This window comes from Phalacrocorax aristotelis, chromosome 6, assembly GCF_949628215.1.
Source record: "Phalacrocorax aristotelis chromosome 6, bGulAri2.1, whole genome shotgun sequence".
NCBI lineage: Eukaryota > Metazoa > Chordata > Aves > Suliformes > Phalacrocoracidae > Phalacrocorax > Phalacrocorax aristotelis.
Genome location: NC_134281.1, coordinates 5,231,929 through 5,376,107, shown reverse-complemented (window position 1 = coordinate 5,376,107; position 144,179 = coordinate 5,231,929). Strand labels below are relative to the sequence as shown.

The window sequence follows — 144,179 nt, the reverse complement described above, 5'->3', positions numbered from 1 at the left end:
CTCTCTACAACCAGCCTCACCGCTGCCTCTGAGCTTTCACCCACTGCAGCCCGGCACAAAGCACCATGCTTACACGAATCATTAAGCTTGTGCAAACCATCAGTCCTGGATTTCGTAAGGAAGGAAAGCAGTTTAACAAGGTGGCTGCAGCTAGACAGCACCCAGCTACCGGCACGTACAGTGTGTGGGAACGTATTTTAAGCTGGTATGCACAGTGCTCCTTCCTCCCCTCCAGCACACGCAGCCCCTTCTTCCTCCAAGTGCCTGTGGTGACTCCCCCACCCTTGGTGTACCCACCTGGAACAGGCTCAGCTAAACCTTCACCTCTCTAAACTGTCTTTTCAGGTCTTGGGCTCCGTCCCTGGTAAGCAAGCTGCAAGGGAGCCAGCGTACTCAGTCACATCCAGACCTCCCTGCACTAGGAGTTGCACCTCAGTAACCCTCTGGACAAAAATTTGCACTCCTGGGAACCTCTCCAACACAAAACCAGTGTTGGCCAAGACTAATTCTAGCAAGCAGGTCTAATCTGAGATGTGCAAAAGACTTTTGGGACAGAAAAAGGGCCACTAGATGCAATCACTGTCTGCTTTTGTAAGTCATATGGTACAGGAATACCATTCTTACTATATTTTCTTGCAATCTTGAAATCCAGTTTATAACAGAAGATGAGAGAAGTTGCCCATCTGGGTACAAAATCCATACCATCAGGCTCAGAAGCTCATTTACTCCACACAGCCCAAAAGGGAGATGCAATATGCTGCAGCACTGGGAATCTGAGCCAGTATCCAACAGTAGGAAGACTCACATCAGATTCCAAAACGCCATGAACCTCAGCCAAATCAAATTACTCCGATTGCCGAATATATCATTTTCCACCTTAAGCGGAACAGCCTGCCTGCCCTTAACACACTGCAACCTTGTACCAGCGCAGCGCTGAGCGTGCTAATAGAGATGTCTTTCCCAGGGCTGTCACGGCCGCCCACCCGCTGTTTGATGACTTTACACACGTGTGACAGGTAGTAATGTCATTGACAGCCTCTCCCTGGCACCCAGTTTTTATTCATACCAACACCCTGTCTGTCTTCGCTGTTCCAGGGGAAGCGCCGTGCTCGCTGCCGAGCCTTAGCTCACTTCCCCACTCATGTTGCTGCTTATCTTTGCTGAGAAATTGGACTTAATTTTGTTGGTGTTCCATCATGCCAGTCTATACATCAGCTGCGTAGGCTAAAACCCTGATCATGACAGGGCAAGATCATAACAAGCTGGCAGCAGAAGAAATATATACAGTGTCAAATCCCTTGCAAAAGCACTGACTGTCTCCTGACAGAGGATGTATCAGATATTAAACTAATGCTACACTTGGTCTGAGCCAAAAGGCCAAAGAAGAGTAATCCCAAAGGGGAAAACAACATCCCAAACCTTTGCCTGTCCACTTCCTCGCTAAGCTGATTTCAATTCAGATTCTCTGTAAGTATTAACACTGCGAGGACTGGCTTTCTCCCTGTTGTGCTGTCATTTTGGCTTTCTGCAAAGCCTCCTTCTCCACTGCGCTGGGGCACAGCAGGACTCCCACTCACAGAGCCACCCCACACACACACACACACGGCTTCTCAGTTAGAGCAATGCCAAGGAGGTGGTGACAAATGGATTTTGGAGAAGGAAAACTAACTCGTGCAAAGGCTGGAGGTGTGAGGGAACAGAGTCTTCCCTCCCCATTAGAGGGGTTTTCCCTCTAATGCTTTTGCTCATATTCAATATCCAAACTACCGGGGACTCCATCAAAATGGGTGTCTTCTATACTGCTGTTTCAAGAGAAGGACTAATAATAGAGGTTATTAGACTCAGAGAGGCTCAGAGGATCACTAAGAAGAGTTCAGTAGAAATGGAGAGGCAGCATTTAAAAAAAGCAGGCAGAAGTCCAGCAGCAAGAGAAGCTATTGCACTTAACTAAGAAAAATTAGCTGTAAAAATACAAGAGGCAAAATGAGTGCTGAGGCAACAGTCCTGTAGAAGAGGACCTGGAAATTATATGGCAATAATATGGGAATTACAATGTGAGGCAGGAATGGTTTTGCAAAAAAACCCAAAAAACAACAAAAACAAACCCCAAACCATACCCTAACAAAAACTCAACCCCAATATCCCAATAGGAGCTATTGCCAGGGGCGAGACCAGAAAGCATCTTACAGGGCCCAGGGTGGGAAGGAGCAGAAGGAGCTGAGATGGAGAGGAGCAATGAGACAGAGCACAGGGCTTGCCCCACGGGGACATGTGGAGGGAATGAGCATTATTCAGTTTAGAGAGAGGAAAAGCCTCGGGAAGAGGTGGTAAAAGTCCCCAGATCCATAAACATCTGCTTCAGAAAGGGATGGTGTTCCTTTTCCCTACTGCTGGGGAGGAGGTAGGGATTGCACTGCAGCAGAGGAGATATATTTTAAGACATTTAGGGAGAAAAAAAACCCTTACTGCCTTTCAAAGGCTGATTGAACTCTATCCTTCCTGAGAAGGCAGCGTAATGCGCAGGGGAGAGCTGGAACCAGTAAGCCTTTCCATTTTGGGTTAGCTCTGCCTTCCCCCTGCTTTGGGCTAGCCGGCAAAAGCAAGCAGAGTTCATAGCAGCAGCAAACCCAAGCCCTGGGCCCCAGTTCAGCGAGATAATTAAGCGAGTGTTTAGACATCTAAGCAGTCCTGCTGGCTACTGCCCCAGCGTTTCGGGAAATGAAGTCATCGTTTTGCTTCCCACCAGCTTCCCCCATAACCGTGAGACCTGGGAGATGGGACATGGAGGTGAAACTCTCCCACTGCCAGCCTCGTGAGCCCACAGGGATGGTTTTCCAGGTGAAGCTCGGCTCTCGCTGCCTGCAGACAGAGCCTGGAGTTAATGAAATACTACCAAGTGCCATTTGTGTTTTAGAAGGCATGAGGATGTTAATTAGTGTTCAAATTAAGCAGTAAGATAGAAGTGGGCATATAATGGACCGCTAATAAATGCCTTGAGTATGTTGAGAGACGCGGGTTGGAGGGAAGAGTGATTTTAATCATCAGGAGTGTATTAATGACGGCCCATAGACTCTCTTATTGATGTTCCAACATGCTGGAATGCTGCATTTTCCCATTAAAACACCCATTAGCTTTGAGCCCACTAAAAATCTATCAGTGAAACCATGTTCTGCTCATTTCTGCTCTATGTATGATATAATTAACGCCATTGCAAGGGGCTCGAGCCCAGCTCCAAACACCAGCCCTGGCTTAGAAGGCCTGCCCAGCCCGGGTAGAGCTGGGTGGTGGTGCTCGGGAGGTCGCTGGAGCCTTTCAGGTAGCCACGACATCACTGCTAACACCAGCATCATGACACAGAGCCAAAAAAGCCTGCACATCCCTGCACACATGGGGAGCACATGGAATGCCCAGCGCCAGCCGGGCGTGATTGATTACGCGATGGCATCGGTTAAAATAACTGTATTTTTCATTTCCACGCAGATGAATTACTTCTCCAAAAAGCCATTTGTGCTTAATGCCATTTGTCTGCAGTACAGTGCTAATCAACTGCAAAGACTTTTTTGTGCTGAGATTGATTGACTCCATGTAAATAGGTGGAACCTTTTAATTAAACACAAGCGCAGAAGCAGTGTCTCGGCGCACTGACAACACGTGGCACAGACCACTTAAGAGGCTGATTCTATTTTAATCTACCCTGGCATAAATCAGGAGAAAGACCCGGTTCAGCAAAGCACTTAGCACATGTTTAAGTCCATCATATTCAGCAAAGTATTCAAGCATGACCCAAATCACGGCAAAGGCAAATGATATCGTGGAAAAATGGTGCCTGTTGAAAGGACGTGGCTTATGTGTGACAAGGTGATTTGATTACCAGGTTTCTCCCCATCAGAAAATACAATAAGTTTATGGCTTTGGAGGAAAACTGGCAGGGTTCATGAAATCCCGTTGGGTGATGGTTAACCCGTGAAAGAGGATTGCAATAAAAGCCTGGAGGAGGCTGAACAACAAAGAGCAATTAGCTGGCTGGCTAAACAGCAGAGCTAGTTCCACACAACGGGTTTTCACGGTACCGTGGCTTTGCACCACAAGCTGAGTGCTCACCTGCACCCACCTTGGCCACTTTTGGGAGTCAGCAGCCTCTAATGTCCTGCCTGCAAGCATTTGTCTGGGTCTGCTGCCTGCACAGACTCACATTGGGGATAAAAAGGAGTTTGCTCTCTAGCATCTGACCTCCAGGACTTCTCCAGGAGTTGCTGCCCTCTGATGAGCTGGGCAAGCAAAGGCGATGGAAACCCTCACGCTTTGACTGCGGCACAGGAGCAAAAGGGACCTTAATCAGCATGGCCATCACTTCTCCTATGGCAGAGGAAGCATGTGGGCACCAAGATCCATATGGCCTGGGGTGCGCTGCCAGCTCCTTCCTGCGATGGGAATAACGACCCAACTCAGTGGGGACTCTGATAAAGCCAGTCACACCAAGGACATCTTAGTTTGTACCCCATGCATGGGGAGTTTGTGCAGGTGGGGTAAGATGAAACAAAGGGTCAAAACTTTAGCATAAAATCATAAAATATTCTTTTTCTTCCCTTCAGGTTAGCAAAATAAGTGATTAAAAACATTAAACTTGGGATAATAATTCCAGGCTCAGAAGACAGAACTCTCTTCCACTGGCATGTGAACAGCAAGAGGATTTCCTTATTCATTTCTGCTTTTACCCATAGAACAAACCCAGCTGCATTTGCCAAGTTAACTGATGGTAGAAAACCGGTTTGAAAAACTGGCTTCTTTGCCTTCCTCCAAGCCTTGCATCAGGTGCCCAACATTCTGGGGGTTGGTGCTCCCAGGAGCAGCCACCCCTCCCCACACCTTCGAAAGAGGGGACAGCCCCCTTGGCAATGCAGCAGCTCACCCTGCCGGCCTGGGCCATGGATACAGAGATCATGCAATCCATCAAGCAACTGCAATGCCAACCGTGATGGAGAGAGGATCTGATATGAAGATCATGGAACAACTTCTGCTGGGCTGACCTGAGCTGCTGGCGTTGAGACAGAAACTAAAATGGCTTTTGACAACTGAAACCAGAAGGTCTACTGAATTTCTTTCCAAAATTATTATTGCTTTGTGATTATTTTGCTTGAGAATTAACTTTCACAGAATCAGAGAAACTTTGTTTCTGCATTATTACGTGACACAGACAGTCACAGCAGTACGATATGTCGGGGCAGGTCACCAGATAATAATATGTCAGAACATTTTATCTCCATGTCATGTTATGCCGATTTCTTTCTGATTATTGTCTTTTAAAAATCCATTAGCGGTGGCTGCAGCTCAATACCAATTAAACATACTGTCATGTTTTCTGGAGTGAAGTGCTTCTCCTTTGCTTCATAGTGAAGCAATTTGACACTTTGAATATAATAAGCATTAATTAGAACAATTAATGGAGCAAACCTGGAAAGATGATACCAGGCTGACAAAAGCATGTTATCCTGGCTTAACCAGATGGAAGCAGTCTCAGAGAAGATACCACTGGAAAGGATTGTTATTATGGCTGTTGTAGGAATCCCGACAGTGCTACGGGGAGCAGGAGGAGATTGCTCTGGTTTGCTTTAAAACCACCTTTTTCTGGACAGTTTAAGATACCGGGTGCCACATGGAAGTGGCCAAAGGGAAACTCTCCTCTGCAAAAGGAGGTGTGAAGGCTTCCTGCTGGCAGGAGGCAGAAGGGATGGGAAGGATTGGGGTGGAATACATTTGAGAACACCGGCACCTGTGCTGTTAGCTTTCACAAAACATACAGATATCTGTTTTCCAGGATCTCACCAGCTCTATTAGCTAGAAGTAACTTATTTTACAGGGAACTTCGTTCATAAATAGATTTAGCTTTTTTCCTCAATGATCCCTTAATGCCCTATAGCTGACACTACCCAGTGCAGCTCTGCTCTGGATTCCCAGCAGGCGGTTTTAGGAATAAGGGGAAGAAGAGACAAGTAAAAGCACAAATAATTGGAAACTTCTCCTCCTTCCCTGATGCAGGGAAAAGTACCTCATAAGCTCTAAGTACAACTTTCTGCCCAGTGTTGCATTATTTTTGTCCAAGACCCAGCTGCACTTGGACAGTACACCCTGAGACCACAGAATCGCACATGTACGGTGACTAAAAGGGAGGAATTGCTGCGGGGAGAGGGGTCAGCACCTACAAACAAGACCAACATCAGCAAATGCTGCAGCAGAGCTCACTTTAGCAGCACTTTGCTGCTCCTCGGTGCAGACTGAGCTGCAGAGAACCTGCACACAAATACACCTGGAGAAGGCTAATAGTAATTTTTTAAAGGAATTGTATGTTTTCTAATTGCATCTTTCCACTGAACCTATTGCTACTGACCTTGAGGATTAGGTTCTCATGCCATTGCCAAGCTGACTTGCACATCACTGCCAGGTACTTGCACAGTGCGTGGGTGCTGAGGCCAAGACCTTCCTGTCACTTCTGAAAAGCCTTGATCTTCTGCAGCTTCTGCTGAGCTATAGAACAGCTGCAGACCTGACCTTGACTAAGAGTAATACAAATGTAGCAAAATAACACCATCATACAGCCAGGCTTACTGCCTGTAGGATCATCATCTTCACCTTTTATGAATGAGGAACGATTTGTTGGGTACAACCTGGAAATTGAAGCACAAGGGACAAAGCTCAGCGAGGGCTGCGGGCCTCCTTTCGGGTGGCCGATGCACGGCTACAGCGAATCCAGCTCACAGGAACGGTCTTGCTCCTAATGAGGTTTGACAAGCACAGTTTACCCACTGGCAGGAAATTAGAATGGACAGATTTTCCCTGTGAAAAGAGAAAGCTTCACGCGCAGATCAAATGCAGTGTCAAAGCCTGTCCTGTGTCTTTTGGTGAGTGTCCCTGGCCCGCGGTGGCTTGGTGGAACATGACAGACAGGCCCAGTGTTCCCAGCCTGCTGATGCCCTCGAGCACGAGCAGAGACTGTGACTTGCAGGGGAGGAGGGAAGATAACACTCCTACCTCAACCCTGCTGATTTAAATCTTACTTATTTAAAGCTATTTATTTAAAGCTTCCTGTGAAAGAGCTGGAGACCCCGAGTGAGGCATCCCAGGACAGGGTACTGCTCCCCTGACAGGTAGATAGCAAGAAATTTTCAGTTGCTGCAAAGATGACATTGCACAGGTATATGCACAGAAGCACTTGATGAGCTTATTCCTCACACACTTAATCAACACAATCTTTACAAAAAAAGACCACCTGGACCCTAAAGTTTAGGGCGTTCCTACAAAAGGACTAGAGTGGCAACAAATACCGAGCCCAGCTTAAATGCAGACTGCAGCCCAAAGGTGTCTTTTGTGAGTCTGTTTATATTCAAGCAAACCTTGAGTAAAATCAGTCAAACTGGCTTTGACCTGGGATACTTTCATGAGGTCACTTGCTTCAAAAGGTCGTGTGCAATTTTGCGAATCACCAGTCTGTTGCGGCCTTATGGCTCCCACCTTTCTTGTTATTAAAAGCAGAAAATTTCCATCTATGCATTATTAAAAGCACCATGCATTTAAAACATCATGCAGCTGTTGGTACACACACTACCTCTGGGCTCAGGTCCATCGTAGGCAAGGAAAGGTCCCCAAGGAGCAGGGGCAAGAGTCTTGAACCTGCACGCTCTGTGGTTGCAGGATCTTGCTCAGATCCAGAACCAAAGCTTTTTGGCACTAGTGTCACTACTACAGGCAGAGCTACAAACACCACAAGAACTCAGAAAACCACAGACTCTGTTACAGAGGAAGTTAAATAGATGAGCATAGAGGTCTGTTGGCCTGAGAACAGAAAACCCTCCCTTGTGACAAGGTTTCTGACAACAAGGTCTGAAATTTCTGACAGTCTCTTTAATAATTAATTTGCTTGCTTATAAAATAAATTGTGTTTTATGATGAAGCTGAATTTAAAAAACCTTTAATGGAAAGGTAAGTTAAGACAAAAATTAAGGAAAAACCTTGTTTGGGGCCAAATGAAACATTTGGTTTTATACAAGACTAATTTTTTTTGTTCTTCTCATCTTAGCAGAAGAAAAAAATCTGGTTTGATTTCATCAAGCTAATCCTCTTTGTTCCTACATTTATCAAGAACCCTTGAACTTAAAGCCCTCATATTTGCTCAACTTTCCCATATAGAGGCCAGAAACAGCACGGACCCACCCAGCAGGATGGGTGCCCCAGTGCCAGGGTCCGTGCCCTCCCCTTGTGCCCGGCTCCCATTGCAGGGCAGGAGAAAGGCAGCGCTCTGTTTAATTACAGCCCAAACGCTGCACCAATGTACTTCAAAGCCTTCAACTTGTAATTCAGCGAAGAGCGAGCTGAGGCCAGAAAGGCTCGTGCACACATCTGGGGGCTGCACGGCAAGGCCACAGGTACCTCTCCAAAGGTATTATTTTCCCCTCAAATTTGACAGTGGACCGATGCACAGTGCAGCAGAAAGGTGCACTTGCCCTGCATCTGGACTCCCTTCTACATCCAGCTTCACTTGCACTCTCACCCTCCAGCTTTATTATTTTTCACTCCCAGCTCAGAGGTGCTCAGGTCCACCCAAGAGGTGGCTGCACTTCATTTGCCAGCAAATTGTGTATGAAGCCCATGTAAACTAATATGCTTTGGTGAGCCTTCGGAGGGAAGGGTGTAAAACATGATCACGTGTATCCACCATCAGCTGGAGGCTCCCAGCTAAGAGGCTTCAGCAGGAGAGGACAGGACCTACCAGTGACAGCAACTCCCTGAACCCATAGCAAGAGTCGTAGGAAGGGGCTGGAGAGCTGCGTGTGCCGGCAGCCCCACACTCCACTGCTGCAGGGCACCACCTCCCACGCTGCATCGTTTCTGCTTAAACTGTTAGCAAAAGCCTTCAGCAGCAGAGATTTCCCAGCTGCCAGGTCCGACGCAGAGCAGCTGGAGGTGCTCGCAAGGGGGGGTGACCGGTGCCACCCGGCACCACCTCCCAGCACGGCTCCAACTCCCTGCCGGGTGCAACGGCGGGGCCACATGGAACCACATGCTGGCAGGGGCAGATGGGGCTGTTACCTCCAAATACAGCAAGGACATCCGCAGAGCACCAGCACTGTTCCTGCCACGGTGTTATCTCCACCTGCCCTGTCATCCCTCCTGGCACAGGGAGGTCGACAGATCCGCTGTCTGGGAAATGAGCCTCCCGAATGAGTGGGAGTAGTTACCATGGAAATAAAGAAGGGTTTCTCAGCCCAGCCTCACCAAAATATTGATTTGCCTCCCAGTGTTTCACAGGCCACTTATTAATAAGAGCAACAACAGCAGCAAAGCCAGAGAGACGCTGGGGCAAGACTAACAAGTTGGGTTTGGAAAGAGCTGCCAGGAGTCATCGTGTCTCTGCTGGAGAAGTCATGGATGCACAGGATGAGCCTGTGAATCACCCAAGATTTCAGCTCGTGCCTTGCACGCAGACACGCAGGCATGAAGACACGCTTTGCTGTTCAAAGCCTTGAGCAGATTTTCTCAGTGAAATCCCAGATTACACCCCACAGCAGGCTGCAGTTTGCCCCTGTTCTCTGAGGGTCCAGAGCACATCAAGGGAAACCAAATTGCTACATACTGCTACTGCCTGGGATGGTGCTCTGCTTTTGATCTAAATACACATCCACCTCTGTCCCAGCTGCCAGTCACCAGCACCCTCCCATCTGGGGCAGGGTGTGAAGAAACCCTCGCAGCTGAGTCCTGGCCAGCTTACAGCCCAGTGAGGAGCTTTTCAGCTGTTTAAACTACACCTCCTGAGCTAGGCAGGGATACAAAAGTGGTTGTTCATAAAAAACCCATTTCTGAAAGTAGTGGTGGGCAGGCAAAACAGAGGAAAATACCCATAACTAGGAAAATGGTTGAGGCTGGTTGCTCCTGAGAGGCACCTTTAAGAGCATCCTGGACACAGGGAGGCTGCCCCAAGCTCTTAGCACAGCATCACAGCTCCATCCCTTCACAAGCCGAGCACCCTGCCTCATCCTGCACCGTGCTCCACGTCTCCCTTACGCAGCTCAGAGCAAGCATCATGTTAAAACACCATTGAAACCCTTCAGGCTTAGCAGAGGGCAGGCAGCATCAGGAACACATAACTAATGACAAACAGATTTTGACAGATACTTATATCCAGGAAGTCTGCATGGCACCTGGGTAGCATTGATAATCCAGGTAGAAACAGTGGGGAGTGATGCAGGTATTGTAGAGACCCTGTGTTGCACAGAAATCAGTTTCACTTTTAAGAACTAGCTACTGGTGTAGTCTGTTTTTTCCTAATTAAAGTGCCATGGGTCAGAAACATGGACCCAAATCCTCTCCAGATTTCTCAGGCCCCTAGATATCCTCAAAGATGTGGGCTTTAGTCCATACCTGACTGGAAATGGATTGAATCTGAATCCTTTTACTCATGTCGCTGGATGATTTGGGATATTAGGCAAAGCCTTTTCTGAGGAAGTAAACATCAAAGGTGCTGATCTGGTCTTTATTTCCTACACCCTGCCTGCTATTCTCATGTAAGGCTGGGAGGGAAGGGGCAGCAGCCTGGAGCACTCCTGGCAGGATGAGTAGATCCCAACCACCTACACACAACACATTAGGACTGCAGAGATTTCTTTTAACGGAGCCACTCTCACATACATTGGTCAGCTGGAATTAGTAAAATAGAGCCCTGAATAAAAGATAATGAATGCAGGCTTTCTTTGAGAAGGTCACATGGGGAAGAATGCAATAAAGAGAGTATTTTTTGCATTAGTCTGTCCTGCTCAGATTGAAAGAGCAGCTTAACTGCCCTGTACTGGCAGTCCTGAGGGTGATTCTTGGCTACGTCAGGTTACACATGCTGTTCATCTTTCACTTTGGGGCACACTGCAGCAATTTGGGCAGCCAGCCTATCATTAACATGCATATCTAGGCGTGCCGTGTCTCATCAAAACTGTCTAGGACATATTTTAGCACATCAGAGCTTAGAATTGAAGATGCTTACACAGAAATACACAGATGGGTATTGGCGCAAGATGGAAACACTTCAAAATATATGTGGTGCTTGCAGCAAACTGCCTTGCTGATCCTTTCCTCCTTGGAAGAGCTTGCAAAAGTCCTTGGGGGAATCCAGGTTATACCGTGCTCATGGGAGGGGAAGGGGATGCAATTAAAGCATAAAGTCATATCTTCTATAAGGAATGGGCTGTTTGGATTTTGCAAAACTTTATCCCAGAAGCACAAGCGCAGCCTGTCACAGGTGGGGCTACAGCATGCTCCAGAGCTGCTCTGTGTTATTTCTCGGCTCTCTGCAAAAGCCAGCCTGCTCAGATGCATTTAAAATACAATTGTCCCCAGAATCACTGTGTGTAAATCACTCACCAAGGGCTGGGTCTGCAGAACTCACATGGCAGCCAGCTGAAAGGGGAGTTCAGCCAAAATAAAAGAGGTGCAAACAAAAGCAGGTGGGAGAGGGAGCCCCTCTGCCCACAGCAGCCTGTACACTAAAAGCAAACCAGCCTTGTCTACAAAAGCTTGGGGGGAAGCAAGCGGCTGAGCTGTAAGTAGAGGTAAATAAATCCTTCAGGGAATCGGTCCAACAACCGTGAGCTCCAAGGGGCTGGAAGGCAGCCCGAGAGGGTGGCAGATCCTGTGCGCGCTCCAAGCGCACACATGCTCTTATGGCCCCGGAGAAAGTTTAATTTGCTGCAACTGTTTCAACAAAGCCAAAGCCCCGGTAATGCTCTTACACACTGAAATCGCTTAGCATGAAACAGCATGGAGCAGAAAATGCTGCAGGCGCAGAGGAGCCTCTCGGCTTTCATCAGGCACCCAGGCTAGCCTTGTCACCTGGCCTTTGTAAGGAGAAGGAAAGAAAGTCTCCAAAAAAACATCAAACCACCCCAGAGCACTTACAAAGAGCGCTTTGCCAAAGCAGTCTCCTAATTTAGTAGGGGGGCTGACGGGGTGAGAGGAGATGAAGAAACTCCACATAACATCCTGGAGTGTGTTTAAAGGAAGGGGGTAAGTGAAAAGCTGACACTGAACGTATTTTTAGTCCAAAGAATGAGATTTGCACGAGGACAAAGAGGTACTTTTTGGCACAGCCCTCCTCTGACACCAGGGTCTGACCACCCTGTCCAAAGTTTCTTTACTCACTATCACTGATGCGACAAGCAGAGGCATCCACACTATCCACAGGGAAACAGGTTTCTGCTGGCAGGACCCCGAGAACTGCTCTCTTCCCCTCTCCTCCTCCAGCCCCAGGGCCGTTTTACCCAGCCAAACCACCCGAGCCAAACCAGGTTTTTCCTGCTGATGGTTTCCATCTGGTTCCTGCCTGACCTGTGAAGCTGCACAATTTGTATCTGCTCAAATAACGATACTCCTCCCTCCGGCACCAGGCCCTGCCTGGACACAGGGTTAATTCTCACTAGGTTGCTCTGCTGCCTGTTCTGGACATGGCTGCAGTCATCTGGACTGATTTATCTCATGCTTTCTGCCTTACTTGGACTAGGGAAAGGCGCTTGTGCAGGCGTGAGAGGTGTGAGGATGACACAGGAATCAGGTGCTGGGGGGTTAGTGGTGGAAAGGATAAGGGTGATCCTTAAAAAGAAGGATCCTCAGAATCAATGAGAATCAATGTCACAAAATTTAATGCTATCTGAAGTTTCAAGGCCAGATCCTGATCATGAATATATGGGGGATCTTAATGTTGGCAGTGTCATGGAGAGAGCTTTGCTAAAGCTGTGAGGATGATACGTCCCTGGCTGGAGCTTGGCCCAATTCTAGCTCCAAAAGCAAGCACAGGAGATTCCTGCAGGGACTAAAACTTGTTGGAGGGAAATTAATGCAAATCCTTGGGGAGTCAAACAGGACTGAGCTCGCACTGCTGGGGAAGGCTTGGGCTGCGAGCAGCTCTGTGCTCCAGGGAGCTGGCAGGCAGTGGTCAGGCTGGCCAGGAACTGCAGGGAGAACCGAAGGCTGTGGTCGGAGCTGGAGGAAGACATGCATGAGGTTCCCACACAAGGGTAAGAACTGGCAGCATAGGGAGGGCAAATGCCTTTGAGGAGGCAACAGAAGTAGAAAGGGGAAGTTCACCCCAGAAACCTGCTAGCTTTACACGTTGGTTTAATATCCAGCTTGCACAGACTGGTGAAAGGGGAGTGAGGCCCCGCCTTTCTGATGATAACAAGAGCGATTTATTTCCCCCCATCAGCAGCCAAGCAAACCACTAACAGCACAGCACTAAACCACCATGGCTCAGCTACAGCCCAGCCATGTTTAGACTCTAACTATAGCAAGACATGACTGCAATTTGGCTGGACAGGCGGCAATTCCCCCATTCATGTAGGCACAGGTTTAATGTTGAACACCCCAGGCGACGCACACGTGCTCTGGCTCCCAAGGGGGTGCCAGCCCTGAGCTGCTGCACCCAGGCTATGCTGCCGAATTGCTCCCGCTCTTGTTCTGTATCTCTCAGAGACCTCAGTTAGCAGAGACCTGCTATTTGAGCTGATTAATCCATGCTGGCTTGGTATGCCAGACCACCAGCAGAAACACTGGGGGATGCATATGGATCCCGTGTTGTGGCACAGGGCTCAGCCTGGGGCTGCTGGGGCTGCTCACCCCTCCTCGGTCCCGGCCCTGGCATCAGCACAAGCACACAGGCCTAACGGATAGGAAGAAGAGGAAAGAATGGGGATTTCCTACACCAGCCTTGCTGCCTAGGCACTGGTGTACGACAGCTCCAGCTAAAATAGTTTGTTGGACTGGGACTTCTTGAAGGGGGTGGGGGGGACTTCAAACAGCCCCCGTGCTGTCCCCATCATCTGTCCCTCTTCCCTCTTCTTGCATCACATCCTCACGGGGGCTGATTCAGCCCTACACAGGCCACATGGTGAATAAGACCGGGAACTGCTGCGAGGTAAAAATAACCCGGTGTGGGTTTTTTTGTTCTCGGGTGGTTATTTTTAAACTGCTTGCTTTCCCCACCCAGGTCACCATGTAGCCCCTCCCACACTCACACCAGCACTGAGGAAAGGACCACCTTTAGGACAGCCATAAGGGGGGGGGGCGGGGGGGAAGGGCTGCTCACCATTACCAGAAGTGAAATTCAGGCTTCAGACACCTGCCAGAGCTTCAACTTACAGCACCAGCTGTTTGAATTTGGTGCAGACTTTGGTGCACACCTTGCTTACCAGGTGGTCTCAGCCAGCATGGTATAAACCAGCAGCAACAGGGACAGCCAGCTAACCAGTCCTCTCAAACCCTAACAGCGTGCCAGGGATGTGTGTCAACACCTATTCTGTTTGTTTCTGCACTTTTCTTCTCTTTCAGCTGGCAAAAGCGCTATCTCAATAGGGAGCAGCTTCAGCCAAGAAAAATAAGCATTACCTTACATTCCCAGGCTTGTTTATCATTATCATGATGCTCTGCTCTAACTGGGAGGCCGCATTGTGCATCATGCTGCCTACTTTCAAATAATAAGCTACATGTGTAAATAGGCTCCACTATTTCAAGTTGAATAGCTAACAAATGAGCAAACAAAAACTCCACAGCCCACCACGCTCTTGTTTAACTGACGCAATGGATGCCTTTATGCATCCTGAAGGTGATACATCCATCACGCTCACGGCTTGAGCAGCTTCTGCATCACTGTCAAAATTCAAACGCACTCGCGCTGGCTGCAGTCAACATGTACATTGCTGAGGGTCAGGCTGGCACTGCCAGCTCGTCTGCTAGTCTCAGACCTAAAATTGCTGTGATACTCGCTCCCGCTACGTCATCATTATTGCAGTTGCTGTGGAGGCTGGAGATGGACTCAGCTGTGCAAGGTGCATCTCCTCACACGGGGCAGGAAGGGTAGGGTGTTGTGAGGGTGTTTAATCTAAGCAGGGGTCCCGTGGGACACCCCAGCTCTGGATTAGACTGTTGCAGCATTCACATAATGAACCCATATGAATTTCTGAGCACTCTCCTGCTTCACGGCTTTCCCACTTTATTGAACCCTCTGCAAATGGTGTTTCCTTCATCACAGCTTTACCTCCTTTTGTATTCCTTAATTTTCTTCCACAGTCTGTATTATTATCTATTGCAAGAAGAGTTATTTAAGAACCTTTGGACTATAATGGGCTTGGCATTACAGGAAAATAAAGCAGCTCTCCAGGAAACTTGTGCTGATTTCAGCCTTCCCATTTATGCTGTGATGCATCACACTGTGCTCTAATGTCTCACTAATCTGCAGCTCAATCTGCTGTTAAACGGGCTCATGATACAGAAGCCGCTCAGTAAGGTTGCTTGATATTCATCTGTTGATTGAATCATTTGCTTCTTGTGATTTGCAAATGCGCCAAAGAGCCAGAAGCACTTTTTCTTCCAGAAAAGTTAATTGGATCAGCATCCAGCACTGGCAGGTGGTACCCAGCTCCTACCCAGACCTCTGCTGACTCCAGCAATGCGGAGGGGCCACCCAGCAGGACGGAGCACTGGGACTGAGGATACCACAAGGGACACATTCCCCAAGCGACCAGTCTGTGCGGGAAACAAACACACTGATTTCTTGCGGAGGCCTTGAGTGGGCCATGCGGAGATGCAGGTTGCTCTGCTCCAGTGAGGCAGAGCCCTGCCCCAGAGCAATGTTCCCGTCCCCCAGCCTCATCGCAGCACCGATACCCAGCGGCGGGGCTGGCCACCAACAACCTTGCTTCTATCAGATGTCCCCCCTACAACGAACTTACCCCTCCATACTTCGACCTTTCTCATTTGTAAGAGCTAACCATTACCAGCAGCCCCTTTTGACACATCCCACCTGGCTATTCACAGGTACAACTACTTCTCCATATCCTGTAAACCAAGTCCCTACTTCAGCAGCACTTAGGTTTAGCTGTTTTTTGATACTCCAGCATGCGACACACCATTTACTATCTTCCTCAATAATTAAGCGGTTAGTGCCATTGTCAAAGAAGCACTTAACGACATTTCTATGAGGTTTCCAACCAACTGAGGTCCCAAACAAGGACATTTCAGGCACCAGGGCTGTATCTCTTTGATTATCTGGCTGTAAATAACGCCTCAGAATATATGGTTTATTGTGGTGATAACACACATTTTGTAGGTTACATAAATTGGAGCAATCCTGCTGACAGAGGGAAAATAGTGGTGTGTGATGGTTTCCTCTGGTTGCTAGGAAATAGAGTTAGTGCTCGGATCCTTACATGCCTCAGTGCACACTCATGACAGATGATAGATTCAGCACATGTGTGGAGCCCAGCCTGTTAGCAAGCCCTGACTGAGGGGAAAGCAGCAACGCAGTGACAGCAAGATCCATTTAACAAAAATATATGCATTTTTCATTAAGAGAATTACATTTGTTTGCCCAAGGCGTTTAGGAAAATGTAAGCAAAGAATAAAGTTAGATCTAAAGAGACAGGTGGTCCATGCAGGCAAACCCAGAGCGGCTGCGCAGATGCTCAAGATGGTCTATGTTAAGGATTTTAACACCTGTCCAAAGCCCTAATGCGAACGAGCTATGATTTTTTTTTTTTAAATGGGTTTTTTTACGACTGCAAAGCCCACACAACCCAAAGGGCCAGTGCCAGCCTCTGCCCTGTGGTCTCCTCCCCACTGTAGGGGCTCAGTACAGCTGTAAGGTAGGTCCTGTCCCCTCCCCTCCCCTCATTAGGTGGGGGTTATATTCTCTTGCATGGAGAAGCTCAGCCTGGTTTCTGCTTCTGTAAATGTTTGCTAAAGCAAATTGCAGTTTGTTCTATTGGTCTCATGCTCCAATTTGCTAGAAATAGCATGGCACTTGGTCAAAGCACATGGAAAGTGGTCAGGTAGCAGCAAACAGAGCACATTTTTTAATATGTGTGTGTGTCTTTTTAATATATATATAAATATACATATACACACACACTGTTAGGTTAGTTAATCTATCACCCTGCCTCAAGGCAGGAATGGCTCCACCAATCCATCCTTGCATGAACCTCTAACCTGCTTTTAACTATAGCAAAGCTGAATTATAAAGGCAAACATTAAACCATACGGCTTAAAATAAAGAAAACAATTGTCATGATTACAGCTATGCCCTGTCCACAGACAGGGCATTTCATACACAGCCAAGGGAGCTGATCTGTCTTCTTGTGTTGTTGTTATTGCTTTAATAAAAGTGTTGCCCCATCAGGACCACACCATACCAGCAGCATGCTCTACGGACACACTACTGGCCACCATAAGCCTAATTTGCTTTTTAGAGCTATGAACTTCTAAGAGTTGTTCCTAGAGTGAGCTGGTCTCTCTGTGCTGCTGTCACTAGAGCAAATGCGACATCCCCTGCCAAACTCAGCAAAACAAGTTTAGAGGAAATAAGAAAAGGGTTAAAAGGGTTAGCGGGGTTGCACACTGTCTGGTTCCTATAATTAATTAATTTGGCATAGATCAATGCCTTTTTTCTTAAGAGAGTCCTAAGGATTTGCTGGAGTGCAAACACACAGGTGTTATTTCCTGAATCCCTCGTGCTCTTTGGTGCAAATGTCCTTCGTTCTGGATAACCCCCCAAGGCTGGGCACTGCACCATGTGTGGGGTGCAGCAGCTGAAGGCTCTGTTCAGGCTGGGATGGAGTCAGAGGATGGTTACATGTTTTCTGCCCCAGCTCTAAAGGGTTTCTCTAGCTCACCACCAACTAGCATGGGAGCAGGATGTCCTGAGCTCAGGGTCCAGGTGAGGACCGATGCTCCCGGCGGGACTCGGCCCCATGCCAGCCAGGGCTGTCACACATGGGGAGGCAGAAGCAGAACCCACTTCTATAGCCTGATAAAAATGTAATTCAATCCCAGCGACACAAAACACTTCCCTAAGCCTTTGAAAGGCCTGCTAATCCTTGATTTGCCCTCAAATCTTGAAATTCTCATGAAGAATGAAGGGTTCTTTGTCTACCAAGTGCCTCTATGCTTAATGAGGTTATTAAGGCATACTAGGGTGCACAGAAGAATGTTGTCTCCTGGCTTTGGCATTGTGGAGCTCAGGGCTTTTGTCTTTCTTAATCCAAGTCCTCCTAGTCTTCTGCTCTGCCGCTCACAGCCCCCACCCCACAGTGCCTTGAATTTGTCCCTGTTTGTTGGCAGAGACAGCCATTGCTTTGCTTCAACATCAGTGGAAAGTTCCCTGAACTGACTTTGACATAATGCTTTTGTTATTGTGCCTTCAGATGTTTCTGAAGAGCACGCTGTGCCTTTTCCTCCATGGCTGGAAGACTAAAGTGGTCCAGGGACCCAGATCTTGTGGTCTATCAGTTGATATAGAGATTTATTTAATATTTTTAAAACAGAAATCATTCTGTTTCCACAGAAAGTGCAGTGGTTTTGCGTACAGACACACATCAATCCAGCATCCCTAAACCCTTCAGCAAAGCAAGGTCACCTCCTTTAACACCAAAGGGAACAAGAGTCTGACTCGTGCCCAGTGTCAGGACAGGAGGACAAAGCAGATCCACGTTTCTGGCCTGCCTCCATCTCCCATCACAACCATATGGGAAAGGGAACATGCTTAAATAGCTGGGGGCTCAAAGCAAGTGTTTGCTTTCAGTTGAAGTGAGACATATCATTTCCCCAGGACGCACTATTAAAGAAGAAAACCTTTGCCAATGTTATGCTTTATAATGCAATGATTTTCATAACAGCCCAACATGGTTCATCAGCATGTGATCTGGCATGGGATCAGCTTTCCCTTAAACCATCCGAATGGGCTTTGAGAGGTGGGGGAGAGAACAGACACAGTATCTGGTTGGGTTTTCAAGCAATCCTTGCAGCAGCCTCAGTGCCTCTCAGCCCACACTGGCTCGCACCTTGCTCAGAGCAAAACTTGGCCACAGCATCCCGTTCCTGACCCAGGCCAGAACTGGGCACCCTCACCTCAGCATTTTGCCTGTGGCACCGTAGGCTCGGGGGCATCTCCCTAGCAAGCCTGGGACCCCCAGATTGACAGGATTTGTTTCATTTTCAGCAAGAAGCTTGTCCCTGGACGCTTATCTCCCATTTACAATGACCACAGTTAAATCTAGCATCACTGAAAATTTAGGTTAGCAGCCTTAAATAATTTAATCACTTAAGAAGGAAAAGAAGGGCTACAACGCCAGCCCTCCCGGCACACAGACACCCCCTGCGTGGTCAGGCAGCCTGGCAGCTGCAGTGCCGAGTCCCCTCTTGGTGTGCTGCAAGAGCTGCTCAGAAGCAGCACAGAGGTGCCATCACACCAGCGTCTTCTCCTGGGGCATTTAGGATGTTCCTATGCACCAAAAAGAGAAAGAATCTTTCCCTTTTTTTTTTTTTTTTTTTTTACATTCAGCACATTTCAGTGGTGTGAGTAACAGAGCGACCTGCAAAATGTTGCTGTGACATTAACGGCTGGGGTGGTAAGGTGTGAAATACAGGTGAGAGCAGGGAGGAGGCTGTGTCCCCAAAGCAAACCCTTCCGCAGCTCTGCCTGGAGCCGTGCCCCCAGCAGTGTCTGGGGGAGCTGCCAGCAGCCTCAGCCCCTATGCACACACGCACTCCACCACTCCTGCCTTTGCACCAGGATGATGTTTTAGGAGGCAGGAGAGGGAAACCAGCTGCAGGACTTCCTAGAATTAAACCCTTGCTCCTTACCATGGTGCAGGATTATTTTTAACCCAGATGAGGTCTCTGGCTCTGCTGGATTTTGTACCAGCAAGGAAGGGCGAGGTGGGAGCCAGCACCCAGAGGCATAAGAAGCTCCCAGGGAAAACATCCTCAGGAGCAAGGCTAAGGGGGGCTGGATCAAATCCCTGACCTTCTAACCCCCCATCCTTGAAGTGTGATATGCAGCCAAGTTTGGCACAGAGCCCCATGAAGGCTTGAGCAACTGGGAGACAACATTCCTCCAGGGAACAAGAAGCTTTAACTTTTGTAGCACAGAAAGCACGCAGGATCTTGAGGGAATAAGAAAGATAAGTTATGTCATTTCATCGCTGCTCTTGGAAAGAAGACAAAAAAGCAAAAGAAAACAAAACAGAGCACCCCCTGGGCTCCATAAAGAGGAAACTAAAAATATGATAAATAGACTGGATCATTATTTTCTGAAGATGACATATTGCAACTCATGTTATATATCTAGATTCCTATTGTCACTAAGGATAAAAACTTTGGCATGAAGTAAGTAAAGGAGAAAAATGAAACTTCTGCCATACCACAAAGTAATAAATACTGGTAAAGAGCCATCTACTAAAAACACAAGCCAGAAATTCCAGTCCTACAGAACAGGAGAGGAGGAGGAGAGCACCAGCTTTCCTTGCCAACAGTAGGCAAAGGGCTAAGCAAAGGTGTAATTCATCACATTAGCTTAAACATTAGGAGAACCTAAGAGAATTACAAGATCAGAAGATAACTACAAAGTGTGTAAAGCTAATCGTAAGTCCGAGGGAAATCATACATGCTAATAAATGCTCAGGAGATTATGCTAAAACACCTTCTGGTTTTATAATCAAGCAGTAAGAGTCGCTGGGTACCCCACGGCAGTGGGTTACCTCCTGCAGCGTGGGACACAGTGGCCTGCGCTGTGATTTACCCACAGAAAAGTCTCCCAGAGGAATCTGGGGATAAAGCAGAAGAATGGAAAGAAGAGCAATATTAAAAATAAATTCAGAGAAGGCAGAAAGCCGGGGTCCTTCATGCAGTTTTAAAGGCACAACAGCATAACAAGAATAGCAGCCGACAGGGATGGGAAAACCCTCTTTTAAAGTTGCTTGGCACGAGGCGTGAAATCTTCAATTTCAGATATCGGGGAGAAACCTATACATTAGCAAGTTGTGACAAGATTCAACTACCCCACTGGCTTTCCCAGAAAATAGGGGTCATGGAGCCAGCCTGTACTTGGAGCTGGGGAATTTTTCCTCATTTTCTTCCTGACTCTGCTAAGTCATCTTGTAGCAAAGCCTCTCTTGGTATAACTGCTGTTCTTTTAACTCTTGAAACCCCAAAATGGGACTGGGAAGGTTATGAATTTGTGGGGTTCTTTGGTCCCTAAGGCTTCAGACCTGTTCCTGCTCCTTCATATCCCCACACCAGGGGGAAGTGGGTGGGTTGGGGAAGAGCTGGCAGGATGCCTGGGGGCAGCCAGCCTGTCCCCTACCTCGTCCAGCCCCAGAACCAGGCAACACAGGTTTCACATGGGCTTTTGAGAGATCTGCTGAACAGCCAGGAAAATGTAACCTTTTAAAACCTGAGTTTTTAGCATCACTGAATGGTAAAATAGCCTCAGGAGTTTTGGTTACGTTGGCAAAGCAGCACATCGAGCAGAGGTTAAAAGTGTGCAGGTTTGGTGCTGAACATGGGGGTTTGTAGCGCATCATGAAAATGCCTGTTTGCTTTGGTTTGGGTTTTTGCCACTTTGCTCTGAGCAAATGATCCCCTGCCGAAACCAGCACACTGCCAGGTGTGTTAGGAGTAGTTTGATTTGCAGCTCAAAGGTAGCTGCACACCACGCAGGGCTGCAGCTGCCCCAGACTTAAACAGATCTCCAACAGCACAAATACGGACGTGATGCACAACCTGCATTTGAGCACCAAGTAGCCAAACCACCCAGGACAGAGCAACCATAATGCAAGTGCTTCGGCCATCATACTGCCATCAAACACCTCTCAGTTTTGTGTGCATGTGTGTACAGACATGCAGCTGGGTGCAGGGGAGCTCAGACATACCACCACCGTGAAGAGCAAGCTCAGCTGCTTACCCAAATGGGAAGGAATAAATCCATACTACCACCTTTTTCACCCCATTCTGGTGTTTTCGAAAGCTTGCTTTGCCTGACCTGTGCATTTCAGAAACACATATTTCATAAACAACACACATTGCTAAATAACCACAGAATCATGGAATCATTAAGGTTGGAAAGACATCTAGGATCATCAAGTCCAACCATCCACCCAACACCCCCAGCCCTCCTAAAACCATGCCCTGAAGTGCTACATCTACACGTCTTTTAAATACCCCCACCTCTCTGGGCAGCGTGTGCCAACGCCTGACCACGCTTTCAGCAAAGACATTTTTCCTAATCTCCAATATAAACCTCCCCTGACACAGCTTGAGGCCATTTCCTCTCATTCTATCGCTAGTAACTTGGGAGCAGAGACCAACCCCCCCTCACTCCAGCCCCTTTCAGGTAGTTGCAGAGAGCGATAAGGTCTCCCCTCAGCCTCCTCTTCTCCAGGCTAAACACCTCCAGCTCCCTCAACCTCTCCTCATAAGACCTGTTCTCCAGACCCTTCCCCAGCTTTGTTGCCCTTCTCCGAACCCACTCCAGCAACTCAATGTCCCTCTTATAGTGAGGGACCCAAAACTGAACACAATATTCAAGGTGGTTTTTCCCCAGGCACTGCGAGTGCAGCAGTGCTAACTCCCACGGGAGACAGAAGCACACAGAACACATTCCCCGAAGAGGGGTCCATAGGAAATCCCACACTTGAATGTTTTTCCCCTTGCACAGAACACGTGGTTTGACCCCTGTGATGGGAACAGCTCACAGACCCATCGGCAGGCTCGCTGCAACCTGCAGCTCCATCTTGGACACGCTGCACAAAACTTTTACTTCTTGCACACTAAGGAAAATATCCCCAAGTTACTAAATGCCTTACAGCTGCACCTCTGTCTTGGGGAGAAATGGAGTACCATCAAACACATGATAACCCTTGAAAGTAAAGTTTTTCAGCACAGTTTGGTAGAAAAGAGCAAAAGGGAAGAAAAAGATGAAGAAAAGGAGATGATCAACTTCTTAAAGTAGCTCCTGTTTTCAGCCTTCTCCTCCCACACATTCGAACAAGCCCCTTATTCGCCTCCAAATCCTGGGCTTTAGGAAGATACGTGTACTACACCAGGCCCCTTAGTGGGCTCCAAAGAGTCAAATTTAGTCTGCTAAGTCTAAAACAAAACAAAACAGCCCAAACAAACAAACCAAACCCAAAAAACAACCCAAGTTGAGTCTCCGCATTGAATCTAATACCTGGATAAACTCCTACGGAACACCAAGGGAAAAAAAGGCAAAGCTCGATGTGTATAAAGTTATCTAATGGAAGCCATTCCCCTTTTATCCCTTCGTTTCATAGCAAAAACACAGCCACTATTCACACAGCAGAGCTTTTCAGATGAAGTAAATACTGCTACATCCGTCCTTCATTGGAAAAACATGGACCTGCAATTTTCACGAGGGTTCATTTCCAACACTACAGCCCCATCCTGTCTTGGAAGTAATTTCTTTTCTTAATTATACCTATAATATACAGACTTGCTCCTTACATTATTAAAAAGGGCACAATTGATATATATCTATTTCTGGTCGATGATCTCACTTTGTTTATGTAGGAAAATTTCCAGGGGGTTCTAAAGACAAAAAATAATGGTACCCACCCCCCCAAAAAAATTATTCCCAGACTTCTCCAGTCTGAATGTATTTATTTGCAATAATGATTGCGGCTTTATGCGAGCAGATGGGCAGTCCCTGAGAGGATGATTTGTTTCCCCTCTTTTCTTACTTCATGATGTATTTTATGATTTCAGCAGGTCAGTGGCTGCCATGTGTTTCTTTCTAATCTGCGACCGCTTTTCGTTTGCCTCATTCTTGGCAGCCGTCGTATTTACCGAAGAGATCAGACACGGACAGATGATGGCAGAGATCCAGGCTCCTTGAGAGTTCAGCGCTTGGATGTTGGCAGCAAATAAAGATATATGGATTGCTGTTGTTGGTTCAAACTTACTGGGGCTTTTTTCCTCATATTTCAGTTTATATGTGCACATATATGTGTGCATATATATCTCTGTGTGTGTGTGCGCGTGTGTGTGCTCACACACGTGTTTTTAAATTCTCTTTGTAATACCCTCAACTAGATAGAATACAGATGAGCTGTTCTACAAAGAACAATAGATGTCAACTAGATTACTACCCCCTCCTTTTTTCTTTTTTTTTTCTTCTTCCCCCCCCCCCTTCTTTTTTTTATAGGCCTGGTTTGTTATAAATCCTCCATGCCCATTAACCTCTGAACTGCACTGATGATATCTCTTCCAAGCTAAATTGCCTGTATTTCCAGACATTTGTTTGTTCACTTAGAGGTCTGTTGGCAGTGGGAGGGGGAGAACAGCCCATTGCTGAATAGGACTCATGGATTATAAATGAAAATTCTTCCTCTCCTTGTAAGACGATGCTTTGAGACCTGTAGCAAATGGATGGCTCTAGTTCATACGCTCACAGGTGGAGGCCAACAGTAGAAAGTTAATCACACTGATACCAAAAATATCCCAGCAGTGTAGTGGGAGTACTGGATCCATCCCCATAGCTGCGTCCTACCCAGCAAAACCTCTGTGCCAATACATGAGGTCACCTGCTGTCACCGTGCTCTTGCTGCAGCACTAGTGGCGACGGGCCGAGCGGGGCCAGCACACTGCCCTGCAGAGCCAAGGACGGCAACACAGCCCCTGGAACAGACCAAAACCGGGACACGCTCCTGTCCCAGGGGCGTTGCCAGAGACCGGGGTGGCCCCACATGGGAAAACCACAGGTCTGTTCAGTTGTCCCAGAATTTTTGCTCTCGCTATCGCCCAGGAGTGAGCAGCCTGCTCATCCCTCGGGGGTGCAAAGCTAGCTGCAAGGATGCAGCGTGCAGCATTGCCACCCTCTGCCCCTGCCCAGGGCTCCTGGGGCTGGGCACAGCCTGCTGCCAGGCTCCTCAAGCATCTCTGCTCCGGCTTTCCCTGCTGCCCACGCTTTGCAAGGTTACATCAAATCCTCCAATCACACACTAGTTTTTTTCTTCTACCAGTAGGAATAATGCCTTGGCAGCTGCAGGGTTGGTTGATTGGTTTTTTTTTTTAAAAAAAAAAAAAAAAAAGAACAAAATAAAATGTACAACAGGATCATAGCACTGAGAAGTAGCATTAGATGTAAACTTGCTTTTCCTTCCCTATAGCACAATATGTCTCTGCTGAACCACAGGCCTGGTGCAAACCACAAGCTTTGTCCTTTGGGTGTCTTTGCACGGTGTTAGGCCACTGAGCTACCGAAGATAAAACCCCTGTAGCTGTCAGTAGCTCCCAAACAGCCTCCAACAGGACCTACCATGGAGTTTCTTAGTAAACATGGCCTGAGCACTTCCAGGAGTCATTTCAGCTCATTGGAAACATGCTGAACAGCATTTCCAGTATCCTGACTTTAAAATAAAACCTTGGAAGCAGTGAGCATGCTGGCATTTCCAATGCAGACCTCCTGCCTTCGTTACTGTTATATATATTTAAACTTATGGTTCCAAAATAACATTTTACTTCCATACATCATTACACCCATTTAAGTACGGCTTCCATCTGATCTATTCTGGAGCCAATTCCTCAGTCTTTCCCACTTGCCATGGGTGTGGTTCCCCAAACACTGCAGGTGGTGGGAACAGGAATGATTCCCCCAGATACTCTGGCATGCTGCATCCCCTCTCTCAACCCCCAAGCTTTGCATCGGGGACATCTTCCACCAACCACTGGTCTTTTATGGGGACCATCCCCAGCTTTCTGCCCTTGCCTCCTGGTTCACTCTGTTCCCTGGGAACAGGTCTGGAAGAGCCTTTCAGGTGGACTACTCATGAATAATTTGGGAACTTTGCTGCCTAGGGTTTGTCACACTCTGCTCTGACTTGTATCAGGAGCTTCCCAGCTAATTTCCGTGTTCCGGTTATAGCTGATAGCTCCTCTGAACCAGCCAGTGGGCCAAAGCCAAGAGCTGCAATGAAGGGTGTGGGTTACATGCGCCCCATAAATGTATGAACAACTGCCTACCTGCTTTTCCTTGCTACTGCAGCAGTGGCACGCACAAACATTTTGCCAGCAAGGAATTAAACAAGCTGGGGTGGGTTTTTTTGCACAGCAGAGGGTAGGAATCCATAACAATCCATGTTTTTTTCAGATCATTCATGTTTTTCCTGCCTTCTCAGTAACAACTCCTGATTTCCATGGCAACCCTTGCATGCTTTGGTACGTGGTACTTCTTGCTTATGGGAGCACTGTTCCCACATACCAGGATGACCAAGCCCCCCAAACAGCCAACAGAAAGCTCCCAACACAAACAATTCACCATCTCTGTCTTGCTGTCCTAGCCATGCATCTGCACGTTTCCCAGTGCCTGGGAGAGAACAGTATCACCAGGATATACACTACTGTCTGTTCCCCATCCAAGAGTTCATTTTAAACTTGGCCGTGGTTTCTATTTTAATCCCACACACGCATTTTTGGAAACACTTACTAAACCATTAACACATTTATATGAAAGGAAAGATGGTGATTAGCATTTCCCCCCCATCATTTCTTTTTGTGTCAATTTTTTGGCTCACACGCTGCAGCAGAACGTGGTTACAGCCATGCATACAATTCTAGCGGGTGTGAATTCCTTCACAGCATAAACTTGATTTACCTCTGCCTCGCTTTGCTTTTCCTCCATTTCTATACACACTATTTCTCCAGCACTCCTGTGCTTCTAATAAGATGAACATCACAAGCTTTACCCATCATGAGAACTTCATCTGGGTTCGGTGTGGTTTTTTTCAAACAGCCCCATGTTAATGGTTCATTAAGACAGACAGTTGATTTGCCTGGCCCAGCACTTACGCACCTCCTTTCTACACCTATTGAGATGTTTTGATAAGAAAGAATCACTTCCAATGTAAAGAAGCAGCAATTAGTACATTTATTTATTTTACTGTAATTCACACCACAGCACTAGCAGTCTCTGATGGCCAAGGCACAGAATAAATAAACAAAGTCCACTTGAACTATCTTAAATTTCTCCCATATGAAGGGTCAGAGGAAAAATCAAGGCTGCTGTGGGATTTCTGACCACATGAGATCTTGTGTGCAGAGATGTAGCCAACAGAAAATGAGTGCAGAGGAGAGGGTTGGAGAGCGGTGCTAACGAAGTACATCAGCTCAGAGCTGGAGAGGTAACCCAGCTGCAGAGAGCTCTGGCAGAGCCTCCTTCCTGGATAGAAAGTCTTTCTGACTTAATTTCCAGTTGCATTTTTTTCTTCACTGCATTGAAATCTCATCTGACACTTCCTAGCGGAGGAGCTGCATTCGTTGTGGAGATGGTACCCGTGACTAAGGGAGCTCAGGCATGGACGTGGTACTGCATCAGAAGACTGCAGAGGAGGGTGTGACACGAGATTCTGCCCAAAATGAGTGTACCAGTGTTTCTTTGGGTAAAGATGACTCTGAACATATCTCATATCCACACTGGCTTGGCTGAGGGAGCCAAATTTATCACTTGTGAATTTAAAAGAATCAAGTTGTGCATTTTACAGGTGGGGTTTGACCACCCTCTGACTTTGTGGGCACTTAAAATTCTCCCAGTAGAGGCAGAGGGCACTGGGTACTGGATTCCCAACAACAGGCTTGCTTCCCTTGACTGCCTTTCATGGGCTTCTTTAAAGTTCCTCCAGGTCCTGCTGGACACGGGGCTGGGACAACCTCACGCTTCTGCTTCCATGACAAAAGCTTAGAGTGGGAAGTTTAAGAAAAGCTAACTCCCAGACCAGCTAGTGGTAAGAAAAAAATCACCTAAGAAAACAGCATCTACCCACGTCTCTTGATGTTAGCACTGCCTGAGATGTTGGGACGCTCTGGTATTTATGATTAGCATAGGAAATAAATGCCCTGAATCACAAACCACATCATCCACATAAAGGACCAAGCTGGCAAAAGTATAACTGAGAGTACAGGCTGGTTTAACAGAGGTGAATTAAACCAGGTGTACCCAGCCTAATCCCATGCTCAGCCATAAGGCAGATAGCCAGATTTGAAGGTGTGAAGGTGCAGGTGGTGGTCATTCCATCTTGTGTTTTCTATTCAGTGCAGCCAGCCTGCTCAGTCACCCCCTCCTCCCCAGGCGGTGCCCTCACAGCCTCCATACAGGGGCTCAGCTGCAAACCTGCTCTCTCTCTTCTTGGTGTTGGATACACCTTGTTGCAGGCAGACAGAGCCCCTTCAGGACAAAAGCCATGGGTTGCTAGGAGTTTTACCTGCAGATAGTTTCCAGGAGAGACACACCACACTCAAATGCGTTGCAGATGTTCATGCAAGACAAAAACCTAACCCTGACATGGAGACTCCACCAGAACAGTCCCTTAAAGTCCTGAGACACCTTCTTTGTGTCCAATTTTCCCCCTGAATTTGATGTATATCAACAAGATAGTGGGAAGAGGTGTTTCCATATAAAGCCTACTTCCTTTGCTTTCTTCATGAAAGAATCTAATCATTGCTGAGACAGCAGAGCCATGGGTACGGAGAGCTGAACAGTGTAGCAGGGAGAGCGCGTATTGCTCTCCTTATGGGGCTGCACAGGGCAGTGCAGAAAACCAATATATTGATTAAGAACTCAAGGCCTTTCCCTTGACTTACAGCAACTACAAAAAAAGAAAAAGCCAACTCATTTTCTAAAAAGCAGCTCTCAACCTCTCTCGTTTGCTTCTGGCCCTGAAGGGCCTGAACTCCTACCCGCATCTTTTGAAAAGCTATTCCTATGCTGTTACATTGGGTACTGTGTTGCTTCCCACCTTCCTTGAAGGTTGTTCCTTCACACTGGGTGAAATTTCACATGTGCCAGTGATCCTCAGAGCTGGGCTCACAAGGAAGGACCATTTCAGAAGCTGAACTTCAAACTAAGGACCACACAAGAAATGACCCACTTCTTCAGGCTGGAGGTGCTGAGAGACAGCCCAGCCTACCTTTTTAGATGAGAATCAGTAAGGTGGCCAGCACATACTGCTGCAGACACAGCTGACAAACCCTTGTCATAACATGTTTCTTAGACAGAAAGGATTCACTCAGGTTTATGCTGGCATTCAGACAAAGAAATGTGGGGAGATGGGTCTGTATGGCCTCCACGCACATGTGAGGCTACAGATCATGGGAAGAAATCTCACAAACAAAGGCAGAGGTTGGACTTTGGACGTGGAAGTCCTCAGCGTGTTACCACCAGCTACAGGTGGTCACCACATGAGCAAGCAAAAATGCCTGTGAGTGGAGCGATGACAGGTCTACAGTCATGAGCAATTTTGTCTAGGATGCACTTAGGCATCTGCTCTAGATTAACATTGTTTTACTTAAAATGAACATTTTGAAGATATTTAAACAGATAAATGACTGCACCCAAGCATAAGGAGAAGACACTGGTAAGCAGACATGGGGACACTTGACAAGTTGGGTAAAGTCAGTCCCATGGCCAAGATAAACACCAGAACACATCGCAGACTGCATCATGGGACATGAAGAGAAACAATGGATCAGATCAGCAGTACAGGATAAGATTACTGCAACAAAATGCTGAGTAGTGAGGACTTGCAGGAGTTTTGAATAACTGTGATAAAGAGAATGAAAATAGTTGGTCTGCTTCAGCCAGAAACCATTAAGTCCAGGCTTTATAGCTTGGAGGAAAGAGTCCTTTGTTTTTATGTCAGGAGACCAGTGCAGATGTCTTGTCCTCTGTAGTAAAAGACTTTAGCCAACTCAGCCTCACGGAGAAGGGGCCATGAGCTGGCATACTCAGCCCTTGCTTACCCCAGTGTTCTGCAATATCTGAGTTTATTTTTAAAGCCCTATAAAAAAGTCCAAAGCCTAAATTAATAACTACACCATTCATATCCACATAATACTCAAATACAACCAATAACTGTGCAGATGAATGAAGTAGACTCAGGTACAGAAGAGAAGAGCTTCAAAGGCTGAGCAGTAAGGTATATGCAAACAGCTAATAAATATGACAAAAAACCTATTAGACCAAGAAAAGCCAACCTGACCTTGAGGCCGAGGAAGCAGAAGGAAGCCGCTCATGTGGCTGAGACAAAGAGGATGTAAAAGCAGGCGAGAAGTTTCCCTAGAGCCAGTCCTGAACAATGACGGAGGCACAACCTGCCTTCAAATACTAGAGCAGGTTTGCTCCTCTGCAAGTTCCCAGTCAGAAGCAATTACTTTTGTCAACCAGCAGTACTCCATACCAGTGGGCAAGAGAGGTTAAGCCTAAACCTTTTGTCCAAGGCAGAACTTCAGCCCTGTGAAACCCATCTGGGACCACAGAAACAGCCCCTTCAGTTTTCAGCACCCACTCACCTGCATCAGTAACATGCCCTCCAAATTCCAGTTTATCCATCCGCAGCATCTGACTGTCCAAGCATCTGGAGATGCCTGGTCACGTTGCACACTGCTGCGCACGTAACAAGGGAGAACTCCAGGGACCCATTGCCCACGTTGGCCCTATGGCACGTAGACACTGGACAGCACACGGGGTAGGCGGCCAGCCATGGTGTGCAGTGTTCTGCTTCCCCCACCCTAAGACCATCTGAGCACAAGCAAGAGGCGAAGTACCACTTGGCAACAGGTTACCACTGCATAGCTGCAGGGGCCATGCCAGGCTCTCCAACCAGCCACCACGGTGTTGGTATCACCAGGTGTATCAGGTTCTGCAACCTATGCTGTGCAGGAGCTCAGATTTTAAATTCTTAATTGCACCCTTCAAAACCCAACTCTACAAGCACATGTAGAACCAGTAACTGCCGGTAAAGGGCGAGCAGCTTTTGCACAGTCGCCTACTGTCAGTCTCTTAATTTCTTCAGCCTGAACTGCAGGACATGGATGGCAGTCCCAGCCTGCTCTTTTTTCAGAGGCCAGAGCACAGGGATTTCACATATAAGTTCTAGTTCAGGTTTTCCTCTCATTTGTCTAAGAGACTTAATTCCTTCGGTGCTCGGATTCCAGGATTTTAATGGTTTCAGCTCTGTTTCCCCTTTTCCTGCTCTGCATCTAATACTTCAGCCTATAAATCTCTATAAGCACACAGCACAAAAAACAGATAAGGAAAGCTGTATAGCCATAAAACATCCTAGAAGGAACCAACATAAAACCCACTCAATACAAGGATTATAACCAACAGAAGAAGAGGCAGAGAAAGATTAAATGTTGCTGTCAAAGTTCAAGCAAGCCTCAGAAAAGGTGTTGTACAATAGCTTAATTAAGCTACAGTAGATCATAATCAGCGATGTATCATTCTGCTGGTGGGAGAGCTTCAGAAGAGCAGATGAACAAAGGACAAGCTAAGTTTGGGATGCTTTTTTGCAAATACAGTGCTGTAATAATTGCTGATGGTTGCCCCCCCGCCATCTCCCACACCCCTGTACACCTCCTCTCTACCAGAGATGCATATTTGGAAGGGGTCTGATGGACCCATCTACTTTAAGGAGGATGTAAGTGTCCATCCCCAACCCATCAACCATCCTCCAGTACAGTGCGAATGAAAAAACCTCACATGGCATTGCTTTCTGCATCTGTGCAATGATGGCCACAATTAACATTAATAGCTATTTCTCTCCATAGATTTAGTCCTTTTCCTTAGGGTAATTATGATCTTTCTTCCTCTCCCCAACACTCATTTCAAATCCTCATGGGTAATGTGCAGCCAGCTGATTTTACATTTATATTGGTTCTATTTGTTTGACACATTTCAAGCAAGCTCTGCTGAAAAACACTAAAAAGGCAAAAACTCATGCTCGTTAATAACATGCATATCACCTCCTTCTTTGCTTCTTTAACATGCTGCTTTTATTTGGTCTAATTGCAACTCTCAGCGTGATTAATCACAACATTTTTGTGGGGAGATGGGAAATTTAATATCCCTGTCCTCATATGGATCTGATCACATTCATGCTGAGAGTCCAGGCATGCTTCCTGCAATCTTAATGTAAAAGCTTAGTGTCAAATGATCCTCCTTGTCTAGTAGACACTAATTACTAGTGTAGCTATATTCATCTAGGTCCCAAACATGGACTGAAGATTGAAGCTAGATAATGTGGTTCCATCCCGGGAGATAAAGCTTTCCTCTTAACAAAGGTCTATCTTCCTCTATGTAGGCTCTCCTTTTCCCAATTTTACCTCTGGACCTAGACCATTTACCAGATAAAAGGTTAGTAGGGATGTTGGAAGTTTAAAGAATTAAAATTATACCGAGGAAGACTCTTAACCCAAGGGGCCAAATCTCTTCGGAGAGAGGCTGCAGAAATGGTAATAGGCATGACAGAAACCACGCTCACAATTAATCAATGTTAAGATTTCCAAATGCAGAAAGATAAGCATCGCCAAAGACACCTCCTCAAAACCAAGTCTGAGTCTTGCAATAGTTACAGCTTAAAAAAAAAAAAAAAAAATCTCATTTTGTAGTACTACTACTGAGTTCTTAAATCAGCAATCTTGGAATACAATCTTTCTCTTATAGAAGGTAGTGGCAAAGCTCAAATGAATTTTAAGGAAACACGAAGAGCATCAGTGTACTTTTCTGAAGCATCACTTTAATATTTGAAGATGACACAACCTTGCTTCCCACTGTACTGGTAGGAACAGCACAACTGCAGTTACCTTCTCCAGTACTGGTTGAATCTTTCCCAGTTAATCAATGATGTAGTGTCTTACCCACTTTTCACCTTCCACCCCCAGGCCCCCCCCTTCCCCAAACCACCTGGAGAAAGGGCTCAGGTTGTTTCCCCAGGAGTGGGCTTTCCTCCCCCCCATTTAATCCCACTGAGACAGACTGTCAGACCAGATTAAAACCACACGGACACCAACAAGCATCTCCTACCCACTGCTCTCCCAGGCTGTGTATTCTCCACATCATTTGCTTTACAAAGCCCTTTAATTAAATGGTAAAGGCCCACTGATTATCACCTACCCAGAAAATAGCATTTAAAATAAGGGAATTAACTACAGGCTCCCACTCAGTAGACCCCGAGTTTCATCTTTTTCCTGATGATCTCCTACAAGTGCTATTCCCCTTTTGGTGCTTCACCAGATGTTACCACTTCCACACTGAAAGGCTGAGAAAGCAGAGACCTAAATGCAGGATTCAGCATGGTGTGTGAAGGGGGAAGGGGCCCTTTGGCAGGAGGCAGAAGATCAAACCAGGTCGGGCACCCCGTATTGCCAAGCCCGCCGGCGGCTGCATGTGCGGAGGGGTGGCTGCTGCAGCACAGACAGGGAGCCGCGATGCCGGCCGGCGCCCCTCTCCTCACCGGGGCCCTCGGAACGCTGCTGTGGCACATGAGGGGCTGCAGCCGGGCGCGAGATCTGTGTTTGATGCCGTTCCCAGCACTGCAGAGGCGGGCTCTGTGCAGAAAAGCAGTCCCACCTTCCCGTGTGAGCATGCATGAAGTTGGCAGGCGGCTGGCTGGTCACCCACTTACCATAAATCACTCCCACTCCAGCCAGCAATAGCTGGCAGGGTTATACCTGCACAACTAAACCAGCAGAAGATGACAAGTGTGCAGTAGTGGGATGTGATGCTTCTAAAGTCCTCTTCCTAAAATCTCTGGTTGTTTACTGACAATTTCTCACACAAGCACATCTGCAACTCTTTGTAGCCCTGACAACAGGCTGCACGTGAAACGGTGTCTCCAGGTTTAAGATACTCACCCAGTGAAAGGCCCTCCAAAATAAAATGGAAATACAGGCTCTGGAAAGCCCTGCAGAACACAGGATAGCCCTGCCAAAACCAACACCTCGCAATTTCTCACTTATCTCAGCTGGTCTCTGCACCAATGCCTTTTCCAGGTGCCCAGCTCTTAAACTCCCCCCGCCAATGCTTGAGTAAGATTTGACTGTAACAAACGGCACTGAAAAAGCATTGCTGTTCTGAAACCACGTAATTTTGGTTGTGCGCTCAAGTTCTTTAAGGAAAAAATACTTTCCTCCACCATATATTTAAGAAAACCCAACACCTAAGGCATCAATAATGTTCTAAAATACTGCATTTACATAGGCACGTGTTGTCATGCTCCTGACCATTACTTAGAGAAAGGCAGAATCCATAAAGAGCTTGTGTCACTTCTACCAAAATAAATTCAAACTAACTACAAATAAGATAATCAACATTATCTAGGTACAAGGAATAAAAGGATCTGTAACTTTACCTCTCTAGCCTGTAATTTATTATCCAACCATACCCTTTCTCCAAGCTCCCCATTTAGATCTGCCAGGCGTGAGGGATGCCATAAGCCACATACCTTCTGTTGATACAAGGCAACCAGGAGGAGTTAATGGAAGTTTTTGCATTCACATAGAGCTGCTGCAGGTCAGTGTCTGCACAAGCTCATCTCAGCCATACTGTCCCTATCGCTCATGGCACAAAACACCATGGGAGTGAAGGCGGGAAACCAGCAAGGCTGGTACTTTTTTCACTGCTGTACATTATGCTACGCACGGTCAGAAAATCTATCAAAGTACATGCCTGAGCAGCCTGTTTCAGCTTTTAATGTTGCTTAATATAGACTTCTAAGGAGTATCTTCAGTTCAGACACAGCTAACTTGAGAGCACAGCATGAGCATTAAACACAGACAGCTTTGAAACCCAGCAGTACGCACAGTGAAGCGGCAGAGCCCAGACAGGCGTAGGTCCCTGTCAAGCTGGAGAGCTCTGCCAAGCAAGTCCCTTGTCAGCCACCTCCCTCCCTACCCAAATGGCTCCCTCCCCCTGCAAGGGACAGGAAAACACCTGTAGGTACACAGTGTGCCCTTGTTTCTGCAACAGACCATACATCCCTTCTGCTGATTTTTTTTCCCCCTCTAATCACACAGCCAAGTGCATTCTTTGGTGAGTTGTGTCCAGAAAGGAGCACAGACGCAGTAGCAGGAGATACAGCTGTTACAGCACACTGATGGCAAATTCAGTAACAGATGAAGGCACTAGATGTGCACTACATGCTGCTTTTCATACAACTGAAATGCATCCACTGAAAGAGACACCAGGAACCATCCTTCCATGGATAAACACTAGGGCCAGAACAGATATAGATTCCTGAGAGGATATCCTCATGGATGACAGCACAGACCATACGCCAAATTTAGCCTTCTTTCCTTCAGCTCAGCATAAAAAGAACCCAAACAAAACAAAACACCCCACACATCCTTCCTTCCCACCAGCATCCAGCCCACGGGGCTTCTGGCAGATTTCAGATGAAAAAGCACACGAGCAGGGTCCGTGTTTCTCACCGATAGAGCTGCGCACCTCGTCCAGGCTGACACCGGCATCAGACGTGGCTGCCTGCCAGCGGAAAGGGTGCAAGCAAGGGCGAAAATGCGAAGGGAGCAGAGAACACCTGAACCTCACTGCACAGCCCGGGTGGAAACAGGCTGTTATCTGTCCTGGCACACTGCAAGGGTTCTCGTGGTTTTGTGAAATACAGTAACACAGGTTGTGTTGGTTACAAGTAGAAAGATGAGATGAAACTCCCATCATAAAAGCGATGCTCAAACCAAACCTTCCCAATTTTCCTTGGTAACAGAACGTTACCAAGCAGCAAAAAGGCAGGCAATTTACACCAGTTTGGCCCAGCATTTTAGCTGGAGTCCCATGGGAACTCATATTGTTTGCTCCGTCCTGGCGCGTGTTCAGACTACCCGTTCACCGCCCACGCTGCCGGGCCGAGACTCACCTCCCTGGTTCTTCTCTTCCTGGTGAGTTCAAAGGAAGTTGCATCTTCTCAGGCGATTAGCACATCAAGCAGTCATTTCTGTCCAGGCTTCTACTCTTATCAGTAGCCAGTTTCCTAAAAAACAAGAAAGGAAGAAAAAGAAAAAACATCAGCAAACTACGATCTGGTTGTTCTCTGCTCTTAAAATATTAACTAGACATTGACATACTGTAGTACTTGCTGCATAAAACCTGCTGTGATTGGGGATAACTGGGACATTACAAAGAGCTATGAATCAACTCAACTGCAGAAGCTTCAAGTCTTTTTGCTAGGCAAAAGTGAAATATGCTCCCTTACAACCAAGTGACCATTTCAGTATTTTTTCCAGTTATCTCCAGAACATTTATTAGATTAGGAGGTCTTATTTATGGACTCTGAAACTTTGTTCTTTCCCAGTGATGAGGGTACTACCTATTTAATGTTCCTTTTGTTCTTCTGGACATTTGCATTTATTTATTTTGACTCATTGCCACACAGGTACCAGGCTCCAATGTTTTAAATACACTCACAACACGCACATCTTGGACGTTTTAAAGTATCTTTCCTCTAACAGCCTCCCTAGAGTCAGAATATCTCTATTCCCAGGTGAAACCCAAGCATCCTAGGATCAAAACTGCTTACACACAACAGCTAACACTAAACTTTCAAAAGCACTCATGCAACCCTATGCAAGCATGCTTCGTAGTTTGGCACATTTATGGGAAAGTCAGAGGTTGTTACAACTCATTTATTTAATATAAGGCTTCATAGATAGGGCTTGTTTCTCCAGTGCCTTACACTAGGGTGTTATTTATCCCCCAGATAAGCCCAGCTCATTCAAAGCTTGCCTTGCTAGCAGGGGAATTTCGCATGCTTGTCTGCCTCTGCCTATTGGCAACGTTAAAAAGCTGCCTGTGTGCCTCCAAGTGATTTGAATTTAGGACCAAAAGCACAAAATTTTTGCCTATACGCAAGCCCAATAAAATTTTGCATGCAAGTTTTAGATTAAATGATCTGTTTAACACTGATGCAAACCAAAACCCACACTGCAGGCTAGGGATCTGAACCATACAGCAGGACCAGGGCCCGAGCAAACAGAGAGCCCACTGTACTTCTGCCAGACAGAAAACGAGCATGAAGCAAGTTTCCAATGGAAACCAGGCATGAAGAGCGTCTCCACCCCAAAATACTCGATTTCAGCTTTTGCTGGACTCAAATGACCATGTAACGTAACTGAGCACCAGTCACCAGTCCTACAGTGCTTGGTAGTGGCTTTCCTTTGAACAGGTGTGATGGGTGCATCTACATGCCTATGCCTTGTGTTCAGGCTTTCTTAGGCACCATATACACTATACCTCTTATAATGTATATTTTAAATTGTATGGATATTGTTAATGCCTCTCTCAATTAGGAAAAATCTGGAACCAAATAATACACGCATAAAGGCAACAGATATGGGATTTGCAAGTTCTGGTGGAATTTGGGTGTAAACTTTGGGGACCCTTGAAATCAAAGTTGTTTTAATTGATTAATGCAACCAATGGATTTGGAGCAGTCCTGTAAAACAGTTGGAAACTCAATACATCAGGCTGGCTTTGAGGGCTTTTTCCCCAGCATGACCACCTGTGGTTCAGCAAATAGCCATTTGAAGAAACAAGCAGGAAAAGGAAAACACAAGAGCTTTCCCCCCAGACCCCAATGGCAGGCAAAAGACAACACAAGGACAAGGATTTCCAGGAAACTGGGATGTGCTGGGGGCTGCTGATCACCAAACACACACGGGAAGGGCATCTTGGGAAGACACTGGGGGGGGCGGGAGGGGTCCCCACAGGGTGAGCCAGGAACGGGGCATGCCAGGAATGCATACCTAGGGATGGCAACAGAGCTAAGGCTGCGACAGCAGCCTCTGCCTTACGCTAACAGCTCAAAGCCATGGTATCTATCTACCAGGAAAGCCACCTGGAAAACCACTGATAAAGTCAGGCTACTCCCCAGCAGGGGAAATAGAGCTAATCATTAAAAGGATGCCTTCCTTGCCCATTTCAGCTTGGGAGCACAGGCAGAAGCTGCTCACTGGAAGTTTTAAGTTTGCCACCATGTTGGTCTCTGAACAAAAGCTGCAGTTGCTCCGATTTCTACGATAATGGCACCAGGCATCACCCCACTGCACGAGGAGCTGCCATCCTGACATCACCCAGCAATGCCTCCAGGACTGCAGCCGCAAGGAACTAACCACGAGCAATCAGGACACTAAAGCAGCAGAGTATTACAGCAGGGGCACATTAAACCATAGCACTTGGTAGCCATCATCCTGCTTCACAGAGAAAACACATCTCCTGCTTTTCAGGCTTTCTGTAAGAGCTCTTCCTATCTCTGTCAGCACACCGGGCACGCAGCAGGGCATCCTCTATAAACAAAATCATCCTTAGCTGCGATGATACCAGCTCTGCCTTTGTTGACTCCAAATTCAGCTTTTGAAGCCAGCAAGGAAAGAAAACACGAAGATACAATCCTGGCTGCCACTCTACACCATCCTTTTTTCCCCAGCTTATCTCATTTCACATATGTAAAGAACTACAGGCAAAAAGTCTCTGGAAGCAGACATGAGAACATGCTGTATCCCCTCAAAATGAGTGGCCAGTGCAGGCAGTCTTCATTCAGTCACCAGCAAGTTTTTAATCTGCACAAAAACTAAGGCAGGGGGGCTGGGGACCACTTCTAGCACTAAGGATCAGGAGTATCTGCTGAGAAGCTCTAGCTCTGCCATGATCGGTGATGGCTTTGGGGTGGGTGCACAGCCCAAGTCTAGTCCAGGAAAGCACTGTTGGTCCTTAAGCATCTCCTGAGCAGCAACCACACCACCATCTTTTTGATAAAACCACAAAACAGGCATAAAGACCATCATTTGGAAAAGAAGGGGGGAAAAAACCCTACCCAATACAAACATGACAGATTTGGTTTTGAACCTATTTGAAAGAGGAGTAGCTTTTACAATGTAAATAACACGGCTTTAGCCCAAGAGCTGTGTGTGGAAGGATGGAACTGAGGTTGTTAGAGATGCAGGCGGTGAAGAAAAGTGCCTGGAAATGAGCTGTTCTCCATGTTCAACGTTTCTCCAATCATTTTCATATTAGCATATCTCTAAGTGCATATAATTTTCACATCAAAGAGTAATTTTTTAGGTATTAAAAAAAGAAAAAAAGACAACAAAAAAAACCCTAGGATTGAAGTAGAGAATAATTTCTTTGTGGAAGTCTTTCAAGCAGCTCCTCTCTATGGCATGACAGAAAAATTACAGAGGAGACAAGCGTTTAGAAAACTCTTCCCTGGAATTCAGATTATTCTTCAAGCATATGGTAAAAAAAGGTTCAGCCAAACTGCAACAGAAAATGTGAAGAAAACCCTGGGAGCGCCAGTCTCCTAACTCCTAACTCAAGAGCAACCTGCATCCTCTGCCCCTTGCTTAGGCGCTGAAGTAATCAGCATTTAGGAGTTTGTGGTGGGGAGGGAAAACTGGAGATGAGTCTGAGCCCTTCTTGTCTCCCACCAGTCCTTCCCAGTCGGGATGGTCCCTCTGCAATAGCCGGGAACAACTCTCGCCCTTTCCCTCTGCACTGCTCATCCTCTGCTCTGCTTTCTACAAAGCCCTTTTACTCCTCTGGGTCTGGACAAGAGCATGGACAAGTGCCAGGCATTTCTCTCCAGCCCTAACCAGGTCCTTGCAGGGGCCCGTTTACTCCCCCCTGCCTCTTGAAGCAGCTCACGAGGCTGGCCTTTGGTGCTCCGTTCCAGCAATCTCAGGAACTGGGCTCGGGCAGGAGCTCTCCTTTAATGAAATTTTATTAAAAGACTCTGTTACAAATAGCCACTTAAGCAACTGAACCTTTGGAGCCTTTAGTCCATGATGTCAGTACTGTGGCTGGATGTTTCCCGGGAGTATTAAACCTGATGCTAATACAGGGCTGTTCTATATGACAGCTATAAAACTGCTTAAGCATACCAGGCAGGAGGCCAGCGGGGCTTTTTGTTGCCTATCAGGGCTTGGCTAAAGGTCTCCTGCAACGAGGCAGCAGGAAGCTGGGCGCTAGGCAGGGATTCAGCTCTCCCTCACTTCCCTCGCAAGGCTGGAAAATCCCCTAAGGCTAGAAAAATCCACATAGCAAAAGCTATGCAGCAAAGCCTCTGCATCCGTGCCCATGTCTCCTTTGCTTGGTGAAATTATCCATCTCTGTGCTCAGCATGTGGGGCTCCAGCTGGAGCAAGGAGGCCGCCAAAGCAGCGCTGCATCATGACCCATAAGTTACATGTCACACCACCTCTCCCTCCGCACCCTGACCTGCGGCTGTGGTCAAGGCTATAGGAATACCCAACATTTATCCTAAGCTGAGTGGGTTTATCGACACATCCAGCAGCACAACTTACACAAGCCTGGCTTTCAGGCTTGCCCTCCCCTGCTCTTGGGGAGCAGGTCTGCATACCTGCTCTCTCTGCACACGCTTCCCCAGAGCTACATGTCCACCAGCAGCTGCCTGCCCACAGCAAACCTGCTTGTTTGCAAATCACGCCCAAGATACACGAGGAATGCAAACCATGTTTGCCAACAGTAACTGATATTAAAACTAACAGTAAAACTGGTTTGACCCACCTGTCAGCTGGGGAATGATATGCAGAGGGCATAATAATAGACATTAATCACTTTATAATCTGCAGCTTTCCACCAATAGGTGGCACCAGCAATTTTTGGATATGCTACAACATGGTACTTCTGTTCCCTTGCCACGAGGCACCGAGCCCATCGGCGCTGCACAGAAGATGGATGGACCACCTATTGCAATGGCAGCATCCAGCCCCTCTTTTCTGTTTGAGTTAGGAAAAGGTTAAAACCCCTACAAGCCAATTTTTCCTTCCTCAGACAAACTTGTTTTCAGGAATAAATCTAACTTGAGCGAGTCTTGCAGAGAATATGAGTCTGGAAGCTAGATGCAAATAGATCCCAAAAAATTGTTTAAAATGGAAGCACAGACTGAGCCTCCATAGAAAGCAAACAGCAAGTATATGAGTTAACACAGCAAAAGCTAAAGCTTCTTGTAAATGAGTCTGGCCATTCATGTGAAAACACCTAAGTCACAGTCTAACACAGTTTAAATAAACATGGTGTGAATATGTTACCTTGACTAAAGCACCGTACAGAAGAAAACCTCAAACCACACATGCACCAAGACGCACGTGCTGGATCCACACACAAACAATAAACGAGAAGTGACCCCATCCAGGTCAAAGTGAGCCTGCAGCCAGCACAGCTCTGCAGGAAAAACTCTCTAGAACCAAGGCGAGGCTGGAAACAGCCGAACAAGCAAACTCCCATCAGCTGTCCCACACCCACTACAGGTGCATGGCATCTAATGGCTTCAGCTTACAACTCCACGCAGCTGAATTCAGCTTGTATAAATTATTAAAGAGTCTGCAGAACATTACACAGTTCATGTAGTTAATGATTATAGTTCAGCGTCTAGGTCAGATATAATTAGATGTTACATTAAAATAGCTTCACAGAGCCATTTATTCTGATTTAATTACTTAAAATGATAGTATAATGAGCAGTGCTTTCAAAGAAAAAAAGAAATCTTTTAATGAGCTCATTTTAAGTTAATATAAGGCAAATGAATCATTTAACAAAATGCAGTAAAAAGACAAGTTCATATTTTAAAATATGTTGTGCCTATGTCAAGGAGGTTAGTTTATTGCCATACTGGGGGAGATACACAAACGGGTGGCTCTTGAAACAACACCGCATCCCAAATACTGTACATCTGGAATATCTTTAAAACGTGTTTTCTTCCTTCCCCAGATATACCTGCTATGTCAAAGCCCTTTGAAATACAACCTGAGCAGCAGATTTATCACCATCAAACTGTGTCTTTATTCCAAAGTGAAACAGAGCAATAGCCGTGCAAAGCAGTTACCCTGAGTAGGTGAGCTTGTGATGAAGGGTTAATCGTGGGTTGGTTCATTAATCATTCATTTGCTGGCTCAGAAAATTAGCTTTCACTTGTTTGTTTGCTCAAGAAGTGATAAGCCCATTCCCTTGCTAGCTCATCTATTTTCTTCCCTTTGCATTGTTTTAGAGATTTTAATCCTTTCCAATTTTTGTAATCAGTCATTTTGGTCTTTTAGCAGGAGCATTTCCAAGCAAGCAGCAATTATTGGAGTGAAAGCAAGCAACTCTCTGCAGGGAAGGCAGCAAGCTCTGGTTCATAACCCTGCCAGAAACCATGTCCCTCCTCTTGCAGCCCTGCACGGCAGCTTACGCAGCATCTGAGCGGAGGGGTCCTCCTCTTCGGAGCCAGAGCCACCCCATTCCTGCCGCAGACAGGACTCCCTGCAGTTGCACAGACATCGGAATAAACACCTATATGGTGTTAAAAAGCAAGTAAAGACATACTGAGTGGTTTTCAGGTCATCTGCCAGCCACCACTACTCACTCTTTTCTACCCTCACCTGAAACCACAGCCTCACTAAGCTAGAAGTGAAAGCCTGAAGATATTTGTGGAGGAGGTAAAGGGGGTCTTACTCCCAACCTTGATTTTTTTCCTCTGCATAAAGGATAAAACAGCAACACAAACATCTCCCAATAAAATGTTTGCAAACATTTCCATAGCGTTGCCTGCAAAATGCACGGTCTTCCAGCTCAGGCATCACTTGGATACCTTGGTGAGGGAGTAGAGGCTGACTGTCAAGCAGCAACTGCACTACTCCCACTAGGAACATAAATAATTTGGGGCTACACATTTCTTTCTTAATGTATCATCTCTGCTCCCAATTAGGTGAAGCCAATGGCTTTCAGCTGCTGCGCTTCCTCAGCAGCACATACAGGAGCAGGAGTTTGGTGCTATGACAACACCGTGGGTGCCATCCATCTCACAGGTGGTACAGGCAGCCTTCGGGTGCACGCACCCGTGACCTTCCCATCCCCTCCCTCCCAATTACTGGGGCTTAGGCAGACCAGAACTGGGATATCGCTCTCCCTTGTCTGTTTTTTCTTTTTTTTTTCTTTTTTTCCTTTTTTTTTTTCACAGCCCTACACACCAAGCTTTACAAAAGCAAAGCCACCCTGGCCATTTGCCTGCAACGCTCAACGGCAGCGGACCGAAGCAGGATGGGTGCAGTCAAACAGCCTCAAACACCACTTGCTGCCGCTTCCCCTTTTCTCATCCAAAACCTGGATTTTGAAGAAAAACGCAACATCTCTGAGCCACAAGGCCCCAGCGCAAGGCTCGTGTCACGCAGTCATTAATAAGGCTTTCTAGACAAATCTGACTGGAGAGATAATAGACTTAAACAATTAGAAAAAAAAAACATTTTCTGCAATGGAATATTTTTCTCATTCCATTCGCTGTAATTATTTTCTAAACGTAGATCATTTTATACGATGCAGGCAGCAGTGTTCCACAGCTAATCAGGCCATATGTTTTCACATTTGGAAAAGAAAACTAATTAAAAAGAAATGAAAAATGAAAAAGAAAAAAAAAAAAGAGGGTTTGTAAGGAGGACTGGTAGGTTTGGGTCGGAGAGGAGCGGTGAAGGAATCCTTCAGGAATGTATACATTCGCTCCGCTCAGCTCTGCGTTTTGTTTGCAGAATTGTTTCTGGCAGAAACCTAAAGAAAAATATGAACCAGATGTACAAGGAAATAGTTTCTTCATCAGAAAGAGAAGAAAAGCTCTCTGTCTGCCAAGAGATTTTTCGCCTTTACGTTTTACCAAGGTGATGTTAAAAATACCCTTCAGTGTTGGCTTCTCCTTCAGCGGCACCGGGGGCGGCCTGGCCACGGGGAGAGCATCTCTGAGCGTGGGGATGCCCAAGGACAGCAGTTGCTTATGGGGGAGTCTTCAGGTCTGGAGCGAGCCATGGCAGGCCCCTGCCGTGCCGGCACAGCCCGTCTGCCGGCAGAGACCCCGCGGTCCCGGCGCTGCCGAGCCTGCGCTGCCGGGCGGGGAGCCAGGGCACCGGGCAGGGTACCTGGCAGGCAGCTGCAGTGGTTGTGTTAGGGTTTTTCCAACCGCTCCCAATGTTTTAATGTGCCGGGGCGGGGGGGGGGGACGACTCAATCCTGAGCCACGGCCTCATGGCGCTGGGTCCACGGCAGAGCCCAGCATTCCTAAAGGGTTGAGGGACTGACTTGCCAGGGATACCCCGTGGGTCTGATGGGCGGTGGGACCCCCAGCCCAGTGCTGCCCAGCGCTGCAGCGGTGGGTCCGCTGGGGAGAGGACAGGAAGCTTGGCAGGGGACTACGGCATCTCTCCCCACCTAGCGGGGCCAGGATGGAAGCAGGGAAGAGTGGGTCGGGAACTCTTGTCCAAGAGCAGCCCTTGGCAGAAGGGAGGTGGGAAGAGCCCAGGAGCACCCTGTCCACTCTGCAGGAGGGATGGGTGTTTAACTGATTTCTCTTTCATTGACCCCTCTCTCTCATTCACCACGTGAAGCAAATCCCCTCCAACAAGAGGACACTGCTCCTTTCTCTGCCCCAGGGCTGCCAGCGCTGCCCGTGCTGGCATCAGGCAGGGTGGTGGCTGCTCCCCCAGCCCTGGCAGGGCCCCGCAGGGTGAATCGCCCTGCGTTGCTGGCGCTCCTTGTGCCCACTTCACCAGACAGCTGCACCATGGGGGATGGAAACAGCAACAGCACCTCTGCTGACAGAAATCTTCCCCTAGCTGTGCTGGAAGACATGGGAAATGTCCCAGAAATAGGTCAGCAGCTTCATCACAGCATCTTAATGGAGGTGTGAGGAGGGGAGGAACTGGAGACTGAGTGGTGGAGAAAAGAAATAAAACCAAATTATTCCCTCTGCTCCAAAATATTGACTTCTGAGGAAACTAGCTACAGGCAAGGGAGTGGGTACTTCAGTGCTGAAGTGCCTCCATGCCTCATCCTGAGGCTGTGGCTGTGCCCGAAGCCCTGCTCCCCTGCCAGGCTGGGCGCTCTGTGTCCCTGGGGCACTGCGGAGTCCCACTGGGAGAAAGGGGCTACACCACAGTGGGTGACCTGCCTGCGGGCACCCTGTGGTCCCACACCATCACCCAGGGGTGCTGCAGGGGCACAGCCACCTCTCCACCCCAGCGGGGCTCCCACAGGCATCCCTGGTGCCTCCGGCAAGGTTGGCAGCTTGGGAGGGGAGTTCAAGTGGAAGTTAATTAGGATGGAAAGAGAACAAGAGAGAGCAACCAGGGAACTTTAATCTCATTAAATACACCTCAAGGCTTAAATAGCCCTACCTACTTATTAGTAATTTTGCCAAGAGGCGTCTCTTTCTCAGCCTTACCTCACTCCAGCCTCCCGGCACTGGGAATGGGCTTCACAGAGACTTGTCCTTCTCTGCTTTGGGCAGGTCAGAAACCTCTCTGATCCCTGCTACAGGCTGGATTTGAAAGGTTAAAAAAAATGTCATGAGCATTGATGACATTATTACCTACTGAAACGAGCTTATTTTAGGGGGACCACATCAGCTCCAATGAACAGGCTTTCTGATGAGGATCTCCAGTGGCAGTGGCAGACGGTGGGTATTCCATAGGTGTTTCTTGTCCAGAGTGGATGAATTAATGTCTCTCAACGGTTTTTAATTCCAAAAAAGAATTTCCCAAGGTTTCGTAATTAAAGGTAAGGAGACCCAAGGCTTCACTACAGTAGTATTACAGGATCTTTGTTTTCTGGCCAGCTCTACTTAAAAACAAACAAATGCTGCAAGCTCTGAAGTTGGCTCAGCAAATTGGCTTAGTCCTCCTAAGTCGAGGCACTAGCTAATACAGAAAGCAAGAAGTTCAATTTTCTGCACTGAACAAAGAAGGTTTCGTCTGTTTGAAAGCCAGCAGCATCAGCTTCCCAGGTCTATCACAACTCCTCACAAATTTAAAAAGCTCAGTTGTATTTCACAAAGCATCTAAAGCAGCTGAGATTTCACATGGGACACCCAGAAGAGAAGTTTAACAGCGCATGTTTCATGGTGATTGGCAAATTATCAGGTCATTGCTCCAACTTCCACAAACATCATCAGCCAACAGCAATAAAAATACAGGTTTTGGTCTCAGGAGCCTTCAAACTATTTTCCAGAGTTCGACTTCATGACAAGATGCTCACTACGACACTACAGAAGCACCGAGCTGCTTAATTAGAATAACACAGACGTAGTTTACTTTTTAAGTCAATCAGAAAAATAAATATAAAACCATCAGATTTTTGCAAGAATTGCTCAAACTTTTTCTTGCTTCATGTTTTAAATCTGATTTTTCTATTTTGTCAGTTAGTTAACCTGAAGAATCACATTTGTTCTTAGGCAGGGTGGCATCTCTGTAGATGGCCGCTCTGCAACTTACCTGGGATTTGTCTTGTTCAGCAGTCTCAGCAATAGGAAAAGACTCCAGCATACACATTTCTTTCAGCTCTCCCATCTGATAGGGGAGCCAGCATACGTACAGGGTAGATATCTCCAACCTCAACATTGCCCTGACAATGATATCAAGAAAAAAAACTCCAGGGGTTTTGTTAATAGAGAGGAACTTCAAACATCCTTTATTCCCAGATTTAAGCAGGCTGTAATCCTATAGGGTTGATTTTTCTCTTGCTGGTGAGAACAGATACCATCGAGTTGTTTCCTGAAACACTCACAACTGCTACTGATGCTTTTTTTTTCCCCTTGCTTGAAAAGCTTCAAGTTCCTCAGAATAACCAGGCACTCCCGCTCACTTCTCATTTCTCTCTGGGGGGATTTCATTTCTCCCCCAGCTTTGGCGAGGCCGCTGCCTGTGCTGGAGGCGATGGGGCACAAGCCTGCCCTGTGTGCCCTCAGTCCTGGGGGCACCAGGGCTCACCCTGCACCCACCCAGCCAGTGACGGGTGGTGTTTTGCCCCAAAAGGCACAGCTCAGAGCAGCCCATCTGCTAGAAGAGCCTCCAGATGCAGAGCATCCTCCTTTCCCCACTTGGCAGCTTGTACTGGTCTCTCTGGCTCATGCACTGCTGGCCTTAACCAGGGCTCTGCCCTGCCTGCGCCTGCCCTGCTGCCTGCGCTGCCTCGCCCTCCTGGGGCCGAGCGGCACCGCCAAGGGAGTAAGGCGTTGTGATTAGGTACTGCAATTCCCCACTCATGCAGGCTGGCAGAAAATTACCACTTAGCCAGGGAGGAAAATAACGTCTTATTTACTGTCTCTCCTGGGACTTGTCTGAGGTCTGAGCCAGTGCTGGCTCACAGGCTGTGGAGAGGTGCCGAAATGCAAAACCCAGCCAGGAACATCATCACGCACTCCTCGTCTCGGCTTTGCCAGAGGTTGGCACTGGTATTTGTACCAGCACGAGAACCCACACCAGCACCAGCCATCCCTCCTGGCTATCCTCAAGGGCAGGCTAGCAGAGGATGGGGACCTCCTGCCTTTGGTCACCACAGGGAGATGAAGGCAGCTTTCTGTAGGCAGCGGGTGACTGACCCTCTGCAGGCAGCAGGCGTGGGCCTTGCTTAGCAAACACACTTGGGGAGCTGGGCCGTGCTGGCTGGGGGCGGCGGGGGAAGCCAAGGCGCCTCCGCTCGCTTCTGCCCCACAGTGCTGCCGAGAGAGCCAGGAGTTTTAAAAAAAGGACCCTGCCTCCCCATTTCATTCTCCTGCTGAAAACATCTGGTCTGCTTGGCACCTATGCTGCAGCAAATATAGCAGAGCATCTTGCTCATGGGCACCGTGCCACTGCAACAGATGGGTACGAGCACAGGCAGCCAAGAGACCTTGTATCAGCATCATGTGTGTTTGCTAAGGGCAGGATTCGCAGCCAGAAGTGTCAAAATGGCTGAGTTTCCATGCCTATAGATACCAGGGAGGCGAGACTATGCTGAACCAGCTCTGGGCAGGATTAATTTTGAAATGGGGTTAAGAAAGCTAATTTCTGCAGCTACAGAGCATAAGTTTCTAGTCGCATGGAGCTGGATTAGCTTCTGGCTCAGGGATGTTCCTGCTGCCTCATCCCACTTCCAGGCTGGAGAGCCCCCAGATCATTGTGGAGCTGGTGGGACACCAGCAAGGTGAGAAACCCATAATCCCCCGGCCGGCAGGGACACGGGCAACAAATTTATCTTTGCGAGATGGGTTAAGAGACCTGCTTTTGCTTAATGTCAGGTCAGCTCGACCGGCACAGGGAGGTGCCAGAGTGTCTCCACTGTGCACACCCTGGCAGCCCCGGGGAAGAGCTACGCCTGGCTTCAGCGGGACAACCGCTGCCTTCCTTTTCCATCAGGGACAGGGCAAATTGCACTAATTAGCATTGCCTTCATTTCGCAGAGATTTCAGCAGCCAGGCAGAGCGCTGAGCCTCCTGGCAGGTCAGAAGAGAGGAGGGAGTGGAGAGGAGAAGATGTGCAGCAGGAGAGGCATGGGGTGGGCTCCCCAGCCTTGCCACGGCTCACCCCAGGTGGCACGCATCCTCAGGGTGGCCACTGGGACCTGGCCACCGCAGTGACAAGCAACGGGTGCACGGCTGAGCATCCTCCATCCCCGCAGCTGCTGCCACCCAGGGGGTCCCCCTGCACCGCAGGGGCTCGGCCAGGAGCACCCCACCAGCCGCCGTGACCCATCCTCCATCGGCATTAGGCAAGAGAATGGAGCAGCACAGGGGTGAAGAAAGAGCGAGCTGCCCGTGCCATGCACCCCGCTGAGTACAGCCTGCCCTCCGCCGCCCGGCTCCTTGTCTCCGCCGGCTGTAATGAGCCCTCTCTGACAAGTGATTGACTCGACCATTATATTCCTGGCTGATCAGAGAAACAAACACACTCCATATAAAAATCTCAGCTTTCTAATCCCGAAGGTTCTTCCTGTGGGAAAACTTGGCTGGTTGCTCGGAGCAGGATGGAGTGGCACGGGACGAGCTATTCAAAGAGCCTGGGGAGAAATTAGGAGCACGGCAGCGATGTTTTTTCTCCCCACATTGTTGTAGCCTGCCTCACTCTTTCTTCAGCTGGTACTTTAAGAGAAAAGTAATACAACACACACCCTGAATGGGAAAGGAAGGAGTGTTGGCAGGAACGAGCATGTCTGCACTTGTTTTAAATTTTTATATTTATTAAAATACTCTGGAAGTCTCTCGCATTCCAGCAAGAGCCTTTGGAACAGCACTGAAATAAGTTACATACTGGGAAACACTCGATTCTCAGCTGCTCTGACAATCACAACTCCTGAAGGCAGTAGCAAGGATGGGCACAGGAGTAAGTTACCTGTGCTTAACCCTATCCGTGAAGTGTCCTTATTCTCCAGTCTGAGCCCTTCTTACAGAGGCAGGAGTCAGCCTCAAGCTGGCCTTGAGTCTAACCATGAAGGTGCTGGGACCTGTGTGTTTAAAGGCAATTGGTTTTTTGTTTGGTTTTCTTTTTTTAAAGATTTAACTTTGAGTATGTGTGAAATGCTTCACATACAGATGCCCTTTCCTCCTCTTCCAAGGGCTGGGCAAGTTGATGCTTCCCCAGTGTGAGCAGCTCTTCCAGACAGAAACCTCAGCACCTGTCCTGGGGCAGGAGAGCTCAGAGAGGCACGGCTGCACCAGGCAGGTGGAGAGGAAGGCTTTTGGAAAGGGAGGGCTCTTGGAAGGGGAAGATTCTGCTGGGCTGCATCCAGACCCCACAGGAGTCAGAGACCTCCTATGTCAGGCCAAAGCCAAAACCCCATTGAATCTGATGGGAATCTTTCGTTTGGGTTTTATGGAGTCTTTTGGTCCCAGCCAAGTTGTTTCACTAAACCTAAACCAGGCTTGGTACCAATGCCTATTACTACTATCTGTCAGCCTTCCTAAAACACTGCAACCTCCACTGCCTCATCATCCTCTGCCTTTACAAGTGAGGATTGGCAGAATAGGAAAAAAATAAAGAAAAGAAAAAGGTATTACTTTAATGCAAGATATTAAGCCTCCAGGTTCTGAGCTTGCAGTGTGAAGGAGGATTTATGGTCTCTTGCAGTTCCTTTCCTGACTCCTAAGAGGCAGCTACATCTGCAAGGGAGACAGACCTATTTTAAATGCTTGGTACCCTGGACTGCAGGGACCACCCTCTTACCAGACCCTATTTCTAGCCAGGGGCAAGCAGCTAGCTAACAGCACTTAGTTAGGGAAGCACAAAGCACCCACCGCCTCCAGGAACTCTGACAACCTCCAGCAAACAGTTGATCCAGGAAAGATCATAAAGAAAGTAGTTAAATACTAAAGGACCATCAAAAAGGGAAGAGCTGGAGACTGCTGGCAGTACCCTGGCCCTCTCAGCTGGTGCCAAGAAATAGCCCAGACCACAGCAAACCCTGGTGAGGAAGGCAAACGCTGCTCAGACCGCCCAGTTTTGGAAAAAAAGTACCACCAGCTTCCTAATCTGCCTATAAGCCCCTGAGCAGGGCACCAAGGAGGCACGGGAGAGATCTTTAATAGCTCAGGAACAAACATACTGCCCAGCCCCAGTCTTTAACTACTGTCAGTCTCCAGTGCTTTAGGGAAAAGCAGAACAAAATCTCTCTAAACTAAAAGATAAGGGAGGGAAAAATATATCTGTCCTTTCTTCAGGTAAGCAGCAAAGGATGCAAACCCCAGAATGCAAATGCAGTGCAAATCATCAGCCCTCCATCCCCTTTCGAATACCCCGAAGATGTTCCAAAGAACCTGCTGCCTGAGGACTCCCTGTGCCACTGCTGGGGGCGGTGGCAGGCATCACTCATCCTCAGCCTTCCCCCACGCAGGAGGGGACCCGCTGGAGCGCAGCCACGTCCAGCACCGCCGCCAACGGCACAGCCTGGGAGGGCTTTGCTCACCGGTCGCAGAAACCCACGCGAGCAAGTGTGGGCGCTTCCTTGGGTGGAGGTAAGGGGACACCGCAGGGCTCCTCATTTCACCTCCTGTCCTCTAAAACTTCTATGCTTCTGCACCAGTGTTGCCTTTGCATTTCCTGCCATTTCCAGGAAAAAAACAAGAGGTTTGGGCACGGTTTGTAGAACTTGGCTAGCCATATCTCCAGCTACCGGTGTTGGGGAAGAGGCAATACCGGCAAAAATTGTACCTCCTCATGCCCCTCTGTGCTGGTTGTGGAGACGGTATGTCTATTGTGTGTCCATCAAGTACACCAAAGGAAAGCCATGGAAGGGGCACATCCAGAAAAGGCATGGATTTCTATCAGCATCCCTCTCTGGAGGCTGTACTCTGCATTGGAAAGGGGTAGGGAGGAAAAAATCTGCTTGTGTTCTAAACAAAGGAGGTCTAGAGTGAGGCTTTCAGATGAAAACACATTCCTCCCTCCCCTTCCCCATCAGGAAAGGGCTTGGCTAAAAGTCACCAGCCAGCCAGCTTGGGAAGAAGGACAGCTCTGGTAGCTCTCTCCCTGCAACGATGCTCCGGGAGCCCATCCTCCCTGCCAGGGTGCAGGCTCCTCCCTTCGCACCCCGAGCCTCAGACCTCCGAAACATGGTGATGTTTTCGCCTCCAGCAGCTTGGAAGCCACCCGGCGCTGCAGTTGGTGGCACAGATTACTGCCGGCTGGAGCGGGCAGAGCCAAGGCTGGCACCGGCGCCGGAGGAGCTGGCTTTGGCCCCTGCCTGCGCCAGCATGAGGGGTGAGCAGGGCTGGCTGGGACATAAAAATATTTCTTTTCAGTTATGCTGAATGGGACCTGTGGGTGGCCAAGCACGCGTTAGGAAGTCAGCTTGAGATCAAAGCAATGCAACAATGTGAAATCCACTGTGAAAATACCCGTCCTGCTCCCACACCCCCACCCCCACCCAAAAAAAAAAAAAGTTATTTAGGAAGCAATCCAAAGCGGACCCGAGGGAAGGAGTGAAGGCACAAGTGAGAAAATGGAAATAAAATAGCAGGAACTCAGGCAGCTGAGAAGGAGAGAAGGGCGGGGGGGGGGGGGGGGGGGGGGAAGTCTGTGCAAATACTGAATGAGGAAGGAATATTTTGTGCAAAAGCAGGGTAAAATTGTCCATACCTGACTGATACAGTTACTTAAGACCCTCTGATTTGCCACAGTCACATTTTTAAAAAAAAAAAAAAAAAAAAGCATCTGCTATCTGGAATGCAAATCCAAGGCTGATTTTACACGTACCTGGCAGCTTTGGAGGCACAGCTAAGAGCAAACAAAAGAGCCCGGCTGCAGGTACAAGGGGAAATGCACCTTTCACCTTTCATATCGGGGAAAAAATGCAGGCCTGCGGGTCCAGATAACTGAATTTCCTAAATACACACAGCTGGTTTATATACACCCTGCAGCTCCAGCTGACTACCAAAACACGCTATGAATATCATGAAGCATCATAAAATACTGAAAGCACGTACCCAATAACCATGTCCTACAACGAGGACACAGACGTCCTTTATCCCCCTGCAATTACCTTCACACAATTCTGTCCTATTCAGCAGCTCTGTAGTCTCCAGACTTTGGAGATTTACCTCTTACATTTACTTTTTTCTTTTTTCAGCCGTGAATATTACAGCTTCTGAGATAAAAAGAGGCTGGGAAAAAAAGGAAACTCTTTACCTGGGAGAAATGAACAAGAGGAATAAGAGGGCACAAAACCCAGTTTCTCCACATACCTTCTTTGCATCCTTTGTTTTCTCCAAGATGCAACGAAAGTGGTAAACCAAAAAACCCTGATACTGGACATATTTCCACAAAGCATAAAAAAAAGTCTATGGTGCTCATGGACCCAGCAAATTAGGAGCATCCAGCAAACAGCTAGAATTTATTGTTTATTACCAAACAGCCCCAAACATGCTACTGTTAAAAAATTAAAGAGAGAGAGACCTGGAAGTGTCTATAATCCCTCCAGCTCAGTGGAATAGGAATCTAACTCAGCTTCCTTCTGGTGCTAATAATTAGAAGGACTTTTGAGGCCTGAGGGGGAGATTAGGTTGTTTACTGTTTTGCCTTTATCAAATAAATTAAGGTCTATCTGAAGTCAGCAGAGATTTCCCAGGAGGGGCTTGTCTCCTGCTGCTCAGGTTCTCTGTGCTGTCCACAGCGGCAAGAGTGCCCCTTAGACTGATACAGAAAACAGCTTTAAAAGGATAAAAAATGGGAAACAGACTGAATTAGCCCAAGAAAAAAACATCAATATCTATATAAAAGCATCCAAAGCCTATACCAAAGCCATGCCTGCAAATGAGAGGGAGACTGGAGCATCATTTCGATCTCTGAAATGGGACCTCACCACAGATGGAATAAGAACGGTGCCTCCGGTCTGCTAACAGCCTTTCCGAGCTGGAAAGGGGGAGAGGTGGAAACTGTATTGCCTATTTTAATTCTTCCCTCCCAGTTCTGGAGGTTTGTACTGTTTCATCCTAAATGACACAATATGGGACTTTGACAAGTCAGGCCCTAGGTGAGCTTTGACAGTTAATGCTATTTAAAGGGCTGCCCAAAAAGGGTGCCTCTGGAAAAGCTCTTGCTGCAGCTAACCTCTCCTCCAATTTAGTACTTTACATCTGAAATTTTGAAGCCAATTTTCTTTTCACTGAAGCTTTAATGAAAGGAGCAAATTATTTATAATGGCAGTTGTTACTCTGGGAAGAGGCAAGCGAAGCTCTTAGGACTTTTGCCCTGGATCTCATGCCACTGTTTTGCACCGCAACAGAGATATGCTCACATTTTTTACTCCAGCGGCCCATTTATTCCACCTAAATTAACACAAAACCTTATTACAGCAAAGCTCTTCGCTGCCCACAGCATGGAGGCTGGTGGGTCACCTTGGTAAGCAGGAGGCACACGGGAAGGTCTCACACAGTTCTGAACAGTCTACAAACATCAGATCTGTAACCGAGCCAAGGGTGGCCCTTGGGAGCAGGCACCCATCAGTCCCAGTCCCGTTGGGTTTTGCTGTCACATTATGGCGAGGCCCTGCTGTAGCTCTGCCTCATTCCCTGAGACGGGGCGCTTCTGCTGGGTGCCAAGCACGGCCCTGCTCCGTCCTACAGCCCAGGCACCTAATGCAGGTAGTGGCAGAGTGAGTGCCTCTCTGTCTCCGGACCCCAGGCTGTCCAAAGTGACTCATTTAATCCATTATCAGCTTCTGAAATGAAGGCACTTGTGAACAGGAGCTGCTGGGAGCAGGGAACGCTCCTGCGTTCATGAAGATGCAGTGCCTGAGCCTCTGGATGCGTAAGGTGAGCGTGCAAACAATTCAGCTACTGTGCGAAGTTGGATTATTTTTTTAAAGTAGCTCTGTCTGAGCACTGTCTGGGTCCTGACAGGGGTGACCAGGACTTGAGCATCCATCTTCTCTCTCAGTTGTCACACGCAGCCACACGAGGCCCCTAGCAGGGTGCCAAGTGTTAGCAAACAGAGGGGCTGGGGCTGGTTGGGAGAGTCTCTGGAGAGAGATGGGAAACCTTGCAATGAAAAAATACAGATTAAAGGAACCTGAAACCAGAATATTTTTAACTTCTGACTTTCAAGACAGTCTGGTTATTTTATAAGCTAAGAACTGACTGTAGGGTGAATATTATTTGGGTCAACTTAAATACATAGGTGAAAAAAACTCCAGTGACTTAGGAGAAGGGTCTGAGAAGGGAGAGGCACGGAGGTGGGAAACAACTTATCGCTTCGCAGTAAAGCTCTTAAACAGAAAAGAAAGGGGTGGGGGAAGAAGGAAAGAAAAGAGCAGCAGGAGGCCATCTAACAAAGCAGATTCTGCCCAAATTGCCAGTGAGAGGCCCACGAGTCAGCGGGGGGCTCGCGATGGGGGGAAAAAAGCTCCAGCAGCCCTGAGGATGTTGTGAGAGCTGGAGAAATACATTTACAAAGAGGGAACAGCCTGCCCTACTGCTGGGGTCCTTTCTTCATTTCCTTAGCTCTGCACATCACTGTCTACATGGTATTTTGCAAAGGCGGCCCTTGCTCGGTGGGCTGGGCTGCTGCTGTCCCTGGCAGCCAGTGTCATACGGGGTCTGCATCCCCTTCTGCTCCAAAATAACTCTGTGGTTTTCCCTTCGGACCAGGTAATACGAGACAAATCCTTGGAGCAGAGACATCTTGTCTGAACGCCACATCCATTTTGTAAGTAAGACTAAGTAAGTCGACCAGCAAGAGCTTCTTGAAAAATCCCACAAGTTGGTCCTCAGTGCAAACTAGAGGGTCGTCCCAAAGCTCACTCCATAACCTGCTGCATCCTCCTCACTTGCAGGCAGCACATGGCTATTGTCCTAACAAATCTATTACTTTACAAATGTGTTAAAAAAATAACTTGTGACTTTGTTGGGCAGTTCCTCAATTTACCAGCAGGTCAAAATGGGCAGTAGAAGCTGACCTATAAATTCCTGTTTCTTGTCAGCAGCTGAAAACCACTGCAAAACGATGCCGAGTGCTTCGGTGCTATCAGAAGCTGTATCTCCCACAAAAGAGATCTCCTGGCCAGGACCAGCCTCCATAGGGCAACGCTGTGAGGGGAGACTTTGAAGTCACATCCATTCTTCTCTTTCAAGGAGCGATTTATAGCGGAGCTTGCTTCCAAGAGACTGATGGACAAAAGGGCTGGATCAGCTACTGTATAGTCAGGGGGTGAAAGCCTGGATCCATCAAGGTCAGTGGCAAGATTCTCATTGATTTCAACGGGGTCAGGAATTCAGCCCTGCTCTTTGCTTCACTGGATACACTTTCACACGCAAACCTTGTGCTGCAGTGAGAGAGATGTTAACTTCTGCTTCTCCTTCAACACGTGTGCCACAGTGACCCACTAAACAAGGCACTTCAAATAATCTGGGCTTGGAGTCCACACACACCCTTTTCCAAAGGATTTTAAATCTTGCAGTGTTGCAGGAAAACACAGTACATGAAAAGAAAGGAGCATAAATTATCCCAGCCTTGGGGCAGCAGCAGCTTGCCTTCCTGCCAACGAGCTCTTATGTATTAGTTTACTCTGGTGATTAATAAAACATTGGATACTTAATGGGACTTGTCAACCTCTGCATCCAGGAGCGCGCACATCTCCTGGAAAACAGCAGCAATATTCTCAATTATACGGTTGGTGTTGGGGCGAGTGCTCAGGACTTTGTGCAAGGTGCTCTAGGCTCATCGCTGAAGGTGAATCACCTCTATGTCTCATCTCATTGATACAAGACATCAAGAGCACCAGACACTCATGTGAAGGTAAGCCAGGTGAGGTTTAAACGAGATGCTGTGGTACTAGAAGCAGCCTGGTTACAGGACAGGGACGGCTCAGTCCAGGCTGGCATGGCTGGATGGTACCTGTCACTCAGCCCTGGGAGTTGTCCCCACGTCAAGGACTGAGCAGTGAAACCCCAAGTTAACGGGGACTTTGCTGGAGAAGTACCTGCTTGCAACACTATCCACCCGCACTTTTTTTATAGACCATCTGGTTTCCAGCTATACTTCCCCCGTGCAAGCATTCATCAGCCCCACGCTTATCTGCATCCTGGCCCGTGCTGACTTGGCATTTTTAGGATGTCAGTGGAAGAAACATCACACACATGTGCTTTAGCATCATCGTATGTCAGAAGCTCAAGGTCCACAAATACACTGCCTCCCTTCCCCTGCAGTTTCTGTGCATTTTACCAAGTAAGCAGTTTTGTACTTAAATTTTCCTTCACAAACACTTTTTTTTTTTTTTTTTTTTGAGCTAATCTTAATACTCAAGAGAAATGCAAGTTAGACAGTACAGGAGAAGGAAATTTTCTACTTCCAGAAGAGACAGCACATTCCATAGCGTGTTCCACACCAGCATGCATGCCTGTTAGATGCCCCTGTGATAATTGTCACAGAAAAGCCTCCTGGAGGTAGCCTGCAAAACAGTGAGCAATTTTTTCTCTCACTGTCCCACTAAACCCATGCTGAGGGAGGAGGTGACTCTCCTTCACCATTCCTGCTCTGGCTGAGCAATCCCTACACAGGCAGAAACCTCAAATTCAGGTTTTACAGGATGCCCGGGGCAGTGGAGAAAGCAGCTCTGATGCACAGGGGGCCAGGAGCTGCCACGGGGGCTGTTTCCCCCTCGAGCTGGGGCCGATTCACCCACCACTGGCAGGGAGGGGGGCAGGGGAAGGCAAGAAGCCAGCAAAGAAGAAACATCAGTTTTTAAAGACACCCAGGGTTCCCTTTAACCCCTTGAGCCAGAACCTGCAGCAGTCTGACCCCACTCTCCTGCAGGGCACCTGTGCCCCCTTGGCACCCCAGGAACTGGCCAAGCTGTGCCCTCTGGCAGCGAAGCCCATTTCAGGTGGCTTCAGAGGCTGGAGAGTCTTTGAAAATTAATTTACCAGCACTGAAGTTTCTTAGCACGTATTGTAGGGCTAAATCAAATGAGGTGGGTGGATAACATTCACAGGCTGCGGCTTTTCAGACAGGGCTTTGTCAAATGTGCAGCCTGTAAAAGGGAAAGGTCTGGCCGGATAGGCTTGCTAGATCTGGAATAAAGCATGTTCCATCCAGGTTTGAGTTCAAATTACATTTTCTAATGTACCACCAGAGGTTTTTGCTCTGTTGTTACTGTGCAAAAGGATTTGTAATGGAATGGAGATTTAATCTATTATTGATTATTGCATTATTAAAAAAATAAAAATAAAATTAAGTAAATCTCTTTGAAGGACAAGGCAATATATTTTAAGAAACTCTTAAGTTTCATAGTAACTCTTAAAAAAGTCTTTATTGCTGTTCCCTTTCCCCAATACAAATCTTATTGCCAGCAACTAAGTTTTACTCTTGTACTGTTTCATAACTCTTTGTTTTATTTTGTAACTGTCTGCTACAGTCCCCGTGACCAGATTGTCCCCAGTATCACCTAGGTCTTCTCCCTTTGTCACCTGCCAGCCCTGCCTTCCCCTTGCATCTGTCTGGGGCCTCATCTTTCTGCTCATCAAATATACTCTAACTTCAGCTACCACCTGGGGTTCCCTTTATCCTACTTTCCATCCAAAAAAGAACCCAACACACCAAACCCAAATCCCCATACATATATAGACCAATAACTCCGTTCTTTGACTATTAACTATCAGATTAAATGCTCTAGTTTGGAGATATTTAAAATTCTTTGGGCCAAGGGCTTTGCATCCCATACCATGGTGCTACATGACATGGTTTTACTGCTTTAGAATAGCAAAATGGTGAAGCCAAGAGGTTGGAAAACCAAACCAAGCCAACGCCGATGCATTGCCTGTAGGCAGACAGGGCTGGAGAAGGCGTTGGAGCAAGACAGCACCTGCACACAGATACCTGCAGAAGTGAAACTGCATGCTGGAAGGAGGGAGAGTCTCAGCTAAGCGGGTGCCAGGGGCTTCCTAAAATGAGCTGCCGGAGCCCCGTCTCGCACAATGGAAAGGGTCAGGTCCGCCACGCGTGGCCGTGCAGGGCCAGGGTTGCTCAGCTTAGCGTCACAGCCACCAGCCCGGTGCTCCCCCGCCAGCCAGGCTGCGTGTTGCTCACATTTTATGGAATGCATTTTTACAAGCAACCTGATATTAAACCCAGGGTTTTTTGGTAAAATGTATATATTAGGGTTCACATCATAAAAAACACACAGGATATGCAACACAATCAAGCTAAGAATGTTGGAACCTTACCTTTTGGTATCCTTTATATTTTGTTATTTTAACTGCAAATCTAAGTCTACTTGAAAAATCTAAGTGTTACTTTAACAGAGATTTTATTTTGCATCTTGTACAATTAGACTGCTCAGCAGTGATTTGGGGTAAGGGTGCATTGGAGATCAAAGCATTGCAGCTACATTTTCCCTCATCACCTGGAGGACCACAACCAAAACTATGCAGATGTAGATTAGTTTACAGAAACCTTATTTAAGGTGAAAAATCCTGTTAGCTATAATCACTAGATTCTTAACAGATGTGCTGGAGCCAGCAGCTCCACACTATGGCATCTGTTGTAGAAGAAAAGTATTTAGTCAGGAGGCATTTCTTTCATAGCACACCAAGATGCTTGAACCTCAAGGAAAAAAAAAAGAAATTATTTCATCTATAATACATTTAAAAGCAACTTTAAACCTGGAGCTGTTAAGAACAGGCTTGTCACAAAAGCATCTAACTACAGAGCTTTCAAACACCTCCCTACCTCCCCACGGGCTGAGAAACCGGGTCCCAGCTGGGGAAGCCGGAGTAGAAACACTGTGAGTCACGGCACTAATGTCACCTCCCTCTGATCAGGCAGCCAGAGAGCCGTCCGGAGGAGCGACCCGCAGAGCGGGGACAGGCAGGAGTACAGGCACAGCTCTCAACAAGCTGCAACTTGTGTATCCCTGTGACCGAGCACTGCTTGCAGCTTCTGCAAATGCTGGAAGAGAACAACTAAGATGTCCGTGATTTCAGAAAAATAATTGGTCTGAAGATGCTGAGGAAAAAAAGAAAAATAATCAAGGCAGTTTCTGACTGGATTTTAATCTCATCAGCCAGGTTTGAGAAAGGACCTGTTTCAGCCATTCTGTCAGCTGGAGGAAAATGAAAACAAACCAGAATTATGATTTTGTGTTGGGGCCATGTTTTCTGAGCCATTCCAGACAACACAGAGTTTAGAAATGAAGAAACTCCCAAACGCTGCAGAGGGAAGATACTCCTGAGGGCATGCCCTTAGCTCCAAAACACAGGGTGCGGGAGCCAGTCACCTCTGCAAATCCTTCCCTTAGCGATGCATCGGCAGCAGCAGCGCCATGTACCATCCACCAGTGGTTGCACCCTTGCTCGCTCCCTCTTGCTCTGCATGGTCCAGCCCCTCGGGTGCCCACACCGCAGCCGAATTCCCAGCCGGCCCTCGCTGCAGAGCCACGCTCCATCCTGCGGGCACAGCACTGAGACACCAGGCCCCTCCTACGCTCAGCGGCCGATAAGCAGCACTCACTTTTAAGATCTCATAAATCACAGCGTCAGGCAGCTTTTACAGTCTAATTGAGCCCAGAGTCCTTCTATAATAAGCCCTTGAGAAGTGGGGGCAAGAAAGCATTTCATAAACCCGAGCTCAGCAGGGTTTTTACCCTTGCCAAATACTGCTACCCCCGAGGCATTTTTTGTTGAGCACACCCAGCAGAACAGCAACCATGGGCCAGCAGTGATTAGGTGTCAGGTAAGTGTGTCAGGTAACTACATGCAAAGAAAACAATGCTCACCTATAGTGAGAAAATAAGTCACCCAAAGGCCAGAGAGATAAGGCAAATCCTGCTCTGGATGTCTTCTCAACTCTCAATGTCTGCAGTTTGTGGAAATGAAATATTACAGCCTGTTAACTCCCCAAAGCCTGGAACAAGATCTTATCCCTTAGCAGAAAAGGGACTTTGCAAGAGGAAAATTAAAAGACCAGAGCTACCTGATCCAACTTTGAAGTTCTGCATCAAGGATGGTTAGACTAGGCCACCTCCAGGAGATCTCCTCCACACCCTGTTCTGGTGTGATTCCATGAGAAAAGTCACATCTTCACCTGACCATGGTCACCTGCAGCCACATAGCCACTTCCAAACTTAATGCCACGAGCTTGGCAGACAGACTACCCACCGCGTCCCTAGGTGATTCAGGCACAGGAGCGATTGCTAACATCCACGGCAAAATGACCTCCTTATTTTTTCTTTCAACCAGGCCCAGGTTCATCTCCCATCCATCAGCAGTCATCACATTTATCCAGATTACCTTGCTCCCAGATATGCTTATTAAGCTCTTTGCTTAGATAGACAAGGAAGATTGAACTCCTTTGGTTTTCACAGACTTCAAGTCAGTTCTGGTAGTTCTGTACACTTTTAAGCGTAAGTCACTTCCCTTTTAAAAATCACAGACACTGAAGCACAAAAATTGATAACTGGTTATCAGTTATGACAAAACCCAGCACCAATAACCTCTCAGCACCTTCCAAAGAGATCTCAGTAGATGTTCACCTTAGCAAAGGCAGATCCTAGGACAGAGATCACAAGCCTGGATAATCCCAAATTGCTGGCACAGATCAGGATGGGCATTACTGTAAATTTAAGGACCCCTTCCAAGGACCTTCAAGAGCCTGTATTTAGAGCAAAAAGAGGCGGGGGAAGAAGGCAAGCTGAATGAACAGAGCAATTGTTTACAAGCATGCAAATGTTAAACTAAGAAAGCAATCGAAGGTGCTAGGTTTAAAATGAACCACACCTTTAAATACTCAATCAGTTAATTGTTAACATTTGCTTCAAGCAGTCTGTTAATTAGTCCATGAATGGCTTCTTTCATCATCTTTTTTAAAGGTTTTCTCAATTCCAGCATCTTAATTATTTGCCTTCATATTGAATCATCTCAGTGTAGACAGACAAAAGCTTTCTTATGTAGCAATAGTTTTTCTCTTTTTCTCTTGGCCTTTTTTTCTTCTGCAGCATGTATGTTTTCTGTCTTTTATTGTTCCTTGTGCAAGAGTGTATACTTAGTGGTACAGTGCTAGGAGTTTTAGACATGAATTTAGGAAATTCAGACTTGCTGGGACGCTGATATGTAAGCATGGGTACATGAAACAGGAAAGGATTTCTTCTCTCTCATGTATTTATGTTTGGAGGTAAATTTCTTTAATATTTGACCATCTGCCTTTGCAAATCAGCAGCATTCCTGCAAATGGAAGAGACTGCTGCAAAGAGGTGCTGAAAATGGACAGTCCAGAAAGCAAGGGCACGGGAATATCATGGGCGAGTTGGAAAGTGCTACTCACCCTGTTCATTCTTTCCTTGACATCAGCTCAGCACCAGAAGGCAACACAAACATTCAGGCTCAGCAATTAAATCGCTCTCCCTCCTCTTGATGAAATGGCTTACCAGCTGTAACAGGTATGTCAGATTGCCGAGGGCTGAGCTAGCATCGTGCCAGCACCCCGGGATGCTTTACACGGGCTTGTGCTAGACTCTCAAAAGTCAGATCCTTCCATTGACTTTGGTAAACCCAGGATAGTGCAAGCGAGAGGAGCCTCCGGCCAAACCTCTCCAAACCCACCAAGCATTGGCTGGGAAGGAAAGCTGGAGTCAGCAGATCTGCTCCCATTCCAAGGAGACCAACCTGATAAGTTTGTGCACATCGAGGAGCGATAACATCGATGTCTCTTCTGAGACAGATTTAAGGTTGGCGTTGGGCCCAGGGATTTTGCAATTCACTTTTATTCTGAACGAGGTACTGCCCTGAAGTATGTTCCCTCAATAGATATTTACATTTTATTTTTATTCCAACGTTAGTTATAAACCCTTTGGAAGGGATATGTCTTCCTCTCTCCTTCCTACCATCCCTCCTCTTTCCTGCCTGCTCAGTCCCCTGCACTACTCAGAGCCCTGGGTAAAGCTCTTTTCCATGCTAAATATGCATCCAACCACTGTTAATGAGCTTTGGCCAGCTCGCAAGGAGTTTTGACAGGCCTGTTGAACCGGTGCCAAGGAGAGATGAATGTTTGGCTTGGACCAGCACAATGCTCTGTTTGTCTCATTGTTGCATTGGAAGTGTTAGCAAACTAATGTGACAGGATGGAGACGCATATAACTGAAAAATGACTGAAAATATAATTCCATGTCAGCAGTGACTCCTTAAGGATTATTCATCTCCAGTGACTTTCAGGGAACTTTTCCTTATGGGTTCAAAATAAAGACAGGTCTGTGTGCTCGGGGAAAGCGATCAATTAGTTTTAAACCTAGATGTAAGGAGCTGCACTGTGCTCTCGCTTCCTAAGAATTACTTCTAAATCAACGAGGCACTCTACCACAATTTTTTTTTTTTCTTTTTTTCCTTTCCAAAAAACCACGCGTTTGGCTGCTTGCGCAGCCCTGTAAGAGCCTGAACTCTTCTCTGCTCCCTGGTATGTGGATGAGCCCCAGCAAAACCAGTAATGGGCACCCTCCAAGCCTGCAGGTATAGGAACTGCCAGACGAGAGTAAATGCTGTTCAAACACAGCAGTACCAGCACTTCAAAACCAGAGCGATGGACCATTCACCATGGACCATTACAGAATTAGGCACAGTATAAGGAGTGAAGGACGATGTTTACCACATACCTTTTCACTTTCGGGCACTCTACTGTGTAGAGAGACCTGTGGAGCCAGAGGCTATCTAAACCCTCATGTTTAATGGCCCTCTTGGGATCTAGCTCCTTACATTTTCTTCTGGGGTCTTTTTGCCCGCTTGTTAGTTTTGGATCTGATCTTCATTGTTGTCTCTGCAGCAACATTTTTCCCTTTACATCAAATGAAGGATTTTATCTTTAAAAAAGCAACATTATTGTCAGCCTCCTGTTGTTCTTTCCCAACAGAAAGGCAAGGTCACCCAGGAATCCATTTAAACTTACCTCCCAAAGTTTGTCCTCTCCAGAGAGGGAGAAGTGGGTGTCCCAAGCAGCTTTGGTGCTGGCCTGCGTGTTTATTTGCAGGCTGGTCTTTTGGCTAGAGGATAGACATAGGAGTCTACTGACCGAGATTCAAGCACCTGTTCAGATGCAGATGTCCAGCAGCTTCACTTACTTACATGATACACTTTGCTTTTGGTATAAAATAAAATTAATTTTCTTACGTGCTTACATTAAAAATATTTGTAAAATTGTTACCTTAATGACAGGGTCCCTATTCCCCATTTAGAAAACATTTCTCCCATCCTTTGGGCTATCAGGTTTTGATTTATATGATAATAGGGCAATCGTTAGGTTTTGAAAAGGTATTTAGACCTCTAGACATGAAGGTATTAATTTAGTGACACTTACAAAAGGTACCCAACTCTATTGAAAGTCAGGAGGAGCTGAGAATGTCACTTAGGCTTTTCTGCAAATCCTACTAAATGCTTATCTGTCGCTTTCAAGTCTTATAAACCTTTGTAAATCTGGACCATAACTGTCAACAATATTGTTTATGTGCAATAAAGGTGGATGCCACCCCCACCCCCAGAATTACAAACTGCATATGCACCCACTTACCTAAAGGAATACTCAGCTTCACTGTACATTTTATAGTTTGTTTCTTTCATTTTTATAGCTAGCATTGCACTGATAAATACAGCTCTTCAGCCAAAGTCAATGTACTGGATGCAGAAAAGAGATAAAGCATGAACAGTTATTTGGATTCCTGGTGCAATAGTACATATACTAAAGTTCATTATAAAAATAATATAAAATAGTCTCTGTAGCCTAAGACTGGCTTTGCAAATCCTTTTAATTATATACATATTTTCAATTGCTTGTATGTCAGAGACGAGCTGGTGCTAAAATGTCCAGTTTGTCGGGGTTTCATTCAGCTCTTCAAATCACAGAAAGATTTTTCAAAAACGTGAGGCTTCTTATCTTGTCACAAGCTATTATTTTTTTATGCACATAACAGTTTACTAGCAACAGAAAGTACAAATATATATTTTACTCTTAGGAAAATTGCTAGGATCCTTGTGTAAAGCTCTCAAAGGGACTGATAGGGTTGGCAGGTTGTCATTTGGAGAATTCCATGTGCAGATGCTGTCGGGTGCAGTTCTTTGGGGATGATGTCTCGGTTGCTGTGCATTCTGCTCATGCAGGGACTAGCACAAAGGGCATTTGCTATAACCCCACCAGAAGGGACTACAAACTTGCAAAAAGATTTCATGAAAAGTCTTATTTCCATTTTGTAAACCTCTGGTCCACTTCTGTGGAGCTTTTCCATGCTCTCCTAATGAAAACCGGTTCCCAGGAGCCACATATTGCTGCTGAAAGTAGAGGCTTTGGTAAGCACAGGAAAAACATTGATATTGCATAAAAAAGATAGTGATGGAAAATTTTAACAACGTTGATTGTTTAGGCTTTCTTCCCCCTTTCAAAATGAAACACTTTTTAAATCAAACCTTTTTTTCACTGGGAGCTTTGTGAGCACGTTTTTTCACCTGTTTCCAATCTAGACACTGTTGCAACGCAAATGAAGAGCGAGAGCATCCGGCGAGGGAACAGGCGAGAGTGTGCTTCCAGCACAGCAAACCTTGTGCTTTCTGAATTCCCCACCAAATCCTGTGACTTATCACAAAGGAACACAGAATAAATATGACTTGATATGCAACATAAACCCTCCAAGAAATGGAGCAGCTTGGAGGGGTAGTAGCAAAAGGCCTCCCCTCCAGACTGGTGGTTTGGTGGCTGGAAGGCACTGAAACCTCTTTCTCCCTGCTGAAGGATTAATGGATTTACACCAAACAAGATGGCAGCTGGGTTCCAGTCCCAGCTGAATAAATGGTTCCTTCAGAAGAAGACCAGCAAAATATCATTGAATGGTCAACTGGGAGGGCTTAGGATGGGTGAAGACCACCACCAGTTCCCCTGAACCCTGAAGCACCAAGGGACTTGTTGAAATGTATAGGTGATCCAGCAATAAGGACTGCAACGTAAGGTACGGAGAAGAACAAACCAACCAACCATCCATGGAGCAATGCTGCCCAGCCTGACCCAGGATGGGGATGGGACTATCCTTGCCCATCCCACGGTACCCACAGGCCTCCATGCCCCAGTTGCCAAGTGCCTGCCCTCACTGCACCCGCTCTGCAGCTCTTCAAAGGGAGGGGGCATGAAAACTAACCCCCAAAGTCAAATATCTGTCAATGGCACAAACCCCAAACCCCTCCTGGCACAGCTCATGACCAGGGGAAACCTGAATCCATGGAAGAAGGAGAAAAGTTCAGATAAAGCAGGTCCTTCTCTCCCTCCAAGCTGTTCTGAATCCCAGCACCTGGGACCCAAGACACTGGTCCCGCACAGCTCTGCGATCTTCTCCACCGGCTTATCAAACTCTGTCTTGAAACTATTTCAGCCTTGAACAGATTTGTTAAACAGTGCAATATGAAGATCAAGGAATAAAGATGAGGAAAGGCAAAATTAGATTAACGCTGTAGATAGCTTTTGAGTATAACTAATGCCAAATAGCCAGAGGGCAACATGTCAACAATTTAATAGGGCACAACGTAAAATAATGTTTTCAAAACAAGCACTTCATTGGATGCTTCCCCTTTGAATCAGATGAAGTGTATCACTACAGAGAGATTTGCTTTGATCTATTCCGCAGCAGAAGGTCAAGGGTGTCTAAAGCAGCTATTCAGAGCTTGTGAGTAATAGAATTAAAGAGCTCAGATCACTTGATGCATCTCTGAGCTCTCAGCATCCTCCAGATGTGGGGCCAGCCCCCGGGGTGGAGAGCCGAGCCCCGTGCCCCTGGCTGGCACCTGAATTGGGTGCTGGCTCCGAGCCTGGGCTGCTCATGCCACCCCCAGAGCTCCCACGGGAGCAGCCTCTGCTGCCCACAGAGACTGGCAGAGGTTGCATCACAGTCACGCGTGAGTGGCAGCTCAGTGTTGTCCGACAGAAGGACCAACCTCAGCTCGCTTCTATACTCCCATCGGTTTAAACTAAGTAGCAGGGAGATGTACGAACCCACTGCGAGGTCTCCTGGGGCTGGGGAAGGATTTCTGCACCTGTGTTTGTGCAGAAAGTATCTCTATTTCTAGGAAGGTGAGGCAACCCCTACCCTCATAAAGGATTTGCCCTGCACAAATTAATTCACATCAGTTGGAGGCATAACTAGATATTTATGAAACCCGATCATTGTAAGGGTGATTTAAGCCCAAAGTTGTTTTCCACCCATGCTAAAGTTAATGAACCCAAACTCTGCCGTGCCTTTTGCTGCATCTTGCAGACGAGGCAGTTAGGGGGCTGCCACAGGATTTCATATTCGGTGACTATCTTTCCATGGCCAGCAATGGAGGAAACACAGCACACAGTGCCATACAGTACAAAGGAGAGCTTGTAGCCATAGGGACGATGCAGCCAGGAGCCCAACCTTGCACAGAGCACAGACAGGCGGGCCTCTGGCAGGCAGCAGGTGAGCAAGCAGTGCTCCCGTGGGCTCACCTCAGGGCAACCAGGCCACAGCAGATCTGTTTGTGCCAGGCACCACGGTGCCAGGAGCCAGTTTTATCTACTGTCTTATTTCAGTGGGCAAGACACGCTTGTGGGGCACAGTTCTCCCCTCCCCTGCGAAAGAAAAGATTAGATGGGGGATGGAGGCAAATTAGTAGGGGGAAAGATTAAAACAGAACATCAGATATGTTTCTTATGGCCACAGTACACAGCACCACATCATGCCATGGTATTTTCTGCCTATCTCTACTCTCCCAACTGTAAAATTTAAGTAGAGGCTGGATTAGCCCATCCACTGCACACCCAGCAAAGGAGATGCCGCACAAGACACATCCAGAAGGTCTAGCCACAGAAGATGTCATCTCCCAACCCAGGAGATGACAATATCAGGCTTGCTTTTGCTAGGGACTCTGTGCAGTCGTCTCTGCACTGTCCCAAAGCACAGGTACAGATTTTAAGAGAGAGACCAGGTTCAGAGCCCTTGCAAGCACCACCTGCATGAACAGACAGAGCCACACAGGAGTGCTGCGAGAAGCTCTGTGCACTCCGGCCACCGCGCTGCCAGGGCTGCAGCAGCTGCCGGAGCTGCGCGGGGGCCTCAGGGGACTGCCTGGGAATGAAGGCAATAATAGGACTCATTTATCTTCAGGATGTCACCCTGATAGCATGCTGCTGGCGCAGCACCGGCACGCGCTGGGTAGCTGCTGTGGCTCTCTGGCTGGTACCTGATGGGAAAGAGCAGCCGGCACAGGGTCCCTCTGCACGTTTCCCTGTAGATCGGATGCCTTTTGAAGAATTATAAGTTTACCTCATTTCAAAACATTTGGAGCTTTTCATTGGTTTCTTTTATGCTCATGAAGGGAGAAGCAAGCTCTCTGCAGCCCTGTTAAGGGGTACACACTTCATCCAACTCTTCTTGTTCAATTTTAATTTACCTGAGACACAAGGAGTTCACCATTTCTCTTGGCATTCAGGCTTGCTCTCCCATCACCCACTCATCTTTCCCTCCCAAACTGCCTGACAGTTGTCCCAAATTGTCTGCCAACTTCAGCCAGTGTCCCTGCAGCCCTTTGGTGCCCAGCAGAGGCTTCTCCCAGGAATCAGCCATCCCACGCCTTCCCAGCACCCAGCCACCGGAAAGTCCAGGGCTTTGTCAGGAATTCGGCCGAATTCCCTCTTTGCACACAGAAGCACCCAACCCAGTGAAGCCACGGCTGGGATGAACCTTTGCTCGCTTGTGGTGCTCCTCCAGGAGCTTCTCAAAGTGGCAGGTTTTGCATCTGTTAATCAGCTTCTCTTTCTCTGACAGGCACTGAGGAGCAGTTTGCTTTCACAGGCTGTCATGTCTCAATTAGCTCTGTACCTTTGGTGGGGGAGCGTGTGACAAAGGGCCACAGGGTCTCCGCAGCTTTGTAGCTTTAGCATGGAAAGGTAAATACATCTGCAGCACCAAGTGGTGCTTAGAGCCGCCTCTTCCCTGGAAGGGACCTGCCCTAGACCAGGGACACAGAGCAGTGGGTGCCACAAGGACCCCTAAAATGAAGGCAGAGGCCTCTCCTCATCCCAACTACCCAAACAGAAAGGCAATTCGACAGAGGCAAAACTCAGCAGAGAACTGCCTGGACCACATCTAATGACAACCTTTAACGGCAGCACTGTTAATGAGATGCTGAAGATAGGTGGATCTAAACCTTGCTCCACCACAGATTTTAGTGCTTTCTGTAGTGCTGCCTGACAAAAGAATCTCTGCCCTGGAGACCAGAATTTAAAAGAAAAGCAAATTCCAAGAGGACCTATAAATTCTCCACCTCCTGCTGCTGGAGTTGCCCCAATTACTTGTCCAGCAGCAGCTTGTTCCAGCTCCCAGCTCATCCCTCCTGCAGCCCAGCACCTCAACCTACCTGCCTTTCATAATCTGAACCCCTCTGTGCCTCCTCTCCACCATGAACGGGCTCCTACCATTACCATTACCCCGACAGCTCTGTCCCTAAAGCCAGGGGCAGGCAGAGATGGAAGAAAGCCATGGGCTGCATGCTGCAAGGCGAGCTTGGGGAAGGAGAACATATTTAGCCGTGAGTCACCCAGGATAAATTTGCTGTCTTCGGGGTGGGGCTTGTCAGGGGGTGCACACATATAGGTAGCTCTGGATTAATGGGGAGGGTTTGATTGCTGTGCCGATCTGCATTCAGTGGCCCATCATCTGCTGGAAGAGAGCATCCGAGCTGGGACTTTGCCCATCATCTGCTTCCAACATGGAACACCCAGGTTTTGCAACTGGCTCTGAGGGTGGCACTAGGCTGATCGCGAATTATCGTAGCTTGTAATGGGTGAGGGGCATGGCTAAGGGGTTCTCTACCCAGAAAGATCCAACCAGCTGACCTGACATTTTGATGCCAATTACTGAAATGCACATGCTAGAAATAGCTGTAATTGATAAGGCAGGTCAGCAAGTGTTCACAAATCTGAAATTTGGACAAAAAATGAGAATGAATGTTTGTGAAAATGCAAACAATTTTTCCTCTCACTTTAATAGATGGATACAACTATGCATTATTTGTGGCTGTTTTTTCTATTACAGATACTGAGGAAGAAATGAATTTCCACTTGGAGGCATGTGCTCTGCAGAGAGGGGAGCAAACAGGAGTGCTCCTGCTCGGCTTTCCCCTCCGCTATGGCAGCAGGGCTGCTGCAAAATGCGCTGCTGGTCTCCTCACGAGGGCCTCAATGGCTGCTCTTCCACGTGCTCCTTATCTGCTTGCTCCTTCCTACAGTAACACCCCAAAATATTGGAAGTAGGTAGGTAAAAAAGAGCCATTCAGGGAAGCTTCATCTGAGCTGTATAGCAAAATTCCTGAAGTACCAATGTAACCTTTTACTGTTTTACTTCTCCACCTTGATTTCCCCTCTTACACAAGAGGACCATTTTTATCTAGCCCTCAGTTGGGTGCCACCTTCAACAAGGACACCACCACCACATCATTAATTTGGGGAAAACTTAGTTTTCTGGGTGACAGCCCATTGAGTTTACAGAAGGACAGAGCAGCAGGTGGACGAGCATGAAACACTCGTGCTCTCTACTAACTGTTAATGAGTCAAAGCTATTTTCTTACTCCATGGCCTTTCCCTCCCAGCAGTTTTGGCTCAGCCATCTCCTCCTGATGTGTGCTGTTGACAGCACGGCTGGCAGAGGGGAGGATGCTTACTCTGTGAGCGTGTGCTCCCAAGCCCTCGGCCATCAGAGCAGGAATGCACTCTTGGTTAGGAGCAAGCTCTGTTGGCACCATCGCTGATTTGCTACTTCTCTTATTTAAATTATTTATTACAGAAGAATTGCCAAGCACCTGAGCTTTGAATGCTGGAAATAAATAAAAAACCCGAATGGATATGTACTCGCTTGGCCCAATTGGCTCAGCGGCAAATCCGGGGCAGGGGGGAGTGCACAAACCTTGCCAGGCCTCCAGCCCCAGCACAGGACTTTCTGGGGTGACTCCTGGCAGGGCACATCCCTGCCCACCACCACCTCCCAGTGGGGCTTTCGGCAGCAGCGGCTCCCCGTCACCTCAGCAAGGGCCACCTCCAGAGCCACCAGCACGGCCCTTTCTGGAGCTGACCCTTCTCTCACGCACCTTTGATCAGCCTCGCTTGCCGCGGTGGTGCAGAGTCAGTCCCAAGCGGGCAGGTCCAGCCTTTCCTGGCTGTGCTGGGGCTCTCACACCTCGCAGCTTCCCAGGCTCCGGGCTGGCTTCGTACCTTTGTTCTCACAGCCGAGTTTCCCTCCCTGTCTCCCCTTGCCTGCTGTGCACAGCTTTTGATTTGCAGTGGTTTAATACAAGATCTCTGAGTGCAGCCATTACACCCCCGGCAGCGGTTTCCTCTCACAGTTCACATCTGGAGCCTCACAAACCCACTGAGTCCAGTTTATTCCAGCATTGGTAAGTCAGTTTGGGTCAGTCCCCTCTCACAGTCATTGTGTTTCACCCTAAAAGCCAAATGCAGAGGAGACAAGTGAAGGGCAAGGGAGGGAAACACGCTGCTCTTCCCCACCCCTTGCCCCTGCCTCCCTGCCCAGCAAAAAGCGTCCTACTGGCTCCACAGCATTCAACACAGAAGCGTGCATGCAGCATAGGCGTTGCTTGTAGGGTTTTGGGGAATCGTATTAAGCTTTCGATGCACAGTGTTTGGTGCAGGTGGTTTGGAAAGGTGGAAGTTGAGTGGCCCCACTTGCCAAGCTGGCCCACCGGCAGCCATGGGCTCGGCTTGGTGGCGTCGGGGAGAAATCAGCTCCATTTTGGCAGGAGCCCGTGGCTAGGCAGGTTGCAGGGGGTGTGAAGAACCATGTTGAGCCCACCGTCTCAAGGTGTCTGGCGGAGGTGCCACGTTTTGCATCCCATGTGCTGGCACAGACCAGGCAGGGGCATGACCAAGCAAGTGCCCACGGCCACCCCAAGTCCACAAGGATGGGACAGAACCATTACCCTCTTATCTCATCCCAAGGTGGACGGTGCAGGGGAAAACAGCCACGGCAGAATTTTTCCTCCCACAAACAAACCAAAGAGCAGATGGAGAGGAAAATCCCTCCTCTCAATTCCTGCTAGACTAACATTTTACCTGAAAAATTGAGGTAGGAGGCTTTTAAATGACTTGTAGGTGGATCTGGTTCTAGAAACATTTCTGTTTTACAACAAGCCTTTGCTGTTTGAAGGAGGCGGGTGTAACAACAAACAAGGAAATGGTTAACTGCAGCCTTGGGTTTGCAATTGCTTTCCCCAGGCTGCCAAAATGTAGGGATTCAAGGGTCACAGTCACAAATTTACCATTAAAGCAAATGCCCGTTTCATCCGTTTTGAGGGTGGGTTTCTTTAAAGCTTTCATCCTGGCAGAGATATTTGAGGAGCTAAAAATAGGCAGCAAAGTCACGTGAAAACCTCCGGATGTGAGAAATCACATAAAAGATACGAGCGTGAGTCCCTGTTTCCTTGGAAATAATAGTAGTAGTAATTCTTGAATGTGATGTTGTAATGGCGAGATCTGGAACCGGCCCGTTGTTCTCCAAAACCCTCTGTGAGCAGCCAAGGCAGGGCAAAACCTAGGTCTCAAGAGAATAAACTGCCCTGGTGCATAGCACTGTGCAAAAAAAGCCTTCCCTCGCAGACCTCCGGAGAATGAGCTGGTGCCAGAGGTTTCCCTGTGTGCAGGATCAGACCCAGGGCTGTTGCTCAGGGGGGATGGGAGAGGTCAGACAGAGGGGATGGTACAAAGCTCCCCAGGACCTCCAGTGCTGGCTGGTGAAATTCTGGCTGAAGGTTTCAGTTAGGATGAGCCCAAAGGAAACCCCTCCATCGCTGCACCCTGACACTTTCAGTCTGGGTCTGGATTTAAATCCAGATCTGCAGCTGGTGCTGGGTGGGAGGGCTGGCTCCAAGCCTGGGACTTGGACACCTCTGGGGAGGTTTCAGATCGGAAGCCAAGTCTGTGGCACGAGCCCATCCCTGGTGAGAGTCAGTGAGCTCAATGACAGCAGTAGAGGGCTCTCACCCATCCACGCAGAAATTGCTTATATTTAAATTTTAACATCCACAGCCTGAGCGCTTGAAGGCACTGGACACACTTAGCTCCAGCTGATCCCCGGGGACTCGGGCAATGCTGAGCATCGGTAAAGAGAAACACGGCGACCTGCAGGATGAGACAGCCGGTTTCCCGCAGTGCCGCAGGGTGCGGGCACCGAGCCGCCCTCCGGCCGCAGGACCTGCCACGCAGGGCACAGCAGTGGCACTACAGCAAACCACAGCCCTGGGTCCTGCACCCGTCTTTGCATCACACTCTGCTTCCCATTCCTGCACTGCCAGCTTGAGCTGCATGCCACCTCCTATAAATCCTTTCGAAATGAGCATCAGCATTTAATTTATTTCAAAAAGACTTACTGCTTTGTCCGTATAGATTCTGCTTGGGAAGCATGGGTGAAGACCAGCATTCAGATCCTGAAGCCAAACACCGGTTAGTAAATGCCGGAACTGAGGTTTCATAACCTATCATGCCAAGTCAAAGCTTTGCACTAAAAGACAGCTGTATTCTAACTTTCCACTAAAACAGTTCCCAACATGAAGCATATTACTGGACATCACTTTTAGTCACCTAGACACATAAGAGCAGATATGGCTAAAATCCTTTCACTGCTGCAATTACAAAAGAGTCTGCTGGCAGTGAAAAACTGCCAAATTTTTCAAATTTTTGAGCTGGAAATTCTGCTCCCCTGGGCTAGAAAAATGTCACTATTCTCCCCACTCTTCATCTCTTTTCCTACTGCTGCCGTCACAACCATCATTGCATTTTCCCATCCCTTTCACCAGAAAACAAGAAGGAAAGCAAGAGGCGCCGAGGAGGGACCAGCCGTGCGCAGCACTGTGGATTGCACATGAGGCCCCATACCCGCATGACTCTGGATCTGTGATTTCCAAGTTTCCGCTGGGAGGCACAAGGCCAGACACCCTCACCTGCACCCTGGGTTATTCCTTGAAACGCTCAGCGGTGGCCTGGGGAGGTGGTACCCAGCGCTCGGCAGGGCTGGCAGACAAGAAGCTGCAGAGCCCTCCCACCTGAATTTTATACTCAGGCTCATCATAAAGACCTCAAAATCTCCCATGAGCACAGATTTTGCTGAAATAACCATCGTGCCTGATGCTCCAGCAGTCCACAATAGCCTGTCCATCACTCCATTTGCCAGATGCCTACATGAGGTTTTGTTCTGGATGACCAGAAACCGAATTAGGCTGCATCCAAAGAGACGGTGCAATGTTGCTAGGCAATTACGTCTGGCTGAAAGAAGCTGACAGTCATAGCGAGTTACTGATCTGTGCAGGATGTGGCGATAAGGTTATCTAATTCTGCATATGTGTCTTGTACACATTTATGCTAAATATGACTCCAGCCTCTCGGGTCAAGAGGACTTTGGCTCAACTTTGAAACTGATGGAGCTCAGGAGCGGGGCGGGATGGGAAAGCGGGCAGGGCCATCGAGCATCATCCCCAAAGATAAATAAATTATGGGACAACAGAGGCTCCGAAATCAGATCCCACTCCTCAGTTAAAAAAAAAAAAACAACCAAACCATACATATTTGATGTAAGGTGAATTGTTTTTCTGGCAGGGAAAATGGCTTTTCCTCTCCCGAAGGTGGTGTTATTTGAACAAAATCTTTGTTCTGCCTAACAGCAGATACCGCCCACGACCTGAGATGGGCCGTTGTGCTGCCTTTCCCCAAATGACTGGTTGTCCTCAGCTTGCTGCATCTCATGGCAGGACGGCCACCGTCCCTCTCCCCCACACTGCTGGCAGGCACTGGGAGATGCTACAAGTTAATTAGCACTTACTCATTAGGGCAGGCGCCAGTGGTCTTTGTGGGGAACAGCAGGGAAATGAAAGCTTGCACAGGAGCAGCCAGGGCTGGAAGGGGAGAAGGCATGAAGGGACAGAGCCAGGGGGATTTCAGCTGGGATTCAGGGAGCACATGCTAGTTTTAGATCAAACTGACTGGGGATTACATGATATTTCACCCTTTAATCCAGCTGGTACCAGGCACGGTAACCAAGCAGAGGTAAGAGGGCTGTTAAGGCAGAGAAGTGGGTAAAGGACATTAAAATGAACTCCTTGGCAAGCTGTGATGCACCAAAACCTTGAGGACGTGCTTACCTGTAGGCGTGCGAGCTGTCCTGGTTTCAGTGGCAGTGCTGGCGGTTTCGATATTCCCAGAGACTTTGATTCAACAGGTTCCTCCTGGGCTGGGCTGGAGCAGGCAAGAGGCCAGCAGTGGCTGTAGCAAGCAGCCTCAGCTCTGAAATCATGCACTGATATTTTGGCAAAGTAAATTCAAATCCTAATTCATCACATCTTACTGTACAGGGCACATCCAGCTTCTTCGGAGACACCAGCTGAGAGAGCAGGATGATATATACACATATATGTATATTTTTAAACAACACACCTCATTTCATCTGTACTTTTTGGGTGGAGAAAGTTTGACGCCAATGCCTAGGAGGAGGGGATGCAAAGCACTGCCTTAACACCATCTGAAAAGCTAAAATATGCTCCTTTGCCAAGATACCGTAAGAGCAACCTCTCAAGCATCGCACCAGCAGAGCAAGCATGCCCACGCGGCACCCAAGGGTTTGGGGGAGCCGTGCAGCACCTCACTTTCTGCTCCAAACCTCAGGCTGAATGACGGAGGCCTCCAACTGCTGAGGAAGCAGGAACGTGCTGCTCGCTGCCTTGCAGGATCTTGGCTTATAATAGCAATTGGCACAGAGTCATCCTTATCAGCTAGCACATTAATCTTAATTAACAGATCGACAGCAACAGTTCCTCCCTGAAGCTCCCCTGAGCATTCGCAGCCTTTGCTGTGCCACTGCTCCAGCACCATCGCCATTCCTGCCGCGGGGAAGAAGGTCAAATCCTGCACAAAACTGGAGCGGGTCCACTGGCTCCAGCCCTCCAACTGCTCTCCCAGGAGGCCCCGCTGTACCCAGCCGAGAGCCCAGAAGCATGTCACCCCCGTAGCTGGGACCACGACCAGGAGCATCGTCTCCGTCCCAGCGCCCCAGGTCCCGGTTTTGGCTGTGGTGTTGCACCCACGGTCCCTGAGCTGCCCCACCTCCTTCGTCTGGAGACGGGCCCCTGAGGGGAAGGGTTTCCCTCCTGTATGTTTGCATGTTTCTAGAAAGGAGATTTTTTTTTTTTTAAAGGGGAAAAAAAAAGCAAAACCAAACCAGATGATCTATGAAAATGTGGTAAGATTACTCTAAATCAAACCCGAACAGCAGGGCCCCTCTCGCCTTCTGCTCTCTGCTGCTGTCAGAGCTAGAAAATCGGTTCTGACTGTCCCAGGATCGATTCACACTCTTGTGCCTAGAGCTGATCAGCTCTTCATGCATGAATAGCAGTAACAGTTGAGAGCTCCAGCGAGGAGGGACCCAGGCTCACACGGGACCATGGACCCCACGTCTCTGCCACTGCCCAGGGGGCACATGTGGACACCCGGACTGAGCCCACGGGGCAGTACAGCTCCAAGCAAGCCTAGGTCCAAAAGAGCAAAGGCTCTAACTGGGCGCATACGAATAAAAAGGAGCAATGAAATGGCTGAGTGTCCATCACAGGCGAGAGAATTAGCAGCCCTGGCTGCTGTGGTGTGAAATTAGGGCACAGTCATTCCTGCCAGGTAATTAAAGGGCACAAGGACGGCATCCATCGTGCCTTGTCAAAGGACTGCCCAGGTCAGATGCAAAGCCAAGACAGCTCAGGCTTGGCAGAGGTCAGAGGAGAATGCCATTTTTTCTAGGAAAAAAACCCAAACAAACAAAAAACCCAGTTCCCTTGTCCAGGTCAGCAAATCCCATCAGCTCTGCCCAGACTGGAGCCACACATGCCACAGCTGAAGGAAGTGGTAAAGCAGCACATTTCCCAGAGGAGCAGGAAAAATTACCCCCATTTTGCAAAGGCTGGGCCCCAGCTGCCTGGGGTCAGGCAGCGACGGATGCTGGCATGCACAGCCGCAACAGTGACCTTGGAGGACCAAAATCATGATCTGCACACTGGAGCCGCCTGAATAAACACTGTTAAGTCACTCCTGGGGAGCATCCCCGGGACTGCAAGTGGCCCCTCCACACCCTTCACTCCCCCCTCCCTTTGGATGTCACCCCCACTATACCTTTGCATGCGGCAGCAGCCGGGATTAGGGACAAGTTGCTTATTGAGGGCACCTGTGGGGAGCTCATTTTGTCTCCTTGCTTCTTGGCACGGGGCTGGAGCCAAACCTAGGGTGTCTGAAGGACACCTCACATAACCAGCCAGGTTTGCTGGCAGCACCAGAGGGTTAGGCAGGGCCGTGGGGACAGGCAGAGGAGGCAGTTTCATTGGAGGGTAACTCAGACCTTTGCCATATTGCTTTCAACTCCTCATTATTCCCCTTTTCCTCTTGGCAGCCCAAGGCAGGGTGAGGAAACAGAGCCAGAAGTGCACTGGAAGAGTCACTTTATGGCACATTACTTCAGCTCAACACTCAAAATGCAGCCAGAAGGTACAAGCCAGGGACAGAGGCTCCAGGCCTGCAACAGGGTCCCTGCAGGTTAGGAGAGGCTGAGCTGGGGGGGTTAAATTGGAGGCTTAGACCTGAGATTAAGTTACAGCACCTTAACGAGTTGGCACAAACGAGCGGAGGTGCAGACCCCCTCTGCCCGGCGCAAACCAGGGGTGAAGGATGGTGATGTCCTCCTGCATCCTGGCACCAGGCTGGGAGCACATCCCTGACCTCCTGCTGCACCCAACTCCTTGAACAAGGAAGGATTTTTAGTTCACCTTACACAGATTGTTTTATTAAATAAATACACATAAACCCTTAAAGACAATTTTGCAGCTGAACAAGAAATTAATTTTCTTAAAGCCATAACAATACAGCTCAGCTTAGGATCAAAATATTTTAAAATGTGAACCTGAAGTTCAACTTCTCTGTTCGTGCAGATGCTACCAGAAAAGCAGCCTGATTTTCAGAAGTTGCTTTCAGGGGATGCTCAGTATTTGCAGAAGTTAGACCACCACAGGGCAAAGAGGTTAGCTCCAGGCAGTGACTTCTGAAAATACTGATCTAAGTGTTTTTCCAACATAGGGAGGGGGAAAACCCATCTCAGCTGAAATACCAAGGCTTTAAAAATTAGTTGCTGTTCGTGTGCAGTAGCTCTTGTTATTAAAAACACCATAAAAGTTTTACTGTGCTGACTTACGGTGCACGTAAAGAACCTAGCTTGTCTTGACAGATCATAAAGGAACTTTTATGACCTATTGGGTCAATGATTTGCAAAGAAGGATTTACGCCACCGTCCAGGGCTGGGATGCACTGCTGCAGGAGGAACACATCAAAACAGTGTGCAGGCCTGAGAGGTGGACCTGCTATGGTTTGGCTGGGTAAACAACACTCACACCCAACACAACTACAGGTACCATCAGCGTACCTGCTTGTTATACAGATTGTGTTAACTCAGAAGGACACGGGATTATGTGCTGAGTGGATTTAACTAATCAACCTTTATTATTCTGGGATCACAAGCAGAGCTTTAGAAGAAAAAATCTTACCTGCGCATCAGTTCAGTTCTCCCCCAGCTTTGGAAATCTAAGCTGAATCCCCAGTGTTGCAATTGTTTTATCATCTATTGCAAGATGTCGGGAAAATATCAGCTTCACTGGTCCAAGGTTCAGTCTCAACACACTCCTGGAGTAACTCAAGGAAGAGGAGGACCTGACTCAGTGAAATAATATCAGCTTGGAATTATACTGCCAGATCTGTTCAGGACAGATGAAATGGTACAAAGGAAAGCTCTTCCACCTTGGTGGCCTCATATCAGCGTCAGGGCTCATTTAGCTTTATAAAGCACCAGCATCCACAGACGCATACAAGGGCAGAGCATTGCAGCTGCAAAGTGAGATCCGAATTTGCAGTGCACCTCCAGCCTTAGGGACTGGCGAGAGGGGCCCAGGCCCACTTGTGAGTGACCAAAGCTGCCCTGGAAAAGGGACTAAACCGAAGTGCCAACCTCCTGGGGCAGCACTGCCAGCCGCAGAGCCGCCGCTCTCCCCGGCTAGCAGAGCTTGTGGCACCCCAGCCCCCTCAGCAGCTTTCGGCTGACCCCAGCCCAGGCTGAGCTGCCCAAATTCATTGTGGGTGGTGGAGCCATCCCCAGGGCTGAGCAGCAACAGGGACAGTAACCCAGAGCCCCCAACCCCATCCCACTGAGGGTGCGCTCAGCCGGTGCCAGTGATCCCCTGCCCCAGCCGAGGACGGAGCAGGACGATGCCCCACAGACGCAGGCCCCTGGGGAGCTGCGCTCCAGCCTGGCGCCTGCGGGAGGGAGACGGCAGCCTGGAAAGATCAAACACTTCAAACATTTCTCTCCTCAGCACCAGCGTGGGCTGAAAGGAAAACTAGTGAAGTCTTTTAAGTGCTGGAGGGCTCTCGCATCCCTCGCTGCAGGTGGTGCTGCTCCCCGGGCCAGCAGCCAGAGGGTCTGTGAAGGATGAAGAGCTCCTTCGGCCTCAGCTCACCCAGGCATCCATGCCACTGTGGGGATGCTCATGCAGGTTGAACATGCAAAGCTGGCTGGGACCCTTCAAGCCTCCCCCAAGGAGCAGCACCCAACCTTCCTCCGGCTCCCGGCCCCATCCGTACGGTCAGCGTCGTGGGTATTGAGGTGGCTGCATTCTGTAGACTTCCTTCCCCAAAGCCCTTTTGCTTCAGCCCTCAACATCCAGATGGATTGAACCAGATCCGCTGCACACGTGGCGACCAAATGAAATGGTTTCTTTGGCAACAATAATGAAAGCACGGAAAAAATTTTGCTGTCTGTCTCATGCGACTTCAGCAGCCCAGGTAACACAGAGCGGGAAGCAGAGAAACTGCAAGCATCTGACTTGAATTACTGCCCCTGATAGGAATCAGACATGCACTCCAGCGTGTCTGCTGCACGTTTATTTATTTATTTGGGGGCTGATTGATTTAAAGACTCCCTATTGCCTGAGCAGCAGCATGGCACAATAATTCACTTGATCTCTGATTTATATTTCATGTTCAAGTGAAGCAGGATGCTTCTGCCCAGCACAAGACTAAGCCGTATATGCCAATACCGTGCTCGGCGGCTTTGGAGAACCTGGGCATGGGCAGAAGTAAAAGCCGAGGCTACAGAAGGGAGTAAGCACAAGATAAAGGCCCTGTCAAGCATCCAAACCTGCATGGCCATGTTCACAAACCGAAATGGGGACTCACAGATCCTGGCCCCTCTTTGCCCCTCACATGACGCTCAGTCCCAGGCTTCATTTTCCAGTCAGGGTCCGTCCCGTCTCGTTTCTGCCCAAACCTCTCCCCTCACCCCGTGGCTCCAACAGCGATCCAGGGGTCAGCGATGTTCGGCCCTGAGCTCACCAGACCGTTCAGGACGTTATGCTGGAAGGCTTCAAGCCTTTTGCAGCTCAGCAGGAGAGAACACAAGGGCTAAGGCATCCCCCACAACACCTACACGTTTGGCCCTGGTGGGCCATAGATTTCCTATTTGACCCTAAGCCAACTACCCCGGCAGCTCTGGCTGCAGCGGGTGAGGTAATTGCACCTAATTAAGTCCCTCTGCGTTTCTGCCTCCCATACGGGGAGAGGATCAAAGCGCTCCCCACCATACTGCGAAGGCGAGCGGGGGCCCAGGGAGGGTGAGGCAAGAGGGGTCTCCTGGGCTGGGGGGTTTTCAGCCAGACACCCCCTGCCAGCATCGCCCTTCTCTTGCAGCCCCTCAGAGACGTCCCCGGGTACTTTGGCTCCAAGCAGAGACGCAGGAACCTGTGAACCTCCTGGGAGAAAGGGCCAGCGGTGCCTCCCCCATGTCCCATCACCCACAGGGTGTCAGCGGCTGCAGGTACCTCCAGGCACTTTGCTACCGCACGGGTGGTATCAAAAATAGATATAAGCTATTTCAAATGTTTCTCCCTCCCTTTTACAGAAATTGTTACACAGAGCAGAGTTAAGATCTGCTATTCTCTGTTCTGCTTCCCACTTGGAAATACCTTCCAGAATTTAAGGAGGATAAAAATAGTAGCATTCAATGGGAATAGGAGCAAGCTCTTCAGAAGGCACTGTAATCACACAGAGCCAGAGCCCAAGCCCTTAGCTGCTGTGAATAGTGCTGCCAGCTGATCTCCTTCAAAGTATTGTTGAATGAGGTCTTAGCCTCATAATTTAAGGGGATGAAGTCCTTCCTAAGGTTGTGAAGATTTGGGCTTTCCAGATCTATTATTTTATATTAACTTCTCCTGGACAGCCTAATTAGACGAGGGGGCAAGGACTGTTCCCTCCTTGCTCCATTATCCAGGGCCCTTTCTCCCCCAATAAGAGATTTTATTTGTGCTGCACAAAAGATTTATCAACTGCCTTTATAGCCCTCCCTGCACTAAATCACACTCCTAATGGATAGCCTGAGGTAAGAGCACCACTGTTTATTTTATTATTTTTTTTTAATCCATTGAACGGCATGGTTACATGCACACAGAGCTGGCAGGCTGAGCTCTGCCTCCCCTTCCTCCCCAGAGAGCATGGTTTTAAGACTCCCAAGCACCGTTACTGACCAAAATCACAAGATACAGCTTGTGAAAGCCTCAGGAGCAGCATCTCAAGGTGCAAACACTCATGACAACCCAGGGATGGCCGGAGCGGACAGGCAGCCTCACCTGCTCACCCTCTGCTTGAGGGGGGAATTCACAGTGGTGTCACCAGCTCTGGGCTCCCAAGTCTCTGCCCCTGCAGGAACAGATGACCTCCACCTTTGCCAGTGACTTGGAAATCATCCAAATGCAGAGGTTAAGTTTAAAAACCTCCACCATTTACCCTAGTCCAGATGTTAAGACTGTTGCTGTTAGCACCAGATAAAGGTGAGGGAAAAAAAACCCCAGCCCTCCCTTAAATCCAGTGATATTTGAGATCCACTCCACCATCCCAGCTTTCAGGAAAGCCAACACCCATTTGGCAAATCCATCTTGCAGGAGAACCTGTTAAGCACCAGAAGAGTGATTAATCCGCTACAATTAAGCTGTTAATCTGCTGTTGGGAAAACACCTCCCATTGTCCATCAGGGAAAGGCGCAGACCCCCTTCTCCCACAGAGAGTTAACGCCTAAGCACATGTAAAATACAATATCCAACCCATGAGCAAGAATAACTCAAGCGGCTCATTACAGGCTTCTCCTCGAAACCAGGGCTGATGGTGGTCTAGTTTGTCCTGGTTTCCTCCAGGAGACCAGGAGTTTAAACACTGCATGTCCTGCTCCTTCCAGCTCCTGCTCCTCAGCCAGTGTAGGGGTTTGGGATTCTCCAGACAAAAAGCTTTTCTCCACTGGTTACAGGTGTCTGGCTGACAGGCAGAGCATGGTGAGCCCATTAGACCCAGCTCAGGGGAACCACTCTCTCCACAGGATTGCGTATCGGCTCGTCACTGCTCTCACCTCCACCTGTGCACGCTGCCCAGCCAGTCCTGACCTCCTGCTTTGCACGGGGCACACCAGGTACCACAGCCCACTCATCCCCCAGCTGCTCCACAAGCAGGGGAACCACAAGTCACCCCCCAGTTGTTCTGACTCATTGCCTTTAACTCAATCTTTTGATTGATGTAGCCTTTTGGCATATAAATCTGTGGGATTTATAACTTTTCACAGAAGGAAGATAGTAATTGGCATCTCTAATAGAACTTGCAAGAGGATAGATGGGCCCAGAAGGGCCCAAAAGCACAGCTGGTCCTGCTCGGTATGACAAACTGATGCAGAAAACAAGTGTAAAGGTCGGCAAATCTGTTGGCGAGGGGTGGCCAGCGGGGCCATCTCCCCAAGCCTGCTCTGTGATTGCTGGAGCAACACGGCAGCACGGAACTGCTGAATTCAGGCTCCTCTCCTGCTGCTGCTGCAGAAGGCGCCCTGCTTGCGCTGCGAAGGCCAAGGGGATGGCAGACCCTCCTGGGAGCAGCGGGAAGGTGGCAGCAGCCAACACGAGACAGCAGCGGGGCTGAGTCAGAGCCACCAGCCTGCATGCAATTCCCAAAACCTGGCACCCCCCGCAGCCCCGCTGTACACCCGCCTCCCCCTGCCCCCCAGGCTGTCTCCCTCTCCGAGTGTCATCACAATCCGGAGCGTTTGCAATCAGGGAAGCTTCCCATCACTCATCTTTCCCCGTGCCATTATACCGCAGTGACTCCCAATTAGATCACTGTCAGAGGCTGTCACACACCCATCACACCCCGCGCTGCGGCAACAATTCAACCCCTCAGGAATCACCATATTCCTTTTCCAGGGAGCGTCTCCACAATTCCAGTCCACGTTTTCCTTCCTTAAACTTCACACCAACAAAACTTCAATTGAATAAGGAGAACAATAGGAGCAGCTAAATGCATTTCCATCCCCTCCATCTCCTGGTAGCAAGCACAAATCCTGGGTTTGCAGGGATGCTGCCAGGCTTTTCACAGGCTCTCTGCTATCAGGTTTGTTAAGGTCTCCATGCAGCCCTAGCCCTCAACCAAAGCCTCAACCTCTCACAAAGGCTGTGCAGAGAGGTTCAGAGATTGCGGAGGATTCAGCTTGCTAGAAGTGAAGAATGGGAACCTGTGCATGTGAGAAACATTGAAAGATGGAAGTCGCTCACTCCTGGGCAGACACAAACTCCAGGCTTCCCCCGGCTGCAGGGCAGCTTCTCTATCTGTGCTCCATGAGCCCCTTGCAATAGCTGTTGGGAGGCTCAAGGCTGATGGACATCTCTTCAAATCTGGGGAAAAAATCTGGATGTATAAATAAATTGACCCTCCCTGAGACTAGCATCAGCCTTGAGCCCTAACCAGGTTCTTCCTGCTGCTCCATAATTTTGTCTTTCTTGGATCAGAAAGAAATTAGTTTAATGGAAAGCTAAGTTTTTCTTGCTTTTTATCTTATTTTTATAAACCCCATTCTGAAATAAAACATACGAACGGAGGAAGACAGCCTACTTGCTGCTGCAGTCAATTTGCAGAGTAAAACAGTAATAACCGCCTAAGAGGGGTGGGAGGGATTGCTAGACCTATTTACAATTGGCTTATGCTGGCAACTCCTCAAGAAAGTCAACAAGAGAATAAACCCCTAATAGAGACAGCTTTTGACAAGTCATGCTTTTAAACTTCACACATCTTTAGCCTATCACATAGAATATCTCTACAACCTATGTAAAAATCTAACATATATATATTTAAGATTATGTATTATATGTATTAGATAGGTATTCATTTCTGGGTGAAGGCAGAATTAAAATCTCAGTGGCTCTCCTGCTTCTTTGGACCTCTCTGAGCTTTAATCCCTCCTAAAATACACATACAAGCCTGGAATACTCCTCCTGCCAACTCCACGCCAAACCTTCCAAGGCAGCATGAATCATACAGCTCCAGCAGCAAAGCTTGAGGACAAACAAAAATCAGCTTTATTCACTCCCATTCTTCTTACCTGGGCAACCATGTGCTGCTCCTGCAGCATGCCAGCTTCCTCCTGCTCACAGGGATATTTCGTACCCAAATTCAGCTCCCAAACTTGTTTTTTTTTTTCCAACACTTGAGAGCAACTTAAAGCAGCTTAAACACTTCAGACCTCCTCCCTCCAACTCCGGCCAGCTCCGGTAGCTGTGGCCAATTAATACTTCCTAAAAGCTTTTGATGTGCTGTTATCAAGTGTGTATTACACTGGGAATTTCACAGTATTTAAGTGAATGCTGTCAGCGTTACAGGCTTTGAATGCCTCTGCCTCACCTGCTGGCAGGAGGAAGGGAGGATTGCCAAAGCAGGGGAGGCAGAGCAATGGGGATTCTCACACCGTAACTTCCTAGTAGATACTCCTAGTTTTAACTCCTTCTCAGAATGGTTTTGGAGAAGAGGCAATGTGTGTGCTGTAACAGCCTCTCCAGTATGTTGGAACAGTTTTGAGAACTCCTAATGCTGAAAAACCAAGTTGGAAACAATTAGACATGGTAGAAAGTCATGAAATGTTCAGGATCCTGGAAATAATAAATAGTCATGGTGAGAGCAATTTTTCTCTCTCTTTTGGTTTCCTTTTATTTTTTTTTTTTTAAGTATGGAGACATAGAGGAGAACAAAGAAGTATTTGTTTCTTGATTCCTCATCTAGGAAGCGTAACTGGCTCGTGCCTTCCATGTTTCCTGCGCAGCCAGAGCTGCCAGATCATTTACTGCACTGCGAAGAGAGCTCCCCATTTGATGGGCAACAGGGGACTTCAGGCAAGTACTGTGAGGTTTGCAGCACAAGATGACCTGGCTGGAGGAAGACGCTATTTTCTAGCTTCAATATTAATATTAGGTGAAGATCAGAGATAGGTATGGGGTGCTCTTCACATTACAAGCTTCCACGCTTTGCCGTAGGAGAGTTTTGCAAGTGGGATAACTGCACTGGTATGGCTTGAAATGCTTTGATTAGGAATTTCTTGAACAGCCTTTCGATGTTATTGCTGATATCTGCATACAGCTTTTTCTGTGAGGAGACACCCAAATCAGCAATGAGAAAACGATGTAGAAGTTTTCTGATGTCTTCCTGTTACGCAGGTTCAGTATTAGCCCCAACCCTGTCTAGCAAAGGCCTTCGTACAAACAGCAAGCAACCAGCCATCGTAAGGCGGAAAACAGCAAACGAGCCTCACTGCACCTGCCGACAGCAAGAGCAAAAAGACAAGCAAGACTTATGCACGTAAATATTCCAGAAGGAAACAGCCGAGAAATAGAAAGGCAAAGACCTGACACTTCCCTGTCCTTACTACAACTACAAAAGCCATGAAGGAATCCAGGTGCTGCAGACTGCAGCCATTCTCTCCCTTCCTTCCCGATCCTGCTGGTTTTCCACAAGCCATCAGGACACACTGGCTCTGCTGTGGCTCCCAGTCCTCCCTTTGAACAGCTTCGAACAGCGCTCGGGCTCCGTGCTCGAGAGTCCGTACATCCACGGCATCTGCCGCGTGAAACCCAGACTGCCGGGGAGCACCAGGAGGGGATTTGAGAAATTAGTAAACAGCAAATGCATTAAATGCAATCTCTACTGCTTTTTTATACTTAATTTCTTTTTTGGAGGGGGGCGAATGGCAAGAAGCACAGGGGAAAAGAAGAGGTGTGCAAAACAAGGATTCTGCAGGGAAATCTACGTACTAGGTTTTGGAGGGGTTTTGTTTGTCTTAAGCTTTTCAGTTTGTGAATCACAAGTGAAGTTTCACAGCTCTACCCCCTTCAAAACATTGCAGACTCGGGTTTACATTTAAACCACCAAACAAATAGGGCTGCAGCAGTCCATTCAACCTGCTGCAAGGGAAGACGCTTGCCCAAAGCGGAATATTTGCACCCCGGAGGAACCCACGCTCAAAACCACAAGCACAGCAGCGCATCATTTTCGTACCCCTCTCCCGCAGTAAGCGGCACCCAGCTTCCCAGCCTGGCTTTTGGAGGTTTGGGTTTTTTGGGTCATGCAAAGAAAGAAAGGCGGGCAGTAGCTCTGCAATCAAAAATGCAACTTCTTCTTCATGCAGTTGCTGCTGTGAGATGGGAAGGAGCTCGCCCACAGCTGGGATCCCAACACAAGCGCTGTCTCGGGGCGCTTTGCTGACTCAGCACGGCATTCGGCAGTCGCCTTCCCGTGGGACGCAACTAGACCAGCACGGCTGTTCGTCGTATCCGTCGTGTCTTTTGCAGACAACTTTTCGCTTTGGCACCTGGAAACTGCCCTTGTGACTTAAATGCAATAAAATGCTGCCGGCCGTACTCAGCTGATCACCGCGAGGGCCATGCGTCTGGCAGGTAAGGAACGTGCACAGTCCTGCCGTGGGCTCCTAAAGCTCCTTCCAGAGCACAGGGTGGTAGTGTCTTCTCATTTTAATTGCCCCCAAACTGCCTCGGGAAGGAGGTATGTTCAGATTTAAACAAAAACTAGCTTAGGAAATTACCTGACACAGAGAAGGGGGTTTTTCCTCCTCTCCCCCAGTTACACGAGTGGATGCTGATTTTTATAACACCGTCAAGTCTTAAAACAATTGACAGTTTAGCCCAGAAAGTTTACAAAACCCTAAGTAGCCATGAGCTAGAGCTCCCCATCCCCACGTCCCCAGCTCCTCCCCGTACTCCCTATAGGTACCAAACACAAACCTTTCAACACAACACGTTAAGTCCAGTACCTACCTTGAAGCACCCTTGGGTGCCCTTACCCCTGCAGCGGGGCCAACGCCCCAGCGCCGGCACCAAACGTGGCTTTTGGCTCATGTGGCTCCAAGGCCAGGGATTTCCCATCCCGGTCAACCAAACTCCTGGTGAAGCGGTGCGTGGGCAGGCTCGGTGGGTACCAGCGCCGGCACAGAAATCGTTTGCCGGCTTCATTCAAGCCTCCACCTGGTGATGAAGTAGGTGGATGGTGATGAAGCCCGTCTCCCCCTCTCCCCGCAGCTCCTGCTGCTTTGCCCAGGCAGCCGCTCCGGCACCTTCGGCGGCTCGCAGATTGAGGACGGGGACCGTATGCTCTTCGAGGCAAGGACTGTTTCTCCACTCACTTCTCTGGCATGCCAAGCAAGTGCTTTTCGGGTCTGTAGAACAACCACTGCCTTTCCTGTTTCTTCTTATTCTTGGCACAAAGGATTTTGAATCATTTCCAACTGAGGTTAAAAACATTTAAGAGTCTGTTTGCACAGTGGGTTGGTGTTTTTTTTTTTTTAAAGCGACCTCTAGTTGTAACACACACTTCCCCCTGCATACACAAAAATATCCAAATGGCTTTTAGTTTCCTAGCTGTCCTCATATTCCTGAGGAAAAACTCCAGAGTAAGACTTCTTTCCCCCCCTCCCTTTGCATTTTACCTATTGTTTGGTTTTCAAATTTCAACTTTGCATTTGAACAGTTACAACACACGTCTCCCATCTCGGGTGGGTGGGGGGAAATACGAACACAGTAATTCACATCTCCTTGTTTCCTAGGCAGAGGACCAAAATACTGCTTGCAAAATACCAGGTTTTTTATGCTACAGAGTTAGGCTCTCAATTAAATTTTATTAATTTTACTCATGGGAGTTTGTAAGCACCAGACAGCCGAAGGAACTCCCATGGGCTCTCGCTAAACCCCTCTGCACTAAGCCTCGCCATTCCTGCAGCTACAGAAAAGGGGGAAATGATTATTTCAACGTACCAGAACCCGAATTCTGCAAACGCATCTGCCACAAGCTTTCCGTGTGTCGTTAGTCCCAGGCAACAACCTGGATTTACTCACTGAAGTTTTCTAAGCGCACGCCCACGCGTTTGCCAAAGCGGGGTGCTCGAACGGCGGCTCACGGACAAGACGTACGGACTGACAAACTGCTTCAACAACAGGACTCTCCGCTTTTTCTGAATACTGGCATCTCCCAAAAAAGAGAGCTTTCAGATTTAATTAAATTTTACTATTTTATTTGTGAAAAAACTACAAGCAGAATTCATAAATAGACATTTCTATTTAAAGCAGGAAAATGATAAAGTGGCTTCTAATAACAGTCGTGCACATGCCAGTAACAGGAATATATTAACATCTTTTATTTGCTAGACAAAGAGCAGTGTCCAATATAAATTTCCCGAAAACATTTAAGACCTGTGAATTTCTGACCAGTTCACAAAACCACCATTGACACTTTAGCATGAAGATTAAAACAAACCTAACAGGACTGTCAGCTCTAAAGACTTTACAGAGCGGAAAACCTTTCAAAAGCGTTATACAAGCTGTCTTTCTGGGCAAATGAAAAATATAGCTCGTATAATACATTAACATAAAAATCCACAAGATAAGATTATGTTTTGACATACTTAAACAAGCATTCTATATTTGTCTCCAACAAACAAAGCTAAGGAAATAATGTAACCATCTTTACACAGTAAATTAAGGTTACAAGTCATACACAAGAACAGAACTGCTTGCGCATTAAAAACTGTTCAGCTCCATTGTCATACTCTAAATGTTGGCTCTTAAAACCATTCGGTTACATACAAGCAAAGGTTATTATATAGTCAGCAATTAATAAATTTTCAATAATTTAAGTTTATGGTCGAGCTTAAAAAAGTAGACTGAGAATGATCTTGGTAAGGCAGGTGAAAACATCTCAGTGGAAATAAACTCACGGAAGCTGCTGCCAAATTTTCGATCTGTCCGATTTGAAACAAGCAAAGTGTTCCAATTAAAATAAATAGCCTGGTGGTGTAAAACGCTGTCATTTTTCCTTTGCAGAACTACATCAAACTGAGCAAGTCAGGCAAGCTGTGTTGGTGTCTGTGTGTGTGTGTCTGTGTAAGAGTTGAAACTTCGCAAACGTTAACACTGTGCTTTACTTACCTGCTTTCTGTGCCACTGAACACCACGAATCTGGTCCTTCCCCTACACTAGTGTTTTGGTTGGTTTGGCTCTTAAACACGCTCCCCACCAACAGCGGAACAACCCACGGGCGCGGCGCGGGGGGAATCCCACCCGTGGACGCGTGCCGTGGGGATGCTAACTTCAGAAATTAAGTGTAAAGGCAAACGCTACCCTTCGAATCCACAACACAACAGCTACGGATGAGGCCGGGGAGGCTCAATGCTTAGCTAGGAATTCCTATTGAACGCAGAATTACAGGTCACTCGTTGCAAAGAAATTTTCCCACTTATTTATGCAACCTAATTTATCGAGGAGGCACGCCCAAAGAGACAGATGTTACCGACTTTACCAGTAGCCATGAGTAGCTGGTTATGGCGTTAAAGCTTTTTCAACTGATCTACAGGTCCATTTTCACTTGAAAAAGAAGCGATTTCCTGGTACACACAATGCTTTTTTTTTTTTTTTTGCCTTTTTTTTTTTTTTTGCACAAATTCCCAGATTCAGCAAAGAAGGCGAGCGTGCGGTTTGACTTGAAGCACCAGAATCAGCCCCGCTGAAGCCAGAGGGACTCGCCGCTCGCTCACACTCTTCGCTGGATCACGGCCGAGATGCACGCAAGCCTAATTGATAATGGATCATTTATAAAGCAGTGCAAAATATACAAGTTCAGGGGCATCTTCAAAAAATCTCTCTTAAAAAATTATTCCAATACATTTCAGTAAAATAAATAAATATGGCTGACCAGTTTACCCTCCCTGAGACCCTTAAAGGAATAGTAAAAACTGGAAAAGGAATGTCTTTGCAATATCCCACTAATGTTAAAATGTGGATTGAGAAATTCATAGTATTTAAAACTATGTATAATAAATTGTCTTGATGCTCATAGGAAGCATCTGGTTTCCTTTGGTTCTTTAATAAATACTTTAAAAATGCTTAAAAAGGTAAAGACAGCCTATACTGTGAATATAAGCAGAATTAAGTCAGGGTGCCCACGTTAACATATTCAGGATAAAACCATTGCTGCGAAGGCACTGCCGCTGCACACACCTTTGAGCAGGGGTCGTAACGGATCCCTTACGCACACATTTCTGTCGCCAGTGTGAAAGGAACCTACGTCTGCTACTCAAAACCACACAGATTTTCAAAAGAAATCTTAAATCAGTTGCCTCCACAAAGAGAAATTACTCTTGCTAAGCAAATAATTCACAATATAACAAGCTGGCACAAAGTTGTCAAAATGTGGCCCTCTTTCATCATGCCCAAAAGTTATGCATTTGATGTCAAATGAAGCCACAGCCTCTGCGCCTAAAATTACTGCAAAGCACCCTGGGGCCACTAAATAAAGATGAAAAGCCAAAGAGGTTTGGGTTGTGTTTTTTTTTTTTAAAAAAAAAAATGTTTGTTTCACCTCTTCGGCCTAGTGTTTTAGCAGGATAATGCATGGAAGGTAAACTGTAAAGCAACACTAACAGGCCAGGAAAAGAAATTGCAGTCTGAATAGCTTTAGAGCAAGAACGAAGGAGATGCTGGTCATGAGCACGAGCCACGCATGTCGCTCAGTTGCCAGCATGAGAGCTTCTCCCTACATCTCCTCCCGCAGCAGGAGACCCAGAAGTGTCCGAATGCTGGCAAGCCCAACATCATCACTGGACGAGATGCTCTTCAGAAAGCGCTGTTGGAATACGGATCGGCTTCCAGGAGAAGAGCCACCCAGCAGCACGGACAGGACAGACGGAAGGGGGCTTACAATGACCGGCCCATGCACCACCATCTGGAACAAGCACCAGCTTGCTCCCTCAGCCCACGATCACTCCCAGCCCTACAGCTCCCTGCTGCCTTCCTACCCAAAGCAAACTGCTCCAGTTCTAACATTACCTTGGTCACTGATGCAGGTGGACAAAATTCATTAAATCTAAGACACCAAACGGCTGTGGGATTGGCTACGCACGACATAGCAATGCTCACGTTACCAAAACAGACGAATCCGTGGCATGCCGACACCAGTCTGGTTGTGAACGCTTACGCTCTGGCCGGGCACAAACTTGCACATCACCAATCTGAGTTACCCTAGTGGAAAAACAAGCTGCCTGGAGCAATCGTTTCTCACTTCAGATCCCAAGCTATAAAAATCAAAACTGTGTGTCCAGTATGTTTTAGCCATTGTCTGGGAAGAAACAGGGAAGGAACAACAGAGAGAACAGGTCCCATCCAGGTTCAAACCTTCAGGATGCTTTTAACCTAAGACCAGTTCCATTTCAGTTTCAGTACTTTCACAGAAGGGGACTGTCCCAGATCTTGAACTGTTCAATTATTTTTTTTCACTTCACAGTGTTTCAAGCACCAGCGTTTCCATGTATTGGTTTCAAATAACCCTTTATATATATTTATTTATATATATATTTATATATAATTTATATCAAAACTGATAGTACACAGTATAACTGGAAGAAGAACTGAACTTAAAAAGGATATGTTGAAAGAGGATGGAGTTTGTGAACGCAATAAATAAAGCCCCCTTCCCTCCCCACCCACTCCCTACCCCAAAACAAAAAGTTGTAATGTTCATGGAAAATTGTGCACAGCAGATATTATAAAAAAGTAGATTCAGGAGCACATCCAATTATAAATGATTGTTAGGAAAATCATATAAAACAATGGAATACATAAAAGTGTCAAGAGTAATCGTTAGGGTGAGAAATTCCTTGGTGGCCAGATGCCCACAGCAAGCAGAAATTATCCTGGTTGCATCAGTAAGAGGTCGATGTCCGAGAAAGTGTGTGTTCAAGCACAGAAGAGGCTCTCCAGGATTTAAACAGCATGGGCAGGTGGAGTGTTTTGAATTTCATACCCTGATTCATAGTTTCCACAACTCCATGTGCAATATTCAGAAAGATTCGTCGTTGACTGCTGACATGTCCCCCTTTGGCGTGGAGGAACGGGACGAGCCCTTGTCTGTGCTCTCAGAGCCCGAGCTGCTCTGATTCTGTTGTTCTGATCCTGCACTGGAGGTCACTGTAGAAGACGACGTGGAAGAAGAGCGAGTCTTTTCTTTAAAGTCTGTGATAATTACTGTGACATTTCCCACTGTGACTGCCAGCTGCTGTGCGGTACTTCTGTCCACATTTTTCAGTCTGGGTCTAAAATAAATGAGAAAACATTTATGAAAAGGATAAAAATAAACAAGAAAGGGAAAGTTTATTAGAAAAAGCATTTGACAACAAGCGCAGTACCACTCGTCCTCCGCTCGCCTGCGCAGATGGCAGTAAACTGGGAGGAAAACCAGTCAGCGCTGCACAGCGGAGGACGAGGTTTGACCCCCTGCGACAGCCTGGGCTGCGAGGGCTGCAGCAGCACACTCAGCCCCGAAGGAAAGACCCGTCTTGCAGAACTCTGCAAAGGGTGTCTGCTCTAGACTTATCCCTAATCCAACTCTGCCAAAAAGGAGGACACTACAGCAGAGCCAAGCGGGACAGGAGCCAGAGAGACCGAAGGATCTCCTCCCCAAGGGGCAGATGAAAAGAGTTCTCTTATCTAAATTCACCATCTCATCATGTGCCCTGATGTTATGAGACAAGGCTCTGACTCTGCAATACAAAACCACATGAAAGCATTTGACCACGGCTCTTTCGTTCCCATATTGGAACTCTGCAGCTGCAAACAACACAGGCGCTGGGACAACTTGGCTTCTCTTTCAACTGCTTTGAGCTTACACAAATCAGATGCCCAATCAGCCTATGTATAAAATCACCTAAAATGTTCCCTCTGGAACTGAGGCTACTGTAAATAAAATCCAGAATGTACAAGGGCATTTCTTGCAGCTAGCGCTTTTGGTTAGGGGAAGGAGGGGAAAAAAAAAGAAAAAAAAAAATCAAAACCACCAGAAAACAACACACTGGTATTTATAGCTCAGGATTATCTCAGCAATTTGCATGCTGTGCTATCATTCAATTAGTAACGTAGCTAATAAGGGTCTAGAATCTAGGAAGCTGACATTCATGCACATTTCGGGGGCTGGTCCAAAGCTCTGATACAACAAACCTTGGACACTGCTCCAGCTACCGGCAAATTCCAAGTCAGCTGCCATGACTGCTGCAATTTACAGCTTTTGCTCCTAATTAAGGGTCAGGTTTAAACAGCGGAATATTCCCAACAGGGAAATAAAAAAAAGGAGAGTCTTTATACATCAGTGAAAAGTAGCTTGCTGAGAGCTGCCTTATTCCAAGGGATGGAGGGAAGGTTAGTTTACTTTGGGATCAAGCTCCAGCTTTTAAACCGATCTGCCTTTCCTTCTGCTCATCTGCAGCACGCTAGGCTAATGCAGCTAAAACAAAACAACAACAAAAAAACCACAAAAAAACCAAAAAAGAAAAAAAAGAAGAGGAAATTAAGCTGACTTTGTATTTGCCATGCCTACTCAATGGCTTACAGTGGTAAGTTAACATGGGGAAAGTGTTAAAAAGTAGTTATCCAAATGATATTCTAGAACTAGACAGAACAGAATAAAGTATCAAGGACGGATGCACAGCTTCCAAAATAGAGCAACTATGTTTCTGCAAGCTTCCTTACCAAAGATTAAGTTACCGCACCAAAAATCGTATTTTCATACCTAACCTAGGAGGCTGTTTCAATTTTTAACAAGTACCAGAGGAAAAGCATTTCTGATAGAAAATATAATTAAAATACTACTGTGCCGGGACAGCCATCAGTAAAACCTACTTGAAACAGCCCCATCGTTTGGTGACCAGCCTTTTCAAATCCGTAGCTGTGCTTAGTGAATTCCTGCAAGCAGTAAGACGCACACCCACACGTATGCGTTGCACATACGCGCTTGCAGGAGTTGGCAAATTCAACAGGTAACCACAGGCTAGATTCAGTGATGTCACCTTGTTTGTGGGTAACAAGAAAGGCCAGCTAGCTCAGCAAGTTTTGGGGTTTCCGTCAGCTTTCAGATAGCATCTCAGCAGATGAAGGCTGCCCCCAAAGCATGGGCAGCCAACACAGCAGCAAGCGTTCCCGGAAGCATAGTATGTGTACGTATATTCCTCTCTAAGCCCTGAGTTCCTCTAGGAAACCCAGTTCTTCCTGTAATTTGCCTGGGTCATTTGTTTTCTCTTGTACTCAAAAACAGTCAAAAAAAACCAAAAAGCTGGCCCAGAGTGCGGAACAGACCTTACTGCCTCCATCCTTCTACAGGGTTGAACATGCACTCCTGCTATTGCTTGTCAAAAGCCAGCACTGATCGTCATATTTAGGGAAAGAAAAAGAAAATTAAGAAAAAAAAGAAAGAAAAAAAGGAGTTCATGTGGCCTAAGCTTTGCCCAGAAAAGCTCCTGCCTTTGAGATAAGCCATGCACCAAGCACCTGAATGAACCTACCAATGCATCTTTAAACACCACGACAAATTAACACGGAAGGACTGGGAAGAAGCAGGGTTCAGGTGCAGGATTTCTCTACAGTCCCAATCACAAACATATTCTTGATTTCAGTTTTAGAACGGAGCCCTCCAACCATTTCTGTGGGATGTTTTAGGGGTCTCCCCTGTGCGAAGAGCTGATTAAGCACACATGGAAACCTCCAGACATCTCTTCAGCACATGCATACAATTTTTGCCTCCTACAGAAGGCAAAAGAACTAGACCATTCACATTATTTTGCAAAACTAAACGCCCTGATGCTTCATGTTTATAGCTAAAAAGGTTTATGGACAAATAAGGGATGGGTTTCAAAATAATCAATCTGAAGGTGCGCAGGAAGGCATGGAATAAGCCAAGACATTTTGTCAGAAACAGGCATGATATCCAAGAAGTTCAAACAGGATTTCTTAAAAATGCAGAGATCCCTGAAAGAAAATTTACAAAAAAACCAGTTAAGATGTCTGGGCATGAAAAAACCCTGAACAGATAACTTGTGACTCTGTGAAAACCAGATCCTTTAAAAAGACTCTTGACAGTGCTCCCGAGGGCAGTGAATCCCAAGAAAAGTTCCACTGAAATAAACACTTAAAAAGACAGTTTAAGAACTGAAGGAGATGATATATCCCTTAAAAACATCCAGCTAGACCTGATACTATTAAGGATTAATCAGGAATGACAAAAGCTTGCCACAAAACATGGACTAAATACTCTGCGGTAGACAGAGTGACTCCTTCAAGGAGTAAAAACAATTATTTGATGTAATCTATCAATTTAATATTATGTCATTAGTCAAGTGCATCAAGTCTCCTGCATCCTAACTTTCAAAGTAAGTACAATTTCAAAAAGAACAGGACAAAAAAAAAAAAAACCCTCATTGGAATAAAACTATATTTCCCTAATCAAATTAGTAATGGACACTCCAATCTTTGGGGGATGAGGAAGAGTTAACAGCCATCCCTGCTAATGGTCCAGTCTTCTAGCACAGCAACTCTCACACTGTCCTCACTACATTCACGCAAGTTACTGTGTGGAGGATGCTCACTCTTACTAAAGATTTTCATGCCATTATTTTAAAACTTCCAAGACAACAGCTTTCTGCCGTCATGTCTTGCCAACCTTCATGCTAACCGCAGCGCGAACCGTATTTCCCATGTGCTTTTACAACTGTTTGCAGCTAACTAATATTGCTTCAGGTCACGTGGCTTCACTCTAAAATACTTACTACAGTACATTTTAAAGAGAGATGCAATTCTTGTATAGCCCAGCTAGGCAAAGCGCCCAGTTGAGTTCTGCCTCTTGTAGCTCTGTAAGTTCAATAATATAAAAACTTTACTTTGATGCTGAATTTTTGATTTAAGAAAGAGAGCACAAGATACCACTTAAAGAAAACAAGCGTGGAGTATTAGTATAGACAAGACCAGGAAAAAGCCTCTCTCCATAGACAGCTACTCATTTGAAACTTAGACAAATATGAAACCAACCATTCATGCTTTTTGTTGATATCAAGATTCTAGCAAATCTGTTCATGCAGTCTTTTATTCCCCAGATACTTGGAAACATATCTTAACAATTAGTGACTGAATTATGGATAAGGAAGTTAAAAAGTAACCTTTGTTACTGCTATTAAGTGATGATAAGAATTTGGTAAAGACCACTAACAATTGCCAGTTAATGCCTCCCCTCACTGTGTTTTACAGCCAAAAGCATTACTGCCCAATTAACAATACAATTATTTTAGCAGAAAAACGAAACCGAGTGGATGACAGTATTTCCAGTGCCTGAATCTGTCCTCACCAGCAACGTGCTTGAGTGCTTGCATATGGAGAAGGCTCCGAGCCACTGATGATCTTGCCATACTAACACTGACAGACCCTGTGGTTTAGACAGTACTCTGCCTCTGTAAGTCCCTCAAAAAACCCCAGTGTCTGCTATTTAACACAGTTCTCACATACTGAGAGCTTAACTTTAGTATAAGGTTACCTTGAAGTGTGATTTGAGTCGCTGGTCTTTGTTGTAGTATTCCCAGACTGTATACTGTTCGCTTCGCTAGGAGGATCTTTCACAATATCTGACTTTGGTCTGTAAGAATTGGAGGAAGAGGGAGAGTATGATGTTAGATTAACCACAGAATTAATAAATGCACAGTGCTACTCAAATCACTCCACATTTAACAGTGCATCCTTCAAACTTACTTAGTCTTCTTGTTAGTGTTTTTCTTTGTAACACTTGGACTAATTTCCTTCTCTTTGTCAGTTTTTTCTTTGTCTTGTTTTTCCACTTTCTCCTTCTTCTCCTTCTTAGGCGGTGGTGGGGTTGCATATTGCTGGGCAACTTGTTGTGCCACCAACTGAGAGTTTATCCTAGGTTTTCTATAATGACAATAAAAAGAGAGATCTATAGTCAATTTTACACAGTAAAAACGACTTCACCAAAAGCAGTATGAAGATTTATTTCAGCAACCATGGAAGAATACTCCACTTACAAAGAACCAAATGGATGTCCTTATTTGATGTGACGTACTACTGCTGCTACCAAACAAGATAGAAATTTTAAAATTAAGAAATACTCCAAACTGCTGTTTCACCAGTTTTTAGCCTCATCTAACATTCTGAAGTATAATGCTCCCTTTCTTCCATCCATGCCATGGAATCACAGCCAGTTTTGGGGGGACAATAGTGAAAAAGCAGCTTTCAAGAAGTTGCCAGCCATGCACTGTGGCTGCACTTTAACAGAAGGAACAGAGTGAGTGACAAAAATAAGTTTCCTGATAAACATCGTCTCCTTCATATCTTTCAATTTAATTTTTCAAATGAGCTTCTGGTTCCCTGAAGCAGGAAACCTCACACAAATAACAAAGAACAAGAGAAGGTAACTGAGATGACTTTGTCCCGAGGCCTGGGACCGAAGCTCACTGGCAGGAGCACAGAAGACAAGTGGGCATTCACGCTTCCACAGGGGAATGGCCGTGCCAGCCTCCGACACGCCGCCTTCACACAATTGTCTGCAGTCCCCAATGGTGCTCAGACAAAATACACACACAAACTGTTTTTCAAAGACTATTTCCATTTCAAATTAAGATTTATACAGAAAAAATAGCTTCATATGCAACCCATACCATGGTTACTGTTCCTCAGCTAGTCTCACAGGAATCTGTACCTTCCTCTCTTCTGCATTCCTCATCCAAACTCTCATCTCCCCTCAGCTTCACAACTTGAAACCTCTCCCTCTTGGACTGGCACATCACAAAGCAGTTTATACGCTGAATACTCTTGACTATTCATGATCGATTCAGCCCCTTCAACATGCCAGGAAGATCTATGCTCCCTATGTCCACACAGTTTGGGGGGTGGGGGGGTAAACCAGGTTATCAACTCCATTAGTCTTCCATTATGAGCTGAATGCTAATTGCAACAGTTTCTCATGCTTGTCCATAGCCATTAGATTAGTCATAAATACAATTCAGATTTCCTGCATAGAGTACAACAGATTGTCAATGAAAGTAGTATGCAAGTATCATTAAGTCTACAACTGCAACATGGGAACCCAAGGGTATCTGCTGCAGAGCTCTGTACCTGCACCCAGTTTTTACCACAAACATCTAGAGAGGCTTTCTTAAGAAGCTACTTAGTGGCTTCATGCGCTTTAGGAAAATAAACATACAAAACACCAACTGCTCACACGTAACATCTGCATTTAGAGATGGTACACAGAGATAATGGAATACCCAGGAAAGTTATGCTCCTTGTTACCGGAAAATCCAAGTATCTAATAAGCCTCTCTTGGTGCTGGTTTTCTGTATAATGGTACCAAGATGTTCTTACTGAAGCCAAATATACCCAAATATTTCATTTCACTACTAGTTTATAATAAAGGCTATGTAACAAGTGGTAATGAGGCCCCTGACCCGCCTCAGCACCACTGGCGTTTGGATTTTTCATGCAACACAAACTATAACGCATTTTATGCTGCAATCTGCATATATTTCTGAGTGAACAAAGATAATCTAGTCTTCAGCCTTAAATAACTATGATGCTGAAATGTTCTGCAGATCAAATCAAACAGTTACCTGTTCCACAGAACAGCAAAGATATTTAGCATCCTCACATTTAAAATCCCATATACAGCAATTTCTGTCTGTATGACTGAGAATAAACACGTAAGAAAAAGTGTTTTGGTTACATGGAAAAGATTTTTCAGATTGATGCAACCACACTAAAACCTGACAACATTAGCTTGTGTCAAGCAACCTGCTAACCGCCCACTCAAAAAAAAAAAAACTAAAAAGAAGATAAAGTGTCAAGAAATCTTCAAAGAGAAGGCAGATACCATCTCCCTACATGATTATACATGATTAACCTCACTGCTTGAAGCTGCCACTTCTGCCCAGACTTACAGTTATTTGCTTGCCCAGGCTTAGTTATTTGATATTTACACAACCAGCTAAGTCAGAAACCCGAGCCATTCATGGAAAAACCCAATTCAAGAATTTGAGAGCACCTTCAAAGTTTTTCTACTTTGCACGACTCCGATGTGCCTGTTTGCGATGGTGTTTCCAAGCCTTACGTCCAACCTCCGCAGCTACTGAGCTGCCGTTCCTGTTGCAGGAGTGCTGCGCTGCTTGAATTAAGATACAAATTTTAAAATGGAAATTTCCAACTAAACTAAGATTAAAAACCCACATAAGTAAGTCAACTGCATTTCCCCAAAGAAGGCTGGAATCCAAAAAACACCAGCCTTAAAGTGGTCCTGCAGAGACACTTTCCCCCCACATGTTCTCCCACTCCTTTGTCTGTGCCTGTGATGGCACACTACATTTATCAAGTTTTACCATTTTCTGGCCAGTCACTGACATAACTAGCACAACTTCTCCAAAATCTGTATTTGCATATTCCCTCTTGCACGCCACGATGGCTCGCTGGTGAGGGCAAACCTAAAACTGAAAGCAAAGAGAGCGGGCAGCAGCGTGCACAGGCAGGGGACCTGCGGGAAGGAGGGCCAGCCCTGCTGACGGGGTTTCTCCTGCTGCACAGAGGAAGGGAGCAGAAAGCCGGAGACTTGGGTCAACGCTGAGCATGTTTCAAGATCTGCTGCACTACTAGAACAGATTTATTTCTGTTTTTAAATAACACAAATAACCCAATAGCTTTCCCATTCCTAATTTGGCCTTTTCACTCCCACTAGCACCAAGCTTAGGAAGGTTAAAAAGCAAGTAAGTTAAACAACTGCATACTAATAGTAAAAATAATAGAAGTAATAAAATCCTTCAAATAAGGCCCACACTGCCACTACAGCCAGGATACACTGGTTACAAGCCCTTTACAAAAAAGCCAAGCAAAGCAAGTAAAGCAGCACATTTTTAACCACAGCAAACTATAACCATAGTAACCACAATGGAGTAAAGTAGCTGCAGTATCCAGAACTTGCTCCAAGTTTCCCTGCCTACCGAAAACATACTTCAAAGGGTAATGCTGATGATCTAATCTCGCATCCCTAGCACAGAGCATCCCTCCAGACACTGCTCCTGCCTCTACAGCCATCCGTGCCCCATCCCAGTCATGCCTTCAAAGCAGCCACCCTCTTCCTCAGTGTCATGAATTCTTCCCCAGCCAGCCTCAGGTAAGCTTGCATTGCCTTCTAGAAATAAGGAAAAGCACAAATTCAGTAATACTTTGCAGTGGATACTTGTCGTCTTCCCTTTCAGAATTTGAACAAGGAAGGGGGGAAAGGTATGAGTGGAGAGAAACAAGCCTCGCTCCCACTTGGACTACAGCTATTTACTGTGCTTCGGCTTCTACCGCAGAATTTGTATTCTTAAGAACAGATGGATCCCTTTCTTCTGCTGCTTTTGATCACTATAATGTGTCCGACTCTCTCTGCCCCTAATTTTGTTCCAGCTGGCCTTTTTTTTTATTTTTGGCAATCTCCACAGAGAATGTTTCAACCCAAATACTTAATTATTTTTTTAAGATATCATTTGAGCAGAATATCCTGAACAGAAACTTGTAGCCTCTTCCAAATCTTCTGAAAGAATGAACAGTCCCAGGAACAAGTATTAACCATTTTTTACCCCCAAAATCCACTTGTCAGCTTACTTTCCATTTCATTAAACAATATCAACAAAGAATACAACTAAGTGACAAAATCAAACCCCAGCTTGGCCTCTTCCAAGCTTTCTAACCAGCACTCACACTTAAGGAACAGCTATCTTGTCATTTAGCAGGAGGTTTAAACTAACAACACTACACACAAACCACACCTAACAAGTCTCAACTTCCAAAAAAATTATTTGAAGAGATGCATACTTAATATTATACTCGGGTCTTGAATTCTTAAGCAGATATCAAACGCTGAGCCACGGTGCTCTGCTTCTTGCAGGCCACCAGCTCTTTCTGACGAGAGGAAGACGACGCACCGTTTTGGTATCTGTTCCCCGCCTGTGCTGGGTCTCCTGACACCAACGGGGTTGGGTGGCACCACAGCTACTCGTCCAACATCTGCTAGAAGAGACTCCACTTGGCTCCCCCCTGACCTGCATCCCTACAAATAGGAATGTGCTATTACATCTTGGTGGCCGCCATTACTTATGCCTGCTCTACACCTACTATCAGGTGAGTGCTTTCAAGAACAGAAGCCAGTACTCTGCGAGAACACCCGCCAGCAGATAATGCCAACAGATGAACATGGTAAGAACAAATTTTCAGTGCAAGCATCTGAAATAGGTACATTTCTCCTACCTGAATATTAAGGTAAATTTTTGCTTTGCTTGGACAATTTTCCTCTAATGTAAGCAACAGCTGGCGTAAAGACTCAACCACTAAGATCCAACCCTGATGTGACAAGTGAACATTATCCTTTTTTCAACGTAAAGAGGATTTTCTTCTTCCTCTCTAAAACCAAGAGCAAGTAAACTAAATTAAACTGTGCTTTCCAAGTTATGTTCGGCCAAATAAATTGTTTCACATTAGTTAAACTATAGTTGACGTCACAGGAGCAGATATTTGTGCAACAATTAATGATCTTTGCAGCAAGGACATCCTGATGCATAAAAAGGCTGCAATGTTATTTGTCTGTTCCACATGTGGGTTTAGCACCTAGGTCTTTACCATCCACTATCATAAACAATGCAAACAAATACTCTTTACCACCTTTTAATAACAGGCCTGCACAGAACCATTATACCTGCAAATACTGTGCACCAAGATTGTGATATTAAGTGACGCTGGGATGTTTGGCTCATGGGAAGTGGAATAGAAGACCCTTCGTGAAGGGCTCCACTGCCTGTGTCGCTGTGCTCTTGAAAACAGAAAAAAAAAAAAAAAAGTACTTTGAAGATTCTGGCAAGTATCTTGTAGTGCTTCACTACCTGTATTTTGTTCTGTACCTCAAAGCTTCCCTTTAAAGCCTGTCTCAGGACCAAACCCAGAGTGCTGATGCCTGGGAATTCTGTTGCTCCACTCCCAACCCCGGCAACTGGGCTTAGGAGTAGAGCAGCACAAATCACACCGCACATCCAACACGGGGTAGTTACTCGGACCTGGATTTCAGCTGCATTATAGGAGAATCAGTTGCACTGTATTTTTCAAGTGACCCTAATTTCTGTATCTGTTTGGGGTTTCTTTGGTCCTGCTGCCCTGAGAAAAGGCAAGTCGGCCGCCTCCTGCGCACACTCGGGGGCACAGACAGCAGCTTGCTTTATACCCAGAGCAACACACAGAGACCTTGAGGGACTCCGGCAATCCCCAGAAACGTGGATCCAATTACAATTGCTCTTACTTTCCTACAACTGTGTTATCAGAAGAATGAAAGTGGCATCAAGTGGGATTTCAGAGTCAAAAGCCTCATGTAACGTGAAGTACTGAGGATTTGGATAATTTCATGCTGCTCTGGCTTTGATGCAAGCAGTGATACCGGCGGACCTCCGCACGGCTCGCCGTTTCTTTGAGAAAACACATTTCATACGCTGTGCAGTGTAAAGTACACTATTATTTTAATAATCCTGGTCACACATTAATACATCTTTGCTCAAAGAAAAACAAGGAAACAAGACTAAAAGTATTTACGTGAGGTTCTAGAAAAGAGTTAGTGCCAGAACAATAATGCAATAAGCATACTTCTGAGCACTACTGTAAAGCAAGGTTAGAAACTAATGCACAAACACATACAAAAAAATTTAGCATCTTCTTAAAAGAATTTTACACCCAGAAGAACTAAAGCTTTAGAGAAATTAAGCCATAAACATGAGCACTCATTCTTGCATGCGTATTTTCCAGCTCATTTGTGGTGACCACACAGTCCTTTTTAGCACAAGAAAAAGGAAGAGTGGAGAAATTGTCCTTAGTGCACAACTGCAAAGCAGTATGGAAGCCACGTACATTTATCTGACAAGCTCTCTGTGTAATACAAGATCACAAGGCAACGATAAAAACAGTAAGAGACAACTAGAAGAACAAACAGCAAGAAATATGTGATGGAGCAGTATTTTGTTGAAAGAAAAGAATTTTCCTTTAACACTCATGTGCTAATGTTGTGTTTTTATTTAGAAGACAGGTGGTAGAAAATAAACAAGTTAATCTAAGGAACATCCACTTCTGGGCTGAGGGTGTTGGTTTTCCACAGCATCGCCAGCAGACAGGGTTATCTTTCCGTTGAAGAAGAGAACGGCATTTGCTACTAACCTCACACAGAAGGGCAGAGCAACGTGTTTGAAAGACTGAGTGTTAAGGCCAAAAGTTTTGGAAAAAATGTGAAAGGAAGTCACAGCTTCACACAAACAAAACAATTCTTCACCACAAAATAAACCGAGTGCATTTAAAAATGTACAGCCACCTCCAGAAAACACGCCCAAACTGTTCAACGCCCTCTTTGACCATCCAGCCCGCTGCTGCCCATCTCCTCGGAAGAGCCAAGAATAAGCAACGCAGAGATAAAGGAGCCTCAGCTTTGCGATAACTATTCCCGGCCAACAACAACAAACTTTGCACTGTGCAGATTTCAGAAGAAGAATATTTTAAAGTTTATGTTTGTCCACCAGAAATTTTTAGACTTCAGGTCATTTCTCACAGTTTGCATATCTCCATAGTACTTGCATTTTTAAACTTTAAAAAGTTCAAAATTACTAGCATTACTTAATATTTAGCGGTCTCACAAAGCCACCAGCTCCCCTGCCTTTTAGGGTTAGAACCTGCTTTTCTTCAATCCCCCCTCCCTCCTTTATTTTTTATTAAAGTACGAATGGGAAGGTCATTGAAAGAAATGCAAGCTGCCACCTCCCTTTACACAACGGGATGGGCATTACTGTTTGCTGGAAAGCGGCTAGTCGCTGCCTCTGTGCCACGATAGGGTAGCTGAGCCTCTCTGAACAATGCCTGTAAAAAGAATACTCAATTTTTACCCATTACAGGAGCCTTAGCATTGCTTATTTTTAATTATTTGGGCATGTTTACAAATCAAAGCATATAAATCAAAGAGCTTTATTCCCAGAGTTGCCACTGCACAGATTCTGCAGCTCACGTTTCTGAGGTTTTTTAGTGAAAATATGCTAAAAATTGGAAATCCAGTACTAAGCTCCAGAATTGATCTATTAATCTATTTCAGTACGACTGCACAATAGCATAGTGTAATAGACTTTCTCAAAACCTTTACAGCTATTTATTAATATACATTATTTCATATAATCCCTTACAAAATAGTCTAAAGTTGGGTCCGTATGATGTTTTTGGAAGCAGTTTAACCAGAATCTTGCCATGCCAAGGCTGCAAGTAGTCACCTAAGTTCTCAAAACACCCATCCTAATACAGTATAGAAAACTGCCAGTACCATTTCTTGTAATTGGTTGCATAGGCACTACCACAAATCCTAACGTGAAAGCAAATTGGGACCATTGATCTCATACCAAATTAAATAAAAAATGTCTTATACGGTGCTCCTTCAACAGCCAGACTTAGGACCTGGTGGGCTGCCAGCATGAAAAGAGCCCCAAGCCAGAGAACAGGGTGGTTTGGGAATTTCTTGGAGAATTCTCAGTGGAGAAGCACCACTGTTTATATTTTTGCAAGTATACAGAACTTGCACAAAACCTCCCCCACTCCCAGGGAAACTAATAAATGACTGACTGGGCTTTCTGGTTAAAAAGCACTGAGCCACAGGTCGATCACAAACTTGGGTCTTCTTCACCCAGTCTCACAGGCTCTGCTTACCCTACCACCCTGGGTCTTTGTGCTTCTCTGCCATGCACCCTTAGAAAAATAATCAAAAAAAAAAAAAAAGATATTGAACTTTGTATGGTACATGTTTTGCACTACAGGTTTATTCTGATATGCCTCTGTGGAGAGTTCATGATACCAAGTAGCCTAAGACAGTAGCAAAAAAAAGCTCCTGTACACTCTGGAGAATGAAGAACCATCCATGCAAGGTGTCCTGCAAAACAGCACTGCTCAAGAACCACAACTCTCCTCTTTTGCAGCTATTTGATTTGAAATCATAAGATGGCAAAAGGAAGAGTTAAACACAGGCTGTTCTTCAGGCTTCTTTGATGTAGAGCGTGGAGGGAAAATAGCAGTGATGGTGAATAACAACGCTGAGCATCAGTTATTGGAAAAGAGCTTGACCACTAATACCACAAAATTCACCTTACTATGTCTGCAGGAGGCAAAACAAAAGTACTACTGAAGTTTTGGAAGAAATTCTGCTCTGTTTCTCCTTTTAGAGTAAGAGCCTGTGTGGAGGCTCAGGCCGTGCTGGCAGTCTCACCCATAATCTCATCTGTAGCACCTATCTGAGCTGCAACAGGAGATAATTTCATATCTAATCTGCAGCAGCTAACGAGCGCCAGCAGAAGCCCTGAGGCTGGCCAGCAGCTGCTCACCCTGCAGTTGCTTTTGCTGCCTAGTCTGAATCCCTGGCAGAGATCTGCTCCGACGACGGCGACTGCTCCAGGCCAGTCGTGGCTCCGTCCGTCCCTGGAGCTACCGGCCAGGGGCTGCAGCCCCTACGCCTGTCCTCGCCAGCTGTTCTGCACCCACCTGCACAGATCCCCATCAGCAGGCACTGCAGGAGCTTGTGGGTGTACAGATATATACACACACATACAAGAGCAAGGCAGTGCTGAAGAGCTGCGTACACTGCTGAAATTGCACCTGCGTGCATCTGCTGGAAGTATTTCCAATAGGAACATCATTTAAGGACTAGAATGGAGAAAAGTCTGAATCACCTTCTTCTGCTTTCCTTGTAAAACAAAGTGCACTTCCTTAAAAAAAAAAAAAAAAAAAAGAGTTCAACATACTTCTAAATAAATGTAAAAAGAGTAAAGAATTGGCAAAACACCAAGTTTACCACATTTTAAGCATGTTTTGTCTTGTTTGATAGTGAAGCAGAACTGTCCAGATGATCACAGCTTCATTACGCTTACGAATGTTATAAAGCTTATCCTCATTCATGACTGCATATAAAATCTAAGACAAAAGTCTTAGAATACAGCCAGAATTACAATTTTTCAGATGCTTTCTTGCTCCATTATTTTTTTAATGTAAAATAATTTTCTACTAAGATTTTTTAATGACCCATTTAAAAAATAATGAGATATTAAGGAAAAAAGAGCACAATACAGCTCACCTGCTTAAAACAAAATTTGCAATATGTAATAGATTAAAATAGCATCAATTCCCAATTGCAACATCACCCTAAATTCCAGCGGAACAGGAACAACTTTACAAGTCCCCTTCTTGCTCTCTGCCTAAGCATTTGCTTACCACCAGCAGTAGGTCCTCAGCTAAGCACTCAGGAAAGAAAGCATTGCCTCCTATTCATTTATTGCATTTGTAGGGAAGAAGTTCTGCAACAGCAGAAAAATTGTGTTAACACATACAAAATCCACAACGAAGTGCTTACTAAATGAGATGCAACTGTAAATGTATAGATCATACCAAGCCTGAACTTGAAAAGATGGCCTGGAGATTACTAAATCATTTTTCTTAGGTACATGAATTTCTTTGGTTACCAATAATTTGACTCGTATGTTGCAAGTGCTGCGCAAGCTTCATTTCTAGGAACTTATTGCAACCACGGCCATGATGCCATTGACCCATTCGCTGATCCACTCGGAGCTTCACGTCAATCCATCACCAACAGGACTTCAGCAGGTTGCACACCGAAACGGTAGAATTTGTTGTGCGGCTGCTTCTGGTGTTCTCATCTACAGACACACCTCACTGCAAAATGGCAAAATACCAAATGTTCCATGATTTACAAAGACTTACAAAATTGTTATGGAAAATTCACTGATCTCAGCACAAAATTTACTTGCCTACTACCTCCAGAATGATGATAAAACTACGGCGATTTTACTTGCTTGTCAAAAATAAGCTGCTCTCACTAGCAAAAAATATGAAAAGAGTTCATACAGCTGCCAGCAACCAATATGTGTATAATAAAATACGCATATTTACAACAAAACCAATTACATAGATACTTCTTCCTATTTGACTCTTTATTAAGCTACGTATAATCCTGAGGAAAGCGATCAGGCTCAAAACTTCCTGTTGAGTAACAAGGTGCAGTTGGCAGCATGAGGGTATAAATGAGTCTGATAAAAAGTATAACATGTAGGTTCCCCAAAGCAACTGCTTACGGCTACTGTATTATAAATTAAAATAATGAAAATAGGAGGAACAGAATAGTTTTAGCAACTCTAACTAAAGCTAAAACTAGGAATACTAGACGTGGTGTTATAAAAGTGCTTTATCACTGCTGCTAATATATACATATATATTTCCATTTCAGACACTGAAATCTTCAGTAGTAACAGAAATGGTCACGTATACACCATCTGTTAATGCAGCTTGACATGTCCCATCCAGGAACATCTGCCTCCAGGTTTTGGGATAAAGTTTCACGCTTCAAAATCACAGCAGGAGAGACACCAAACTTGGAAAACCAGCAAGAAAAAGGAGGGATCCAGAGAAAATAAGCTCCATACCAAGAAAGAGACATCAGTTAAATTCTGAAGTTAATCCCTCTCCCCAAGAATTTGTACTAAAAGTAAAATACATTTCCAAAAGCATCCTTCTTAAAAGTGTGCTGTCGGGTAAGCACAAAGAATAACGCGTACTTTTGTAGGAAGATGAGTTGTAGGAGCATTTTCTCTTTAAAACATGCTCAAGGATCTCCAAATTTGAATATGTATCAGACATACAATGCCTAGTAACGATTCATCATGTATACTACTATTCTAAAGAAGTCTGTCAATATTTCTTTTTAAGGAAGAGAAACGGTCTAACCTATGTATGTAGAAAAATCAACATTTAAATAGCGGGTCTAAAACTCTACCTGTTGTATAGTTAGAGTTGAATGAGGTTAAGGTTTTGAAGCTGCACACCAATATCATCAGTCCAGAATTTGTGTTTTGACGTTTCCAACACCCATAACTTTTAATAGCAAATGGAAGGTAAATTTTAGCTTTGAAACAAGGTAAATTTCTATAAACTTGGAGGCTAAAATGTTGAAACTTAGACCCTAAGTTTTAAAATCAACTCTGATACAGAGAGATCAACAGTAATTTTTTTTTTTTGCAATTGCTGTCACCCTTTCAAACGCTGTCCCAAGATCAGTGCCACCAAGACCGAAACAGCCTCCGAACCCGGAGCAGTGGTCACTAGCAAGAGCTACGTAACGGGCTTTCCAGTCACTTAAGCACAATGCTTGAACTTATATAATATAATACGCTTTGAGAAATGCGGATAATCCCAATACCTAACCTGTGGATAGAGAGGGACGATAGCTTTGCTTAAAAACAAAGAAGGTATTTCTGACTAACTCTTTTGTGGAGTCCCTTGGCAACACAGGGATGTGCTGGTTTACCAGAGTAAAATCTCACTGTGCTTGCATGACACTGGAACACTGTACACTTAGGAAGACAACTTCTCTATTATTTACCATCCAGGCTAAGTTCACATAGAAGCAAAATGAGAAACTACCAATTCTACAACAGATGCTGAATAGTCTCAATAGGCCCTAAATCTCTAGGGATGCCATTAAAAAAAATTTTAAAAATGAAAATAATATAAAAGAAAAAAAAAGAGGCAGCCAATGGAGCAAGGCAGTAATTTTAATTCAGCTGCCTCAGAAACTGCAGGCTTTACCTAAAAGACAGAAATTGAGTTCTTCCAGCAAGCAAAACCTCCTACTAATAAAAAAAAAAAGGACACCAAAACCAAAACAAAACAAAAAACCCAACAAACCAAAACCAAACAACAACGCCCCCCAAAAAAAAAACCCAAACACATCTGTGACATGATTTCCTTTAATATTAAAACAATGTTTCAAGAGTCCTTGAACAACCAAGAATGTTGGTTTGCTGACAAAGCTCCAGCCCGCAGCAGCTGAGCCATTTACAAGACACACCAGGGCTGCTGCAACGTGGAACGGACGCCGCTCCGCTGCTCCCCAGCGCTGCCCGGGAGCCAACAGCACCTGGCAGCAGCACGGGCGGCTGGTACCCACTGGTACCAGTAAGTGGTACCCCACCTACTCCTTCATACCTCTGTCCCAGTACAACCTGCAGTGAAAGTGTCATTGTCCAGGGTTTAAAGAGAAAACCTTACTGTTTGCTTTCTGATTTTAGGAAATCAGCTTGCTTTCCTGAACTCAAGAAGAGATAAAAGACACCGAAGGACGATGATGCAGGCAAACGTGTTTTCAAAAGGCCACCACGTCCTCAGAGGAGCTTTCTTCTTCCCTGCTGCGTCCTCCGAACACAAGCTGATAACGGAGCACAGACATACAAGTGACATTTCGGGGTGTCTGGCTCCATCCAGGCAGCACGACGCAGGACAATCCTGCACGTGCATGCACTGCTGCCCAGGAAAGCCGGAGAAGTCAGGTGCTGAGCTACCATTGACAGCCGCTGTTCAAGCACTGTGGGAACAAGACAGCCTGAGAGCACAGAAACTTTTGCTTTCAGAATTATTACTCCTGGGATTGAGGCACTGACGCAGATGGTTTCAAAATTTATCAGGAAATAATATTACAATACTCAGTTCGGAAGCTCTTGCTCTTCCCCCCAACTAAAGAGCCTTAGGAGAAACCTACTTAGTAAACCATTGGTTCTTTGCTTGGAGCACTAGTGTGAGTTATCTACGTGCGCCTAGCACGCTGTAGGATAGGGAAACTCAACTGCCTTTATGAACAAAACTAGAGCACACTACACCCTGCATAACAGAAAGTCAAGAATAATTAATTCAAACAACAGAAACATTTCCAAGTCCTGTGCAAGCCAACTTCTGATCTGCAGATAACAATGATAACGACTTGTCCAGACTTTTAAAAGAGAGCTCTCAGATAAGGTAATCTTGAACCTAAAATGCTCATTTTTGCTGTATTCTCAAGCATCCTAACACTGTTACCATCCCGATGACTGTTTTGCATACACTGACATGGCTTGCATTTGTCTGTATACACACAGGCACACAACCAAAATCCTGAACTGCCATCATTCTGGTACAAGCCCCACGGAGGGAAAGCAAGCAAATTAAGATAGAAGTTCCTTTTCTTTTTAATTCTTCAAACCAATTCTGGTGCTCCATCTTAAAGAAGTGGTTAGTCTCACTGAAAACTACCAGTTACACTGTGAACCTGTGCCAGCTGTAAATCGCTCCAACCGCCCTGGCACCATCATTTAAAGTCATTTTCCATTAAGAGTCTCACATCAGCGCCAGCACAGCCTTTCATTACCCATCCCACTTAATACCCACAATCTCTCCGCAGCTCACTCGCTTGGTCTCCACTGACCAAGCAGCACACAGAGACTGATGTGTGGATTATTGGGATTCCTAATGCCTTTTCTCCCCGCTGGCTGAGCGCTGAGCGCTTGGCAGCCTGCCTGACCCGCAACACGTGTGGGTTTGTCAGCCTAATGCACTATGTCATCTGGAGAGTCTCAGGACAAAGTGGGACCCAACGGTGTCCGCATAGCAACGGCCGACGGCTCTCAAAACTTCCAGCTACTACCCTTTCTGGCACTGGTGGAGAAAGAGATACAGAAGTGAGTGTCTGGGAGTTGGCCACCGCTTACTTTCCGAGAGGCAAATATGCAAGGTAAGAGCAACAGCATTCAGCACGATCCTTTAACCCAAGGCTGGAGAGTCAACACAGGGCTTTCCCGTACAAAACATCCGTCCTCGCTTGATTGTTGTCTTGCAATGACTCAAACGGTTCACATCAAGATTCTGGATTTGAGTAACTTTTTTTTTTTCTCCACATAACCCACCTTCCGTTAACTAAATAATGACAGTGAAAATTCAGAGATACAGGCTCAAAAATGAGTTTTGACCAAGTCAGTTGTCACTCACCAGTTCAAGAAGTTGCTGTTAAACTGTACCTATGCCCGGTATTTAGTCAGGGCAGAAAGAAATGAGGCTTGGGCATTTTTTCTATATGAAAAGTATACTGAGATATTTTCAGGTGTAAGGCAATACATCAGCTGTGTAAATCCCACTGTAAATTCTTACGGGATGAATATACAAAAGGAAATACCACACAACGTGCAAATACCAAATAAATGCAAATTTAACATCATGCCTAACTGAAAACCGTAACGAAAGTGAAACTGGTTTGTAGATGAATGAAATACAGAAGCCACTGGAGATCTTACTTGGAAATGGAAGAAAAGAAGACACAAACTGCAGCTGAAGTTTCACTTCCTTTGTACAACAAAATACAACAGAAAGCTCAAGCACAGCACATGGCACATCCTCTACAACCTCCTCAGGCACCACAGTCTGTCCATACACACCAAGATTTTCTACTTTGTATCTGATGTCAGATTACAGATTTTTTGTGAATTATCATCTGAGCAGAGAAAGATAAAGATTACCAACTATGTAACCAAATATTGGTATTTTTAGACAACATATTATAAACCAATTTTTCTGCTAATAAACACATACTAATTATTTTATAATAGCAAACACAGTAACAGAACTAAAAGAAAGCCTTGAAAAGCACTACTAAGCAGTCCAACCGCACTGGGTTTGGTTCTGGTTTAAGTGTATCATCCAGTTCTCCGCATCGTAATACCCATGCACCTCAGCCTCAAGTTTTTTTATCAAGATACCCCCTTGGTTAGGTTTATTTCCATTTAACTACAGGGAAACTGTGACAAACAGCAACTTGCTTGCTTGAGGATGGCTATAGCACAAGAAAATAAATGTCTTTCTGAGCCCCGGGACTACACCACACTGGTGATACACATCTACCAGATTAGAGAAATTACTTGCTTCTAGAGATTTGCAAAAATGACTCAGTGAGATTCTACTATCTTATGTTGCTTCCTCCTAATTTCTTCCTGGGTTTGTGCAGCTAATTGCTTATCACCAGAATTTCCAAGTTAAAGCAAGCTAAAAACAGAACCTTGCTTTTACTCAAACACATTGCAGAAAACAGCAAGGACTGAGTTGAGCAACCACTTCCTAAGGAGCTCATAGCCTCTCTCTGCGCCAAAACTGGAGAGTAAAAAGAGCAAAAACTTTCAGGGCTAGCATAACTTTGTGAGCAATTTCATGCATACAAACACAGAAAATATTTGCTCATCATCATCTCTTTTAATCTCTGGGGTCACCTGCAGCAGCAGCAAACCACTGCAGAACTTCCCCATCCGCCGGCACTGCCCTACATGAGACAGCCCTGCCCCACGCCCCCCAAGAGCCCCACTCCTGCCACCAGCTTTTCAAACCCACCTATTCCCCCCTGCCAGCTCTCAGCACAGCCACAAAGCCAGCCAGGTCGACACCGGTGCGGCGGCAGCTCCAGCACTCATGGCGAACAGCGGCAAGGAATGTCATGAGTGCTGGAGCCCCAGCATAGTGTTTGCAGTCTGACTTGGAACCCCAAAAGTCTATTTAACAGCTTTGAAGACTGAGTGGCAACTTAGAAAAACATATAGGCTTAAGTTCGCTACCTGAAAATGGTCACTTCTGCTAAAGAACTTGGGGGTACACAAGGTAGGAAAGGTTGAAGCAACCACCTTAATGCTGCAATAATACAACTGCTCACTTTTCAAGTAAGTTTCCTCAGAAGAAACTGAAAGCAATCAAATAACACAGAAAAACACATGGAAATTATCATTATGGCACATAAACAAAAGCAGAAAAGCTTTTACGTGCTTCCTTTTAACAAAAGAAAGTCTAATTTTGAAACAGCTGCTTAACTGACTCAAGCCCACACCCCAAGGCAGGGGCTAGGTTTGGTTTTTTTTCTGTTTATTTGCCAGTTTCCCTGTTTATTCAGTTTCTTTCCTCTCCCAGTGGCAGCCAGGGCAGCGCAGGACAAGCAGCTTCATCCAAAACCAACAAGCAGTCCTCGACCCCGACAGCCGCTCCATGCTGCTCTTCAAAACACAGGTAGCTACGTCCTCCTGAACTTGGAAGGAGCTTCAAGTCTTTTCTAAAGGAAAAGGTAGCCAATCACTTCAGAGCTTGCTTGGGAAGAAAGAAAGTCCTGTTTTTTTCCAAATGTCATATCAAACTGAAAAAAGGTACTGAAGGTGAAGAGGGAAAAGCCAATGAATTACACAGCCTAAGCTTGACTTAGCTTAAATGCTACTTACACAGCTGTTAAAAAACCACCAGCATGAGTTGGAAAAGAAGTCTCTGCTCCTTCCCTGGAGGCTGCAGACGTTTCCTGGACATGCTAGTATGGTCACCAAATGCTGGGGAAGCATCAGACTTCTCCGCGTATGCACAAATGCACTTCTGTGGCATTTCAGATGCTCCATCCTACACTGAAGCTTAACCTCAGTGATACCAACTCCACCAGCTCCAAGTGAATGACTTCTGCCTTATGCAAGGGACCGACTTCCTGATGGATGAGGGCTGAAGGAAGAGTAACAATATGAACCTTTTAAATACACATTTGTAGCAGGAAACCTGGGTACTGAACATCCTTTGCAAGCAAGTATGCTCATTTTGACATCAAAAGTAGGGCTTTTCTACAGGGATTTCCATGAAAAGCTGGCGTTTTGACAGAGGCCAAGTCTTGCTGTACTTCCTCTGGGAACAGTGTGCTTGCTTTAAGGTGTAAATCCAGGTCTATCATTCTCCTAATCTCAGGTACACCTAGCCAGCAAAAAAAGGCATGTGATCACAATGTATATTAAACACCGTGCTCCTTGTGATAGCATAACATGGCTAACAGTAGCAGTGCTGGGATCTAACGCATCTGACATCAGGACAGGACCTCAAAGCCCCACGCTGACCACAGCAGAGACTGTGTGAGCGAGTGCTCCCACTGGCGCTAGCGGTGGTGGCCATAGCCACAGCACAGGCGAGCAGCCACACCGGCTGGCTGAGTACACCTGACACTCCCAGCAGGCTGCAGCCCACATTCACAGTCCTGTTCTACGCAGCAAAATAAAGCAGTAATTGTCACGAGGCAAAGTGAGCAGCAAGCACTCGATGGTCGGGGACATGGCATGGACTGAAATGGGAATCACACAATAGGAGGACATACGGATCCTGCGCTGCTCCACCTTCAGCATCACCAGGAATTGTTCTGCAGCCGCACGAGCATTCGCTGTGTGGATACACCTTCAGCCTGAACAGTGCTTTTCCATCATCATACTGTACCAACAGTCCCCCTGCTCCTCTTGAGCAAAGGTCTTCACAGTGGCAGCTAAAACAAGAGCTTCACCGAAACAGACTCCCACCACAGTTTTTGATAAAAGAAGTCACCAGGAGGTGTTTCTCAGGAAAGTGGATTTTTAAATTGAACAGATGTCGTCTCTTAAAGCTACCATTTCAATGACTGGCATGTAGTGACATAAAATACCTGAAAATAAGCTTATAAAAAGAACCTTGAATTATCAAGTCTAATGAAGCTGGCCCATTAATGAGCAGACAAAGCACGCCTACACACAGTGCCCACTGCAAATCCAGGACCCAGGCCTTTCAGAAATTATTTCTTCACTGTTTCAAAACCAAATAAAACCACCATAGCAGCTTCACAGGCACGCTCACCCACGACTTTTTAAAGACAGATTCCAGCAACAAAATCTTCTTTCCCATTCCTTTGTTTTATATCAGCAAGAACTTCAAGTCATATATTCCCCCTCTGGTCCATTCACGGGAGAAAATCACTCATGTAACACGGAGTCTGAGGTTTTTTCAGAATTTTACAGATAGGTGAAGCAATGTTCTCCATGCAGTTAAACTATTTGAATCCTATATGTGCACACCCTCAACTCCACACACAGGCACACAAACAACTTGCCTGAGTTACAAGTGCTCAGGGCGGAGTAAACCTTTTGGATGCTGCAATACCCATAACTGCACTTTACAGAAAGCAGCAGCAACAGCAGTACTAGGGTTGTGATGGTTTTAAGTTCAACAATTTCTATAGAAAGATATAAGCTTAGTCTTAACTAGCCCCACGTAGTTAAAAAAAATTGACCCTCAGACTTGCAAGCCTGCTTTCAGGGTAATCACACAAAACTGGATGAGTTATTCCAAATACTTCATACTTTGTTGCAATCACAGCACCTCTCAAATTCTTTCAACCTGGGTAAGATATTTTTACATCAGCTAGTCTGATTTGCATACTCATCTAAACTTGCCCCCTTTTCACAGCTCTCAGCAGCAACCCACCATTATGCAGGCCTGAGTGGGTAAGGATCATCCCCAATGCCTCCGGACAGAGGCGATGGCAGAAGACTGGTAGGCAAACACTCCTGGAAAAGTAAGAGACAGTGAAAAAGCCCATGAATAACTAACACCTGCCTACCCACGGAGATACACTAATTATAGAGAATAATTGAATGACTGCTTTCCTTACTCAGGAAGGTGCAGATAAGAGGTACGGGTCTTCTCATACCTCGGATGCAAGTTTAAAACGCTCTCAGTTGGCAGCAATGCACTGAAAAAAGTCACCAGCTGTGACAATTAACAGCTTCATTTTAAGTCTCTCTTGTTCAGGTGAGTAATTCTTCTACTCAGACATAGTACATGAAACAACCCTTTCTCAACTAAACGGATATATTCAAGGCACACAGCTAAAACCTGTAAGACACCCAATGTCGGAAAGCAGCCACACTGTACTTTAACACGGCGGAGCCTGAGCCTCACCAGTCCTGCCTCCATGCACAGAAGGTGTGAAGGGGACGAGGGCTCCAGCATCCTTCTACAACCCCAGGAACACTCCCATGTATCCACTTCTGCTTTTAAAAAAGCAGGTTCTTGGGGAAACTCAAAAACGAGACCATGCACCAGCCTGCAGAGGAAAAGGAGATGTCTACAAAATGAGTTATTTCAGGATATGTAGACATGTGAAAAAGGACCTAGAACTCAATATAAGCAGTAAATCCTTAAATGAGACGTGTAAAGTACGGTATGGATAGATTTCACGTGAGATGTTGTTTACTGGAAACATTCTGGGAAAAATGTATTTCAATTTAATAGACCTATGTTGATTTTATCCGCAACACAGTCTGTCCACTCAATCACCATTTCTCAGAATCGAGTGGGAACTGAATTTCTTTGTGGAAACAGGTGTGAACGTTTGTTGGAGCTGCATTCAGTTCTGCCTTACCTCTGTTATAAACAGAATACAGCCTTCATTAAAACCTCTCTTCATTAAAACATCTCAGATGTGGGGTTTATTTTGTGCCACTTGCTGCCTGAGTTAAAAAACCATTACACATTTTTCCTATAATATACTTCACACAGCAGCTGAAAAGAGACCACTTGCATAACACGTATTATGCAATTTCCCAAATAAATAATACCCTTGTAGGGGGGAAGATTACAAAGTCCCGGAGATATTCAAGGCTACAGATTTGGCTTCAAAAGCAAGGAGCCTGTAAAAACCACATGCCACCCCAAATCTCCCTGAGAATTAGTGACACCGCCTCAGCACCCAAAGGTCCCATCAGGAACAGTGGCCCACTGTGTATTAACCAAGGGCAACCTGGCAAACGACACAATTTCCCACCACAGTACCTTCTCTCAAGAACGTAAAGAGCTTGACACCAGCCTTATAAAAAACAATCAGCATGAATGCAACTAGCCTTATAAAGCTCTGCTTTGGTTTGAATAGCTTCTTCTAGTCCTAAGATAGTTTTATTAAACAATAATCATAATTCAAAAAAAAAAAGACGACCAAAAAACCCCCCAAACCACAACTTTATTTGCCATCTTCAGGCTGGAGTACTTTGCCAGTGAAAATATAGTAGTAGAGCATCTCAAGTGGAAAACCTACCCTGAGAAAGAAGCCCACCAAAACAGCACGCAACTGAGTGATCATGATGGAGGTGGTTAAAAAACAAACAGCCCTCGCACTGTAAACAAGTCACAAATGGTCCGAGTAATTCATGGAAAGCAAACACAGAAGCTAAGAATTAAGTCCAAGTGGCAGCCCAGAGAAAAATAAAAGAGCAAGGGATTTGGCAAACACACCCCAGTGCCCACCACTCCCCTACCTTCAAATTTCGACAAATAACTTTCACAGGCCTGAAAAATTTTCGCTTCTTAATTTTTCGTTGCCTTTATGATTTGGCTTTTCTCTTCCACTGGTGTTTCTCTAATCAGCCCTTGGCTCGCAGCACACAGTGCTGGTGGTCCCAGCACGCTCCATTCCTCGACGGCCAACACTGACACCGACCCTGTTCTGGGCCCACGTGCACCAACCCCTGCTCCAGCCACTGCACTGGCCGGGAACCTTAAGCACCCGCCCAGTGCACAACTTCAGCCTTGTAATTGCACTGGAAATAGGCTGAAAGTGTAAAGCGATTCAGTAAAAGGCAGCCATACTAGTTTAAATGAATTTTCATTGAAAATTGAAAAGGTCCATTGCAAGTTTCAGATCTTGGGAGTCCTGGGAGATTTTCACCAACACCTTCAACTGCCTGTCAGGGAGCAGAAAAGAGGGACATGAAGTTTTGCAAACGCAGCATCCATCCTGCCAGACACTACAGACATAAAACTGCAACTTTCACAGCTGAGCTGATCAGGCATGTTCCAAACATAAGCTACATTTACCTCCTCAGAACAGCAGACTTTTTTCTTAATTATCCAAGGTCAATGGCAGCGAATATTGATCAAACTGACACTCAGGGAAGCAATGTAGATACAAAACCGGAGGGCAGGCAGCCTTATATTTGCTTAGGAGTAGTATTGCATTTTAATACAAAGTTGCTCTTTTTAGATGTGGGAATTACTATCTAATTAATCACCGGTCAATACGTTTGATAAGGTACTTTTTAGAAACAGAAATACCAAGTTCTGTACCAGCATAATTCTCCCTTTTTCCTAGAATCATAGAATCATCTCAGTTGGAAAAGACCTTTAAGATCCTTGAGTCCAACCGAAAACCTAACACTGCCAAGTCCACCACTTAACCATGCCCTGAAGTGCTGCATCTACACATCAACTAAGAGAAAAAAACATTTTCAAATGTTGCAGTGTAAGGGTTTAAGACAACTGAAGCATGCAGTCAGCCACGGGAATACTGCTTACATTAATTTTTTAATCAAACTCGCCCAGAAGTACAGCAACAGCTCAGAATTTTGATAACCATTTCTGTGTGCTTAAGATACCCACAGAAGTTAATACAAACAACTGGAAAGCATTACACCTCCAGTTCAATACCTACAAGACAGAAGGTCTCAGGTGCAGACACTCACCTGCTGTCTTGCTGAAATACACAGCTTTTCCAGACAGGGCCAAGCTTGTCACAAAACCGAAACTACTTTGGAAGTCTCAATAACCATTTCAGCTTGCCTAAAAACACAAGAGGTAGATTGCTGACACACAAGAGGTAAATTAAGCTTTACTAGTACTGTAAAACAAAAAGGTACCATGTAATTTCCCTGAAATTTCTATTCAAAAATGCAACAAAAAAAAGCATATTATTGTCATGAGCTACAGAGTTATTTCATGTAGCATCCACAATTACACAGCAATCAAAGATTTCTGCAATCACAGCAGCAAAGAATGGCTCCAACAAGCCTAAGGTGACCAGGTCCTGATGAGAAAGACATCAGAGAAAAAGGGAAAGGTGCTTCCATACATCTCATGATGGAACCAACACAACAGAAACAAACCTGCCCTGACCAAAAAGCTCCTGGGAGAAAAAAATCATCATCCTTTAAAGGCACGGTGGTCCTTAGGCGGTGCAGGGGTTGCATGGGGCTGTACGTCTTTCCAAGTTACATTCCAGTTTCCTAAGCTTGTTGATGACATTATATAACTATTAATTACACTGCTGTTCGGCATGCTTTTAACCGCAATGATTCGAACCGCTTCTAGTAGCTCACTAATCCAAAGTACAATCCTCTTGACAGCAACTGACAGATTCAGAGTATTCGGTTCTTGCCGAAAGGAAGAAAAATCAAAACCCTCATCTGTCCACTGAAAAAAACAGCCAATATTCCTGCCTACCAGACTCACAGCTCCATCAAGGGCTGGGACACACTGCCGATGGGACTCCAAGCCTTGCATTAATGCACTAAGTAGCTCCCTCAGCCCAACGAATGATGGACAAGGAGCAGCCCAGACCTGCAGAGTGGTAAAATACAGAACGTGGGTGAAATACAGAGAAGAATGGTGCACCAGGCAAGGCAGCAAGCCGCTGGGATCGGCACCCTGATGCAGTGCCATCTTGGGGGTTTTCCACCCATCTGACAGCACAGCTGGACCCTGGCCAGGTGCCTGCTCCACTACTCCAAAAGGTGACTCCCCAAAGGATGGCTGTGCTCACACCCCAAAGCCTACCACCCACCCGTCTGGGACCAGCCGAGCAGCTCTGAAAAGCAGCTGGAGTCAAGCTGTGCGAACACAGCAAAGATTTCTTCCCAAAGGCCATCTTGAAAGTGTAGGAACAACAGAAAATTGGGTCTCTTTCGCATCTTCGTTATCACAGGCACTGAAAGGTTTCAGTCATCAGCTACCGGACCCAGCAGACCCCCTCCCCAGATGTGTGCTCTGCCTTTGTCCTTCCCACCCACTCTCCCAGCATGAATCTTCCTTGCAAGCCCCAACACAATCCTACATGCATTATTTATCCCTCTTGCAAAGTCGTGCAGTGGGATAATTACTTAACTATTGTAATGATATTTTGCAATGGCTGTGCTCTATTATTCTAATTGATTTTCATGGGATTGCTTTTGCTGCATGTTTTGAGCACAAGAGCATATTTTTCTGGAGTATAAAAAAAAAAAGCTAAGTTTTACATTCATTTTAAGCCTAAGAGCTGGATGTCAAGAGCAAGTTTTTAGAATAATATCAATATATTTTTAATTAAAACAATGTTGATGTATTACTCAGATTTTTGTCAAATTTAACAATCACCAAACACGGGGTTTTTTTAGATCTAATGAAATATAAAACAGTTATTAACTATTTGTAAGCGTTAATCACAAAGTTCTTTTCCTTCCAATAGGAACTCTTCCTTGTAAGATTTCAGTTAACATCATTACAAAACGTTTGAAAGGTGAGATCTCCAACATTTTTATTCACAAACTAAAAGCTTAAGTTAAAACACATTTGCACGTCTTGCATAACACTGTGTTAAATTTTACTGAGATGAATACTCAGCTTAGGACTTGGAGAATTATTACAATAAAACACTAAATAAAATTGGTCCTTTCCGTATACTCAACAGGGTACAAGCTACACAGCAGAGCAGCCCAATTAAACAATTATTTATGTCTCCCTACCCCCAGGATATTCTTCAGGCTATGCATGATTCAAGATGTACTTGTAACAGTTTTGTGAAGTGATGAATAGGATTTCAAAAAAACACAATAGTCCCAGTAGTTCAAAACTGGTAAGGAAACTTCTTCTGCCTCAAGCCAGAAATTCTTCCAGGAGGAACATTCCTTTAAAAGTTGCTAAGGATAATAATCTGAGCTAGAGCAGGGTGGAAAAGCAGCAAACCACTGATAGCCAACCTATCTTCCCTACTGATAATCTGCGGGCTCTATAAGCAAAGGCATGGATACAGCTCCCTGGCGAAGGAATCACAGAATCACAGGTTGGAAGGGACCTCCCAGTACAGATCACCTAGTACAACCTTTCTAGGAAGAGCAAAATATAATCTTTGTGACCCAAGTGAGCACATCGGTATACAAGGACTAGCATATTTGTACCCTAACAGCAAAACCAAGAATTTTATACAGTCGACAGTAGAAAGACTAAACTTTAGACAAATGAGACTCTCAGAAAACTACAGACCTGCAAAATTTGCTGAGTATGTCAGACTTGCTGGGTATTTTGTTTCTTTCTCCTTAAAAACAAGAGAATGTTTGGTTACCACCTATGACACTTACATTAAAAGAAAAACAGATCCAAAGTTTTACCAGTCTCAGCCCTTGTTTAAACTTTATAAGCTCCAGGATGACTGAGAGCAATAGCAATGAACGGTCTGAGGAGTTCCCTGCTTACACAAACACAGACCGAGTTTTCCCCACGAGTCTCATTTAGGGTTTTGTACAACACAACTCATTTCTCAATTCTTTTTCATCTATTAAAAAATCTCCCTGGAAAAAAAAAAAAAACAAAACAGTCTTGGAACAAAGCAAGATCACAAAAGATAACTGCATTAAGTTTCATGTCAACTTATTCCCTTTTTTCTCGATGTATCAGTCTCGGAGGCCTGATCAGCCCTTGCAACTGATGACGAAGTGCTGCACTGACTTCTGCAGCCTCTGGACACAATTCAGAAAAATCAATGCAAGGAGCAAAAGGTCACCTTCTCCACAAGCATCAACTACCTGTCGAACCAAGACAGATTTGCAAATGCTAGCACGCTCAGAAGTAAAACGACCAACTGTTATTAATTTCAGTGGCCATATTCCCACCCCCGTGACTAAGTAAACCTGTTCCTTAAGGTATATGCCTTTGTGTAAAAACAAAAAAAAAAAACAAACAGACAAAAAAACCCACTCATGCTTGTGGCAGGCTTTTAAAAAACAAGTGTAGTACACAGCTGTACAATTTCCTAGCTTTGAATTCAGAGTGCCAGTGGGGAAGTTGGTCTGGCTTACAACGCAAGAAAAATAAAGGCAAGAGGAAAAAAACTAAAGAGATGGCAAAAACCCCAAACTACTGCTAGGGGTTATCCCTCACTCTCCCTGTACACTAGAAAAAGCCCTTAGAACTGGCACAGAGCTGTAACAGGTACCTTATTATGGACCATTTTCCATGACTGGCTTGACATGCCCGGCTGTTGGCAGAAGTTATGCCTCTTCCAAGCACAAGCTGTAAGACTGTCCTCACATTTTAGATCTTTATAAATGCACACACTGAACATGAAGATGTGAACAACCATGCATTTACAGAGTAAGTATGCAGCACCGGGGCATGATGTTCTACTCCCCCGTTCGTTGCTGATTTTTGTATTAATTGCTTAATTTGTAAATGGAAAAAAACCATCATCCCCTTAATACAAACAAAGAAGCTTTTGTTTATAATAAAAGTTTCACTCTCACTTCTTTGAATGCTGGTTGAATAATAGCAAATCTCAGGACAGCATCATAAATTCCCAGCACACACTTGTACGTTCCCAGCCGACGCAACCTAGGAGTCTGAATGAACCCTTAGTAGGTCTAAACTTCTGAATGCAAGTACATCGTCGCAGCTTGCAGAGGTGCTGTGAAACTGTCACTGTCACTAAGTCATTTAATGAACCTCAAAATTTCACAGCCTGAGCTCTGGTTTTACAGACCGTCCCTGTGGATAGCCCCACAGTCCCATGGATGCTAATAACACTCATCTCAGAGGCATTAGATCTTTCTGACCTCAGAAGTTAAGCAACTTAAAACTAACTTGAGTCACATCCGGTAATAAGTACTTCTAATTAATAACTCTTAAGTTGCTGCCAGAGTACTGTATTCCCACACCCATGATCAAGCATGTCCCTTACTCTGCTAACCCGCATGAAAAATTGTGCAACTCTGTGCTCGCTTTGGCTGAGATAGAGTTAATTTTCCTCTCAGTAGCTAGTATGGGGCTGTTTTGGATTTGTGCTGAAAACAGTGTTGGTAACACAGGGGGGTTTCAGCTCCTGATGAGCAGGGCTTACACAGAGCCAAGGCCTTTTTTGCCTCTCACCCCACCCCAACAGCAAGTGGCTGGGGGGGCACAAGGGGCTGGGACAGCTGACCCGAAGTGACCCCAGGGATGTCCCACACCATATGATGTCACGCTCAGCACATAGAGCTGGGGAAAGAAGAAGGAAGGGGGGGACACATTCAGAATGATGGCATTTGTCTTCCCAAGTAACTGTTACGTATGATGGAGCCCTGCTGTCCTGGGGATGGCTGAGCACCCGCCTGCCCATGGGAAGTAGGGAATGAATTCCTTGTTCTGCTTTGCTTGCAGACATGGATTTTGCTTTACCTATTAAACTGCCTTTATCTCAACTCACAAGTTTTACGTTTTTTATTTTTTCCAATTCTCTCCCCCATCGCACCGGGAAGAGTGACTGAACAGCTGTGTGGTGTTCAGCTGCCTGCCAGGTTAAACCACGACAGTCTTTCTGGTGCCCAATGTGGGGCTCGAGGGGTTCAAGATAATGACAGGTTTGACCGGAATGTGCTAGATGGAATTTATAGCTGTTATTGCTGTTTAGCTATTAATCGGCCAGCCTCTCTGCTTGTCATGGGGCTTGCTTGCCTTACTGTACATTAGAGGCTAGTGCTCATTAGCGGCTGCTTTTTGCTTTCGCTGCTTGCTGTACGGCTCTACTGCTTATCATCTTACTCTGCTGTTCCTGAGAACAGCTTGATAACAGCAATGGCCATGCTCCTGGGCTGGCAGATGGCCAAGGCATCCCTGCTGCTTCTGTACAGGGCAGGCTGGAACGCCAGTGTGAACTCAAGTCGAAGGGACTGCGACCTGTGGATGAGTCCACGTGGGAGCAAGACACCCCAAAGCATCTGTGGCTGTGCGTGAGGTCATGATGGAGCACCTCAAAGCATGTGGCCATGGCTAAGCCCACAACAGAGCAGGTACTCCCCTGGAGGGACTGCAGCCAAGGGCACGGCCACGTTGGAGCAGGTTCACTTCTGGAGGGACTGTGGCTGTGGGTAGGTCTATGCTGCAGCAGGTGTACCTCTGGAGTGACTGGCTCATGGATAAGGCTCCACTTGAAGCAGGTATGACCCTAAGAGACTGCAGTCTGTGGATAAGCCCAAGCCGGAACAGGGGCAAAGGGAAGAGTTCATTGCAATGTTAAACCTGATGGTCTGATCCAAAGGGACCAAGTGTGGAGATAGTAATGGAAATACCTTTAAATTGTTGTAACCCATGATTTGAGTTGCATGTTATGGGAATTACTATAGCAGGAACCACCTGAACCTATGGAGGAGAGCCTTGCAAGAAGCAGTGCAAGTGCAGCAGTGACCTGATCTGAGCTGGCTTTGGTACCCAGTAAGTCAACACACCACACCACCTCTCCTACCCTGAGCGACCTCCGTAACGGACGGAGCCCAAAGTCACGGACTAAAGGAACTCAGTGGACATTTGCGGGCATTTATGGACACTTTACAGGTGTTTCACAGGGGTGGTCCATAGACTAAAGAAATTGTATCTGCATATTGTATCAAAGGATGGGAAGGTGGTAATGGGTAATGAGAATGTATTGGATAATGTGGGACCTGAGCATAACGTAAATAGTGTGAGATAAGGGGTGGAGAATCTGCTGGTTTCCACTAAGATAGAGTTAATTTTCCTCTCAGTAGCTAGTATGGGGCTGTTTTGGATTTGTGCTGAAAACAGTGTTGGTAACACAGGGGGCTTCAGCTCCTGATGAGCAGGGCTTACACAGAGCCAAGGCCTTTTTTGCCTCTCACCCCACCCCAACAGCAAGTGGCTGGGGGGGCACAAGGGGCTGGGAGGGGACACAGCTGGGACAGCTGACCCCAAGTGACCCCAGGGATGTCCCACACCATATGATGTCACGCTCAGCACATAGAGCTGGGGAAAGAAGGAGGAAGGGGGGGGACATTCAGAATGATGGCGTTTGTCTTCCCAAGTAACTGTTACGTGTGATGGAGCCCTGCTGTCCTGGGGATGGCTGAGCACCCGCCTGCCCGTGGGAAGTAGGGAATGAATTCCTTGTTCTGCTTTGCTTGCAGACATGGATTTTGCTTTACCTATTAAACTGCCTTTATCACCACCCACGAGTTTTCCCACTTTTACCCCCATCCCACCATGGTGGAGCAAGCGGCTGGCGTGGTGCTTAGTTGCCAGCTGGGGTTAAACCACAATGAAGTCTTAACAACCCCATGCCTTTAGCATCCATACAGCACACAGCTGTGCCATTCCTCCAGTGCTTCGAGAGTGAAGCCATCACTGCACAGGACGGTGAAATGAAGTGTACAAAGACTACCCACCACGCCGTTCCAGCAGTTTTATCATAATTTGTTTTCCTGCTGCCCTTGCTCTCATTTTTGAACTATTATCTCTACAGTTCAGAGAAAGGAAGATAAAAATTGTTTTTTAAGTCTGACTTCATCTGCAGTATTTAAGACAACATTTCAGGGTTTCAAAGCATTTTCCAAAAATTTAAGTTAATCTCCTAGAAGCCATATGTGGTAGGGACTTCTTACTACATTTGCGTTTCAGTTAAACCTATGCACGTGAGTTACTTAACTGGCAGAGCCACAGTGAGTTAAAAGTGGGGGGAAAAAAAGTCCCCACAACAAGGAATGCCCTGGGTGCCACCTTCCCACTCGCAGCACCGGCAGGTACACAGGAACACCCACCAGCCATCCAATGTAATGCTTTTCTGCAACATTTACAGTTTCATTTTCTGTCATGTGGGAATTCACCACCTCAGGACACCAAGACACTGCTTACGCAAGGTTTGCAGCCCTGCATCCCATTACAGGAGCACTCCTGCCCACCCCAGGGTAAGCCCACGCTTATTCCCTATGGGACCACCACTATACCACCTCCGCCAAGAGGAGAGCCCTGAAAGGAGCAAAGCAGCCATGGAGGAACAGCCACTTGTAGGTTAACTCATCTGCCCTGGGCAAAGTTGGACATGCCTAGCACCTGGAGCACACCAAGCTACCTTTAAACTAACTCATTGTAGTTAACCACCCAGCCCTCCCTCGGACAAGCCACCGCCGTCACTACCACGTGCTTTGCCTTTTGCTTTGACGGAAATCCGACGCCGTCAGACGCTATTAGAGTAACTTCTGCAACCCACCAGCTTCACTTTCAATATTTCTCCTCTGATTAAGACACATCGTCCTTCAAATCCCACGCTGGTATCGGGCAGCTGCCAGTCTTTCCTACACAAGTCAAACTACTTGTGTAAACCCAGTAAAACACACAGAATTCACCCAAAATAATTTACCATTTTTATGGCAAACAGTTTTAGGCGATACGGGTTTACAAATTGCTAATACCACACTGAACTGGGGACATTTCCTAGAGCTTATAAAATATTTTTCCTAAATTGATCCACACCCATGACTGTTAGAGATAACAAATTAGGAGAGTTTTGTTTCTCCATAAAGCACCTGTAATAACTGAGCAACAGCAGCAAACAGGCACCAACCAGAGCTTCCTTGCCCTATTAGCATTACAGAGGAAAGCCTCCCCTTCTGCTGCTAATGATGTGCTCTGCCCTGTATCCCCAGGAGACAAATGACTGCACTGGCTGATTGACTCCATCACAGGGCCATCGTCCATCAATGTATTGCCTCTCTTATTGAAATCTCATCTTGGGAAGAGAAAGTGCTCAGTACCACTTCCGAAAAAACAGTGAAAGCACTTTCAGAATAAGAGCTCCAAGATATATAATTAGAGCCAAATGTTTCAGCAGAAACACACATTTCCAACAACTTGGACATATATGCATGCTTCGCCCAACCAGGACAAGTAAGATTTATGTCCTTCCCCTAATCTAGATGTTTTTTAAACAAAAGAATGAAACACCTACCATAAATTTCTGCATCAAATTAAAACACAGATAATGAATACAGCCGTACAGATAAAAATGGCAGCTTGAGGATATTTAGCTAGCTGATCTGCTAAAGGGTGAGTTCCAGCCTCTCTTACACAGGCTTAAGTCACACTAACATCACACTACCCCACTGACACCTGCAAATACAAGTTAAAGAAGTTACAGATCCCTCCATGTATTTATTTAGTACACAGATAATAAGGTTTTAAAAAGGGAGCAATCCTATTCAGTTAAGAACAACCCCCTTCCATTTAAAAAACTCTGCACACAGGGAGCGGGACTAGGGCACAGGGGGTAATCCACACTTAGTACTCATCGGGCAGCATTCTGATCAACCTGAGATATCACTGAAGCCTCCACATCCTAGTACTTCTACATCCTCTGCCCACCTCTCCAATTTGACCATGTTAAGTTCCACATGAATTACCCGGACATAGTTCCACTTGCAGAAAAATAATTTAGTTCAGGAAAAATATTTCAGATTGTAATCAGTCTCATGTCTGTCTACTCACCAATATAAATCTGAAGAAGGCAGCTTTATCTCAGGCAAGATATTCTGTCTCACTTAGCACCTCTGCACGTTACAAGCAATCCATCATAACTCTGAAATCCCGGAGAACAATCTGCTTGAGAAAATACATCTAAACATTTATTCCTTGTTTACCCCTAAACAGAATCCAGAACTGACTTGTTTTGCTTCCATTTTATTTAAAGACAACCAATGTGATAAGATCCTTAAACTAAAGTTTCTAGAGCTCCTGAACACATTCCCATGTAAGTTGTAAACATAGTTTCTGGAAGCTTGCACCTCCATACAGCAACTAACATAAAGCATACACTGTGTTTACTTAAACATGGAACATTTCAGCTCTCAGCAAACTGCCATAAAATGTATGCTTCAAAACATTTATCAGTCAGAAGGTTAAAATCCATTTGGCTATTGCAAGACTTCTACAGTAAAGAACAGACTTATAAATTTTTAGTAGTTTGATCCTTGCAGCATACGGGGTTACTCCACAATCCCAGGCCAATGTCTCAAATAAGACCACATATGGTTCAAAATCAGGTCTCCTGGTTTCACAATCCATACTTTAGATCCCTACAACCCCTTTTTCTCATGCGTTTCCAGTATTACTTAACAGAAGATCAGCTGCAGGTGTACTTATAACTTTCAAAAGCACAGGTAGCACTTCAATAATAAAATACTATCTTTCAAAACAATGCCATTTTATCCAGCTAGTTTCGTTTTTTCTAGGAAGGAGTTGAGATTCACCTGACTCTGAATGTGCCGAGTTACTGAACAGTCAAACAACCCACCAGGCCAGCAAACAGAAGCAATGCTTTTCCCTCTAATTTATATTTGAGCCAGTCAGAATTACAATCTTTCCCATGTTTAACAGGCAGTGCATTTGTTGATGTACAAATTAGCACTCTGCTACAAAGAACATGCTCCTAATTCACAGCTGGCTTATCAAAAGAGCCATGTTAAGGATTTGGTCATACCTCCAGATGTACCAAAAATGTGTGAAAGGAGCTTTCGTTGATGCAAAGAAAATCTGTCTGCACAAAGAGACAATCTATGTATTTACCATGTGTCGGCTGCAAAATGAACTTACATACATGTAATGGAGGCATTTCCACGTTATTTCTGTCATATCGTGTAATCCTGGACATCTGCTTAGGGTCGCATGTACAGGTCACTCAGTATGTTGAGGTCTGCTTTTTTTTTTTTTGCTGTCCTTAATAAACATGAAGCAGCAATAACAATTTTCCCTTACCTGTCTGAAACATGCACACTTCAAATAAATCCTCACAAATGCTCCTGTAAGACCCCTTCCCTCTGGAACCGCCCAGATTTCTCCTTTTACCTTTTGAAGAAAGAAGCCAGTGCAAAGAGAGACATAAAGTACAGCTGCGAGACACAGCCACAGAGAGAGTTTGTATGAATCTTATTTCAGGTCAGAGCTACGCGTTATGAAACTCCAGCACACCTTGTGAGCGACCTACATTGCGGGACTGAAACCCACTAACCTACAGAACCACCCGGAATCCTGCAAAATAGGTCAGTGGGTTTCCTCATAAGAAGAATTACGCAGACAAGGAGAGATGCAGGTCATAAAGGACAAGTAGAGTGCATCCTTCGCCTGATGCAGGAGCACTCTGCAAGCCATCTCTCACCCTGCTGCCATATTCCTGCACATGGGCAGGACTCCCCAGAAGTGCCGTGAACTTGTGTCTCTCACCTTGGCACCCTTGAAGAACCTGCCTGCATGTTCAAGCCCAACAAAGCAGGAAGAAAAGGAGCAGCATTACAGCAAGGAATGGTGAGCCTACCGACAGCAAAGCTGTTTAATTCATGTTGCTAACACAAAGTGGGTCTTGCAGCAGCCCAAGTACAAGTGACACCTGATTCACGATCAGCCTGGAATTATGGCAAGGGGCATCCAGGCTATAGCATAAAAGCTGGATGCTGTCAGCCAACCTTACCCATCCAGCCCACAGCACATTACCTGCCAACCTTCAGTCCTCATTGGTCTTGGGTTTCATCTGTTGCTTTCAGGGACCCAGAAGTTCAGCCAAAACAGAGCCCCACACCACTACAAGCTGCTGGGGAACAGTAACAGGCAGCACAGGAGAGTCAGCCAAGATCCTGCAGGAGCCGAGCGTGGCTGCAGAGAACCACCCTTCGCACCCACCACCTCCCTCCTCTCCGCTACTGTGCCGGTCAACACCGGACAAACACTTCGCTATTTCCAGTTCCTACAAGGTCCCACTTATTAGATGAACGCACATCAGCGTGCAAATACACATGCCAATCGTGCAAATGCAGCAGCCCCTCTGCAGCCAGCTGACGGGAACATGAAACAATCAGGGCAATTAAAGGCACGCAGAGAAAGTTGCTCTGCATTCTTCTGCCTACCAGTTCCCCACAAGGACCTGCAGTGAGCCAGGGCCAGTATCCCAGTGGATGCAATGTCTGTTTACAGCAATAAAAGAAAGTTACATGCCCTCCCCTCCTACACACACATACATACTTTGATTTAGATTCCCGTCTCCCCAAAAAGCAGTCTATGGAGGAAGGGAAAAATGAAGAATATCCATGCTGTCTAGTATCAGTGATATAGTAACACGCTCAGCACTGCAGTTTATCTATTAGATCTTTATAGTCTCCAACAGAAATCAGGGATCGATCTTTAAACCCTACCATCCACAATCATTTAACCCAAATAGGTAATCCACATGAAAACGGTGATTTTGCTATGTTATTTAACATAAAGACTTCTTCTTCCCCTAACAAAAAAGGGCCACAACAGGTGTAGCTATTATTCCTTAATAGGATCCTATCCAAGTGGCAGAAGCAAAGTGAGTCACAGCAGCCAACACAGTACCTCTGTGTTTGTCACGTACAGCGTTTCAGGCACCCAAGTCTGGCAGCCTTAGCGAAGGGGTATTGCCAATACGCTGCACATCAATACTGAGGATCCTCCCTGCTGTGAATGATTTCCCAGAGGTGTCGAGACCCAAGAGGAATCCTGGGGTGATGGTAATGAGATCACTAATGCAAGAGCCAAACGCTAGCTAAGAGCAAATCAGGACACAACTCTCATTTCTTTCAAACAGCCCAAGTACAAGACGAAGATCTTACGCCAGTGTTATGCTTGCAACAGGATGAGAGACAATAGCTGATCTGAACAGCTTCACCTGCTCAGATGAAGGCCCACAGACTAACTCTATGCTAGTTAAAACAACAAGTGTAGCACGAATACATACCAGTAGTCAGTTTATAGTGGATCAATACCCCAAGCCACGTGGCTGAGGCACCTGGGGTCCAGCAATACAAGTCATGAAGTCAGACTCAGCGTATCACCAAACCACAGACCCAGAATTTGGGGCTTGCTGCAAACCACTCACATTGCTTGCTTGTAAAATGCTAGGCCTGCAAAAGGCTCCTCCTGTTTTTAGCTCCCGTGCCCTGGAGGGTTTGCCAGGCCTAGCAAAAGTATTCATCATCGACAAATTCAGGAAGTAACAGCTAATTACTTTTAGTCATTGCTGGTAACCAAAGTATGAGACAACAGAGGTCCAAAGAACACCTTGCAAGCAGGCAAACATTTTGCAAATAGGTATCGTGCATTCCAGCACTCAAAACTACCTAGGCAGAGTTATGCTGTTATCATCCATCACCAACAAAGCAGTCCCCAAAGGGACACATCCTCAAGATCCTGATGGCCCCATGGAGCACTGGCATGATTCCAGGCCAGTACAGACCACGCTCCACTCCACGTGACCCAGCTGCCATTTAACTTCAGCAATCAACGGGCAAAATTGGGATGATTTAACCATAGATCTAAATGGCCAATTACTAAAACAAATATTCCAGAGTAAAGGCACCAACATCCCTTCCACAAAAGCTTTTTTCCAGACGAGTCACATACTCCATTTTTATAGAAAATAGCCCACTTAAAGGCCAGCTATGATTCTAAAATAAAACCCACCATAATGCAATTGAAAGAACTGAACAAAACCACTTTGCTTCCAACCTACACCACAGAGCAAGCATTTTTAGAACAGTCCTGCAAATACATGGCAAATACGCAGGGCATATAGTAGTTGTATGGAGGTCAGGATCATGAGCCTGATTCCTCATTCCAGGAATAGCAGGACTATCTGGTGTCTATTCTAGTCAGCCCAGCTTGGATGCAGAACAAGAGAATACTTTTCAGTGGTGACATGGACAGTAGTTTACATCTTTCAAGGTGCTAGCTTAGATCCTGCAAAGGAATCTTCTGAAGAACTGAAGGGGAACAAAGGCCAGTATCAGACACACCTGTTCCACACAAGAGAAAATTAATTTTAAAATTATGATTAATAATTTCAGCTTGGCCTCCCCTCATAAGTAAGTACGGCAAAAGAGTGAAGTACTACTGACATACACTCCTTGAGCACTCCACGTATGAAACGTACAGTCAAATCACTTGATGCAAACTCCAAACCACACACTTCAGGCATACAGGTATTAGCAACAAATACAACAGCAATGCTTATTAAGTGCATGCCTTGCAGAGGACAGACACACTACAACTTGTTAATTTGGCAATAAGAAGTCCCATTGCTTTGTTAATTTGCATGTCAGACATCCAGTTGTTGCTCTTGCATCTTCCACTAACCTTTTTTAGTGCATTTCTCTGTAATCAGGTACATTCACGACAGAGGATGTGAAGTTCAGAAAAGGAAAGCACTTATCCTAAAGTTAGAGAAAAATTAACATCTCAGAAGCTCCACCACATCACACCACTTGCCTATTTATCCAAAAGAAGCTTCAGAAAATAGCAACTACCTCTGTGAAATCAGAGAGAGGGGGGAAATATTCTTCTTGACAATGATGTCTGAAAGCAATCCCATGCAGAAACACTCTGCACAGCCATGCCTGGGAGGAGAGAGGAAGCTACAAGAAGAGGTGTACAGCAACACAGCGTATGTAAACCATCAGAGAACCAAAGGGGAAGAGGAGCAAAAATATCATTACGAAAAACAAATGGAAACAGGGAGCCACCACCTACCCTCAAATAGCAACACACAGCTCCCCATAACGGGAAACGCGAGGCCAAATTCTGCCCTCACACTGCTAGGAAATCCAAAGTAAACTCTCCTTCCATGTTTGAAGAAGTAATGGATATTGGAAGGGAACGTGCGTCTGTGGAGCTATCTTCCCAGCAGAACTTTTAATTCAAGGCTTCTCCTGTGTGCAGGAGCTGGTAGGGCTACACCAGAGCAAACCACCAGAAGAGCCACAGGACGCAAGTGGAAGTGGTGGCCAGCATCAGTTCCCTACACCATCACACCAACACAAAAACCTCCAGGAAAGAAAAAAAGTACTGTATACCCCAGCGAACACACTACCATTGCTCATTCCCAAGCTAGCCAGTTAAATCACTGTCTCAACCCAACTGAACATTGTGTTGAACATAGCTTCTATCTTTGCCGTGATCCTCACGGAAGGAAAACCACAGAAGAACTAAAGATACTTGCCTAAGTAGAGTGTAATAAAGTTTAACCATAAAATAGTAAGAATAAAGTTGAGGAATGGGAGTTAGTGACATACTGTAACAAATCCAGTATTCAAGTAGGTACTATAGGTTTAATGTAATCTTTGCACGACAACTCCCAATTCTCTTGAGATGGATTTGACCTCATTTTTATTTAGAAGTGCAACTGAAATATTTATAAACAGCCCCTTGAAAAAGTACTCAGGTGCAATTTAACTGTTTAGCATCTGTAGTGATTTTAACTTGGCACATCAACTCTAAAACTCACTGTCTAAAACTCCTTTTACGAGATCCAAGAGAAAGGGGATAGTTGGATCTGAGAAGTAAGACTTCTAACTGCTGCCAGCCACCCCTCCCACACTGCAACAGATTATATCGAGTCTGAAAAAAAATATACACACGGTGAGAACCAGCTAATGTCCTAACTAGTTCTCAAATCAGAATACTTATCAGCCAAAGTAAATTCTACAGCAAATAACTGGCTTTACAGTGGAAGGGAGGGAGGTTGGGGGGGTGGAACAGGTCATACCAGATCTTAAGAAGAAAACTGGGCATACCATAACTGCACACAATAATTTGATGAAAACCAATTGCCTCACCACATCTACGACGTCTGTCTTTCACTACTTTGTTGAGTTTTTTTAAAAGTGAGTTTGGTAAATTTCCGATAAGTGTTACTGAAGTAAGCCTTAACGAAGGAAGGCAGTTTTAAATGTGTTAAAGTGTCATCAACTTGTCAAATTGCAACTTAAAAGTCAAGCTCATCAGACACCTTATATTTCAAGTAATAAATTATCAATCATAACTCGTTAAGTATCTTTACATCAGTCATTTATTTTAAAAATTCTGAAGAATTTCCCCGGCATCGACTCGTACGTCACATACTGTAACACTCAAAGCAATACCACAACAAAGAACTCTGACTCCCAGGTCTTCTCAACATACGATGCTCACTCACAACATTCAATCACTCCTGCTTTCAGTTATATTTATTCATAAATGACATAAATATGCAAGAAGACATGATGGCCCATTGAATACTTTAAATATTTTCTCAAATTTTACAAACAAAAGCAATTTAAAGAGTAGCAAACATGAATAGAAAGTTGATGAATTAAATGAATTAAAATTAGAAGCCATTCATAAGGGCCCATTAAAAGCTGAACAAAAGTACAATGTTCTAGACCCGAGGATCACATCTGCAAGTAAGGCTACAGCTCTTAACCTGAAATCAGCAACTGCCTTAAGGGTCCTTTAAGAGATGAAACATCCTACTACCTCAACAGTTTGAAAATTATCATTTTAAAAACAAAAAAAAGTAAGGGCATGAAAGGGAAAGCTGCTGCTCTCAAAATGAACATCAGCATGGTGGCCAAATGAAAATGATCGAGTCTGATACAAGATACAACCCATATGGGCTCCTACATATCATTAAGACTCTCCTCCTACAAACACCCATGCACATGCTTGTCGTGACGCTGTGAGAACTCGCAGTGACTGCAAGGTGACTGCAAGGCTACACACTGTAGTAGCACAGTTAAATACCAGGCGACTGCAGGATCAACGTGTTTCACCTGAGCCAACGGGGAAGCCAAGGAAACAGAAAACCACACAAACCAAGCATACTGTGAAGGTTTAGTTGCATGACAAAATACGACTGAACAGAACGAGTCAAGAATCATCTCTAGGTGCATACAGAACACTTCTGTCCCAAAAGCTCGACCTTATTCAATGCTGTAACTATGCTATTTAAGGTTAAGTTCAACACTTCTGTATATTTTGTAAAAAGCATAGTGATACTTGTAACCGACGTGCACGATAAAACACAGTTAAGCACTACGGCACTCTGTTGCTGTAACTTGGGGAGTTTCAATGGCCCACAAGCACGCTCCCCATTAAAAACGCAGGCACTTCACATTGTCTAAAGCACACTGCAAACAATAACCATCCGAACACAATTTCACCTCCTTTATCAATCAAGTCAAGACAGCCAAGTCATGCAAACAGCCTGCTGATGAGAGCACCTCAACACACTGCTTCACTCAGAGGAAAACAATGCCTTTCACAATGGAAATCTGACGGACCTCCCTCCTTGGCAGAGCAGAGCAACGGGAGCTCGTGTGTGGAAGGTACAATACCAACAAAGTCAGAAGTCAACATGGTAGAACCAATCAGAAGAAGAGAGACAAAGCCAAGCGCCACATGCCTGTTTTACTGCCAACTGATATTTCTAGGACAAACTTTCCGAACCCATTAACTGGTAGAGTGCAAGTTTTTTTGGTTTTGGGGTTTTTTTAAATTCAATTAACTACTGCACGCCATCTTCACCATCTCACACAGACTTCCACAGTTATTCAGCGCAAGGCAGTCAGAGAGACCTGACAGCTAAAGCTTTCAGAAATCCGCACCGCTCCCACATTGAGCACAAAGCCGATTCCTTTCCGATGACAACAGACAACAAGAGATCAACATCTCAGGAAGGGAGCTGTTCCTGTGGCATCTTTAGTTTCAGCCATTTCCCTTCTCACTCCCTAATACTCAGTCTTTTCTACTCCTGTCAAAAACACAGGTAAATCTCCACCCAAACCACAGAAAACCGTCTCCCCCAAACCACAGTCAGAACACTTCTGGCTGCCTGCGGATCTCCAAGAGGTCCTCCGTATATCAGCGACAAAAAAGCACAAAAAGATTCAGGTCGCTGCCACATCCACAAAACATGTCTTCCAGCTCCAATTAAAGGCTTGAAAGAGAATTTTTAAAATCCACAAGCTTTTCAACGGAGACAGAAGGGACTGCATCGAGGGGAAGGGGGGTGCAACCAGCCGAGATCCAAGCAACAGCAGAGGGAAAAAAAAAAAAGAAATCAACAAGTCGGCAGAGCGAAATCGGTGTCGAAAGGTGCAGACGTACCTTGTGGAGGTGCCTTTCCGGACATCGCAGATGCTGCATTTGAAGGCTTCAGCGCTGTTCCTGAAGGTGCACACGCTACAATCCCAAAAGCCTTCGTCGGCTGCAGGTTTGGCTTGCCTTTTCGGCCTTGGGGAGGGGGAGGGAGAGGGGAAGCGTGTGTGTGTGTACGTGTGTGTTTGGGGAGGAGGAGAGAGGCGGCGGCAGGAGGAGGAGGAGGAGGGAGAGGAGGAGGAGAGAAAGAAAATACACACATGAGAAACCATGTTACAGAGCCCCGAAACCCAGCGCCTGCTCGCACCGCCGCTCTCCCCCCCCGCCCCGCGACCGGGAACAGCCGACAAACACCTACCGGGGCCGGCGCCCGGAGAGGTGCGGTGCGGCGCCGCGCTCCGCCCCCAGCCCCAGCCCCGCGCCGCGGGAGGGCCCGGCCGAGCCGGGCCGGGCCGGGCCGAATCCATCCGGGCCGGGCCGGGCGCGTCCCCCAGCGCCCCCCGCACGGCGGCGGGGGCCGCCCCCCTCCCTCGGAGGGAGGGTGGGAGAGTTTGAAGGCTGGGAGGCGCGTTCCCTCCTCCACCTTGTTAAAGCTCCCTTTGTCTGGGAGCAGCCAGTGCGCGGAGCGGGAGTGCGAGCGAGCGGAGCCGCCATGGCTGCTCTCACACCAGACCAGCCCTGGCACCGGCGGCAGGCAGGGAGACACCGGCGCTCCTCCGCCTCCTGCCGCCCTTCCACGCTCCCTCCATCTTAGGAGCCTCCCTCCCTCCCTCCCCGCCCGCCCGCAGCCCCCCCTCCCCGCCCCGGCCCCCCGCGTACCTGGCGGGGCGGCGCGGGCACGCCGCCCCCCTCCCCGCCCGCTCCCTCCATCTTAGGAGCCCCTCGCCGCCGCCGCCCCCCTTCCCCCGCGGCGGAGCACACGCACGCAACTACCAGCCAGGGGCCTACCCACCGCCATCCCCTCCCGCCGCGCCAGCGCCGAGCCGGGCCCGCCGCCGCTGCCGCCGCCGGGGCAAGGGGCAGGGGCGGCCCCCGCCGCGCTCCCTCCATCTTAGGTGCCTCTCCCCGCGCCCCCCGCTCACCTGGTCGGGCTCTTCTTGTCGCCCATGACCATGGATCGGGGCCGCCCCTGCCCTGCGCACAAAGAAAAGAGGCGAGGGGGAGGGGAGGGGGACGGGGCTGCCTCCGTCCAGCAGGCTCCGGCTGCTCCTCACCCCCGCGCCGCCGCTCCTGCTGCCGCTGCCAGGCTCCGCTCCAGACTAGCAGCGCAGCGCAGCCCGGCGCCCTCCCTCCTCCTCCTCCTCCTCCCTCCTCTCCCTCCCCGCGCCGCGCCGCTCCGGCGGGCGGAGCTCGCCGCCGCGCCGCGGCCAATGGGGGCGGCCCCGCCGCCAGCCCTGAGCGGGGAGGAGAGCGGGGAGCGCCCCCCGCGCCGCCTCCCCGGCGGTCCCACCTCCGCCCCCGGCCGGGAGCCCCCCTCCGGGCCGCCTCCCGTCCTCTTCCCTCCCCTCAGCGCTGCCCCCCGCACCGGGACCCCGCCGCGGCGGGAGGGCGGGTTCCGCTCGGCCGGCGGTGGCGGGTGGCCCCTTCCTTCTCCCTCCCTTCCCCCTCAGAGGGCTCCGTCCCCCGGGAGTCGGGCTGAGGCCGGCGGCGCCCCCGCCGGGAGCCCCTGAGGGGAGAGCGCGGCCGAGCGGCCCCGTCCGGGCGGCGGGAGGCGGGCGGGAGGAGCCGCAGGTACCGGGGGGCCGGGGGGCGCCTGGGCCCGCTCCCGGAGGGGAAGGGCGGCCGAAGCCTGCCTCGTCCCTGCGGCTACGCTGGAAGTTGCCCTGCAGAGTTGGGCAGCCGGGAGCAAACTCCGGCTCGGTGCCCTTTCCTCGGGCACAGGCTCCCTGTGCCTTCGCGACCACCTCCCTGCTGCCTTTATGAATTTCCACTTTGGGTCAGGTCACTAGCCTGTACAGAGCCAAAGGCGTTTCAAAAGCCCTGCCATAACCTTCCAGAAACCTTCCCATCAATCCCTCGGTGATCCATCAACTCCACTGAAACCACAAGCTGTGGTTCTGCAAAACTCCCAAGGTGGCAAAAAGTGGCATTTCCCAAAAAGCGGCAGTCCTGCCCCAAGGTTCCCCCCACACCCCTTCAGGCCTGTGGAAGTGCTGCAGTGGGGCCAGACGGCAATGGGCCAAGGACGAGCCCTTGCCATCTTCACTGCGCCGCTCTTCGTGCGGGGTCAGTCCTCAGCAGCGGCTGCAGGAGGATGGGGGTGACAAACAGCTGAGGAAGGACCGGGTAAGGAGCGATGAGTAAAGACAAACAAAAGTTGGTTCAACTGCTCCCAGCTACATGAGCGCAAGCCTTGCAGGGCAGACTTTTTTCACCATGCTTTCCCAGTTTCTCAGTGGTGACCAAGCCAAGCTGACAGCTCCCGCCAGCAAAGAGCAAACTTCATCCCCAGGCCAGAAACAGTGCAGACAGGAGGGATGTCTGTGGGCTGCACGGGGCTGTGCTTGGGAATGCAGCTGCAGCGCGAGGGTGAAGGGTCTGAACAAAGTTAACCTATGGCTGAATACAAGAAAAAAATAAAGAAAATGGCTACTTAAAAAGCAAACCAATCTACGTGGCTTAAGGCAGGATATGGTCCTACCATGATGGGAGGAAAGCGTAACTGTGTCCTGCACTTTAAAGCTTTAGAGATACGGACTCGCTCACAAGCCACAGAGGTTTTTTCCCCTCCACCGATGCCCATTTTAACAGTCAAATCACGCTGACAGAGTCACTTCTCTGTATTTAATAGCTACATGTAATCCACTTACCCTACCCAGCCCCCCCATCCCCACACAGGTGATTTAACCCTTGCTGGCACCTCTGCCAACCGATTTAACTGCAATTTGTACAGACAAAGACTTCGAATGACTTATTTCTTAGCCACTCAAGTTCCCGAACAATACAGCGAGAAGCATACATACTCCAAGGGCAGAGTTAAGGTTGTGCAATTATCACATGTAGGAAGTGTCATTTTCCCATTGCATCTGCTGTTTTCCAAACATTTTTGCTCTTTTAGATTACAGCAGTAACGTTTGCTTCGGGAACCTGTGTGGGAACAGTAACGTGGCAGTGCTCACGGGGCCTGGTAAGCGCAGAGTCCTGGTGTGCAATCGCTACCAGAACTTCATGGCAATGATGTTTATGGGGACAGCAAGAACACTGTATTTGGGCAAGAAGTCAGTGAAGAACCTGAGAAGCACAGAAAGGCAGAAAGTGCTGAAATTTTGATGTGGGAGGAGATCTAGGCATCTGACTCCCGTTTTCTACCACAGCTGTTTCCCTTAGCTCTCCATTGCCACGTTAAGGAGAGCGACAGCCACCACAGGCACGGAGTAAGTTATTGTGGAAACACCAAGGAGCTACAGCCCATTTTTAGAAAGCAATTTATCTCTTCAAAAAAAGTTTCAGGGTTGCTGTTTTCTTTTCATAGCAAAAGTTGTTTTCTTTCCAAAAACCTACTACATCCTTTATTATCAATTCCCCTGGAAACCTTCCTTCCTCAGCAAATAACGCTTTCAAAGTCACGTGTTAAAAGCTTGGCAACCCAAGTCTAGCATGACTTCATTCAATCACGTACATGCAACGGGAGGTGATCGTTCCCGGTTTGTTAAACACACTTCAAGCGCAGTTGGGTGACTCTACCTTCACGGACGGTTCCTGGCAGAGTGCCATGGCCGATGGTGAGCTCATGCGTTGATCCAGCTGGAGCTTTTGGGATGCTGCATTCTGCGGGCAGCGCTTCCCTGTTCACCCCTCCGGACACCGATGCACCCGCGACAGGAACCCTGGGCAGAAATCAGGGCTGAAAATACAGTCAAACTGAATGACAACTGCCTTGGTGGGGTATTTCTTTCACACCATGGTGTTAGCACAGTAAGTTATCCTGCTGGCCTCACACTCACCGAGGTGGCAGGGGCAGTGCACCCCACCGAGCATTTGGGGATTTTTAATAGAGTTTGGGCTCTCACATGCTCCCTAGGCAGCCTTGGGCAAGTCAATTAGCACTTCTTCTCATTAACTCCAGCACTCTTGATTCAAAAAGTGAAAGGAGGAGATTTCTAGGCTCACATGTGAATCTATGGCACCAGTTTTCCAACGAAACTCATTCCAGCTAAGTGTTTTGGATCCCACGGTGCTGTTCAGTTGGTGCTAAATCCAGCAGAAGAAATGCCCACCCTCACCTCCAGAAGATGCTGCTTTCTCGGTGGTGCAACTGAGAGCATTCTCAACTGCAAGAGGATCCTCTTAACCCACCTCTTTCCACCTCTCCCTTCCTCCCACCCTGTGTATTTCTAATGACAAAAAAACTTGTAAAGAGACACTGGTTGCAGGTGCTTCCAGGACACGACGAGAGACACGGCACCGGGGCAGGCGTGCTCACAGCAGCTGGGAGAGCAGGGCACAAACCTCTCAGGCCAACCTGGCTGCTACAGCCTGTGCTGGGAGCTCATGCACTAATGGTTTTGCCCAGCAAAGCTTTGGCTGTGCGTCAGTACACGCTTCATGTTAGGCGGGGTGACGTTGGGATGAGAAACATGGTTTCCCCTCTGCACCAGCTCAGCATCCCCATCCCTGGAACCATCCCTCACCCCCGCAGTGCCGCGGCTGCTCCTGCTTCTTTGCTTGAGCCCCGAAAACAGACAAAGGTCCAAAACAATTGTCTGTACCCTCCCCAGGGATGCTCTGAGGTAACCCCTGAGCTAAGCACCCTGCTAATAGCCTCTTCAGCATGGTAAGTCCTCCAAAACCTGGGGTGCTGAGGGCACAGGGAGAATTCCGTGCACCTGGACTGTCAGTATAAACAGATTTTAAAATAAACAAGGACGCTACATGCACAGCCGAAGTCGGTATTTGTGCATAGAGTTCAATGCCAAATATAAATATTGAGCTTCTTGGCCCCGTTGGTCACTGTGGTAAATACGCATTTTTGTAACTTCGCATCAGATGTGCGTAACTTCTCTGAAGTGACTGCTGTCCCAAACAGCCTGACGTCTAACCACTGATAAAGGACTTTTCTGTGGATTTCGTAAGGAATTTGTTACACAGGAGATGGAATCAGGCTCAGGTCACAGGTCTCGCTATTAATTTAGCCAGAGCTACAATGATCAGAAGAGATGCCATTGGACTCTGGGGCAGGGAAGCTGCATATCACCACACCATTAGCACCTTTAAGTAGAAGTGGGTGGGAAGGGAAATAAGCAACTGAGGGTAGAAACGGTGAACCAGCTTCACTAGAGCACCTTAACAGCCAGCAGTCATTTCACTGTGTCCTGCTGAGGGGGATTAAATGTGCTTGGCCTCCCCAGGTTTCCAGGATGAGAAGACATCAAGGGGTGGAAGAAAAACAGGCTGCGTGAAAGCTGTCAGACTTCACACAAAGTAGCATAATGTTTGCCGTACCACGAGAGCATCCATGGAAAGGGAAGCAGGAGCCTATGCTTAGAAACCTGAAAGTCATCCCCACAAAACGTAATACCAAACCAGAAAGTGTGCGTTGGCCAGAGGCATTGGTGGCCAACTGACCCCACCCTCTCTTGCTTTCAAAGCACAGCATAACTGCCACCGGCTTCAGGTGTTGACACCAGCAAGAATTCAGGAAGAAACTACTGGAAGTCTCACTTAGCACTTGACAGCATCTTTGAAAATGTGGCCCAGGCTGCGTTTGCAAGCTTTTGGGGAAAAGCATTGTGCCAGGGACTGTGTAAACACAGAACTGGCTGATGGATGGCCCTAGTGCACCACAGAGATTTATGCATGCTCCGGCAAAACGTACTGAATTAACAAGTGTCTCGGATTAACACAGGGACACTAAAAGACTTCACTGATAATTGTGGGAGAGAAACAAATGATAAGGAAGAGTTACCACACAGTGTGCTGTTTTCCAGACTTCAGTAAAGACTCAGATGCATGTTCAGATAGGATACTTTTAGCTGAGCCGGGAGCACAGGCATGGCAAAGTAGGCAAGGGATGAAGCTAGGAAAACCACAGGGCTGGAGGAAGATCCTTGGTAGAGTACCTCAAAAAAAACTGCCTGGGAACAAACACTGATATTTTCCTTAGTGGCCCCATTAGAAAAAGTGGGGATTGTGCTAATAACCTGAAGATGGGAAGCAGGATGTCACATTGGAAGAAGAGAATAACTTTGAGAGAGAGCAAAATGGAAATGGGATGAAATAGAGCGTTACTGACTTAGGCAGCTGGGTGCTTGTAACAAAACTTTCTGACTTGGAGCAGAAGCTCAGTGGTATGGCACACAGGAGGGAGAAGACCTGTCTCAGGTGTTTGTGTACCACTGGTGTGACTTAGCTCCTGAAAAGGCCAATGTCAAGCAGAGGGTATCAGAAGAATACACGTCAGTGAATAGAGACAGGGAAATACATAATAACTGTACAGTGCACAGGCAAGGTCTCATTGGAATTACCATTCTCCAGACAGTTCTCCAGCTGAAGAAAAAATGCACTCAAGCTGGGACAAGCATGGGGAAGAGTTTCTAGGATGGTCAGAGGAATAGAAAGTCTATTTTATGAAAGCAGCCTCTACAAACTCAACTTAGCCTAGGGAAACAAAGGCTGGGAGGGGATATGACCACTCTGTAAAAAATACGCTGGGGAAGGAGGCATTACACAGCAGCAATAAAAGAGGTAGCAGACAAAAAAGAAGAGCACAACTGATCTATGCTGGACATGTAGGCTGGAAACCAGACATCCGTTTCTAACCTTCAGAGGAGCAAGGAACAGAAACAGCCTCGCAATGGGAGGAGCAAAGGCAGTCAAAGTAAAGATGGACCTTGATCGCTTACAGAAGGAATCACACAGCGGAGAAGCTCACACGGTCCCTTCTGCCCCTGTGATGCTGCTGAGGTCAGACCCTACTGCTGTCATCAGAGTCCTGTCTCTCCCTCCTCACCCACCCACACCAAATAATCTCATCTGACTTGTTTCCAACCAACAGATTTCAGTAGATGCTCTCTCAAGGGAAGGGGAGAGGTACAGAGAGAAGAAAACTCTTCATCCAGCTTTCATGCCTAGAAATGGATTTCTCAAACACCCAGGGATTTCCAGTTCGCTTCTAAATTTGGTATGTGTGTTTTTCCTCCCAGAAAACGTAAAACTTCCTCTATTCAGAAAAGTAAGGGTGTTTTTAAAGTTTTCTTTCTTTCTTTTTAATACAACCTTTGTATATACAGTCTTTCGTGGGTTCTTTGGAAAATAGTTTTAGAACCGAATTAGCAAGTGATCAAATGCCGACTATCAGGAACTTCACACAGCAAGCCAAAAACTTTCTATCAGAAACAGGCTGCCGAAGAACAACGTAGTAGGAAAAGGATCTGAAAGATGAGGAGCAATATGCAAGCAACAGCCAGTGCCAAGAATCTCCAGGGTCTGCAAACCCTTAAAATGCCAGACATACAGGAGTAGAAAACAGCCTGAAAAGGTAGAGAGGCATAAAAAGCTCTGCGTGCAACAGCATTAAATATAAAACTCGGCTGAGTAGAAAAGAAAGCCAACAGAAACTAGAGGCTCTAGCTAAGCATCCTGCATGCTGTATTCTACAGATAGCAAAGGCTGTGCAATTTAAATCTGTAATCCCTTCCCAAGCAAAGAGGCTTTTGCAGTAGCGCAATCTGGATGTCACCGGCATATGAATAGGCATCTTGGGACTGCTCTGGAGAGCAGAGGTCAAAGTTTAGTGATGTATGTAGTTGTCTCCCTAATGGGTCTTATTGATTATGATCCATAGAAACAAGCAATGTCTCCAAATCTGCCTCCCCCTTTGTGCTAGATGCCAGCCACCCAGAAAAAGCACCTTGATCTTCTAGCTCCATGCGGTTTGTAGAACATTGAAGCCTGCAATGAGGAAAGACACAAAGCTGCTGAACAGACTAGTGAAACACAGAAAGTGGAGAAAGGTAAATAGATCTGTATAACATCTGCATAGCAATGATACATGGGAGCATGGTGTCAAAAATATCTAATAAAATAAAAAAAAATTACGGTAACACGAGGTGGGGAAAGAGCAAGTCAACATTGCAATTCAATCACCTAAGTAAATTATGCGTTTGTTATGGAAGGGGCTGGAAAACCCCAGTACAGAATAAGCCAAATTCACACTTGTCCAACTACAGGTATTCCAGCAAGGTATCTTAAATATAGCAGTGAAATTGTCATATCTGTGATACCAAATGGTGGTAATAAGTTGGTATCTTGACAGGACAAGCACAATTCTGTTGTGGCAACTTCAACAGGAGAGCAAAAATAGAAAAAACACGAGAAGGACTGGACCAAAAGTACCAATGCTATTTTTTCCTCTTCTAGTGAGCACTGCTGTGGCAGCCAACCAGCACGGGGACATGTGAGCAGAGCCATCTCAGGTAGGGCAAAGGGAACCCCCTCAGGGGGAGACTAAGTTGATAAATAAGCAAGGGTAAAGGTGATTATCAAACTCTTCAAACTTCCTGAGTTTGCAAGATAGAAAGAGAGAAAGCAGGCTTGCTCTCAAGATTTTGGTGCTTCCACTTCTGACTGCTGCTAGAAACTGGAAGGGGGGGGGGGACCCCAACCCTGTCTACAATATTTCAGAATCGCAGAAGACATCCCATTTGGGTTCAGAGTTAGGAACCGTCTCAGGTGGCAGGGAGGTCCTGGCTCTCTCTGGAGACGTTTGCCCACTTCCATATGGAGACACAAGGCTATTAAGGCTGGTCCTACTGATGTGCTGCCTGAGATCTGGCTGTCTGCTCTGTCCGTCCTCATCCATCTCACACATTGCAGGCTGAAAAGGGGCAGAAGAGGTTGGCAAGTGCTGCTGCAAAAACCAGGTCAGCAGTAACTCCATTTACTCCAGTGGAACTGTAACAATATGATCCCAGCCCCTGCCAGGGCTGTCGTTGTTCAATGCAACACGTCTAAGTCACAGAACAGCAACAAACCTGCCACACACTCCATTTTCTTACATGGACAGCAAATCTGGCTTCCTCTGGGGTGTGTGAAGGGACCAGCTCCAGGCAATCAGAGATGCTGTGTTTTTGTGCAGCTGGCATTAGGATCAGCGGCATCTGGTGGGAGTGCAGCTACTCAGGACTCACCAAAACAACAACAAAAAAGCCTCTTTTCTCATAGAGTACAGCTGAATTCCCTTCCTCCCATTCCCTTAACAGATGTCAGAAAAAAGCATGAATGGCTGCAGCTCTGTGCTTGACTTGCGGCTTTCACACTTGCTGCAGAGCTGGCCTACAGCTTCTGAAGCCGGTTCTGGAAGGTGTTGCTTTTTATAAAGAAAAATACAGAGAAAGGAAAAAAGAAAAAAAAAAACAACATTAAACACTTAATAGTAAACTCCTTCAAAAGAAAACTTGCTTCAAGCCAAAAAACATTTGCCAAGTTTCAACTAAATGTGAATTTTCACAATGCTGTAATAAACACCTCAGTATGGGGGTTTCAGAATGAGAATGCTGAGACACCTTTGCTCCAAGCAGTTCAAAAATATATATATGTGATATATAAATTTTTT

At 46.5% G+C, this 144,179-nt stretch overlaps 1 protein-coding gene across 1 annotated transcript; it reads right to left on the bottom strand.

Moving 5' to 3' along the window:
* Positions 1-90,871: 90,871 nt before the first annotated feature.
* Positions 90,872-135,951, bottom strand: RYBP (RING1 and YY1 binding protein). Its single transcript, XM_075095647.1, has 5 exons — positions 135,709-135,951; positions 134,636-134,761; positions 95,909-96,085; positions 95,697-95,795; positions 90,872-91,440 (listed from the first exon to the last, which is right to left on the bottom strand). The coding sequence occupies exons 1-5, from the start codon at positions 135,738-135,740 to the stop codon at positions 91,188-91,190; spliced, it is 687 nt and encodes a 228-aa protein (XP_074951748.1). The 5' UTR covers positions 135,741-135,951; the 3' UTR covers positions 90,872-91,187.
* Positions 135,952-144,179: the final 8,228 nt, after the last annotated feature.

Excerpts from the sequence above, each read along its gene's own strand:
- RYBP (XM_075095647.1), bottom strand. The coding sequence starts at position 135,740 with ATGGTCATGGGCGACAAGAAGAGCCCGACCAG. Across the intron at positions 134,762-135,708 it reads GACAAGAAGAGCCCGACCAG|GCCGAAAAGGCAAGCCAAAC; the intron begins GTGAGCGGGGGG and ends CCCCTCCCCAAG. Across the intron at positions 96,086-134,635 it reads CGGAAAGGCACCTCCACAAG|AAAACCTAGGATAAACTCTC; the intron begins GTACGTCTGCAC and ends TTGTCATTATAG.